This window comes from Amaranthus tricolor, chromosome 3, assembly GCF_026212465.1.
Source record: "Amaranthus tricolor cultivar Red isolate AtriRed21 chromosome 3, ASM2621246v1, whole genome shotgun sequence".
In the NCBI taxonomy this organism is placed as follows: Eukaryota; Viridiplantae; Streptophyta; class Magnoliopsida; order Caryophyllales; family Amaranthaceae; genus Amaranthus; species Amaranthus tricolor.
In genome coordinates, this window is record NC_080049.1 from 7878693 (window position 1) to 8022871 (window position 144179).

General features: G+C 33.2%; 8 protein-coding genes and 1 long non-coding RNA gene across 27 annotated transcripts in view; 4 read left to right on the top strand and 5 right to left on the bottom strand.

Moving 5' to 3' along the window:
- Positions 1-13222: 13222 nt before the first annotated feature.
- Positions 13223-41058, bottom strand: LOC130809411 (putative F-box/LRR-repeat protein At5g54820). Of its 13 annotated transcripts, none has more exons than XM_057675190.1 (7): positions 40586-41058; positions 32970-33057; positions 19406-19468; positions 18254-18296; positions 14669-15670; positions 14324-14506; positions 13223-14214 (listed from the first exon to the last, which is right to left on the bottom strand). In XM_057675190.1, the coding sequence occupies exons 3-7, from the start codon at positions 19429-19431 to the stop codon at positions 13885-13887; spliced, it is 1584 nt and encodes a 527-aa protein (XP_057531173.1). In that variant the 5' UTR covers positions 19432-19468; positions 32970-33057; positions 40586-41058; the 3' UTR covers positions 13223-13884. The 13 variants fall into 13 exon arrangements, with proteins under 13 accessions (XP_057531173.1, XP_057531172.1, XP_057531169.1 ...); XM_057675189.1 differs by having other exon boundaries at positions 13224-14214; positions 32981-33057; XM_057675192.1 differs by lacking the exon at positions 18254-18296 and adding an exon at positions 19262-19312 and having other exon boundaries at positions 13228-14214; positions 32981-33057; positions 40586-41057.
- A 3860-nt stretch (positions 41059-44918) lies between these two features.
- Positions 44919-60241, top strand: LOC130809415 (3-deoxy-manno-octulosonate cytidylyltransferase, mitochondrial). Of its 3 annotated transcripts, XR_009040802.1 has the most exons (9): positions 44920-45272; positions 47830-47875; positions 48115-48201; positions 48315-48439; positions 58856-58995; positions 59092-59143; positions 59224-59334; positions 59673-59822; positions 59941-60241. XR_009040802.1 is itself a non-coding variant. In XM_057675197.1 (8 exons), the coding sequence occupies exons 1-8, from the start codon at positions 45045-45047 to the stop codon at positions 59549-59551; spliced, it is 828 nt and encodes a 275-aa protein (XP_057531180.1). In that variant the 5' UTR covers positions 44919-45044; the 3' UTR covers positions 59552-59583. The 3 variants fall into 3 exon arrangements, 2 of the variants coding, with proteins under 2 accessions (XP_057531180.1, XP_057531179.1); XM_057675197.1 differs by lacking the exons at positions 59673-59822; positions 59941-60241 and adding an exon at positions 59513-59583 and having other exon boundaries at positions 44919-45272; XM_057675196.1 differs by having other exon boundaries at positions 59673-60241.
- Positions 60242-64488: 4247 nt separating this feature from the next.
- Positions 64489-74097, top strand: LOC130809416 (uncharacterized). Its single transcript, XM_057675199.1, has 2 exons — positions 64489-64840; positions 73546-74097. The coding sequence occupies exons 1-2, from the start codon at positions 64603-64605 to the stop codon at positions 73857-73859; spliced, it is 552 nt and encodes a 183-aa protein (XP_057531182.1). The 5' UTR covers positions 64489-64602; the 3' UTR covers positions 73860-74097.
- LOC130809417 (uncharacterized) lies at positions 71306-73741 on the bottom strand. Its single transcript, XR_009040803.1, has 4 exons — positions 73600-73741; positions 71934-72013; positions 71583-71802; positions 71306-71445 (listed from the first exon to the last, which is right to left on the bottom strand). It is a non-coding gene; the product is annotated as an uncharacterized LOC130809417 (long non-coding RNA).
- Positions 74098-78179: 4082 nt separating the features above from the next.
- On the top strand, positions 78180-81200 carry LOC130809418 (E3 ubiquitin-protein ligase RMA3-like). 3 transcript variants are annotated; one of them, XR_009040804.1, is made up of 2 exons: positions 78180-78625; positions 79459-80091. XR_009040804.1 is itself a non-coding variant. In XM_057675200.1 (2 exons), the coding sequence occupies exons 1-2, from the start codon at positions 78467-78469 to the stop codon at positions 80923-80925; spliced, it is 780 nt and encodes a 259-aa protein (XP_057531183.1). In that variant the 5' UTR covers positions 78185-78466; the 3' UTR covers positions 80926-81200. The 3 variants fall into 3 exon arrangements, 2 of the variants coding, with proteins under 2 accessions (XP_057531183.1, XP_057531184.1); XM_057675200.1 differs by lacking the exon at positions 79459-80091 and adding an exon at positions 80195-81200 and having other exon boundaries at positions 78185-78515; XM_057675201.1 differs by lacking the exon at positions 79459-80091 and adding an exon at positions 80099-81200 and having other exon boundaries at positions 78282-78625.
- A 1119-nt stretch (positions 81201-82319) lies between these two features.
- LOC130809419 (expansin-A12) lies at positions 82320-86857 on the bottom strand. Its single transcript, XM_057675202.1, has 3 exons — positions 86563-86857; positions 83922-84231; positions 82320-82849 (listed from the first exon to the last, which is right to left on the bottom strand). The coding sequence occupies exons 1-3, from the start codon at positions 86708-86710 to the stop codon at positions 82534-82536; spliced, it is 774 nt and encodes a 257-aa protein (XP_057531185.1). The 5' UTR covers positions 86711-86857; the 3' UTR covers positions 82320-82533.
- Positions 86858-121826: 34969 nt separating this feature from the next.
- LOC130809420 (ferredoxin--nitrite reductase, chloroplastic-like) lies at positions 121827-126281 on the top strand. Its single transcript, XM_057675203.1, has 4 exons — positions 121827-122504; positions 123936-124290; positions 124411-124699; positions 125331-126281. Exons 1-4 carry the CDS (start codon positions 122096-122098, stop codon positions 126069-126071), a joined length of 1794 nt encoding a protein of 597 aa, XP_057531186.1. The 5' UTR covers positions 121827-122095; the 3' UTR covers positions 126072-126281.
- A 1424-nt stretch (positions 126282-127705) lies between these two features.
- Positions 127706-133237, bottom strand: LOC130809421 (protein WEAK CHLOROPLAST MOVEMENT UNDER BLUE LIGHT 1-like). Of its 3 annotated transcripts, none has more exons than XM_057675205.1 (4): positions 132556-133234; positions 132239-132429; positions 130162-130388; positions 127706-130016 (listed from the first exon to the last, which is right to left on the bottom strand). In XM_057675205.1, the coding sequence occupies exons 1-4, from the start codon at positions 132639-132641 to the stop codon at positions 128064-128066; spliced, it is 2457 nt and encodes an 818-aa protein (XP_057531188.1). In that variant the 5' UTR covers positions 132642-133234; the 3' UTR covers positions 127706-128063. The 3 variants fall into 3 exon arrangements, with proteins under 3 accessions (XP_057531188.1, XP_057531189.1, XP_057531187.1); XM_057675206.1 differs by having other exon boundaries at positions 127710-130016; positions 130162-130397; positions 132239-132448; positions 132556-133233; XM_057675204.1 differs by having other exon boundaries at positions 127711-130016; positions 130162-130397; positions 132556-133237.
- A 10671-nt stretch (positions 133238-143908) lies between these two features.
- LOC130809423 (uncharacterized) overlaps positions 143909-144179 on the bottom strand; it is a 15004-nt gene continuing 14733 nt past the window's right edge. Inside the window, exon 13 of the mRNA XM_057675207.1 lies at positions 143909-144179. This exon is cut by the window's right edge and continues 591 nt beyond it. The gene's annotated coding sequence lies outside the window, so the exon portion shown is untranslated.

The window sequence follows — 144179 nt, forward strand, 5'->3', positions numbered from 1 at the left end:
ATCGACGGTCGGATTAATCATAAGGGAACTTAAATGAGCATCATATTCCTCCTCTATGATACTTTATTTTAAGTGTTTATAATCTTGTTTTGATAATTAAGGAAACGAAACACACCAAAATTACGTTTCTACCCTTACCAAATACACTCTTCGTGCATTTTTCTCTTTTATAGGTGTTTTCATAATTTTGTTTAATATAAAATCAAAAGTGTGATTCTTTACAATTTTGGGGTTGACTTTGTCATTTATTAAGTTTGGTTTCTTCTATTTTGTTGAAAATTAAAGTCGTTATGTGGAAGTTATGGAGTGTTTTTTAGAGAAATGAAATCTAGAGAAATGAAATGAAATTTTATAGGGAAAAAGTTACAAGAAAGGTTCAAAAGCCAAAAAGTAAAAAAGATAAACTACACAATGCCTATTTGGCGCAAGGTAGCTATGACAATAGATGTCTAAGTAGTGGTTAATTAGCTATAGGTAGGTTGTACAGACTTAAAATTCTAAATTTTAATCTTCCGATTAATTATTCCAAATTTTTAATTCAAATCTCTAATTCTTTGATTATCCATTTCAAATCATCTTTAACTCCTAAATCTTTTCTGATTTTGTGATTTCTTTCAAATATTACACTTTAACATAATGTTTTGTTTAAAATCTTTTTATAAGCACTCAAATATTATTTTATTATTTTATAGTACGAAAACATAAAATTTTATTATTATATTTACGGTTTTGTAAAACGTTATGTTTTAATTTTCTTCTTTAAATTAACATTACTACTTATTATTTTAACCTTATAATTTTGATTTAATTATTTTATACATAAAATTGAGTCGTATTTTTATTATTAACATTAGGTATAGTTTAAGCAAAATTTTCTAAGGAAACTACATATTTTCATGATCAAATTTACCCATTATTTTAAAGTATATTCACTTGTACATACTCAAACAAAAATTTGATGAACCAAAATCCTTTCTATAGTAACCCATGATGTGTATTACTTAGATAAGCTATCATCATTTCCTTACACAAGTTAACTTTCTTCTACCTTTCAACTCTTATATATTCACTTATACACTCCAACTCTTACACATTCACTTACACACTCTAAATCACTTACACAAGTTAACCTTCTTCTATACTCCTAACACTCTTTTTCATACAATCTAATGAATTACAATGTTATAAAATAGTGCTAGTATGTTTATGAGTTATGTGTTACATTAGGAATGTTATTATATTTAAGAATTTTTATGTTAAAAACTTTATTAATATGTTTATGTTAGCCTTCTAACTAGTTTATAAGGTAGTAAGTTATTTTTATGAACTTATTTTTTATTAAGTATGGTTATATTAAGAATATTGTTATTATACTTTATTTTTAGATTTACATTTATCCTTAAGGTTATAGTAAATTTCTAAGTTATTCCGTAAAGTTTTTATTTTTGTAAGTGGTTAAGTTAATTATTTAAATCTAGCATTTAGTATAATAAATTAAACTAAGTCGATCTTTTTATGCGAAAAGGGCCCAAAACACTCATAGGCCATTCGACCACTATCATATATATATATATATATATATATATATATATATATATATATATATATATATATATATATATATATATATATATATATATATATATATATATATATATATATATATATATATATATATAAAGAGAGTTTAATCTACTATTTTAAATTATTACAACCATTTTTGTGATAATAATAAAATAACAATTTAAAAAGATATTTTTTGAGAAATTTTTATAAGTTATTAAATGTTAAAGTGTTTTTCTTGAATATATGAGATTTCATAATAAAAGCAACTTTTAATCACTATTTAGTACAAAATATTTTATTTGCTAACTATTTGACCAAAATTTATGTAAAATGATGTTAAAGTATTTTTAGTATACTTGTCGCTCAAACTATGTGTGAAATATTAATTTTGTGAGATTACAAGTTTTACTTGTTTTATAATTATAAATATTGACTTTTGTGAAAATTATAAGTTTGACTTGTTTTAAAACTAGAAATATTGATTTTTATGAAATTATAAGTTTTATTTGTTTTATAACAAGAATGTTGATTTTTGCAAAACAAATAAAATCACTTATTTTTCAAAACTTGAAATATTGATTTTTGGTGAACTTGTAGAATTTTGAAAACTTATCCAAATGATGCAATTTTAACTTGAATTTTAATTTGAATATTTGATTTTTTTTAAGAGAATAAAGTTTTATTTATTGTAAAGTTGAAAATGTTGATTTTGGGAACTTCTTTAAAGACAAATAGATTTTAGTAGCTACTTGTGGAAAATATTAATTTGGAGACTATTGATAGAATATTAAGTTATTAGCGTGAATTAGCGAACTATTTAAAATAAAGTTATAAATAAAATTTAATGTGTAAAAACTTAATAATGAATGTATAAAGACATAAAGGTTAATTTTACGTTATGATTAAGAATTTTATTAAATAAAAGAGGTTATCACCTAAGTTGATCAAAGTCAAATTGTAGTAATAAAAATGTGATGTACTTGTGTAACACCCCAAAATTTCCGACCCCTTAACGAAACCAAAACCGTAAAGGACGGGAGGAAATTCGGGTGTTACATAAAAGAAAAAAAGGAAAAGAATTCGGATAAACGTTAAATATTAACTTTAAAAAGGTGAGTGCAAATTTTGGCAGCATCTACCTTAAAACTGTGCGCCTTTGTAGAAAAACAAAAGTTATTTAGAAGCTAATAAAGTAAAGGCCAACGGCCTATCAAAACTATGTCACGGCGGAATGATTCGTCGCCGGCTTCTCAAATCAGCATGCCAAGCATGGATCGTGGTTCCAATGTCGATGTTTGCGTTTTAAAAAGACTTAACTCCTTAAAACAATACAGAGTTATAAACTACGCAGCGGAAATACAAATATACGAGGAAGGACACAAGGCCTCATAACAAAACATATACAACCAAAGTTTACAAAAGATAACAAGAGCTACAAAATCGAAAGATAGCGGTATGACACAGGTTATGCTTCGCCCTCATCACTCTCCCAAATGCAATGCAATGCAAAAGAAGCTCTAGTACCTGCTACGCCTGTCTATGATGCTCCTGCTGCTCGACATTAGACCAAAGGCCAATGTGTCATAGCAGGACAATCATAGAAAGTCATTTACAAACAAACATAAACACAAACACGTACACATCAGTAACTGACATCAAATATAATAAGGCCAACTACTAGATAGCATTATATCATAAAACAACATAAGATGATTTCACAAAACGCAAGCACAGATAGTAACCGTTTATCGGCCACTTATACTTCTTAATTTCATTACGTGCTTTCCAACCCGAACCATGTGTTCTTGGGTAGAATGCAAGTCTTCACGCTCCTCTTTTCAAACATAACTATTGCAAAACACGTATAGTATCAACTCGACCAAGGCATTAACAGAATACCTAACACATGACCTTATAGAGCTTGTCTATCTTAAGGTAAGGGTGATCATAGTCTGTAATACCCTTGAGGTAACTTAACTTAGGCACACTTCTCACTAGCATAAACTATTCTATCGATAAGTAGATGTTCTATCAATGAGTAAATATTCTATCAAAAAGTAAACTTTCTATCAATGTGTAAGCTTTCTATCAAAGAATGAACCTTCTATCATTAAATAACTTTCGATCAATGAATAAATTTTCTATCACTGAATAACTTTCTATCAGTGGATCTTTCTCTACTTCCTGGAATAATGACACGGCCATGGGCGTTATCGGCCCTCCGGCACCCACGGCAAAGTACGAGCTCATACCCCCTCCAGCTGACCCTCTCGGGTCCTACCTTCGGGAAAAACTAACACACTGGGGTTCTAAACCAGTGAAGAGGCCACCATATTGGGGTTTGAAAGGCCCGCATGGTAACACCTCGGTCAAGGGGCAGTATCGGCCATCCGGCGTCCAGTGACCCAAGCATGCTCATACCCCCTTACGGTGGTCCCGTCGAACCTCACCTAGGGGACTAATAAATCAACCGGACATAATCCAGTTGAGTCACGCCAGCTAATCATAATCTAATACTTTATCAGATGGGAATAACTTCCACTTTCGACTAATAATGAGCGCCTTGGGACAGCAGCACGCCAAAACCCACTGAGCCACTCATCAAAATATGAAATTCACCTCTAAAGGAGTCATTCTAACTCCAATTAAGGCATAATCTAATTCTTAAATAAATAAGGGGGTGGTCCCCGCTTCCTACTAACACTCTCATTCTCTATAACTATTCTAAGCGCAAGGATTTCATAGTCGATAGCTTTTCGTAATAAGTGTATTCACTAGTACCTCATAGTTTCGATACAATGCATATGATCACAATAAACAATAAACAATGGTCTCTTGAAGGAAAATTGTATGTAAGGGTTAATTACTGCGTGAACGTACCTATAAGCGTCACTGCACGATCAAAAGTCACAAAATCACCCGACTAAGGCTCTACTTTCCACTTACAAAATGGGCACCTATATAAGTTATGAGTAGAACTAATAATTTCCCTTAACTACTTTGCCATACCAAACTAAATACCAAAGTAACCGCTATCACCCATTCAACATGAGTTCCGATTACTCTAGCACGCACACAATTCATTCAATACAAGTCAAAATCATTAACTCAACACAACATAAGTCTTTCCATCAATTTAAAGTAGAAATATGTGTGAATCGTTTCTTTACATTAACTAATTTTGAGCATGTCGGCTCGCCAAAAATAACTAATCACAACTAAATCTTACAATTTTACTATAACATTAATATAACGATAAGGCAAATCTTAGAGTTATCATATCGAGATATCATTTGTTACATTCTCCAAAGCTATTAAGAACTATAGTCAAAACAACACGACAATTAACTTTAGCAACCATCGACGATAAGTTGACATTATGCTCTTGGCTTACTAATATCATGTATCTATAACTTCAATAACAAACTAATAAGGGTATTTGTAATTCACAACAATCAAACCACAACAATTAGTAGCTATTATTCTCAATTTAATCAATCAAAATCACTTTCATAGTCAACTAACATCATCACCATTATTAATTATTCACAATAATAACCAATCGACCAAATCTTAAAACAACCTTTAAAGTTATTTAATCAATCATCCCAAAATATAGTATAAAACACACATTATTAGTAGTTTCATCTCTAAATTCAAACCCTTGTCATTTCGTGTTCAAAGATAACGTATTTAATTAGTACCCATACTAAGATTCAAAGAAACTAATACAAAACCAACACATCACCCAAAATTTCAAATCACACCTCAAACCCTACATCATAAACATGTTCAATTCATCAATCAAATTCTTACCCATAAAAAGATTCAATGAAAACTAATACAAGTTCAACACTTTTCATTCATATTTCAAAAACCTAATTCATAAGTACATTCAAGTCATCAATCCAATTCTCACTCATTATAAGATTCAATAACAATCATACAAAGTTCAACCCTTTTCTCATAAACTTTATAAATTTCAATTGGAAATAAGATGAAATCAAATAAGAGAAAGGAGATTGGCTCACATAATAAAACTAGCAAGGGGGTGAAGAAGTGAGAGGAGGTCGCGGAGGTGGTGGCGCAGGGCGAAAAATCGGCTGCCTGGGTCCTGTTTTCTGGCGGCAGGCTGAGTAACGAAAGCTACTGCAGCCGTGACTCCTTGTGGGGAAGGTAGGCTTTCCCTGCTGCGGTGGTTGCTCACGGTGGAGGGAAAAAGGCAGGCGGCCTATGGTGGTGGCTGCTGGGGCTCCATGGGCAGCCTCTCGAGGCAGCAGCTGCGGCATACAAGAAGGAAAGGGAGAAGAAAGGGAAAGAGAAGGAGGAAGATGGCAGCTTGATTCTTTGTGAGTGAGGGAGGGAGTACTCACAACCCTAACCCATCCTTTTATATTATTTATCTATTTATTTATTTATTTATTTATCTAGATTCATCTTCTTGCGAGGCCCAATTAAGAACTCACCTCCGTATGCTCACACATTTTAATAAAACTAATTATTTTGATTCGAACCTCTTTATTTAGAAATCGTAATTGTATTTTTAATATAAATATGTTAATATTTAAATTCGTATATGAAAGGAATTTATTAAAACTACTTCAAAATTAATTTAAGATAATCATAAAATCCCCAAAATTTATTAAAATATTTATTAATGACGTCAGAAAATCTCGGGGTGTTATAACTTGTGTGAATGAATATTGATTGAATGACCCTGATAGTAAGGTAATGTCGAACCATGGACCGACGTGTAAAATCCCAGCGCCCGTGTTGGCCGACACGTAAAATGCGGTGTAAGACAGGGGGTTAGCTACCTATCCTATAGAGCTCGAGCATAAATTGTATGGGAGGGGTGACGACTCCCACCACAGTTAGGGTTTAGAACTACGGTACTCACCTAACCAGACCCTTATATATATCAGGTGTCATATTGATGTGCTTGTTGATCAGTGATAAACTTGATTAATGTTGATGCTATGATGCATGGTACGGTTATGAGTATTAACCAAATAAACTTACTTAAGTGTTAAAATTACCTAATTGTATAAGTGGCAGTAATGTACTTCTGTCAGGATCGAGAATGGTATCTTAATGAATTAAAAGTACGTAACAGAAAAAGAATATGGTAAAAGTATATGGTGCTATCAATTAATTATAAGTTCGTACTTAAATTATTATTTTGTAAATGTAGCGTATAATTTCCGTAATTTGAGTTGGATAGGAAGTTATGCTTGGCGTTGAGCGCTGACCGATTCAATCGGCTGTGATCCGTAACATGGATGGCAGCATTTTGCAGGATTTAGTTCAGGTTCCGATCCAGGCCGCAACAATTACTATTTATCGAGAACTTAGCTGCTTTTTCTATCTTTATTAATAACTTGATGATGATGTATTTTTTTTCATTTTGAGCAAACAATATTTATTATCAGATGTAATATTTTACTTTTGTTTTAAACAATTTCAGTTTTTATGATTTAAACTTTTTAACAGGTCGGCATTTTGAGGTTTTCGCAATATTTTTGTATTAAACATTATTATTATATGTTAATTATGTATCGAGATTGCCGCTCTTATTACATAGTTGTAGTTGTTCGATATTTAATTATCCAATCAAAAGTGTAAATTATTATTACTTTGTATAAGTAAAGGTTATGGTAGTTAAAATATAATTTGTTGAGAAAAATATAGAAAAAAAAAACTTAAAACACTGTATTTGTTTTTAAAATGCTATAGGGTGTAACATTCTAAAAAAAAGATATTACACCACTAAATATTACTTAAATTGTTATTTTTTCAAACAATGATTTGTTAGAGCACAAAAGTTATCTTAGGGCTTTAGCCATGAGTTTAAAATTTTGGTTCAGTTGGTTCCTTAACATGATTATTTTTCTAAAGTACTCCCTTCGTTTTTTAAAGTACTTCTAAATGCTATAACGAGTAATTTCATATTGTTTGTCCATGTTAGAGTATATTACATATACATAGGCCTCAACTATCATCTTAAGCTTTTGGTTTAGTTGGTTCATTGACATGGTATAAGAAGCCAACGTGACGGAAGGTCACACGTTCGAATCTCATCCACCCCTTATCCTTCAAGTGAAAAATTAAGCACCATATATGAGGAGGCATGTGTTGCTCTGTAATTTTAACCCAAAGATCTCTCGCGTGAGGGGTGTATAAGACTATACAACACATCCTAGGAGTACTTCAACTATTAGATTAAGTTTTTGGTTGAGTTAGTCTCTTGACACCGTATCATAAGCCAAAGTGGAATATTTTGCGCAAGATAAGAGGAGGGCATGTGTTGCATATACACTTCTAACCAAAAGCGTTCTTGTGTGAGGGGACATTTTAGAGTGTAAAACATATCTTAGGGCCTTAACCATTAGCTTAATCTTTTGGATGAGTTAATTCCTTGACATTTAAAGTACATAATAAATCTTGGGGCTTTAACCATCAGTTTAAACTTTTGGTTGAGTTGGTTTCTTGATGTGGCATCAAAGCCATCATGATAAGAGGTCACGTGCTCATATCCACCCACCACTCACTTAAAGTGAAATATTAAGCGCTAGGTATAAGGAGGCCATGTGTCGCATTCACACTTATGGTCTAAAGAGCTCTCATGTGAGGGGCGTGTTAGAATATATAACATATATTCTATGGTCTCAACCATCAATTTATGTTTTTGGTTTAGTTGTTTCCTTGACATGGTATCAGAAGCCGACATTACAAGAGGTTACAAGTTCAAATTTTACTCACCCCTCATTTAAAGTGGAATATTTTGCTCCAAGTACGAGAAGATCTTGTGTTGCATCCACACTTATAGTCTAAAAGGACTTGTAATAGGGTAAGTTAGAGTGTATAACATATCTTAAGGCCTCAACCCCCTCAACCATTAGCTTAAACTTCTAATGATTTGGTTTCTTAACATGGTATCGGAAGCCAACTTAACGAAAGGTCACGAGTTTGAATCTTATACACCCCTCATTATTCAATTGTAATGAAATGAAAAAATTATATACTTACTCGTTGTTATTAGAAGAAAACAAGTATATATATTTTTTACCTTTTAAGATTATACTTTTATATTTAAAAAAGTATAATAGACGTGTTTGATGTTAGCAACAGGAAACCAAGTTTTGACTTATTGACCAACTTTTTTCTTGTTTGTTGTTACTAACTGCGAACAAACCGTTATTATAGCTTCGAGACATTTATTTTAGGAATAAGATTCCCCTTAAGCTTATTTTGAGATTGTTTAATAATAAAAAGCTTTTTTTTGCAAAATTTCCCATTAAAAAGATGAATAAATTTTAGAAAACCGATTTATTATGGCTCATACTACACAAGTTTGAATGATATGCCAAGTACAAATTCTCTAAAGAGATGTTTTTTTAAGTGACACACCCCTTTAGGCCGGCCCAACATTTTATTAAGAGAAAATATAAATTCAAAACTTAAAAAACATACATTTCTCTTTCTTGTCTTTTTCTTCACCAAACATCTATGATTGTCATCCTTCTCATTTTTATTCTTGAAGGAAACTAAAGTCATTGAATGCCTTAGACAAAGAGGGATCACAAGAGTAAAATTTGGTAATTTTAAAAATCTATGTTAAGATTATATTGATTAGAATTAAGATTGAGAATATGCTTAAGTTTCGAAGCTTCTGTATTGGCGTTTACTTTACCCATAATTTCCTCCTTTTGTAATTGTATAGCAAACCTTTGAACTTTTTTTAGTAAATGTTTTTGCACACTTTTAGTAGGCATTTGAACAAGTTATAGTGGTCATTTGAAATAGTTAAAGTAGGTGTATTTCATATTGAAGTAGGAGTTGTTTTCTAATGAAGTAGGCATTTTGAATAGTTGAGGTAGACATTTTAAACTAGCTATAGCAGGTATTTTAGAGGTGTTCATTCGGGTTATCGGATCAATTTTGAACGGGTCTCTTTCAATTTAGTTCAGTTTCGGATTAGTTACTTTTCGGATACGCGCCACAGCGGGTCACACTCAGGTTGGGTTGGTTAGTTACAGTTGAAGATCAGTTATTCAAGTTATCGGGTTTGAACCGGTTTAGTGTTGGTTGAAATTTGAGCTGAGTGTCAATTAGTCTCGGGTTGTTAACGAATAATTAATGGTTTGATTTTATCGGAAAAAAAATCATATTTGGGCTTTACTTTCGATAAAATTTTACAAAGGGCTACTATCGATCGAGTCAACACCAAATTAAGTTGCTAATCGTTTTCAAATTGATGATTAGATCCTATTTACTGGAAAAAAAAAACTATAGTTAGTGATTATTACTTTGTTCCACATTGTTTTTTCCTTATATTAGAAAAGGAAGAAGATTTAGCAAATGAAATTTTGTCCCATATTATTTGTGGCATTAAGTGAAAGCTAAGTGCTCCCCACATAGCATGAGGAGCAAAATTAAAGCTAAGTGCACCCCCATACAAGACAAAAAAACAAGAGTAAAATATCAAAATAAATTTTGTCTCGCATTTCTTAAGAAACTAAATGAAAGTAGTTGAGTGTGTTCTCTTATAAAGAAAAAGAGAGAAGAGTTAGAAAAATAGATTTTATCCCATATATTTTTTAGGAATAAATTGATAATATCTAAATGCTTTCTGATGAGGAGCAAAACACATTTTGTCTCACATTTTGAAAACAAAATGAAAGATAAGTGATCCTCCCTTATAAATGAAAAGGGAGAAAATCAAGAAAAAGAAAATTTGTTCCACATAGCTTGGAGACAAAATGAAAATTAGGTTCGATTATAACCGATTCGATAGCTAGATCAATTCATTTTCGTACATAACTCGGGTTGGATATATGACTCGGTTCGGTCATTATTAGATTTAGGTAATCTCGATTAATAGTTATATGTCAGTTATCAAAATCGGTTATAGTTCGATTGTAGCATTCCGATTTTCGATTATCAGACAGTTCAGGTGTAACTTCGTTTCGGGTGATCTTAGATCGGTAATCTAAAAAAAGAACACATTTTATGCTCGGATAACAATCGGCATCTGTTTGGATTTTTGGATCGGGGTCACATTTGAACAGCTTTATATATAATAAAAAGTTGAAGTAGGATTTTTTATTGTTATATTATGCGTTTTTGTATATCAAAGTAGGTATTTTGCATACCATTGTAGATGTTTTTGATATCTAAAGTAGGTATTTTTCATATAAAAGTAGGCATTTTTAAATAATTAAAGTAGGCATTTAAAATGGTTATAGTAAGTGTTTTTGCACATAAAAGTAGACACTTTTGCATACCGGAAGTAAGTGTGCTTACATACTAAAGTAGACATTTTTAACAATTGAAGTAGACATTAAAATTAGTTAAGGTAGGCACTTGACTAGTTGTACTAGGCATTTGAACTAGATATAATATGCGTTTTTGCTCACTACTTACATTAGGTATTTTATAGTATTATAGTAAGAGTTTTCAGTTTCTTCATTTTGCAAGATAAGAAGAGACATTTTAAGTAATCATAGACTATATTAAGTGTTTTAGTATGAGTTTTCAATTTCTTGATTTTGTAAGATAATAAGTAAGCATTTTAGTTTCATATAGTAGGTGTTTTACAATATTAGAGTGAGTTTTTAGATACAAAAGTAGATGTTTAAATATATATAAACGATACTTTAAGATAAATAAGTGTTTTAAGATACAATTTGCATAGTATTTAGTATTATATCATATGAATCATAAAAATATTGATTGTTATTAGCAAAAAAATCTACTATGATTTATTAGAGGAAAATTTGCTGAAAATAATCCCAACTATCACGCATTGGCCAAAAATAATTTCAACTATCGCTTATTTTTAAAAATTTCAACTTTCACTTAAATTTGTTCATAGCATATCCTATAACTTGGTAACCTGTGATAAAAGTTCATTTTTGTAAAAATAAGAAACGAAAATTAAATTACAAAAACAAAATCTCAAAACCCTTTCCTTCACCCATTCTTCCACCCTAACCCGGCCACCACCACCTCAGCCCAAACACCTTCACACCTCTTCTCCCTCTAGCCCAACTACCTACACCACCTCAGCCCAACCACCTTCCCACCTCTTCTCCCTCTAGCCCAACTACCTCCCCCACCTCTCTGATTTCCTTACCTAGCACACCAGCGACCCTCCACCATCATTTAACCCTGCCTTTTCCAACACCATCATCAAAACATAGTCTTTATCATACTTTCTGGCTCCTCTAATCTTTATCTCTTTCCTTTTTGGAATCAAATTACACCCTTAAAGGTTTCAGCTTTTCATGGTCATGGTCTATCATCTCAACTCCATGTTTCTTCACCTTCTTCTGCTTCTACCCTGGTTTCCCCCTTTTTTGCAAGTTGCTCCTTCCTTTTTGTGGTTTAACAGTCAAATTGAATTTAAAGTTTCTGATAACTAGCCCCATAGCTTCAAAGGGTTGGGCCAGGAAATTGAGTGGTGTACTTAGACGAAGTCTTCACAAAAAGATGAAATCTCCGTTGCAGCAGCAATTTATTAAGAAAGGAGGTGTAACTGTGGGAGTGGAGAAGGTTAAAGTCTCGATTGGAAGCATAGGGAGATTGGGACAAAGGGTATTGTTGGGCTGGGAATGGGAGTGGTGGTGGATGTGGTTGTTGTGTGGTTGGAGGGAGAAAGGGTGGGGGAGATGGTTGGGCTGGGGTTGTGGTGGTGGCTGGATTGAGGTGCAAGAATGGGTGAGGGAAAGGGTTTTGGGATTTTTTTTATTTAATTTTCCTTTTTATTTTTGCATAGGTGAACTTTTATCACATGTTACCAAGTTATAGGATATGCCATGAATAAATTTAAGTGAAAGTTGAAATTTTTAAAAATAAGCAATAGTTGTGATTATTTCTGCCAATGAGTGATAATTAGAATTATTTTGAACGAATTTCCTTTATTTAAAGAACAACTTCTATTGATAAAAAAAATCTATTATAAACCATCACAGTACCTACTTGCGTATGTAAAAGACCTACTAGTGAACTATTATAAGTCCTACTTATATCAATAAAAACAACTACTATAATTGATTAAAATACCTGTTTCTCGTAATAAAAATGTCTACTATATATATTTATTACAATAGCTACTTGTACATGTAAAAATTCCTACTAATAAAAATGTACCATATTCTATTATTGGATTGTTATTGAAATGTGAAATTATCAATTCAATAATTGTTTATTCAATTATAATCATATTTGATTTCTTTTCTTGTTTCTATTATGTTAATTCTCAAGGTAGTTTTTGAGTGATTGTAACTAAATAAAAGTGTGAAAATAAATATATAGTTTAAGAGGCAGTTAGATAGCGTTTTTTTAATTAATTTATTTTTGTTTGGACCAGACTTTTTAATTAATTTATTTTTGTTTGGGCTATACTTTTAAGAGTCATATCTAAAAGTGACGGTTTTTCGGAATAATTAATATATGCCAAGTCGAAGATGCCAAGCAAAACTAAAGTCTTGATGTCAGTGGACAATGGCGATCAGTTAAGACTTGAGATCTCAAACAGAACATGGAAAAAATAGAAGTTATTAATGTAAAAACATCTCAGTTATTTTTAACAAAAATGCGTCAACAAAGTGATATAGTGATTAGCATCCTCACATGATTAGAAATATTATGAGATATTTGGTAAATGACTTATTAGAAAATTTTAGTTTAAATGGACACATAATAGTTAAATGGTCAAAATATCTAATGTTAGTATTTGGTAAATTAGCTGATTGAAACACGATTATTTTTGAACAAATTACAACATGTTCAAAATCAGTTGGTCAAACTAAAATCACCTAGTCAAATCAATCACACCAATCACCTAATGATGATCAATCATTAATAAAACACCCTAAATTAGGTGACTTTTAGTTTCAACTATTGTTTACTTCCTGCACACCCAGTTTCACAAATTAGCAGTGTAATAAATTCCATACATTTCACATTACTAAAAAACTTTTTAACAGAAATTTTTTAAAAGAGAATAGTAATATTAGATAACATAAAACAACCAGAATTATTATAAACCGAGTTTCAACAATTTCATCAATTAAACATGATGCTCAGGTCAAAAGAGCCGCCAGTCTTCGGCCAACATAACCAATTCAAGAAAATTTAAAAACGGATATCCATCGACAAAAATGTACTAGTCGAAGAATAAAGAAAAGATTCATCGATTATAATGTACTAGTCGAAGAATCTATCCCTGTATAACATAACGAAAATTAAGCATAAAATTATTTGGTCCAACAGAACAATCAAGGAACATTTGAGTCCTAGCCTCGGTTAGCTTCATACATGACCCCAAGCAAGACAATCAGGGAACTCAAAGTTCTTTGGTAATCGAAACCTTTCAAATTGCTTAGTCACAAATTGCTTTTTGGCAGTACGATATATGATCTTTTCCAGATTGTACGCGAAAACCTTGATATTCCACACTAGCAAACATCCAGGGTTCCTAATCTCCATATTGTTAAAAAATTCTTTCTCGTTGAAGTTATCCGCTTCCCACAATTGATAGTTACCAGAAAAGTTTTTGAACTCAACCGTCTTTAAGGCGGGCAAACCCTCCATAATCATGTCAAACTTCCTATGATGAGACTTTGTTCTCACACAGCCATACTGCAAGTTCAGTAAAGACCAAAACATAGATTTGACGAATCAGATATGGTTGAATTGACAGTGAATTATAGATGAAGCTGGAAAAAAGTAATAGCTTTACAGATCTTACAATTATTTCCGCCTGATCCCCCATGACCATGACGAGATTCTCAAGTTTCTTACATTTCAATAGCAGGTAGGCTGTTCCCAGGAACTCCCATCTTCCCAGTCCTGTCTCTAGTGTGAGATGCCTAAGATTGAGATCATTGCTTACAGGATTCCTAAACTGGATAAGAAGCTCTATTGATATAACCTGCGATTCGGAAACAACATATCAGAACATGCTAAATTAAATAAACAAATGTTGGAGTTTAAGTCACATCCAACTTCATTTTGATCCACAAGCTATATATAATAGATCATGAAATACTTATTCAGATCAACAAAACTGCAAATAGATACAAGACTTCTATACCTGAATGCACCAGCTACACAATGTAAGCACTTCAGCAGCTCTTAATTTCTTGAGAAGCCCCAAAAAATTATTTGAGTATGATCCCTTGATTCCGAAATCAGTGACTTTCATTGCTTGCCGACTTCGATCCATCTGATTCAGCCTAAATGTTGCTTCAGAACAAACAAGCGCTCCTTCTATGTGATATCTTTTCCTAGGCAAGGCCAACCCAAACTCAATGGCTTTTACATTTGCAGCTCTGATAAATAACTCTGATGTGTTTGATACCTCAATCACATCCTCCCTTATAATCAACTGAATTAGTTTAGACGAGGCTGCAATATCAATTCTCAGGTTTGTTTTGGGATTGCAATTGCAAAGACATAGCAGAACAAGTAAAGGACATTTACTAGTAATAATCTGCACTGAATTTGCGCTGAGTTTCACTCTCTCAAGGAAAAGTTCCTTTAGAACAACAAAGCGTGCAGGAAACATCTCCAGTTGCACAGACTTAAGACTCAGTTTAACCAACGATAAACAAATACATTCCTCACATTCAGTCAGAGAGAAAGAAGGATAACGTCTCCTGCAGCTAATATTGTTGTCATTTGTACCATTGAAATCAATATATAGTTCTTCCACATTTTTCATACTAGCATATGTAAACAGTAAATCTATTTCAGCTGACATAGACTGGACATATCGAAGAGAGACACTTAGAAAATGAATATCTTGCTCTTGGAGAACACTAAAAATCCTGGACCATACAGGAAATACTTTTATACCATTCCTGTTGAACCACTTGTAAACCAATTCAAAGGTCCTCTTACACTTCCACAGGCCATTCCACCTTTTCGATAAAAGAGAAGTATCCATTGCTTCTTTCATAGGAAGTTTGTCGATAATCTTTATAAGAATCTCATCAGGAAGATCGCTGATGTAGTCGGGCTGAGTTTTATAAGGTAACGCTGCTGACGTCCTTGAGCGTTTTAAACCCCACTGAAGGTGATCCATTGGAGCGAACTTACGATGTTCACGCATCAATAATAGAAAGTAGAAAGCATCAGTAGAGAAAACATGCATATGAAAAATGTGTTTTCTAGCACTTAATGATTTCATGCTTAAACCAATTTACGAACCTACTCATCAGAAACTTGGTATGTGTATATCCATTTATCCAAGAGGGTAGACAACTTTGATATATGAGAACCTCATTAAGTTTCACAAGAAGTTGAAGCAAAAAAAGTTTATCAAAAAACTTAGGGATTTTGGAAAATTTAAACCATTGATACAAAATATTAGGTTGCAACTTACATCTAAATTCTTTTACCATGGATAACTGCGAAGCATAATTGATGAAGCAATCAATTGAGGTAAATTATACATATCGTTCATGTATGTACACATCAATGTAATTGATTCTTAACATGATTTGCTACCAACAAAATATGAAAAAGCTTCTCTAATGTAAATAACATACTTCAACACTTACTTTTTTCCGAAATGAATTTCCACTAAAGCATAAATTGAGAATAATTCCTATGAAAAAAATACTTTTAACGAAAGGAGCATCTAAAATTGGATAACAAAAACTACTAATAATTTGTTTTAAATAATTCATTCAACCTTTTTTAGTAAATTATAAAAGTAGTTTGACATTACAAAAAGAATGCATTAAGATATAACAAATAAGATCCTACTTGATTATACGAGATAAAGGGACAAGGTTGGTAGTTTACTAGTATAAACTATTGAGGGGCAGGTCAATAGGAACAAAAGTATTAAAAAAGGCATACCCAATGCACAAAGTGTCCCCGCCCAAAGTGAGAGTCCGTGGAAGGATCCCACCACATAGGTGTATTGTCCGTAAACCTTAATGCAATTCTACAATCAATGAAACTTGAAACAGTGCACCAAGGCCCACTTTCATTTAAAATTATTAGTGCAAATAAAATTCAAAATGGATGTTGTAAAGACCACAGGCCGGATCGTAAAATCTTACAATCCTACGATCAAATATAATCACACGATCATCCCATAAGCTAATCATGTAATCTAGCTTTTTTATCCTTTTAATTTCTTGTTTGCTTTTATACTTATGTTAAGCAAGCAAAATGTAAGGATAATGCTTTGTTAATTGAACTCTTCGTTTTACCTCAAATATTCGTGTCGAATCCTCGACACTTGGATATGGGCATGACAATCACAGAATAAAAAAAATTCCGTTACGTAACATGTTTGGGAGTTGTCGCGACGTCAAATCTCGTTACATAACAGTGCATGAGTTTTCACGGTCAAAACGTTGTGTTGACCGTTACATAACGTGTAGCGTCCATTATTTTACCGTTACAACGATATTTCATCATTATTTGTCTCCCCGTTGATATCCCATTAATACCCATTAACATTACTTATTACAAATCACTTAAATCATATTTACTCATAATTTTAGTTGTTAAACATAATAATTAAATGATAAGTTAATTAACTTCGAAAAAAACTATTGTATTAATTAATTATCCACCAAAAGCACCTCGAATACTGCAATCATAATAGCTATGGGCATATTATTGCATAATAATAGTAGTTCAACAACAAAAATGCAACTATAAGTCTAAAACATCCTTTGTGTGATTGGTTTTTGAAATTTACACCCTATCGGTCACGATTCGCATTATTACTCTGTTTCTGCGGCATCGCAACCGTTTCAGTGAACACATCAATGGCCGTAGTTTTTTCCCATGGCAAAAATAATTTATTTTGGGAAAAAAAGTTGCATTTTTCCATAAATTAGTTGATCGGACATGTACTCATGTTGAAGAGTTCCCAAGTCCCAAGAGGAATTGAAGTATCTAAAGTACAAATAAAAGGATATAAAATATTAATAGTTTTACTTTTGTATATTTTTATTGTTGTTCTTCCCTAAAAGTACATAATAAAATATATTTTCATTGTTCTTTCATTAATTTATACAATTAAATAAATTAAATAAATTTAACATTCGTTTATTAACGTTGATGCACGTATATGTACCGACTGTCAACTTACAATTCAATATTTGCTTAAGTATTAGCAATTCAATTTGCAATTTTAGGATTCTTAATCTCGGAATACTAATCACTCTCATCATATTTAGATTATGTTTTATCAAGTTTTAATCGATTTGTTAGATCGTATGATTCTAAAATCCAAACATTAGTCCTATGTGCCTTCACAAATCTAAGTAGGATCTCATCCTAACAATCTTTGTTTACAATCAGTGCAGTAGATTCAAGCAAAGCAACCAACATAAACATTCTAAACAAGTAGATTGATTAGTTTTTCAAGAGAGATTTAGTCGAAAAAATCTTATTAAATCTTTCTTGATAACATGGTTCTTGTTTTACCATGTAATAACAAGCAACGACGAAACACATGGCCCAATTCCAATCCAGAATAACAAAAGGATATTGTCTTGAAATTCAGGGTTGCAAACAAAAAAATTGTTAATAAAATTAGGGCATAAGCGACAAAACATAAAACACAAGGTTGTTGAGAAAAGACACAACCATAAAAATAATCGATACAGAAAGACAAATGGTATTGGATTAGAGAATTGTGTCTAACCTCAGTGAATTTCAAACTCCTCCCCTTGGTGATCCTTGTGCAACTAATGAAATACTAAAATTTGTTACAAAAACTCAAGATAATAATTTACTCATATTGGTTTATCAGAATCACCCCTATATATATAGTTGATTCAGCTCCCATAAAGTAGTAGAGTATATGTGACTTTTTTCCATTAATTGGATATAATACATACATAATTGGTAGCAAATCATTATTTCCAAAAAAATATGATTCATTATATCGTCATTAGTAAGTATCATAGTGTAAAAATGCGGTAATGGTCACAATCAAGATAACAAAATGGTGATGCAGTAACGAGAATGATACGATTATCGTAACGCCTAAATATCGGTCACATCAAAAGATATCCCTTGATACAGCCCAAATTGTATTTTTTTACACCTTTACAGCGCAGAAAAATATTGATTGGTTTGTTTTAAAAACTTCTACAACGCGGCCGATGCAATGCGATGCGGCCTTATTTTTACACTATGGTGAAGATTACATTACAATCCAAAATCAGTAATGTATTTGGATACACAACTGCCACTCTTACACGTGTCTTAAAATGAATTGAAAATTTGAAACAATATAATCATGTCCTTATAGTGACATTTCCCCTCACAACATTTTACTATTAGTAAAAATCAATAATGTATTTGGATACAGTGGCATTTCTCCTCACAACATTTTACTATCAGTAAAAATCAATAATGTAATTGGATACACAACTGCCAATTTTATACGTGTTGTAGCTTAAAATGAATTGAAAATTTGAAACAATATACTCCTGTCTTTATAGTGACATTTTCCCTCGCAACATTTTACTATCAGTAGCAATCTCAAAATTTGTACAAAAGGTGGCTAAAATAGAGAACAATTTTTTTCCAACATTTATATATGACATGACATCTTATGTTTGTTGTGCAAGAACATTTTTCATATTATTTACCACTCGCCAACAAAAGAAATTACTCACATTTCAATATATTTAAAAATGCTCACCGTTTAACCTCATGCTATTTTACGACTATGACAAGTCCATTCAGGATATACCTGGTGTTATAGGATCCCAAAGAGACAATATTATACGAACATCATTTTAACATTAAACAAGAAGGCCATAATAATAAAAGCAAAAAAGAATACCTACAACTTGAAGGCATTCCGCACATCAATTTGCAGCAGCATTCACCTTACTATCCACAAATTCTGCAAGAAAAGAATCTAACATCAAGTTCCCAATTTTATAAGCATACTCCTCTCATGATAGGGCTGAATATGCAGAAGAAAAATGCTCTTGCTTAAAATCATGAATGGAATGACAATCTAACGGATACCTTTGGTCAAACTACATCATGTAATGAATGGCGATCAAAAAGCTTAAATTAAGCTATTATATCCAAGCCAGCTTTTTATATCCATGTACAAAAAACATTAATGTTGAAGGAAATCAGTTCCATCACTTATGAGTACTTAATTTCCCAACATCATATTTATACTCCAATAAAGAGTTACTAGTTTATGAGCAATAATCTCTCAAAATCTTCAAGAATCCAAAACATAAAGGATGTTTCGAAAATGGCATGTCAAAAATCGTAAGAGCTCCTCAAAAAAACACAAAATTTAACTCAAACAAACACAAAATTTAACAAGTTAAGTAAACACAATTAGAAAAGGCTAAAGTGAAGAATTGTCATCATAATAATAATGAAATGTAAAATAGGTTCACAGAGCTCTTTAGAACTTCCATTTATAGGAGATAATGAATGACTATCCTTGCAATCTATTCTCAAGTTTCTACATTAAAGTGATAAGTCATAAGCTGAGGGAAGCAAACAGATATTATTTTATCAAAAAAACTTGGATGTAAGATCACTTTTAAGATGTCCCAACTTTACATGAAAGACTTGCTCATGTAATACATAAGATGAAGCTTCGGGCCAAGAAATTGCGATTTTGTCAAGGGATATCTCATGGTCTCAACCAATCTCTTCTTTTTCTAAGCTTCTCAAAGCCCCAACCTTCCACTATCGCATTTTTCATTATTTCATTTGTTGAAGTAATTGTGACTTAAGTGCACAAATAAAGTCTATGCATTGATGAGTGCATAGATATGTGGAATCTTATGGGTGAGTTAAGTGTGACTTAAAGTGCGGTGTTTAAGTGTGTCTTAATGGAGTGCATTAAGATGTAAATTATGATGGGCGTTAAAGAGGTATCAAAGTGGTGTTAAGAATGGGAATCAATGCATGAAGTTATGAAGGCATTGAAGTATGTCTTAAACATGTGGCTTAATGGTGATAGTTAAGTATATGATTAACGTACTTAATGGAGAAGCTAAAAAGTCCAAAAACCTGGCTCTGCACGAGGTGCTCGTAGAAGCCTAAGATGCTGTTTTTTTACTGTTCATGTTCTTGGAGTTGATTAATATGCTATTATCTCAAGACCTTAATTGAGTATACTCATTAATGCAATTACCCCTATAAATAGAGAGCTCATATGCTCATTTGTAATCATCGAACACAACCCTTAGCCAAAACACGTAGCCTTAATCTCTCCTACTCTCAATTGTAATACTTCATTGTAAGAGTTGCTGAAACTCCATTGTTATAGTATAAACAAAGATACTACACACCTCGGAGGACGTAGCCAACATTGGATGAACCTCCTAAATACTTTTGTCAATTGTTTGCATTTTTTTTCCTACATACATTGTCATATACTTATTGGTTCATCAAGGTACTTCATACTTTTCAATCTTGGTGATATTAGAGTTTGAGTATTGAATCTAGCTCTCATTTCACAATGCACATGACCAAACCAACACAAACAACTTCCTCATTTTGTCTTCAACATCAACGGATTCTTGATTCTTTCTAATGTCTTTTTTAAATTATATCCTTTAGGTTATGTTAATTCATCCATCTTAATATACGCATTTCAACTATTCTTCAATCTTACAATAAAAATAACCCATATAGTATGTTCAACTAACGACCCCAGTAGAAAGCTGTTATGAACTGATAATTTCAAGGAAACAGTAAATTGAGAATTGAAAGAATATAATGAAAAAAGATGAATTATACTATCAAATTAAGGTTTAAGGAACAATTACAAAATAACGAAAGATAGATCAAGCAATTCGAGAAGCTTGAGATCTCCTAAATGAATAAAAAAAACCCACCCACAATGTGTTTACTAATTTTCATGATACTAATGAGCCTCTAATTCCTCTTATTTATAAGAAAACTACCACTTAAAACTAAATTATTCCCCAAGTTACTCCTAATATTGTAATTACCTAATCACCCCTTCATAAACCATTATCCCCAAATATCAAGTCATAGCAATATCGGCCGCCTAAAGTTCCACCTTGACCTCAAGGTGGATAAAAATTAGTTTGGCCTTCCACCGTAAGCAAGAAAAATTTAGTCTGAAAATGGTTGAGAGAAAATATTTTGTGATGAGTCGGCTTGGATGAGTAATATGAATATTCAGTCTGAAAAATATTTTTAGGCTTCACAAAAAATGGTGAGTGAAATTGAAGATTAAAGGTGTCAAGGTTAAAAATTGAAATAAAAATAATTCTGAAATTGGCTAAAGAAGGTTGGATCAGCCATTAAACTCAAAATTACCCTTCTGATGACATCATTGGTGATGTCAGCATTAGATTTCAAAAACCCTTTGCTCTTTTCAAGCTGATACCCATAGAATAAAAACCCCAAGTTAAAAACGGTTGAACTTTCTCTATCTTCAATTTTGGGGTGCTCAATGGCCAAGAAAAAAAAAAACCTTAAGTTAAAAACTCTATTTTCATCAACTTCGTCTAAGCCATTGATGCTAAGTTCAACTTACACCATGGATGCTAAGTTTCTTCCTTTCTTTTCTTCTTTTTTTCCTTTTTATTTTTTTTGTTCTTTTCTCCTCCTTATTTTCCTCTATATATCTCCATTTACAACTCATTCTTGCTAATTGATTTCATTTCAAGGCTGAAATTGATGGGTCGACTGATATGACGCTCCAAATTGCGACTCAGAGCGATCTAGATCGTGAATGACCCGCGATTTGGGTCAAACGATCCAAATCGTGGTTCGTCTGCAAAAGTATCGATCCGGCTACACTGGTAATAGTTATTTTTTTATTTTGTTGTTTGTTAAATAAAGTTCAAATTGTAAGGAGTTCGTTAAGATATTATAAGAATCATAAAGGTTGTTATTAGATGTTTAGCATGTGGGCTATTAATGTAACGCCTCAGGGGTGTGATTCTAGGCCTCCAAAACAAATTAGGAGATAAGCTTGTTGCTCTCCTATATATAGAGGTCATAGGCACATATATATGGGAAGTTTTTGATGATTAATAATAAGAGTTCTAAGTAATTAGAATCAAAGGAGAGTTGTTCTCATCCAAGGAAAATTGCAGGAAACTTTTCCTAACCAATGATTCTTCCTTTATGAGTAAAGAAAAAAGAGATCATAGAAAGATCTCACTAAGATCAAAATGAGTCAAGTTTTGATTGAGAACTAGAGGACAAGGGCTTGAAGGTGAGTGAAACTATCTACAGTATTGTCCAAAGTGATTATATCCACTCATTTCATGCATAAATCAAGTAAGGCTCTGCTAAATTCTTGGATTTAATCACCTTGATTTGATTCTTGGATTCATTGACCTAATTTTAGGGTCCTAATCGGTGCAAATTGTTATCAGAGCTATAAGTCCTTATGGGGTGAAGATTTCAATCGGTTTTGATGAAAAGAAGCCAAAATCACAAAAACAAAAAACTTCAGATTATACTGACATAATTTGAGGTTCAAAACAACAGCGTTTTGGAGGTCTTCTTGTTGTCCATTTTCAAAATATTTTTTACACGATAAACTTCATTGAGTTAGGAAACTTTTAGTGTTGGAATCATAGGATTTCGTGTAGTATAGGGGGATATGCAATTTTCTTTTTTGACTGCCCAAAATTGATCACATCTGGGTAACTTGGTAAGTTGTCTTCGAAAACGTATCAAAATTCATTTCTTTTGCTTTCGTCTCCCATATTATCAATAAGTATCCTATATACACAAAAACATATCATTTGTTCAACTTTTCTAGAAGCTTTCTTGTAGTAACAATTGATTGGTTGTTTTGCACACAAGGGTTTCATTTTGGTTGTCTTCTATAGTTTCTTTCTTTCTCCTTCATTTGAAGGTCTTTTTCATTGTTTCTTTTATCATTTAATTATTTTTAAGTCTTGTTTCATGCGGTTCTTGTTGTAAAGTGTTGGAGTTGTGGAAAAAAAGATGTGCATGTGAATTTGACCAAGGACACAATATACAATCAAACTGCATGTTTGGGGGATCTTTTTGAACTCTGATCAAACCAAGAAAATGGGAGATATTTATAGCCATATTAAAGTTTTTTATCCCCAGGCTCCTTGAAACTCAAAGATGGTTTGATTAGTTTACGGTATCATAGATATGACGGAGCAGGAATTGTGAATTTGTGCATGTTTTTTTGCATTTATCCTTAAAACTCCTTTCCATTTCTTTTCTTTCTTTAATCCCACCTTTCAATTGTTCCCATACTTCATTTTGGGGAACGTCATTGAATCATAGAGATGAAATCATCAAGAGCAAACATGAAAATGCATAAAAAATTGATAAATTAGAGCATGCATCGGAGGAGCGAGCTTACGCAATATATAAATCCAGTCTAGAATCATTAATAATGAGGAAGCAAAACTTAAAAGGTTGTAGGAGGTTTGCATACAACAATGTGATTGGGTTAGATACAAGCATTATCTTGAACAACTAGGCCATGTTTGGAGTCAAGAGAGAAAATAGTAAAAGGATATTTCTTCATCAAGAGAAGAAGAGATACCAACAAAGATTACAAGAGCAATATGGGGAGTCAAAATTGGTGATTGTTTATGAATATATTTCTGATATCAATCTGGTTTGAATTAAATTGAGATCATTTCAAAGCATGTTGATACATCGACTGAAAACACAACACTGGTTTCTTTTCCTAGTGACGTTCAAGAGCCATCAATAGAAGAGGTTGGAATAATTGTTTGTAACCTTAAGAGGATTGTGCCGACAGAGGTACTTGACTTGAATTCATGTTTGGTTACTTCCCATGTTGACATTCAAGAATCATCCAAGGAAAAGGGTAGTGAAGAAGCTGTTGAAACATCTTTTGTTGAGGTACTTGCATGAAACTTGGCTTTAGAAGTGGCTAATTCTCATTCAATTTTGGATGTTTGATTACAAGTTGTGCAAGCTAGGGAGCATGAGTTTTTCAAGGGTGATTTGGTGGATTTTGTTCATGCTAGTAGATTTTTGTGTTATAGAAGGGTTGAATGCAACAATTTGAATGGGGCCTTGGCAACACAAGCAAGCTAACCACCTTGGTGAGCTTGTTTAATGTATGGATCTGGCTCATTATCCAAATTAGTTAAAGAGCATTCATCCACGCATGCTGGACGATAATGGATCACATTATTTCTAAATCAAAGCCTTTGCTAATGATCCATTCCAGACTATAGATCACACGGAGGATTAGAGGTATGCATGCATTTCTTGTGCTTGTAGGATTATACTTTTAGGATGTGTTTTGTTGAGATAAGTTGAGTATGTGTTAGTGTGGCCAGGTCTGTTTGAGACAATGTGAGCAGAATCTTCTGGTTCAATTCATGATGAAGTTGTACATCTCAGGCAGGATATCAGTATGTGTCTGAGGCAGTGAAGTGTGGATACAAATCATACTGCAGGGTTGTTTCTAAATGAGGTAGCTTAAGAATGTGCAGCTAGAAGCATGCAGTATTGTCCAGTTCATTCTTGAGAAAGAGTTCAGCCAGGAGGATCATTTGGGAACAACCATGTTCAAGTCAGTTCATTTATGAACTTAGAATAAAGATTTGATTGTTAGGTTAGTAACAAATCATATGAGGGGGCTTAGAATTAAGGATAATTCTTTTTGAAGAAAGAGAGATAACACCAAATATACTTGGTTCAGTTCCTAAGAAAATGAATGAGTTGTTGTGAGTTGGTTGATAATTCAATTCAAGGTACATGCAGGGTTGGTGATAGTTCCTAGCTGGCAAAAGGTGTCGGGACAGCAACATCTGCTTATTTGGGTCAGTGTAGGGTAAGCAGCATCTATACAAAGGAGTATAACTTACCCAATTGCAACAAAGTCTGTGGTCAGTGCACTGGAACATAATCACTTAGAAGGTGCAACTATGGGTCTGATCCTGTGGATCAGTTATACCAGGTCAGGTCAACAATCAGTGAGTAAATCTGGTTGCCTCAGGTCACGTGCAGCCAGGATTACATTCATTCCGGGGTTGTGCTGGTAAGCTCGAAGTCAACTAGAATATTGTAGGTCATGCAGCAGAAACCTGATGGTTCAGCTTATTGGTGCACACATTTAACAGGGGACTGAAATGATGATGCAACCTCTACGCATATAGAAGCTAAGCATGTTATCAGTACAGGATCAGCAAGATCAGAGGCACAGGATCACATCATCAATACAAAAGTAGCTACACAGCCATTGTGTCATCTATGTTCTGGTTAAAAAGGGTTGTGAACCAGGATATTTGAATGATTTATAAGGTTCATAAGCTGCAGAGTTAAGTGCAAGATCAGTTGAGGTAGTACAGAGAGCAGAACCCGGACATCTAATATAGGATTATATGCGTCAGTTCCTAGCCTATGCTAGTAGTTGTGAATTTTAGAAGCTATCCTTCGACGTGGTCATACAGGAGGTCAGCATCTTGTGATAGCCTATTGGATTAAGGACCAAGAGAAGTTGTGAAAGACTCCATCTGATAGTCATGGTTATAACCAACAGAATAGGAAAACATTAGTAAGAACAATTGTATTAGTTATCTCCTTTATATTGTCAAAATCATAAAGATTGTAATTAGATGTTTGGCACGCGGGCTATTAATGTAAAGCCTTAGGCGTGTGATTCTAGGCCTCAGAAACAAATTAGGAGATAATCTTGTTGCTCTCCTACATATAGAGGTCCTAGGCTCATTTGTAATGCGAGCTTTTGATGATTAATAATAAGATTTCTAAGTAATTAGAATCAATGGAGGGGTGTTTACTTCCAAGGGGAATTACATGTGCATTTCCTATCTATCTTCTTTTTTTGTGAGTGAAGCAAAGAAAGATCATAGTCAAGATTCCACGAAGATCAAAGTGAGTGAAGCTTTGATTGAGAGTTAGAGAATAAGGGCTTCTTGGTGAGTGAAATCAAGTTTTTATCCAAGATCCATCCATTTGTGCAATATACATTAGAGGGTTCACCAAATTCTTGTATTCAATCACCATGATTGGATTCTTGGATTCATTAGCCTAATCCTTGGGTCCAAACATCGTGGAACTTGCCTCACAAGTTCAACCTAAGCCACACACATAACTCATATCTACCAACATATTTCAATAGGAGTATCCAAAATCCAAAATGATAAAACATATAACCATAAAATATTTCTTGAAACAAACATGCACCCTAAATAGAAAAGGACCAAAAGCCCAATCCAAATTTCTCTTACCTACAGCTTTAAACCTTCAGCCCATCTAAACCAATTATATACCCGACTAGTATCCCCTTTTTACATGGCAACAACAAGGTCCATTTTTTATTGTATAGCCCAAAAATACAATAATTTTTAGGACAAAGTCCAAAGGACACTGAACATGCACCAAAGAGAGCAGAATTGTGAGACAGATCAAATTTGTCCTCTGTTGAATTATGCAAAGAATAATCTTGAACTGGGAATTAAAGAAACAAAGACAGATGTAATCCACACTATGGTAACACAGTTTTGAGCACTGTTAAGCTCTTGCCCGATACTTCCTGTAATTTCTTTCTTGACAAAACAATAATATGTACAAAGGTATTCTTATATAGGAGTCAAAACATAAGACCCACTAAGATTCCTCATCAAAAACATCTAAAGACTAGTGTTTACCTGACAGCTATCCCATTATTTTTTATTTCTACTATGATAAGTCTTGGGGATCGGTTGGCCGGCTGGGCCGGTTGAACATTTGTGACAATACCCCTGCCAAAACATTCACCTTGTCCTCAAGGTGAGGTAAAGGATAGGTGGCAAGGAGTTTTGTACAATCTTCCCATGTAACATCTGTTGAATCCAACCCTTCCCATAGCATTAACGCCTCTCTTGAACACGTAGGTAGCTGTCGTATTTCAAGAATATCCATAGGCTGGGTTGCCAGCTCTAATTCTTCTGTCACAGGTGGTGCTTTGGAAGATGAAACAGTATGTCCTGTGGCCAACTTCAGCTGAGAGGCATGAAACACCAGATGGATACGACACTCCCGTGGTAACTCGAGCGTATAAGCTACTGTTCCAACCCTGTCAATGATCTTATATGGGCCATAGTAACGTAAACTCAGCTTTTGATTAAGACGCTTAGCAAAAGAACGCTGGTTGTAAGGTTGCAACTTCAAGTATACTAAGTCACCAATCTGAAATTTTATCCCTCGTCGCTTCTTATCTGCTTGTTGTTTCATCCTCAATTGTGCTTTCATCATATTAAACCGCAATTCCTCAAGCCTGATATCCCTTTCTTGTAGCAGTTGATCCAAGGATTCCACCAGAGTTTGCTGCTGACCCACCCTCATGACGTGTGGGGGTACGCGACCATACAAAGCCTGGAATGGAGAAATGTTGATTGACAGATGAGGAGAGGTGCTATAACTGAATTACGCCCATTGTATCCACTGTGCCCACTTCTTCGGTTGCTCATTCACAAAACATCGAAGGTATGTCTCCACTACCTTTTTCACAATCTCCGATTGTCCATCGGTTTGGGGATGAAAAGCTGTGCTACGTAACAAATGAGTTTGTTGAAGTCGAAAAAGTTCACGCCAAAAGATACTCATAAAGATCTTGTCCCGATCCGACACGATAGAAGTGGGAAACCCATGCAGCCACACCACTTCTTTCACAAATAGTTCAGCCACTTGTAATGCCGTAAACGGATGCTATAGCGTCAAAACATGCCCAAATTTGGTGAGACTATTCACCATCACAAGAAAGTCTCCACCCCTTCGGATCTTGGTAGCCCTTCAATGAAATCCATTGTCACATGTTCCCACAATTGTGTGGGTATGGGCAAAATTTGTAGCAAACCCGCAGGTCTTTAGTAAGAGGCTTTAATTTGTTGACACACTTGGCATTCACGCACATACTGAATCACTTGCCATCGCATGCCTTCCCAAAACCATTCGCTTGCTAACCATAAGTAGGTCTTTATTTCTCCCATATGACCTCCAAAAGGCGAGTTATGATACTCCCGTAATAGTACCGAAATGAAGGGTGAGGACTTGGCCAACACATAACAGCCCTTGTAGAATAGGATGTCATTCTCCAATGTAAAACCCAAGGGATTCGGATCCCCTTTCTGCAGCCCCTGCCGAATGTGGACCAATGTAGCATCCTTCTTAAGTTCATCTTGTAACAATTGCCATTCTATACCATGGGAGCTTAACAATGCCCCAAATTCAAGGACCGAGTGTGGAATTCGAGATAAAGTGTCGGCCACATTATTATTTTTGCCTAGATTGTATTCTATCACAAAATCAAATGCCATTAACTTCATCATCCGCTTTTGATAGTCACCATTGATCTCCCATTGTTCTAACAAATGCTTTAAACTCCTTTTGTCGGTACGTACCAAGAACCTCCTTCCCATCAAATAGTGTTTACACTTCAAGACCGCAAACACAATGACCATGAGCTCTTTTTCATATATGGACTTCCCACTAGCTCATACACCCAAGGTCTTGCTAAAAAAATCGATGGGGTTTTTTCTTGCAAAAGGACAGCCCCTAGCCCATGATGACTTGCATCAGTTTCAACCACAAACAATATTTGAAAATTCATCATTGCCAACACTGGCACTTGAGTCATTGCTAGTTTCAAACTCACGAATGCTTTTTCAGCCTCCATATCCCAAGAAAATGCATCTTTTTGCAACAGTTTAGTGAGAGCTTTAGCCACATTAGCATACCCTTTCACAAAGCGCCTATAATACCCCTTGAGGCCAAGAAACCCCCGCAACTCCTTAGTATTCTTGGGTATCGACCAAGCCAACATAGCCTCCACTTTTTCGTCATCTACGACTACCCTTCCTCCAAAATTACATGGCTCAAGCAAGCTACCTTCCTAACTCTGAATTCACATTTTCCCCCATTAACCACCAAAGCATTTTTCCGCAAACATCGTAGCACTTGTTCAACATGGTGCCTATGCTCTTCTTTCTCTTTACTATACACCAATATATCATCAAAGACTACCAACACCAATTTCCGCAAGTAAGGCCGAAAGATTTCATTCATAAAAGATTGAAAGATAGTTGGGCGTTAGTTAAACCAAATGGCATAACAAGAAACTCATAATGCTCTTCAAAAGTTCTAAAAGCAGTCTTTTGTATATCTTGTTACCTCATTCGGATTTGGTGATAACCTTATTTGAGATCTAGCTTGATAAAGATCATAGCTCCATGAAATTCATCCAATAACTCATCTATCATCGGGATGGGATATTTTTCCGAAACCGTGGCTTTGTTCAAAGCTCTATAGTCCCATCAAAAACGCCAAGAACCATCTTTCTTCTTAACCAAAATGACAGAACTCGAAAAAGGACTTATTGAAGGTTGTATCAAAATTGCTTTTAGCATATCCTGTACCAAACGTTCTATCTCGTTCATCTGACTATGAGGATATCGGTATGGCCGTACATTTATCGGATCTGTTCCCTCCTTTAAGGTTATGGCATGATCTTGATTTCGTGTGGGTGGTAAATATGTAAGGGGCTGAAAAACATCATAATACCCGTCGAACAAACTCTTCAAATCAGCCGGAATCGGAACCTCCTTCACAATTCTCGATTCCATTATACTCAACCAAAATTCCCCTTCCTTCCTTCCTTAACTCCTTAATCATCGCCTTCAAAGAGATTTTTGAGCATTTCAACGATGGATCACCCAAAGTCTCAAGCCATTGTACCCCAAGAATCAAATCCGAATTTCTAAACTACAAGGACAAAAAATCTTACACAATCACCAACCCGTGCAAGTGTAATGTCACTCTCCTACACACTCCCTGTCCCAATATTTCATCCTCATTACCCAAGATTACTCCAAACTTCTCACACTCTTCACAAATGATACCCAATTTCCGCACAGCTCGATTAGAGATGAAATTGTTTGTCGCTCCTAGATCAATCATCGGTATCAATTCCTCCTTTCCTACACTTCCCAACATTTTCATTGTTTTGGGATTTGTTATGCCCACCAACGAATTTAATGAAATTATAGTGTCTATCTCCTCATCCACCCTCGGTTCCCCCACAAAAACATTCTCCCCCTGTTTCGACCTCTTCCTCTTCATAGCCTACGAGTACACTGAGTTCTTTCTAGCTACAAACGTGATTAACTGACCACTTGGCATCGCGTTTGTAGCATAACCCCTTTGTGCGCTCTTCCCTAAATTCCTTATCGTCAATTTTCGAAGCCGGTCACAAGAATATGCATCTCCGGTAGTTCGGCCTACGTTCTATCCCCCTGATTTTCTTCCTCTGATTTGTTGTGGGTAAGTGGTTTTGGGGTTATAAACTGGGTTATTAAAAGGGTTATTTTGGTAATTTCGGGTGGTTAGGATCTTTGATGAATTATTTGGGTAATTGGGTGGGTTGTTTACGTTATATCTAGCTGTGTAATTTTGAGGGTAATTTTGTGAGTTATTTGGGTAATTCTTCACTGGTTCACACCTTCTTCCCAACCAAGACTGGGCCATAATCTTTGCCTCAATTTTCTTAGCCCAAGACATGGCTTGCCCCAAATTCATAGGCCTAAGCACCTTCAATTTTGTTTTTACTTCCTCCTTTAACCCTCTCATGAAAGCCCCAAGCATTAGACTCTCCTCCTTCCTGCCCAAATGAGTCAATCTAGTAACAAACTCCCGGCGGTATTCAGCTACCGTTTCGATTTGCTCGATGGCCAGCCATTGTTCACACATGTCCCCTTCGTCCCAAGGCTGAAATCGACCAAGAATCAATTTCTTCAGGTTGTGCCAATTTCTCACCGTGGCATTTTGTTCCTTCCATTCGAACCACATCTCCGCCTCTCCTTTAAAGCTCATTGTCGCCGCCTCCAACTTTTCTCTTTCATTCAACTGATAGAACGAGAAATACTTTTCAGTCTTTCGGATCCAAGGGTTTGGATCTTCCCCACAAAATGTGGGTACTTCTAGCCAATTAGGTTTTCCTCCACCTACGTTTTCGCCTTCAATAGAGGGTTCTCTTTCGTTCCTTTTTGGTCTCGCCCATTCCTCATCAGTTTCTTCTTGGGAGGGTTCTTTGATCAGAGTCGCCCGCCTCTTGCGAACCGGCTCCTCCTTTTCTCTTCTCTCGAATATTCTCGCCCTTCCCTCCATTAAAATGGCCAAGATTTGGTCCATTTTCTCCTGTTTTCGAGTAAGCCTTTCCTTTAATGCCCCCGTTTCCGTTCTCATCTGACTAGCCATGCCTTCCTTCAACTTCCTCAAACTTTACTCCAAAGAATCCATAATTTCTTGAAAAAACTTTCTCCCACTGGAACAAAAATTTGCTCTGATACCTTTGTGACAGATCAAATATGTCCTCTATTCAATTATGCAAAGAATTGAATAATCTTAAACTAGGAATTAAAGAAACAAAGACAAATGTCAATCCACACTATGGTAACACAGTTAGCTCCTGCCCAATACTTCCTTTTATTTCTTTCTTGACAAAACAATATGTACAAAGGTATTCTTATATAGGAGTCAAAACATAAGACCCACTAAGACACCTTATCAAAAATATCTAAGGACTAATGTTTACATAACAGCTGTCCCATTATTTTTTATATCTCCTATGATAAGTCGTGAGGATTGGTTGTGCCGGTTGGCCAGTTGAGCATTTGTGACAAATTGTTACTCCTCACCTCAATTTTTCTTATTTTAAATACATACTCCATTGTCCTATTGGATTGCATCAAAGAGAAATAAAGCGATAAAAGGGATATGCAAAGTTTTAATAGTTTGTCCTTTAGTGTATGTGATATGTTATAAAGAGAGATTGGAATATGTGGATTATATTAACGACAATTTAAATGTGTTGATGAGATTAAAAGAAGTTTAAAAGATCCAATTCCATATAAGAAAATGACGCAAAATAAGTATGACGAACAAAATAGAAATAGATGTAACTTGAGAGGAACGGAGGGAGTAAGTCATTTCCTCTTTCACTTGAGCTTGTTCTTTCATTTCTAGTGCCTAAGATAAAAGCCAAAAAGAAAATCGCGCTCTTAGGTCAGAAATAAAATATACTTCATTGTCTCCACCTCTTTTTCCTTTTCTTTCTCATGTGGTTGCAACAATTCTTGCCTTCAATAATTTAAGAGACGATAAGATTATTGCGATAGATGGAGCAAATACAAATATTGTGTGCAAGGAATATACAAAATAAAAAAGATGTGCCACGAATTTCATAGTCTAAAAAATGATGGAGGTCATCTGACCCTTATGATTCTTTCATCTACTGAGAAACAACAGCAGGCTAATCAATACCAAAGTCCTAGAGTACAAGTGATAAAAAAAAATTATAATTTTCACAAGACAATGACTATGTCAAAGTTGAAACAAATCACTAGAATACATACCAATGGCGTACCTTATCATCAAATACAGTGTGTTCTAATATGATGACCTCTTTGAAAGCTTTATTAATCCGCCATCAGGTCATAGTACCTGCAACAAAATTGAGGGCTTGGATAACAAATGCAACACCTTATCATACAGATTGCATATCATAGGAATGATTACATTGCACAAAAAAACACCAGCACTGCTTCCAAAAATATGAAGAAAATGCGGGATCATGGATTCCATCAAATCATTCTTTTCCTTTAACAAGTGATAACACATCGAATCGTATAGCCACACCAACCCTCAACAAATTCATTCCTAAAATTACCTTTACAACTGACCGAAGCCATAGTAGCGTGCAAACTTACCATCATGGTGTTAAAATGCGGTCACGGGTCGCGGGATCGGAAAAAATTTGGTTGTCGCGGAACGGGTCGCGGTATTTGATTTGTTTCTTAGTTATTTTTAATATATAATAATAATAAATTAAATAATAAAAGTATTACAATTAATAACATCACTCTTTGCTCTTTAGTGTGTAATATTTTAAAAAAATGATACAAACAAGATAATATTAATTAATTAATTTAAAATTCATAAATAATAAAATCACCTTTTTCAAGACACATATAACAAAGCACAAATATTTTGTGTGTTTCTACATAAAAGGTTCTGAAATACACAAGCCTACTCAATATGAAAACATTTTTAAATATTAAAAAAACAAAGTACTCGTAATGATAAGTAATAACAGTACAACCTGGCATACTTTTCTCATTTTTCAAGATTCCTACATTGAAACTTTATCTCTCTTCATTATGAGCTATGAGTTTGATTTTTCAGTTCACTGTTCTTCTTGCATTTCACCCAAGCACCTCCAATGGTGACCATCCACTTTCATTTTCAAGATATCTTAGTAAGCTATATTTTCTTCTATATTCAAATCTTTTTATTTTTTGGGTTTAATCTTGTAAAAACTATTAAGACTCGCCAAAACTTGACCAAACTCGCCATGACTCGCCATGAATATTGGAATATCGTCTGTTACATGCTGTAAAATCCAATTCAAAACGGCCGATAAGCGTGATGGTACGCCATTTTTACAAACTTCGTTACAAATCACGAGATCTCGAAACGGTAGACTGAAAATCCGTGTTAACTCGGCCGAGTTTTGACACCATGCTTACCATGATAACAAAACAAGGTTTTCATGTCATTCTAAAATAAAAGCATTATTTCCTCCAATTTATACTGTCATAGTGAACTTCATCCTTTGAGACAGAGGGATATACAGTTTACAAAATTAAAAGTAACGACACCAATTGAGCGAAAAAGGCAAATAAGTAAACTATTTACCCAACATCAAGGAGAAGTTATTTCCTCGGATTTCGTTGTGCATATAAAGTTTAGTGGGACAGTGGGTGGCACCAAACTAAGGTGGAAATATGGTGTGATCGAGCAACTAACAGGAATGTATGGTATATGTCATCTGAATGGAATTCAGATATCTTTCTAAGAACTAATTCAACATCTAAATTCCTTTTGGGTATGGCTCTAAGGCTTTTAGTTTTGTCGACATAGTGAGAAGAACACAGGTAGAACAAAGCCAACTGGGATAGTTGTGAACATATAATAAACTCCATTAAAAACAAACTCAACTACTGCAACTTATTCACAATTATATCAGCTTCCTTTAACTCCTGAAAAGTACTATAGTTCAAATATGTTGCCATAGGCCCATAAGTTAATCCTCAATCATCTCAATTCATCTTAACAATCGACTTATTTTTTATTTAATTATGTATCCATTAACTTTTGGGATAAAGCTCATGTAATGTCTCTGTTGAGAATATTAGTGAATCTTGTTATTTATTTGGTTACTTTGTTTTAACCTTTCAATTTGTTACTATGGTTAAACGTTTGTTTGGTTAGATGTTTGTTTCTCTTCTTAAAACATTATATATATATATATATATATATATATATATATATATATATATATATATATATATATATATATATATATATATATATATATATATTATTGTCCTTGTTTCGTGTTCATTATTCAATCAATAATAAGAATTTCTTTTATCCTAAATGTTCCTTTGTCATCTAAACTGAGAGCTACATTCTCACTTCTAATTTCTGTCATTGAACATCAAATACCATTCATCTTCTTCCTCCTCTTGCTACTGTGAACTATTACAATCATCAACATGGTATCAAAGCAGCACATATAACCACGGTCCATTAATCTCTTTTTTTTTTCTTCAGACTAATTTCTTTCACTTTTTTTTCTTCTGCCTCAATTCTATCTTTCTTTCTTGTTTCTTTGTTTTGGAGGAATCAAAATTAATACAGTCTTTACCCAATCGAGAATCTATGGCTAACACCAATCAAAATGTTGATCAAACTCAAAACCCTGGTAGTATCTATTATTTACACCCTTCGGATTCTACTAGTACTAAATTGGTATCCATTGTTTTTGATGGAACTTGTTACAGCGACTGGAAACGTTCTGTGATGATTGGTTTGGATGCAAAAAAAAAAAGTTGTGTTTTATAGATGGTAGCCTACCAAAACCTAAAAAAGGTGCCATAGATGAAAGAGCATGGACCAGATGCAATAACATGACAACAAGCTGGATTATTTCATCTCTTGAAAAACACAAAGCCAAAAGTGTTATGTATCTAAGGACAGCAAGTGACATATGGAAAGATCTTAAAAGGTAGATTTGGGACACCCTCCTCCTCCCACATGTATAGACTTCAAGAGAGACTTCTAAATACAATTCAAGAACCTAGAATGAGTATCTCAGATTATTTTTCAAGAGTCAAATGCCTTTGGGATGAAATTGATGATTTAAGACCCTTGCCTATTTGCAACTGTCACCCCACAACCAATTTTGCCAAGATTCAACAAGATCAGAGAATCATGACCTTCTTGATGAAGCTTTATTCCCAGTATAACCAAGTTCGAACAACTCTACTTATGGGAAAAGAAATGCCAGATATCACTGAGGTATATAGGATGTTGCTTCAAGAAGAAAGTCATAAGGAACTACACAAAGAATCTACCACTGATTCGGTAGCCTTTAGTGTAAACAGAAAAAATTTTAACGACAGAGGGAATGGACGAAATTCAAGGGAAAATAATGGAAGAAAACCCAATTATTTTTTTGACAATTGTAAAATACCAAGACATTCGGTGGATAGGTGTTTCAAGATTCATGGTTACCCTAATAAAAACAAACCAAATCCAAAAACATATGCTCTTATTGCTCAAGGTGAAGGAAACTTGGAAGGAAATCAATGTGGCTTGACCGAAGAACAATTCACCAATCTACTTAACTTACTTGGCAAACATGATCTACATGAAGTAGAACACACAGATTCGACTTCCTCCAACAATTTAGCAGGTACATGTTGTTTAATTTCTAATAAAAATCAAAGTAAATGGGTAGTAGAAATGGAGCTACCGACCATATGTGCAATGACTAACATAAAATGCTTAGAACGTTCACAAAATGAAATTACTATACCAGATGGTAGCAAATTTAGAAGTTAATAAAGTGGGTGATGTTCCACTAACTGATGATATAATTCTAAAAAATGGTTTGTTTGTTCCCAACTTTCATTTCAATTTAATATCTGTGTCTAAACTATGCATCGAAAAAATGCTAATGTTTTATCTTCCAAGGATTATTGTCTTTTATAGGACCAAGAAACAAGGATATGCTTACCCTTTGGTAAACTCTTTCAAGGGCTCTATTATTCAAGGGATAAAGCAACCTTAGCTCCTAGTTTCAAGGGAAAGGAGTTACTTTCTTGTCTGGAAAATTCAAACACTTATTATACAACAAATAAAACAAAACATTTTACTTGCCCCAAGAATAATGAGGACACGCCTCTTTTAGTCAATGAGAAAGCAACCAAGCTTTTCTTGGTAGAATCATCACAAGCTATGATTCCTTCTTGTTCCAAGACACAAAAGGACAAGTCTGTTACTCATCCTATTGCCACGCCTAGTTTGCATGCCCAAGACAAGTGTCACATGCCATCTTTTTGCTCTAGAGACAAGCCTGTCATGGATCCGGATTGTGCTAGGCCATCCATTACTCAAGTATATTCTAGAAGGAATAGAGCACTTGCAAAACAGAATTGAAAAGCTGGCAGCAAATTGGTTATGCAAGAATATTTCTGTTATTCATAATATGATGAGTTGTACTAAAGGGTATTCTAAAACAGAGTACAACGCTATATAATGAAAAAGGGGGGAGGGGGCTAGATTTCTTTCATGCTTGTAGTACAATTTGGAGTGTATTTACACTAAGGAGTTACTGAGTCACTCTAAGAACTCAGGGGAGTACACTGCTCTCTTATACATAATACAAGCATTTCACCTTTTTACACTTTCTTCTTCTCTCTCTTTTCTTTTTCTTACTAATCTAAGATTCTGTGTAATCTAAAACTCTCACATATTGAGTACAAGCCTTACACGTCTCAATTAGATGTCTTAAACAAGCTACCTTTGTCATCTAATGATACTCTTCCCACGATCACTCTAGCTCCTTTTCAAGACAAGATTGAATTTGCTAAATTGTGGCATTTACGTCTAGGTCACATACCTTTTACTAAGATGAAGATCCTCTTTCCAGATTTTGATATTACAACCATTAAAAATATTTTTCTTTGTACTATTTGCCCCCAATCTAGACAAACTAGACTTGCTTTTCAAGATAGTAATGTTAAGTCTACTAATGCTTTTGAACTTCTACACATGGATGTATGGGGACCATATAATTACAAGACACATAATGCATGTAATACTTTTTGACTTTAGTGGATGATTTTACCAAAATGACTTGGGTTTATTTGATGAAACATAAATCTAATTTTGTTGCTATTTTGATTAATTTGATCATCTTTATCAAAAATCATTTTAAGAGTACAGTAAAATTTATTAGGACCGATAACGCTAAAGAGTTATGCGACGGAGCTATGGCACAATTGTATCACCGTTTTGGAATTGTACACCAAAAAAGTTGTGTCAAGACTCCACAACAAAATGGTATTGTAGAGCGAAAACATCATCACCTACTTGAAACTGCTCGAGCTTTATTATTTCAATATAATCTCCCTAAGTCTTTTTGGGGTGGATGCGTCCTTTGCGCAATTTATTTGATTAATCGCTTACCTTTGTCTACTTTACACAATATGTCACCTTATAAAAAATTGTTTGGTACTAAACCTAATAATAATCATCTCAAAACTTTTGGGTGCTTGTGTTTTGTATCTACTATGAAGCAAGGAAGAAGTAAGTTCGACCCTCAAGCCGAACCATGTGTTTTTATTGGCTATCCCTTTGGGCAAAAGGCTTACAAGATTTACAATCTTGTGACCAAGAAATTATGGTTTCCAGAAACGTAATTTTTCATGAAAAAAAATTTCCATTTCACGCTAGTCAACAACCTAAACCATTATTTCCTATTTTTTATCTTCCAACTAGTACCTGTGACCCTACTTTGCTAGACCATATTGATGATTCTACTAATTTAAAACCTACTGACATTTCTAATCCTAATTCCACACGCCACACATCTACTTCCCATCCTATTGATGACTCTCACGCTTCCCATGGTAACACCTCACCGATTTCCTCTAATATTCCTGCTAGTGACCAACATGCTCTAAGGAGATCCACAAGACAACACCATCCACCTCAATATCTTTCTGATTATGTGTGTCAAAATTGAATTTGGTGTAATATTGTTTCTTTCACTAACCTACCTGATGAATTTCAAGCATTGTTATCTAGTCAATCACAGTGGCAGGACCCTATTTCATACAAAGAAGTTGTTAAAGATCCCAATTGGCAAAATGCTATGAAAACAGAACTCTAAGCTCTTGCATAGAATAATACATGGGAGATAGTTCGTTTGCCCCCAGGCAAAAAAGCTATTGGTTCAAGATGGGTCTACAAGATCAAGTTGAATGTCGATGGATCCCTTGAAAGATATAAAGCACGATTAGTTGTTAAGGGTTATAAGCAGCCAGTATGGAATAGACTTCCAAGTCCAAGAATGATTATTCCATAATCATCAAAAAAACGCCTATGTCCATTACTATAGCAGCTGTGAACGTTGATGACATAATTCTCACCGGAAATAATGTCTCTACTATTCAATCCTTAAAGACTCATCTCCATACCATATTTAGTATAAAGGACTTGGGAACACTAAGCTATTTTCTTGGTCTTGAAGTATCATATTTACATAATGGCATTGTGCTTAGTTAACGCAAGTTCTCCAATGATCTTCTTCGTGAATCGGGTTTGCAGCCTTTCAAAAAGATTGTCACGCCTCAGCCCCTTCAACTTAAGCTCCATTCTAACGATTCTCCTTTATATTCTGATCCAACCCAATATAGAAATTTAGTGGGGAAATTAAATTTCCTTACACACACTAGACCAGATCTTTCCTTTGCGGTTCAAGTTCTTAGCCAACATATGCAGCAACCAACATAATTACATTTTCAAGCCTTAAGGCATACCCTCAACTATGTCTATTCCACGTCAGGCCAAGGGATTCTTCTCCAAGGCAGTAATGCTCTACACCTCCACGCCTACAGTGACACCGTTTCCAAGTCCTCCTCCGAAGCCGAGTATCGTGACATGGCAGCCGTAGCCTCTGAGGGTACGTGGCTTGTTCGCCTCCTTGAAGAATTCGGCGTTGAGAATCTCAAACCTATTACATTGGCATGTGACAATCAATCGGCACTTCACATAGCTCAAAACCCGGTTTTTCATCAAAGGACCAAACACATAGAAATTGATTGTCATTTTACAAGGGATAAAGTCATGGAAGGATTAATTCAGTTACAGTATTTGCCTACTACTCAACAGCGTGCTGACATCCTAACCAAGACCGTTCCCTCCACTCATCTTCAACCTATTCTCTCCAAGCTTGGCATGATTGACACCACACCAAGCTTGAGGGGGATGTTGAGAATATTAGTTAATCTTGTTATTTATTTGGTTAATCTGTTTTAACCTTTCAGTTTGTTACTATGGTTAAAAGTTTGTTTGGTTAAATATTAAATCCATCCCCAACATCAATAAAAAAAGATCCAAAGACACTTTCACCAAACCAACACAACCAATTCGCAAACGTTTCTAAGAAAAACAGATGGTCGCACAATTCCAAGCTACAAAGTTTAGCTCTGAACAAACATAGGATAAGATACACATAAAGGAATAAACCTTGTGGCTTCTTTGATAGTCCCTCTTACCCCTAATTAAACGTCAATTTACAAATATACGTAATATAAGATCAGCAGCGCAACAAAAATGTACAGAAACTTTTTAGGACTTGTTTATTTTACATTTATTAAAAGTTTGTGAACAAAAAGAAAGTAATTAAACTTAATAAAAATTAACTTAGACTAGCATATGTAGAGATTTTGTGAAGTCGAATTGCACATGCATAATAGTCTCAGATCATCTTTGACACCGATTTTGCAAATTTATGATATATTATAGCAAACGAATAAACAAAAAATCATGTAAAATTACTCAATAAATATTTTAAACATGAAAAGAAAAACTACCACCAAAATTAGAAACCTACCACATATCAACAGTCAAATTGTCTGAGCACCACAATTTTACCAAGAATTAGCAACAGCTTCAGATTTCCTTTCTTCTTCCTCTTCATCCTTTCTTCCTCACTTGCGATATCTTCAGATTTCGAGTCAGTTTCCGAATCCAATTCTTGGTAATCAGTGTGAAGTTTTCTAGATGATGTATTTGGCTCCCTACTTGATAGTGTGCTTTCCATGATTAACAAGTTCGAAATCAACGATTAATTTTCGTTCTCTTCAGATTTCCATGATGAACTGCTCATTAACTCTTATTACGATGACGGCTCCGTTTCTTTATTGTGCGTTTATTAACCTGAGTTTCATCCATGGCCATATTTTTTTAAGGTCGTCTGTGACTTGTGAGAACCCAGGATTTTAAAGGGTTGCCCCATTTGCCGCGAAACTATTCGATCTCAATTTGACAAAGGGACGTTTTTAAGAGCCTTGATTGATTGTGGCCTTGTGGGGGTTTGGGGGATTAAAAGGTTTAGTAGGTAAATAAAAGTGATTAATCAATTTGATAAATTATTCGTAGTTGGTAAATATTTATTGGTTTATGATTATAATGATTTTATTTTTTATTTTGATTATTTAATTAGTTTTTTCTATTATCTTTTTACAATGATTTACAGATAATTGTGATTAACTCAAATTTTCTAGGGGAATGATCATGATATGAACATTTATTGAAAGATTCAGAGGTGGTTTGGCAAACGATTAATAATTGATAGTTAATAGTTGATTATAGTGGCTGATTTGATTAATTGATTTTAATAATTGGTTTGACCAGCTGATTTTAAACTCGTTGCTAAAGCAGCTTGTTCAAAAACAATTTATTCATAACAATAAGTTCTTTTAACTGGCTAATTTACCAAACATTAAAATTGGCTAGTTTGACCACTCAGCCCTTTAATTGTACCAAAATAAGCTAAAATTAATGAATAAGATATTTTGCTAAACACCCCCTAAATAATATAAGCTTTTTTATAAAAAAAAAATTCCCAAAAATATGCTTCGTGAAATTTTTAATTCCCAAAATAAGTGTATTCGTGTTCGAGCCTAAGGTCAGGTTGTTCGCTGTTACTAACAGCCCAATGAAAAAAAATTACTTTGTTCAATGTTAGTAATAGCAAACAAAGAGGGACAATGTCATAAGGTTTGACAAGGACAAAAAATTAAGAACAAACTTATTTGTTGTTATCAACAGTGAACAAACTATTTTTTATTTTTGTCCCTTTAAACGTTACGACATTTTTCCTTTAAACAAATCAAGTAACAGCGAACAAACTCTGACCTTTGACTTATACACAAAAATGCTTATTTTGGAAATTCAAATTTTTTGAAGCTTATTTTGTGGATTTTTTTATAATTTATTTCATTTATTTTGGTGAAGTTTCGTAAAAATAAATTTTTTATGAGACTTGATTATACATAAAAGACATTTCCAATGGGTGATATAAAAAGTACTTTCTCTGTTCCCTAATGAAGTTTTCACAAAGGAATATTCATAATAATTAAGAAAAATAGATATTTTAGATAGTGTATATAATATTTTATTGAATAATAAATTTGATGGGGAAAAGTGGGGATCATAAATATTAGAAAAGTATTAAAAGAAAGTTAGTGGAAAAAAAAACGGGATTACCACTAATAAAAAATATTTTTTTTAAAAGTTAGTGGGAAACATACAAGGAGCATAAAGAATATAAAAATATTAAAATAAAGTTGATAAAAGATATGTGAGAACCATAAGCATTATTAAAATGTTAAAATGAGGATGAAAAAGGTTATTTTTGTCCAAAATTTGTGATAAAAATAGAAAGACTCTATATGAGAATAATAATTGCAACACCCCAAAATGACAAATAAAAACTTCTTTAAGAAACGAATGGAATATCTTTTTAGTTGCTAGATAAGCTTTTTAAGTGATCTATATCAAAATATTCTGTAAAAACTAGATGTTTGTTGCTGTCGTTTATGATGATATAAATGAAGTTTAAGCCGAAATTTATTAAGAAAGTTAGTCGTAGTAGTTTTTTTGGTTTTATGTTGAAAAACACTTTTTAATAGGTTTAAAATATCATTTACTAAATAATTTTTTGTCGTTCAACTAAAAAAATAAAATTCAACCATAAAACATTTGTCAAATACACATCATAACTTAAAGTACATTCGTCCCTTTAAATTGTTATGCTTTTTTTATCTGGTTTTAAAATATTGCTATAATTCCTTATAAGAGAATATTTTCAATGTTTTTTTTAATTATAGTTTTTTTCTCTTTTAATATTATCTATACGATTTAAATATTTCACCGCTTCTTTATCTATCTTTCAACTCTCAAAAGTGCAATTTCAAAGATACAAAATGCATATAAATTTTTGTGTTATATGACATGTACATTCGCTTATTCTGAGTTAGTGACACATAGTTATGTGTATGTAAGGTAATTGGTATCATATACCATTGTTGCTATTCAAACAATACTTTATTTATCTTTTCCAAATACATATAACTATAGAATCATAGAATACTATAAAAAATACATATAACCATAGAATCATAGAATACTATAAAAAAAATCGTAAAATTTTAAATGACGATTTTATAGAGCATTATCAAACGGAGTATTATTATAGATTAACATGTGATTCAGTGACTTTCAAAAAGATTTTATTAAATTATTTATAATTTTAAGTATCAAAGATAAGCTTGAAAAATAATTTATAAGAACAAATGTATATAACTTATTAATATTTTTCTGAAAAACTTATATAATGATGCATTATTTTAGGAAAACTATTTTACAAGTAATATTTTGGTGACAACTATTAATTATTTTATATAGCAATACATATCTTTCATAATATACATTATTTTATCTAATTTAAATAATTTCAACATTAACATATTATTAATTATTGGATTATATCGACAATAACTTTACAAGCAATTTCGGCACAAATATTTTTACAAAATCGTCAATTTTACAAAAATAGTTAATATTGGGCATAATATATTAATAATTATTTATTCAATCAAGCAATAATTGTTGTTATAAAAACTTATATAGATTATATTTATATGTATTTTCATATTAACAAACTTCGTGCATTGCAAGAGTTTGTATACAATTATATATATTGATAAAAAATACTTTGATTTATTTTGAGTAGATTCTCACAATACTATGGATTATTTAAAGTTAACCAAATGTAGAGCTTATTTAGAGCAATGACCTATAGTTAAGAGTACTTTTAATAATTTTTCCAAAAATTTAATTATTTTAAGTTAAAAGTCGACCAACAAGTCAATCAGTAATACTATCTAATCCTCCAAAATAAGAAATTATCAAACCAAAACTAAAAAGAAAATGGACATTTGACAAACAAGGCCTAATATTAATTACAGTTTCATAAAGTTAAAAACATTTGCCATTTTGGCTTGTATTTATATGTCGTTATAATAAATTATATCTCTATTATATCATAAATTTTAAATATAATTAATCTTATTCATTATCATTTAATATTTTAATAATACTTATTACATTCACATATTTTTCACAAACTTCATTTTAATATTTTTATTTTGCTTATGTTTCTCGCACATTTTTCATTAACTTTATTAAAACATCATTTTAATTGTTGTGATCCTAATATGTTTTCACTAACTTTATTTTAATATTTATAGGAAAATTGATATTAATAATCCAACCTTTTGCTTCTCCGCTGTTAATAATTTCATCTTTAGATTATTTTTTAATAATCCAACATTTGCCCTTGATTCACTGTGAATAATCCAATCCAAGCTTTGTTTTAGTTGCTGGTAGCATACCCTATTATTACATATTATTAGTAATATGGTATATTGTGGGCAAATATTTGTCAAAGGTTAAATTATTAGAAAATAATACAAAGGCAGGATTATTCACTGCGGATGGGTGAAAGGTCGGATTATTAACGTCAATTTTTTTATACTTATTAAATTAATAATTTAATAAATTAAAATATCTATATTTATATTTATCATGTAAAACATTATATTTTCAGCCCGTCTTACATAAGATCGTTTCATCATGAGATGAGCCCATACAAGTAAGCCCATTTGTCTAAGTGATCAGTTTGAAATTATAAGTGATCACTTTAAGTTATAATAAGTGATAACTTTAAGACTATAAAAAGTCATTACTTTAAAAAATATACATCAAACCAATCCAATTAAAATGATCTCATCGTGAAATTGTTTTATATAAGAATTTGTGTTATATTTTTCTTAATTCTCCTGGAAAACTTTAAACAAAGAAATACATTTAATCAAAGCAACAACTCAAAATACACTTTTAAAGTGACTTCACTTGTTCAAGCAACCTTTGTTTCTCCCGCGGCACCGAGAGACCGAATATACCGACAAGCATAAGAGCCACAATACAAATCACGAAATTTCTTGATGTCGATTTGTTCATCATCTTCCTCTTCATCATCAAAGTCCACAAAGACATGGATTGTTCATGGGTTGCTATTGGGAGCTGCTGCAATTGGTGCACACGCATACTTTCTGCTTCGCCGATCCAGAAAATATCGTTCCCGTGTCATCGGAATCATTCCTGCTCGCTTTGCTTCTTCTCGTTTTCAAGGAAAACCTCTTGTCGACATTCTTGGCAAACCCATGATCCAGGTTTTTAAATTTCTAATTTTACCCACTTTTCGAATTTTGTTTTAAATTTTTAGTTAGTGGATCTGGCATGTATTGTTTTACTGTTTCTGCTGTTTTTGTTTGGAAACTTTTTGGCTTGCTTTTATGTGAGAAATGCTGGCGCATTGTTTTTTTATTGTTGGAAGTAAGTTAAATTGTTATTGGGATGATGGGAAGCTTTTAAGTGGAAGCATAGTGCATAAATACGGTTGTGGTTGCACAATGCCTTATGTTCCGGTCGCGATGAAATAAAAACTTGTATAATACGCTCGCCATATGGTGATGCGGTCTTGTTTTTGTACTATGAGCGGTAGTTTTAGGTAGTAATTGTGTTTTAAACGCAACAACAACAAAAATGACAAAGTTTTAATCATAACAATAATGAAATGGGCTTTGTAAATCAAAATAGATAAATGTGAAAATTTGGCTTCAACAAAGATTAGTTGATCAATCTAATACTAATAATAATATGTATAATAATCTACAAGACTACAACTAAAAAAAGTAGTTCCAATGGTCATCTAAATATATACTACTCCTGCATTCATTTGTATCTATATGCTTTGACTTCTTTCAAATTCCAATTCGTCATGTCATTGCTCACTTCTAGTATCCGACTTATTTTCGGTTTCGTTGTGTGTGAACGAACTAACTTGGATGATTTTCTCTCAATTTATTTTCATTTTCTATCTCAGGACCCTTTCTTATGTTGATTGTCCCAACACTTGAAAGCAAGTCTTATATACACTATATGCATCTCTCTCGACTTTTTGTTAACCGAAAACTCGCCCTGAAATCTTGAAACTCGCCTAGAGTAACACAATCTCACCACAACAAGCCATAAAGTTCGATTCTTAACGGCCAAAACGGCCTGTAAGCGCGATAGTGCGTTGTTTTTTTCAAACCTCGTTACAAATCGCACGTTTTCGGAATGGTTTGCTAAAAAAACGTGTGCTATACCCTTCATCAAAGAGAAGACATGGGTTACATATCAAAGAAGGAAGAAAGCTGGAAAGCAAATGAAGCCATACAATCTTGAATGACGTGGCAAACAAATGCTAAAGGTAGTTATAACAACAAGAAGGAATAAAGGAGGGAAGAAATGACTTTGTTATTTGTTAGATTTACTATGATGAGGTGGCTAATGTAGTCATCTATAAATACCAGCCTTTAATTGTAATTTGACAAGGAAAAATCAGTGTAATAGATACCTGAGGTAGGAGTGACTGACACTCGAAAATCAGCTTCTGTAATTGCTACTTTTCTTAATTCAATACTCATTCTTCTCTCTCAAATTCTTGTTTCTTTAAAACCAATCTATAGCACCGTGACAACTTGGTCGTTCCGAGTCAACTCGATTGAGTTTTGACACCTTGATGCAACCTAAGTAGGATATACATTAATGGCATTCAATATTTTGTATCCATACATGAGCATTGCCCCTTGAATTTCTTCCACATTGTTAGCTAACCACTCACCCATCACAGTACCAATTCCATTCTTTTTCTATCTTGTCATGAATATCACAATTTGCATATAATCTGCTTTTCTTGTAACATCTTCACCTTTTCATGAACCAACTTTGTCTCTTGCCTAGATCCATAACCTTAACCAACTCTAACCACTTCTCTAAGTAAGTTTTAACATCCCAAGTTGAGGTCCAATTCTTTTCTTTGGTCTTTTCTCCATAAAACATACTAGTCTTTGCTTTACGGCAAACTAGCAACTCTGGTATGCTAAACAATCCACCTATTAGGGTGCTTGATAAATAGCTTTTCTGTTGGCTTTTGGCTTTTGGCTTGTTGGTTAGCCAAAATGCCAAAAAGTGTTGGATAAATGGCTTTTCAACAAGGTGTTTTCAGTTGGCTTCTTAGCGCATTTCTTTTCCATTTGAGAATCGAAGTTCCATATTGGGTAAATGGTTGGTCAAAAAGAGCAAAATATTCTCTTTAGCATTTCTTTTTCCATTTGAGAATCTAAGTTCTATATTTGGCTATTCTTCTGCGCATTTGGATTATGTAGAAAAATAGTTTCAACTTACAAATTATGATATTTTATCCAAGGCATATATTAGGGCACTTGTGAATTTTTTTTGACCTAGATCTGGATTTACCACTATGATGGAGGTGCTTGATAGTTGATGATAAATGGTGGGAATAGAAATGCATTTTAGTTATAGTTTGCACGGAAAGGCTCATAACACCATGTTTTGTTAATCCTTTTCAAAGATCGCTTGTTTCATAGAATTTGTTTTATCCATTACTACTTGAGAAGATGGAATTTCTGAAGAAAAAGACTTGGATGTAGATTATGCTTCATTATGATGGACGTTTGAATGGGGCTGTATATGAATTATTAACACTCAAAATTAATTTCCACTATATCTTTTTTGGAACCGAAAGTCATAAATCATAGAAGGTGATCAAAATAGCTTCTTGGTTGCTTATGTTGTTGAATAGCATTAATAAAATATTTTCTCATGGATAGACTTCTTTTTGATGATTACTTTTTCATCATAGCTTCCTACTTCTTTGTGCAGAGGACATATGAAAGAGCAAAGCTGGCATCTATGTTGGATCAAGTTGGTAAATATTCTAAGCTAGTGATATTAGTGGATTTTTTTTCTGCTATAGGAGTTCATATGTAAGATTACTTTAGGTGAATGCTGAAAGGTTTACTCAGAAATCGTGAGATTCAGAATGTATTCTTGTTTTGCTCAATTGTGTGGGATGTTGATATGTTGGACAATGGAGGATTTGGGAAGTGATTTCTTGGTGTTGCGTGTTATACTTTTGATTTTAAGTTCACTTGTACTTTCTTGCAGTTGTAGCAACGGATGACAATAAGATTGCAGAATGTTGCCGTGGATTTGGTGCCGATGTAATTATGACCTCAGAATCTTGTCGAAATGGTACAAGTTGTGTTTTGTTTATTTTCTTGTTTAGGTTTTAGAAAGTTGTCATGACAAAATTTTGCAGGGTTATAGTTTCAGTATTTGCTTATGGGTCTTGTTACATGTTGCAGGTGCTGAGCGTTGCAGTGAAGCACTTAAGAAGCTTGAAAAGAAGTATGATATTGTCGTCAATATTCAAGGGGATGAGCCGTTGATTGAACCTGAGATCATAGATGGGATAGTTAAAGCACTCCAGGTTTGTCTATTATCCTATAGTCACTGTCCTCTGCTTCACTTTCTAGTGTATTCTCTCCATTTTTGGTTGCTGTCCTACTTTCCTTGATGAAATGTAAAATAATTGTCTTGTTTGCTTGCTGGCTAACTATGTTCTGTTTTATTGTCATTGCGTGTCTATTGGAAATTCACCCTTCGTGTCACTTATAGAGATGTACATGAGCTTATTCAGTACAGAAAAAACATTGCAAAATGCAAATTGATGATTAATGTTTAGTTGGTGCAATTAAAGATGTTCAGGTTATGCTTTATATAAAACTTATCCTCTTAACTCTGCTAATGTTGTAGAGAAGTAAGGCGTCAATTCCATAATATCATTCTCATGATGAATAACTAAATGGGAGTTTTGTGTAAAAAGTTGCAGTTGAATGCTAATAAAAAGAGCACAAAATAGATGGATTAAATAACAATGGAGAATGATACCTTACTTGATTCTTCATCTTACTGAGTTTGTTTATCGATCATTGGAATCACATCTAGTTCAACTCTTTATAACACTCATCATGGTTAATGTTAGTTCTATAATAAACCAAAAATTTCTTTTATTGCAGTGATGATGTGTTGGTAGACCCCTCACTCAACACCCTAACTTATTAAGCGTCTAGATCTAACTTAAAAGTAACATTTTCATAATCACAAAACCTCATCGGAAATGTTGTTTTTATTTGAATAGCTCATGCGCTGCACTAGCGGCACTTACTAAAAAAGTTGTTTTTATGTATAAATGAAATAAGAACACCCGAACACTTCATTTTATACTAACTTTAGATTAGAATATTTTTTGAAAAAATTACATTCACCAGGCCAAACTTTGGTCAAAAATAGTTTATTATGTCAAACTTCAACAATTAAATTTGCTAGGACAAACTTTAAAGCTAGTTTCATCTAACATGTTTAAACTTCAACAACTAAAGTCGCTAGGACAAACTTTAAAGGTAGTTTCATCTAACATGTTTTTTTACCTGTAACTTTTTGTTATTTTTTTAATTTAAAAAATTATTGAATTAAAACGAAAAACAATTAAAAATAAAAATAAAAAATTTATTTCCCGCAAAAATTTAAAACAAAACAAAAAATTCATACATTCACCCTTCTTCTTCTTCGATCCCTCATCCCAAACTTCATCCATACTCAAAAGTAAGCCTCCCAAAGCTTCTAGTAAAAAATAAATTAAGCTCTTTATCCCTTTCTCAAAGCTTCTCCTCCAACCTCATAAAGTATAATATTACTTTTCTTCTCCATTGAAAGAGGGGGTGCTTGGACCCCAACAATGGGAAAGAACAAATGTAGAAGTTGATGAAAAACAAAGTATGAACAAAAGAGACAACAAACACACAAGTTACTGAGGTATCTTGGATACCTCCCCCTCAAAAAATGTTTACCTTCATTAATGGATTTAACAATACAATAATGAATAAATTCTCATACTTGAGAACAACCTCTCAAGCCATACATCTCACAATTGAGATCTCACAATACTAATACATAGAAGAATACTCTAAAGTTTTTTATAATGTAGTAGCCCGCTCACAATATGTTTATGTGTGTTGTGGTGAGATTGTTCTATAAATAATGTATCCTATTTATAAAGAGGAATGCATCATTCTAGAAACTCACATTCAATCACCATCAAAGCACAATAATACCATTACATTAAACAGGACAATTAAGCACTCTCTTAATGCATATTTAACATCAACAATAAACCTAGCAATAAACATAGAAATAGTACCCACTATTATTCCTAGCTTAATTGCCCCACATTAAACTCTTTTAATGCCTTAAAACGTGCATTCAAGAGTCCAAAATAGCATCCTAGGCAATGTGCTCGAAAAGGCACTAAAGTGTTCGAACAAGCACATAGTTCTAATTCTCACAAAATTTTGCTGACACTGTGCTTGAATGAGTACTTTATGTGCTCGAACGAGCACAACTCACAATCCACTTCTGTTTGTTATTTTTTAGTTGCCTTGTTCGAGCAACTACCATGCCTTGCCTCGTTCAAGGCATGGTACCTCACCCTTTGTTGAGCCTTTTGTTGCCTTAGTTGAAGCCTCATTGCTCTCCCTAGTGCACCCCACTTGCTTTACATTTAACACACTCAACTCCCTCGCACTCTCATCGTTGCTCACAACATAACGTGGTTTATCTTGAGTCATTGAGTCACACTTAAGTAATTTAGCACTTGTACTAACAATCTCCCGCTCAAGGCCAAAATTACTTCTATCACCAAGAGTTAGCCCTTTTGGTGTCCCAATCAAAACATTAACATAAGATTTAAGTCTTGGCTCCTCCTTAAAACCAAACCCATCAACAACTCTCTTTGTGCCCACCCTTCATGGTAGTCACCATCCATAAATATCACTCTCTTTTGTGACTTGAGTCTTGCACCACTCTCAACATGATCTAAGTCTCCACCCCTCAGCAACACATGACCATTGTTGTCCATAACTCCTTTTAAATGCATTAAGCATACCTTTGCGACCTTTATAACCCCATCACTTTTGAGTTTTTATGGTGTACCCAATCTTCTCTAATCTCTTCAATGTAATTAGATTCCTCGTCATCTTAAGAATATATCTCATATCTCTAAGCTTCCTCACTAAGCCATTTTGCATTCTCAAATGCACCTCTCCAATGGCTTCTATCACAACTTCCTCACCACTAGACAAGGTCACCCTTTCATGTTCACAAGCCATCACCTTGTAAACAAGCTTTTATCTCTACAAATATGATATGAGTGTACGGAATCAAACACCCAATCACCATTATCATCACACTTGGCCAACCACACATGACTATTATCAACATCACAATTAGCTTTCAACACAAAACCCTTATCACAAATGTTTGGGAGCTCATCATCCTTCTCAAAAAGAATTGCTCTCTTCTTCCCTTTGAGCTCATCATCTTCACCAACCTCCATAGTTGGCTTCTTTATCTTCTTTAAAAACTTCATGTTTCGAAGGTCTCTCTTCAACTTATTACAATTATATTGAATATGACCTCTCTTGCGGCAGTGGTAGCACACTTTATCCCCATACCCAATTCTTGCCCTCTTGATCCCGATTTTTTCTCCATTATCCCTCTTTGATGGATTTTCCTCAATGATTTTACCTTCCCCCATAGATGGACTCCGACAAACAATCATATCAACCCCCATGGTTGATACTTTCTCACCGTTTGCACTACCCTTAGTAGCACCCTCAAGTTTTTCAACTCTCAATGACAGACTCTACCACTAGCCTTTTCTCTACCACCATTGTCAACAAGTTCTCCTTTTCTCTTGAGAACTCTATTAACAAACTCCTCATCTCTTGCCCACTCACCGTTTTTCTCTCCTCAAAGGTTTCAACAAACCCAAATGGCTTCAACAAACCATCCAAACACATCTCAACTTCTACCATCTTTCTTTTACCTATCTCCAAGCCTTCCCTCACTCCATAACCATAGGAAAAACACGCCAAGCTCTGATACCAATTGAAGGAAGGGGTGCTTGGACCCCGACAATGGCAAAGAACAAATGTAGAAATTGATGAAAAACAAAGTATGAACAAAAGAGACAACAAACACACAATTTAATGAGATATCTTTGATACCTCCCCCTCAATAAATGTTTACTTTCATTAATGGATTCAACAATACAATAATGAATAAACTCTCATACTTGAGAACTACCTCTCAAGCCATACATCTCACAATTAAGATCTCACAATACTAATACATAGAAGAACACTCTCAAGTTTCTTACAATGTAGTAGCCCTCTCATGTTTCTGTGTGTTGTGGTGAGATTGTTCAATAAATAATGTATCCTATTTATAGAGTGAAATACATCATTTTAGAACCACATATTTAATCACCATCAGCACAATAACACCATTACCTTAAACATGACAATTAAGCACTCTCTTAATGCATATTTAACATGAACAATAAACCTAGCAATAAACATAGAAACAATACCCACTATTATTCCTAGCCTAATTGCCTTTCAATGCCTTAAACCGTGCATTCAAGAGTCCAAAATAGCATCCTAGGCAATGTGCTCGAACAAGGCACTAAAGCGCTCGAACAAGCACATACTTTAGAACCTCACAAAATGTTGCTGACATTGTGCTCGAACGAGCACACCTCACAGTCCACGTATGTTTGTTTTTTTCTCGTTGCCTTGTTTGAGCAACCTACTTCCCATACCTTGCCTTGTTCAGGGCGTCGTTCCTCACCCTTTGTAGAGCCTTTTATTGCCTTAGTTGAAGCCTCATTGTTTTTCTTACTGCACCCCACTTGTTCTATGTTCAAAACACTCAATGCACTCAACTTTCTCGCACTCTCATTGTTGCTCAAAACATGACGTGTCTTATCTTAAGTCATTAAGTCAGACTTAAGTAATTTAGCACTTGCACTAACATCCTTTATAAGCTATTTCCATGGGACTAGAAATGGAAGGAGAAACCATAAAAAGGAAGATGAAGGAAAGCATTAATCCTTATTGGTTGATGCATATTGAATTCAATCTAAAGTTTGTCATAAATGGTGGCTATGGATAAAACACATGAGACCAAAATGAGTTTTCTTAATTTTCTAGAATTGTCTACCATTGAAGAAGAGTAAAAAGTTTCAGAAAAATAGGGCTTATAAGACAAAAATAATAAAATTTAAAAAATACCAATTTTGCTTGAAAAGGAGGAGAAAAGTGAGGTAAATAATGAAGAAACCAAAATGCCACGTCATCACCTTTACTAGTTATCTAGGTTAACATAACTACATGTTGGATAACAACAAAATATATAGTTTGCCCCACTGGATGTAAATGTTGAAGTTCGACCTAAAAAATTGTTTTTGGCCATAGTTTGACCTGTTGAATGCAAATTTTCCAATTTTTTTCATGTAACTTTAGCTTAGAATAAGTAGTTGTCAAATGATCAATTTTTCATGAACAATACAAAACATATGACGTAAAAATTAGATTAGTAACAATATGAATAAAGAATTGAATCAGAGAAGTTACTCACAACTTGTTAGGACATAAGCTTGGATTCATATCAACCAAGGATGAACGACTTAGTCGCACATGAATGAAGAAAGTGCACAACTTTTGCAGAAATGCAAATGATGATTGAATCCTCAAAAATAATCCAAAAGTTTGACTTCTTACAAGGTAATTAGCTTTTTATCTTGACTAAGGGACTGAGTAAAAACTAACATCAGTTCATTAAATTAAAAGGGAGTATATAATTTTGGAGTTCATATTCATAATCCCACAAATGGGCATAATGGATTTAAATGATGATCTTTCACTCTTGTCTTTTGAAAAATGGTCGTGACTTATGCGTGATATGATGGACACTAAATAAATTGAGGAGTAATTGGGAGTTAAAAGTGCTTTGATTACGACTTGAAAATAAAGGGCAACAATTCTCAAGTATCGCAGCTGAATTTAGTAAAGACCACACTGGAAACTCCATACCCTACTTTAGTAGCTACCAATTGCCACTCGTAGACCGTCTACAACAGATTCTAGCAGTTCAATAAAATCATAGAATGACAGAATTGCACTACCTGACTGCCAGGCTGCAGCCAAGAATAAAGCAGAACTCCATAATATCCACAACACATACTGTTTTGCTCTTTGTCTCATATAAGCCTAAAAGTGTATTAATTAAACCATGACTAAGAGTTGTATACACCTTATTATGCCATAGTATGTAGTACTCATAAATCATAATTCCTCCACTTGAACCTTACTCGTACCAAGTAAAATTACAAACCAGAGCATTGGGAGTTAACAACTACTACTTACCAACATGTTTAAGCAATCGCTTTAGGTACGAGTACTATAATGTCCTAAATCCCCCATCCCTCAAAACTAATTCTTGATCAAGGATACAAAAATGTGGACTTGCCTTATTTTCTACATTCTCATGCCATTAATCTTTGAAGGGGGTTCTCTATCATACAATCTCTTTTCTAATGCTCGCAACCAGTGTGAATGTGATGCAATAACTCCTACCTATGATAAATCTCCTTAGTCCTAAAACCTATCATGGTGTCACCTCTATGCCACCACACTAAGAACAAATATAAGTGTTAGGCCTTTTCTTTTGCTCAAATACCCTATTGGCTATTAGGATGTCACTTGATCATTATTCTTCTTTTTAGTTGCAACACTCATTTATTTTTCATAATTTTTTTACCCCTCTCTTTTGTGTTGTCCTAATCTCAACCCAGTGCTTCTCATTTCTTCTTCTTTTTCTTATTTAAATTATTATTATTATTATTATTATATACGACCATAGAAACACCACACATTATGACACAACTTCAAACTTCTTCCTCCCATAACCCATTCAATGCTCATAATGTTTCCATTGTGAACGACAACTAATTAAATTTAGGGAAAATAATAGTTAGGTTCATCCGTGGAAAAAATGCGGTCGTGGATGTGTTTGTGAAAAAGGTCTCACTGTCACGAAAACAATTATAAAGGAACTAAAACGCGAATCGCGGCCGATATAGAGTGGATTTTTGAAATCTAACACATGAGGGGAGTTTTGAGCTTATAATTTCATTTTTGTTGTTGAACTACTATTATTATGCACTAATATACCCATAACTATTATAATTGCACTATAGGAGGTACTTTTAGTGGATAGTTAATTAATTTAATAGGTATTTTTTGTTTAAATATGAAAATTATAAATAATAAAGTATAATTTGAGTGATCCATAATAATTAAGTTAATGGGTACTTATGAAGTTTTAACACAAAGTTGTTAGAACTTTTTCTACAATTTAATGATATGTCGGATTAGATTTTTCTATAATCTCTTCTCGACAAATAACATAACGGTAAAATATTGGCCATTACACAATACATAACTTTTAACGCGATGAAAATTCATGTGTTGTTATATAACAAGAATTAATGTCATTGCAACTCAAACACGCAACATAACAGTTATAACGAGCAAACTTTTATTGCATGCCTTCAACTATCAACTAAAATGACAAGTAATTACACTACCTTTTGTCAATCCATGCAATCCTTTTATGTTGTAGCAACAAATCAATCCAACCAGGAGGAAAAGATGAGGGAGAATGTATTTGAAATGCATAAGTGTTTGATGGAAGAATTGATTTGATTTATGGATGTTGTAAAAGGAAGAGGAAAAGATGAGGGAGAATGTATTTGAAATGCATAAGTGTTTGATGGAAGAATTGATTTGATTTATGGATGTTGTAAAAGGAAGAGGAAAAGAAGATGGTTGAAATCAATGGAGGATTGAATTGGGAGGAGGGAGATAAGGAAGAGAAAAAGGAAATGATTCAATATGTGAAAGAGGGGAAAATTGATTTCGGAATTTGAGTTGGTATAGGTGAAATGGAAAAGGAAATTATGACAATTTTATCAAGAACTGGATTCACAACTTGTAGCGAATTCACAACAAAGACTTCTTCTTCATAGCTTTGGTTAAATACTCCATTCTTTGTTGAAACAAACAATAATATCTAAGAATTCAAGTATGCAAACTACGAGTTGCCTCAAGGATGTGCCTTGTTTTGTGTCTTTCTCTCATCATGACGATTATCAATTAGCATATTTTCCCAGTTCCTCAAAAGCGAGAAATGCCATGGTTTTGATCATCGAGAAACATGCCTTTGCAGCTCCCCATGTGATTGATTACCTTTTTCCAAACTTTTTTGTTGGGGACATATTCCTCTGAAATCCGCTGTTGTTCATTCCAAAGTTTAAAGATATTAACTTTCTCATTTTGGTCTCTTATAAGCCTGTTGGGGATAATTACTCAAAGTGCATATTCATCACTATAGATGCTCAAGAAAAAGCTTCAACTTCCCCTTGGGTGCTATGACACTAATTTCTATATAGGAGAATTGGTGGGATGAGTTCTATGGCCTTTGGAAGAGATGGAAGTTTATTCAAGTTGGATACTTCATCTTGTAAGTTAGTGGAAATATCATATTCCAACTTATCACATGTATTATATCATACAAGGTGGATTTTTGTTAATCTTTTCCATTCAACTTGCAAGCATCTCGGACACAAGGATTAATTTCTATGGAAGAACAGAATGATCATCAACCACATTTGTCATAGATTCATTAATGTGGTATTTTACCCCCCTCCCCCCCCCCCTCCTCCCCACCCCACACGCCCGTGTCAAACTCCAAAATTAAGGTACAAGATGTACGTGAAGTTTTTGGAAGGGTCTCTTCTCTCTAACAAGATATGGATCACATAACCAGTACATCCTTAACCATCAGTAAATCAACCATATCCACGACAAATAAATCTGGAATAAGCTCTTCAAAATGATATGAAAAATGATAAAATCCTTACAATGTCCTAGAAGTAGACTCCTATACCAGGTAAAAAGCTTTTTATTATGTTAACGGAATTTGAAAAAGGGAAAATAAAAGTTGGGTTTTGCCACAGTTTAATCTTCATTATCCCATAAATGATTCAATGATTGTCAATGACATTTGGACTTTCCTCGTCCTTTTTTGTAATGGTTGTCTTTTGATTTATGTTTAATGCATTTTCCACAAAATACAGAGTAATAGAGAATTATACATCATTAAGTGTAATAGCAGTGAGTTGAAAGTTGAAACCTTAGCATAATCAATTGACATTAATCGAGTTTGCAACTCAACCTGCTGAAGAGCTTGCTGCAGCGGAAAATCAAAAGCTGCTTTAATAGCTTACAGCCGTTACCTGCTGCACGGCAGGCTACAGCAAGCTATCCAACGGGTCCGTAAAACCACACAGAAGTGCACCTTTGTCTTTCTGCCTATCTGACTACTGCCCATGCTGCAGCCAGGTTTTCAGCGATACTTCATAACTGCCACAACACTTCCTCATCAACACTTATAACAGTATAAGCCCCAAAGTATATCAAATAAACAACATTAAGGCAATATTATGAATGCTCGTCGAGGTTACAAGAAAGACAGGAAATTGAAAGGAATATATTTCAATAGCTATTTGAATATGGCTTTAGCAGTTTCTCTGGTTTCTTAATATGTTTTATCTGTCCTACTAAAATTTATTCGACTGTTGTTTATGTGCTTTTCCGATTCCTCATATTTTTCTTCTCTCAGATAATCTTGCTTGTATTAACCTCTATTGTGTTTTTGTAAGGTTTTGATTGTGATCTTTTCTTCTTACTTTAGTTCCCAGAGTCTGGTCATCCATTATTACATTATTTTTTGTCAACAACAATAACAACATTGCTAGAGCCAAAAGACTGGGAATTACATTATTTTTCGTGAACATACTTAAATAAAGTAGCTTGTAGGTGCAGATTGCAAACGTCTAGTTCTTATAATTTATAGTATGGTCACTTTATTCCCAAATCAGTTCCTAGTTTCCTGGGTATGTTATAGTTGTTATTGTATGAAATATATATTAGTATTTAGGTTCAAACTTACTTCTGAGGAGGGTTTTGACTTAATGGCAGTTTATATTATATCTAAGTAATTGTTTTTTAGATGTTGCAAGGACTCAATGGGGTCAGCCCAATAAACCACCGATCGTATTCACGTACACAAGGAAGAGGACAGCTAAGAATTAATTAATCAATATTTTGAATATATTATGATATCATTATTTTTGTTAGTGATGTCAGCAGTTTGTTATTTCTGTTTTGCTTAAATACTGGATGCTTGCACTGTAATGGGTATCAAAAAGTTTGTTATTGAGTTTATTCATTTTGGAGAGATCCTTCTCTCGAAGTGGGGTGCGTTATTTTATCATTCTCAGAGAATATTCAAGAAATAGTAACTGTTGTATCTGGGAACTTCCTTTCCTGAAAAATATTAATATACTCATATAGTTGATTCCTTACAGATGTATCTCAGTTTTTTATATTAAGGTGAACCGTTGCGCATTTTTGCCCACGTTGTTTGTTGTCAAAGCAAGTCTTAGTTTCAGATGTTTTCCTGCTCAAAACTTTCGGCACTGGTCTCTAAACAAGGGGTACAGAATTGGTACTTAGTTTATGATGTTCCACATATTAGAGGTGCACAATTCATCTCGAAAAAATAGAGAGGGAGACCGAGAAAAGAGAAATATTTAGAGGGAGGATTCAAATCATATTCATTTCATATCCTAACCAATCATTATACCATCATATATATAGCGAACAAGTCTAATAAACTTGCTGCCATTTGCTAGATTGATATCACAATATTCCTTTTTCAGAAGCTTCACTAAGACTTTTCTACCCCTCTTGTGTAGATATTAATTCATCACAGAAAATCTGGCCCATATGCTTACTTTGTCCAAGTGGTGAATGGTGATAATTATTTTGCTCATCTTTGCATTATTATCTTATATATATTAGCTCCATTCTTGCAGTCGGCTCCAGATGCTGTCTTCAGCACCGCTGTGACTCCTTTGAAGGCCGAGGATGCTTTTGATCCAAACCGGGTGAAATGTGTAATTGATAACCATGGATATGCTATCTACTTCTCCAGAGGACTTATTCCATATAACAAGTCTGATACCGTTTCTACTTTTTTATAAGCTATTTTTCGCTCTTTTGGTCCTGCTGGACTAACGGTTTATTTCTTTTCATGTCCCTATTCCACCAGATCCGGGAAGGTCAATCCAGAATTCCCATATTTACTCCATCTTGGTATCCAGGTACGACTGTCGGGTCAGTTATGCCATTTATTGGTCTCTCTGACTACAACTCTAATGTTTATGATTTGCATGTTTTACAGAGCTATGATGCTGAGTTCCTCAAAATATATCCAGATCTACCACCTACCCCGTTGCAACTCGAAGAAGATCTGGAACAACTCAAAGTTCTTGAAAATGGATATAAATTGAAGGTAGTTTTTCTTTCCTTGACATTGTGTTTTCTTCCTTAGCAGGTGATGCTAATCACCAAATAATATTTTATTTTTCGTGTCGTTCAAGCTTGGATTTTTCTGTTGTTTTCGGCTTTCAACTTAACTAATGCAAAAATCAAAGAGTGTTTGATTCATTAGTGGATTCAATCTATAATAGAATACGGAATGTGGTTTTGGAGTTTTGCCATATATCTAAGAAGTTGGCTTCTACAACCAGTATGATGTATGTCGATGTAATGAACAATCACCTTGTTTTCACAATTTTTATTACCATATGTTGAAGCCCGACTTTGACAATCTGTTATCTCAAACCGCAGGTTATAAAGGTTGAGCATGAAGCTCACGGAGTGGATGTTCCCGATGATGTAGAAAAAATAGAAAGATATATGCGTGAGAGAAATCTATCCTAGTTTCTTCGAGAGAACGTTCATGTGGAAATACAGGATATTCAATACGGATATGCAGAGGTTTGTTTTGCTTATTTTCTTTCGTGTGTAGATGACCGAAGAGGATATATTATACTGTCACTGATGAAGTGCCTCATCTTAAACTTGTTTATTTCGTTTATTTTTAAAAAAATTTAAGAATAGAAACAGATTTACCAGTGAGTTGTGTGAAGAATTCCTTTCCATCGTTTGTGGTCGATCCAGGAACAGCTCATACATTTATCGACTTTTTTTAGTTTCTGAAATTTCTAGAATTATTTGTATCGTTGTACACGAAACAATAAAACCAATTTGAGATGAACGGATTTTGTTGTTAGTTTGTTACAATGACTTGGCATATCTATACCAGTGTCAAAATTACATTTGTTGGTTTGTCGTTACAAGAATAATTAAGGAACGTGATATTGATCTTATAAAGTCGAGTTTGTCGACTAATTGAAGCAATGATCTCATCCTCTTAATAAATGTAAACTCGAGCAATAATATTTCGAGTGAATTTATAATTTTTATTTCTTTTATGCAATTAACTGTTTTTATCAAAATGGATATATATTTTTTTTGCACAATTGATTTAATCTTACTAAACAGTATTTGTTTTCAAGTTCAAGGGAGAAAGAATACTGGCCTGATAGGAAACAAGTATCCATGCAATTTCAACTTCTATGGCTTTGTTCCTCATACGCCTGTTTGTAAAAATTTGAAAAAAAAAAGATTATTTAATAACTTAATTCCAAAAATAAGCTTCGTGAAAACTTATTTTCCAAAATAAGCGTCCGTACATCCAAGCCTAGCATCGGAAAGAGTCGCTGTTAGTAACAGCGAAAGTGAAAAAAAAAAAAATTAAAAGCCCAAAGTCGCTGTTAGTAACAGCGACTTAAAAAAAAAATTTTAAAAGCCCAAAGTCGTTACTAACAGCGACTTAAAAAAAAAATTTTTTTTTTTTTTTTTAAAAAAAAATTTTAATAGTACTGAACTTGAAGTGATCGTTATGTGAAAGTTGTTTCTTTCACTTTGCTGATTGTTTGGGTAAAGTTCAAAACTCAGAAAATGTATCTCTCTATATCTTCCCATTTATAACAAACCTTCTATAGTTCTATCTATTCTTACTTTGTTCTAATTAACAAATTACCCATTCAAACAAACCTCCTCTCAACTAATATCAAGCTTACCCCCTTTGTTCTTAGAAAAAATCACTTAAAAGTAGTTGGTATAGCTAGTAAGCATGTGAGACTATATTACTTACTTTAAGGTTCAAACTCATTTGAATAACATTCTTTTTTAATTGGTACGGTTATACTTGAATCTGTTGAGGGGCAGCAACATCCAGCTTTGAAGTATACATACAGCCGGCAGGGAAGGAGAGACATGAGTCGCCATAGCGGGAAATGAAGAAAAGAGACATGAGTCCACACATAACTGACAAAATAAACAAAAAAAGGAAAAACAGCACCCAAACAATCAGCAAAGCGAAAGAAACAATTTTCACATAACGATCACTTCAAGTTCAGTACTATTAAAATTAAATTATAAAAAAAAATTTTTTTTTTTAAGTCGCTGTTCTAACAGCGACTTTGGGCTTTTAATTTTTTTTATAAGTCGCTGTTACTAACAACGACTTTGGGCTTTTAATTTTTTTTTTCACTTTCGCTGTTACTAACAGCGACTCTTCCCGAGGCTAGGCTTGGATGTACGGACGCTTATTTTGGGAAATAAGTTTTCACGGAGCTTATTTTTGGAATTAAGTTGTTAATTAATCTTATTTTTTTCAAATTCTCCCTGTTTGTTTTAATAGGCAAATACAAATGTTTCAATTGGAAATTGTAACTTTTAAAACACAAGTGGATTGGACAAAAATTTGAATAAAATAAGATGTTTTAACAACTTAATTTCAAAAATAAACTTCGTGAAAACTTAATTTTCAAAATAAGCGTCCGTACATCCAAAGCTAGCCTTGGAGTAAGTCGCTCTTACTAACAGCGACTTAAAAAAAAAAATTTTTTTAAGTCGCTGTTAGTAACAGCGACTTAAGGCGTTTTAAGTTTTCAGTTCTTAATTACTTCTTCATTCCAACCTACGAGATTAAGGAGTTGATCAGTTAACCTTAAAGTCGCTGTTACTAACAACGACTTAAGGAGTTGACTGGTCAACTCCCTAAGGTTTTTTTTTTTTTTTTTTTTTTTTTTTTTTTTTTTACTCCAAGGCTAAGTTTGGATGTAAGGACGCTTATTTTGGAAATTAAGTTTTCACGAAGCTTATTTTTTAAATTAAGTTGTTAAATAATCTTATATTATTCAAATTTTCTGGATTGGACCGACATGTGGGCCATGTAGGCATGACTCGTCTTAGCCAAGATACGACATGTCCTATGTCATGGCTTAATATGACACAACAAACATAGAGGTAGGAGTTGTATGAATTAGACGAATTACGCGCGTGTAGGTACATCATGGCTTGTGGGCTAAGCACGTGGTTTGAGCCACTTCAACGCAACTCTTGGCATGAGTTTTTGCCCATGATTACTTATAATTTACTAAAATTATTTACAATAATTATCATAAAAATTAATTTATTAACATATAAATACACTTATATAATTGTTTGGATATATAAATAATATGTATACAATCATTTAATTAATGTAATTTGAAGTGGCAAAAATGTAAAAAATAATTATTCGTAAGGCCGACTCGTGGTACGGGTCATGATGTACCTACACACTTGACACAACATAATATTACTTATGGACCTTATTTTTAGGTGATCAAATACTACATAATGTACTTGTGATACAACTTGACATAATATAATTTGATGAAAGACCTAAAAATGAAACAAGACGCAATTTTAATGATTATGTTTTTCGAAGTTAATGGATTGTCACTTAGTCTTAAATATTTAATACTAGCTATATAGGCATGCCATGCACAATTTATTTGAATAATAAGTATCATTGAACATAATATGTTTCTACCTAAATAGGTTGGTTAGTTATTATCTTTTCTTGATTATAAATTTCATAATTACTTAAATTCAATAGCAAATTGATAAAAAAAATAGAAAGTTCGAGCTTTGAAGACTTAAAAATAGGGCGAGAAAGGCTAAAGATGACTTAATTATAAACATCCTTAATATTTAATTTTTTAAGTATCCTAAATAATATAAACTTTTAATATTTTCTCAATAATAATACTTAAAGTATTAAACAACATCATCAGCGTTTCCATCCCGTTGCCACCATTCCCCCACTGCTAGTACCCCATCCTTATCCTCGGCACCGACACTTGATTTAAGGTCTTGTGATTCATTGTGAAAGGAAGAACAGTCCAAGGCTTTGGGACTAATGTAGGAGGTTATGTTCAAGAACACGAAAACGCAATAGTTGTTGATAATAATAATGTAATTGATTAGTTTGTTTATTTTTGTTGTATGCCAAATAAACTTCAAGTGTTAGGAGTTAGTTAAAAGGTAATTAGCACATGGCTATAATTTGTATTAAAAAGGCATGCACCTAACATGTGCTTAGTCTTTGATACTTGCCTATATAAGGATGCATCTACAAATTGTATGATTTAGCATTTGATGATTAATAATAAGATTTCTAAAAGATTAGAATTTTAGAGAGAGGTGTTTTCTTTCAAGGGGAATTGCAGGTTGCTTTTCCTAACCTATAATTCTTCCTTTGTGAGTGAAGCAAAGAGAGATTATAGCAAGATTCTACTATGATCAAAGTGAGTGAAACTTTGATTGAGAGTTGGAGGATGAGGGCTTTTTGATGAGTAAAGTCAATTGAGTCTTGTCCAAGATCAACTATAGCCTGATCATATCCATATATTTGGTGCATTAAACAATTAAGGGTCCGCTAAATTCTTGTATTCAATCAATTAGATTGGATTCTTGTATTCATTGGCCTAATCTTTGGGTCCATACTCAATGCAGGCATCGATGGCTTAGCGATTTGGGTGTTAGTGCCTGGTGGTGCTAGGTTTCCGTTGTCGATTGTCGATAGTGTGGGGTTGGGTGCGACCAAGTTCGTGTGGAGGTCGTGGTAGGAAATGGTGGGGATTGGGGTGGTGGCTTGGGCTGCAACAATGGGGAAGAGTAGGGAAGTGGCTGTTAGGGTGGGTCACGGTGGGGAAGGGGGAGTGGGATGATGTTTATTTTGATTTAAATAATTTTTTTTTCTAAGTGACATGTGTTAATAGATTGTGAGTAATTTAGGATACTAGAGAAAAACACCGTACTAGTTACTTAGTTAGTATTGTTTATGGTTAATCAATAGTTGTATTATTAAAAAAAAAAAATTCAAATGTTGTATTATTTAAGGTAATTTTTTTTACTTTTTAAATCTTTACTTAATTATTTTTTTTTCTTAGAAAATTATTTCTTATAGTAGGTCAAATCTCTGCTAGTGATGTTCTTGCAGAACGCAGTTGAAATTCTTTGGGGTTGATCGAGAGTAAATGTATTATAGAAAATTAATAAAAGTTAAGATAAATATAAATTATAAAATAAAAATTCCATATTTTAAGACCGTGATTGCCAGAGAGAACAATAGCTCATTTTGGATATTACGCATTTTTGTCAAAATGGGCTCAAAAACAATGAAAACTAAAAGGATAGGCAACGCCACTTTGCCGTATCCATCAATAAAAACAAGAACACTAACACATCACAAAAAAAAAAAAAAAAAAAAAAAACCTTAAAAGATTAAAAAACAAAAAATATTTATTACTATCTCTCGCTCTCAGATCTCCTTAATCTTCTTCCTTCATCCCTTTCTACACTTTTATCTCCTCCTTCCATGGCGGCTACTTTCGAACCCCTCTCTCTTCCTCGCCCTTCATCTTTTCCTTCTCCTGTATCATCTCCTCTTTCTTCTGTATCTTCTCTCTCCACTTCGCTCAAATTGCCGCACTTTAGAGGTTTAAAGGCTGTCAATGGCGTCTCAATTCGTACTGTTAGATCGGTGAGTTCGAGATCGAAGATCGTTCGTCGTTGTAGCCCTATCGTGTCTGAGAGTTCTGATACTTCTGTACAATGTGAGCATCAACTCATTTTTTCTCCTTTTTGCGCCTTTTTCTGATTTTGATTTCTCATGTTTTTGTTCTAATTCTTGTTTAGATTTCAGTTTCGATTACGTGTTTGAGATTCGTCTATTCTTTTCGTTGTTCGATGATGTTCGCTACGGTTTTTTGTTTGCAAATTGCTTTGTTCTTTTTAGGTTCACGTTTAGGATGTTATCAATACAAATGATGTTAATGTATGATTTTTCGTTGTGAAATATTCAAAAATAACTTTTTTGATCACCTTTGTTTTATTGTTGTTGCTGCAATTAGCCACTGGCCTCTTCAACTTTGTCCCACTCATTTTGCTGCATGCATGCTCTATGTTAGAGCTTTTTATTATAAAAATGCCGCAATGAAACATAGGAGTATTCATCAAGTGTTATTGTGTTACGTCTTGTTTGTATATAAGAAAAAACGTGGCTGAGAAATTTACTTCTTATTTTTTTTTGAGATGGCTGAGAAATTTACTTTAGTTGCCCAAAAAATGACAATTGCCTTTTTGTAGGACAATAGAAAAATGTAATAGTTCAGGTTAAAGTGAACCGGATATTTATATGTAAATGTGAATTCCGGGTTACATGCTGGACATTTAAGTTAAACCGTTTTTAAGATCGATGTCGTTCTAGTGATAAAGAAACAAGTAATCTAAAGAAAACGATAAAAATAAATCAGCGAAAGTTCAAGTTTACAACTTGAAAGCCTAAACTCATCAAAATGAGATAAATTCCAAACTAGAATATATTTGCTAATATAGATAATTAAGTTCAAACGATAAAATGGCATAAATATGGATGCGATAGTCAACACGATTACAGGTTCTAACTTTTGAATCCTCACCCACTCGCCCCACCTGCAATCTACCTGCTAGTCGTCAAGTGACAACATCATCGCAAGCACCAAAGTACACAAACCAATATACGTCAGAGACTTCATGCAAGGTATTGTACAAGTTACATACAAGCAATGAGTTCATCCTAGCATGCAAAGGCTCTAATAATTTTGAAGTCATATTTGACTTTTCAAATCCAACTCATGTCGTTGCCCGTCCAGTTCGGGTCGTCAAATGTAAATTATGCATATCCCCATGGTGATCGTAATGATCCAAAATTGCCATTGGAACGATAACAATAGTAATTTCATTCCAATAATTTAACCCAGTGTGGGTAACTAATACAACCAAAACTCCTTTCAAATTATTTTTGGTGTCTAAGCCTTAGGTGATAAACAACATCACAATATAGAATGAACACAACATTACTTCACATAACCAACTACAAAAGCATGGTCTAAGCGTGTACCTTGGTAGCACGATAAACCAATTCCAAGTACTTCACGAATGGAATCTCAACCTCTTATGAATCGAGGTTCTAAACACTAACATACATACAAAATTACGTATTAGTACATTTTTACACATTCAATCCACTTTATACCATCAAGGCATCACTAAACTTCATAATTTTAAATGATTAAATCCTAATCTCAATAATTTCCTAACTTCAAAATGCAGCCAATAACTTTTTTGGCCTTTTTGGACAGTTTTAAAAATTCAAACAGAAAATCCGACTTCACCATTGTGTCCGGTAGGCATCAATTACGTTGGGGTACCAAATTTCATAATTTTTAACGCCCATTTACTATTTTTAATTAATTTTAGGGTTTAAATGACTTTTAATGTAATCGGTAAACGAAACGATAAACAAACTCACTCAAACCCCAAAGATTGAGGTGCGCCTTCCGAGACAGAAATAATGTTACTGTTCAGAATTGTTTTTTAAATTTTTAAATTCATTTAATTTAAATAATTAAATCTCTTTAATCTTTTTTATATTTCAATGATTTTTATCCATAATATATAACAATTACCATATGCTACCATACTTATTCACAATAATAAAATCAACTATACTTACAACAAATTCATAGAACAAAATAAGCACATCACAAAAATTCATCATCAAACCAAATCATGAATCAAACATAAATAATCATTAAATTAGAATGTTCACAACCACCATCAAATTTACTCTCTTTTTCTATGTATGAAAATTAAATTCATAAACATGATTCTGAAATTTTGCAAAAGAATCATAAGTTATGATGACTAAAAAAAAATAAAAATAAATGTGCATACACAATTCTTTAACAAATTGAGATTTTGTTAAAGAATCATTTTTTCATAAAAACCTCGTCAACTAAAAGTATGAACACAATCCTTCTAACAAATTGAATTTTGTTAAAGAATTATAAATTCATGAAAAACTATATAAGATAAAACAAAAACATAATTCCTTCTAACAAATTGAAATTTTGTTAAAGGAATATGAATTCATAAATATTATATAAATAAAAGGTATAAAAATAATTCTTTAAACAAATTAAAATTTGTTAAAGAATTATAAATTCATGAAAAACTATATAAAATAAAACAAAAACATAATTCCTTCTAACAAATTGAAATTTTGTTAAAGGAATATGAATTCATAAATATTATATAAATAGAAGGTAGAAAAATAATTCTTCAAACAAATTGAATTTTGTTAAAGAATTATGAATCATCAAATTTAAATAAATTAATGCTATGAACAAAATTCTTTTAACAAATTAAAATTTTGTAAAATAATAATGAATCAAGAACTTACAATTTTAAGGATTAAGGATTGAATTAGAGCAATTGATCACCCAAAACCCACTCAAGAATTTTTCTCACTTTTTCTTTGTTTTTGTTCTTCTTAGCTGAAACTCTCAAGGAATTTTTGGGAGTAATTTTCTGAAATTTCTTGATATTACTCACCCTTAGGCAAGCTTCAATACTAATTCAAATCAAGGAGTAAATGTAAGGCTTAATTGTCTTGGTTAATTGCCATTAACTTGCCATTAGGGGGGGAGGTTACAAGCAGTGGCGGACCCAGGAATTTCAAATTGGGGGGTCAAAATTTCGGATATCGGTTGTGGCGACGGAAAGGCGAGGGCAAAAAATCGTCGCCAAATGGAAAAGCAAATTAGCGACGAATTAGCGACGGGAAGTATGGTCGCCAATCCGTCGCTAAAAGCTTTTATTTTTTTAAATTTTTTTTTAAATGTTTAGCGACGGGAAGTATGGTCGCCAATTGGTCGCTACAGTAATTTTTTTTTTTAAAGCTCTTTTATTTTTTTCAGATTGGGGGGTCCACTGCCCCCCCTTGACCCTAGCTGGGTCCGCCACTGGTTACAAGATTCTCCACAAGCCCCATGACCGGCCAAGACCCCTCAATTACCCATCTTTATTTTATTTTATTTTAATTAATTTAATTAATATATTGATTGGTTTCATTGATAGATTCAAAAGTCGTTACGCGTTAAATTTGTTACGCGATAACTTATGACGCAATGCAACGAGCGTACAACAGAGATATTATCCAATAATTATTTAACATATTTAATCGGCTTATTTATTTATAAATAATTATTTTTTTATTTTAATCGATATTTTAACGGGGTGTTACAAAAAATGTTATGAACGTTGATTGTTTTGTTTCCAAAGTGTGAATACAGTCATGCTTTTAATAAGCAATTCAATTATTTTCTGGTAGATTTTAGAAATGAGAGAGATAGGCTATTTGGTGTAAATTTGAGGATTCTTGTAGCTTTAAGAGGTGGATGGTGGATAATAGGAAATTGAAGGCTGTAAATTGATTTTTTTTAGATGTAAAGATGATTGATTTCACAAAAGTTGTCATTGGAAACCAATTTTCTTAATGTTCTCAAGATATTCCAATGTAGGACAATGGGTTACAATGGTTACATCCCAACATTAATACCACTTCCTCTATCGGGAATGAAAGCCCCACTCTTGAATCACTTCATATTTGAGGGATTTCTTTCACCTTTGAGTTAGGTTGTAAGAGAGACAAGATTATTTGGATGCGTTGGAAAACTTAATCATTGAGTGATTTCATGTGAAGATGAGCTGGTGACAATCTAATTTAATAGGATAAGCTAATAGGCAATCAGCCTATTCATTGTAGCTCAATTTAAACGTTGTATAGCATAGTCTATCTTCGAATCACACAAATAATTAAGCATTCTTTAAGGTTTGAACTTTGAACCAACGTGCAAATTAACCTTAAAGGTTTAAAATAAGTAAATTAGTCTCAAAGGTTTGAACTAATTTGCAAATGAAAAATACCTAGAATGATACTACCCTTCATCCATTTCCCTACAATACTCCCATCCTATTGACTACCTCTAAATAATTCGAACTTTATGGGCCGATTACTTAGCATTTGACCCACCAGGAACCTAAGTCATGTCTCAAAAGAAAAAGAAAAAGAAAAAGCTTTTTATATAAAGGAAAAAAAGTATATATTTGCTGTTCCCTTGCTCCTTTCTTCTCACCCAAGCCTTTCAATGCTCAATATTCCCTTCTCCTTTTTCACCTGAAGCCACCACCATTTTTAAGAAACTGCAAGCATCATCAAACCTTGCAAGGAGGCATAAATAAATTTTGCCAATACATATTATTGCTAGTGTTTATGCTAGCTTAAGAGCAATTATTCTTTTACAAACACCCTATTTCTTCTTTTCTACTTCAATTTTCCCTGACAAAAATAATCTTTTCCATTCACTGTTAATTCTTATCAAACCCGTTTAGCAACAACCCATCCATTTGAACAATCCAACAATTATGGATGATTTTGGTGTTTTAGACCAAAAAATTATAGATCAAATAACAAGGAAAATAAACTCCAATGGCTTCTTCTAAATTAGCCACAAAAAGTAAAACCACCCATGATAGTATGTCTTTTGGAACCAAATCCTTTTCTAATTATTATTTGGCACATATAGTGGTGGGATGTTGAGTTTACGAAGGCGGTGACATTGAAACAAATTTTTATAAAATAAATTTCATTTTTTTCTTTTTCCTGTTTACATTTTTAAAATTCTATTTGATTTTTTTTTTTTACATGAAAATAACTTGTAGTAGGTTACGTTTTTTCTAGTGATGTAATAGAAAAACACTCTTAAAGTTTGGATTATTCAAGGTTAATTAATAGATGAATATTATAGGAAAATGGGTGAAAAGTGATTTTTCCATATGTAAATGAACCCTAAACGTTTGTATCGTATGAAATCAACGCTAGATTATTTAAAATGTACAATTTATTTTTTTCCAACTGCACCAAATTACTCTTTTATCCTAATTAATACTCCCTCCTATTTAGCTTATGTGTCCCATTTCCTTTTATGGTCAAGTCACCTTAATTGTCCCATTTCTATTTTTGGTATGGGTTTTTGACTTTTATACCCTTAGTAGCTTTATCCTATTTTCAATTATACCCTCCATTACCCATACTAATTTTCTCCCTTATATTAAAAACCCATAATACCACTCTCTTTCCTACCCTTAGGGTCTCACTTTTGACTCTCCTTAAAATCCATGAAAAGTCAAATGAGACTCTTAAGGTGAATAGGAGGGAGTATTTAATATATAGTATATAAATTTAAGGAAAAATTGCCCTGAATAATTTCACATTTTGCCCGTTCGCTATGAATAATCACACCTTTTGATTATACAACAATAATACCACCTTTTATTACTAATTGTTCCTAGCAGTCCCTAGTCATGGGCAATGTTACCTGGAACGACATTCGGTTCGGGACGTGGAACGGGAACGGAACAAGGAACGCAACCTAGTTTGACTCGGTCACGATTGGGTACGAGATACATTAAGTATAAAAAAGTATATTTGAAAACAATCAAAATAAAATGATTTTTTTTTGTTAAGAAATTGTTTTAAGCGGATTTTTTTTATTTTTAGTGTAGGCTTCATCTAGTTTTTTCCTCTCCTTTTTTGTTTAGTTTGTAAATGAAAGCCAAAATACCTTTTAAAAAGGTCTTCTACACCAAGATGTCACATTAAGTGATTTGGGGTCACGTTTCGTGGTGATTGGGGACGAATGTTTCCGGATCGCGGAACGTGGCTACGTTGTGCGTTTCATGTAACTATGGTCATGGGTGACCGTCTACAACAGGTCTAAAATAGTTGTTAGGTTCTTTTTCTTTTTCCTAATTGCACCTTCTTCTTCCTCATATATACCTTCCACAATTACTGATTTGTTCTTGTACTTTCACGGAAATTTTTTTTTTGCTTGTTGGTTTTTATTGTAATGTATGTTTCCTGTCTTTCGGAGATTGCAAAATGTAATTCATTTCGACCATGTACTCTCAATGTCATTGCAAGAAGTTTTAATTCAAATATTTTGCAACTTTCCATTCACATCATTGAAACTCAGTGGTACAACATTGTTTTGTTGCTAATTGTTTGCAAGCAAAATAACTTACCATTTAGTGTTACATAACACAAACCAAAAGAAAAACAAGGGTACATTCCTTTAACAATTTCATCATACTAATCCTAACTGTCATACATAGTAAACTTGCTTACATACTAAACTAAACTTAATTAACTAAACTTGCTTACATACTTATCTTAACTTAATTAGCTAAGCTTCCTTAGGATTTTTTGACACAGATGCTTGGGTTGAACACAACATTGGCGCTTGTGACCTCACTTGGTAGTTGTTCCCTGCACTAACTAAGCATCTTTCAAAGATTAGTTCAAAACCACTACCCTAATAATGCAAATTAAAAGAAAAACAAAATTAACACCAAATTATCGTAATTTAGGTAATAATAATGCAAAATATACATTGAAATTGAAGAACTACTTACCATTGTAATCGAATTCAGTTCTTCGTTGGATGTTGTCGTTCAATCCAGCAATGAGTGGGCGATTGATTGAGTAAACCGTAATCGAATAAGAGTGTGATTTTGGAGATGGATTTTGGGGATGAAATCTAGTTTTTTTGAAGATTAGTTTGAATGAGAGTACGATTTTGGGGATTAAGCTAGTTTAGACTTGTTGTAGCCGGTCACCCATGACTAGGGACAGCTGTGAACAATAAGTAATAAAAGGTAGGATTATTCATAGCGGACTGGAAAAAGGTGGGATTATTCAAGACAATTTTTCTTAAATTTAAATATAAAGTACAAAACAATCATCACGAAGTTCCCTCCTCATACCTTCATTCTCCCCCTCATCATTTTCTGTTTATCACCACATCCGGCTGCTGAGACGACAGTGATTCAGCCAGCGCCTCATTCTTCAACAACAACAAAAAAAGATTTATTTTTTCTTAATCATTAATATGTTATAATCTTCAACTATCCATTACTTTTCTATTAATTAAAGACAAGAAAAGTCTTTATTGTGGCATATATGACTATGTCTGTGTTTTTTTGTTCATTTCTGGAATTTTCAGACGAAAATTGAATATAAATGTTCATTTATTGTATTTGAGATGTGATTTTTTGATATTAGAATCGATAAATTGTAGGAGATAGAGTTCAAAAGGATTCTGTATCTTAACCTTAAACTCATCAGGGTAGATATTTCCTCTTATTTACAACCACTTTGCCATTTGAACCGATGTCCTCACGAACTCACTTTCAAGGCTTCAAATTGACCTCCAATGTTTAGTTGCATTAGATACTTTTGTTTTAATTGTAATGAACCAAAGCTATGTTTGGATGAGAGGAAATGGAGAGAAAGGAAAAAGAGGAAAATGGAGGAGGGGGACTTCATTTGATTTTGAATAGAAAAAGGGGAGAGGGAAATGAAGAAAAGAGAAATGGATGGAATACTCCTTGACATATTTCATAACTCAAATCCTTCTAAACTATGGAAAATTTGGAAGGAACACAAAGTGAAGAAGTCTTTTTTTCCTCCCCTTCCTTTCTCTCCTCTTCCATTTCCTTCCCTCTTAAAATGCTATCCAAACTCGCTCTAAAGCAAATTGACTCATTGAACTATGCAAAGCTCTTCATTATGTAAACAAGCACGTGTTTGCAATCAAGTGCTTTATTAGGTTTGATGATTGTAGACTGTTGGTAATGATTTGCAAACCTTTTCTTTAGTGTTGATCTTTTCTCAATCTGTTTTATGTAATCATCAAGTGCTTTATGCACCTCCAAAGTGGAACAAGTACCCGCAGCCCGCAGGGAGTTTTTGGTAATTGTAGTTGAAAAATATATTGCCAATTTGCCACCTCTCCTTGGAATTTGTATCTTCTCAATTGCGGAGTATTGTAAGATATGCTTGCAGATTATGACAGTATATTTTTAGTTTTCTTTTGCTTATTAATCTGCATTATAGTTGGAACTGCAGTAGAGTATATGCTGTTCATTAACTTGAATTTTCTCTTGTCATGTTATTCATGCTCAAATCTTACGTAGGTACCAAATTGAGAATTTTATTCGCTCAATCCTGTAAAGAGGTTGTTTGTTTAACATAAAAATAAATTCCATTGGGAAGTTCTAATTTCGAGGAATTTATTTCCGTTGTTGAATACTTGAATTCCTAGAGTTTACTATAATTGTTTGTTTGAGTAATTTAGATTTCCTAGGAATTGCTATTTACCAAGGAGTAGGTTTGGTTATTAGATTTTTTTTATGGTTTTAGTTTATTTTGTTAAACAAACAACTAAAATTATCAACTTGAAAATTTGAGATTCCTATGGAACTTATGTGCTAGCAAACTGCCAGTAATGTCGTTCTTTGATTATAATTTTCATGTTTAGTTTAGAAACATTATTCTGAATCATAATTGTTTGTGTTTTTGCTTGGAGGAATACAGTGCCTTCTGTAACTGAAGATACATGGAAATCTCTAGTGCTGGAATCTGATTTACCTGTTGTGGTTGAATTCTGGGCTCCATGGTGTGGGCCTTGTCGAATAATCCAACCAGTAATTGATGAGTTATCCAAGGAATTTGCTGGGAAGCTCAAGGTGTTCAAAATTAATACTGATGATTGTCCTTCAATTGCGTCTGATTATGGTGTCCGTAGCATTCCCACCGTGATAATCTTTAAGAATGGTGAGAAGAAAGAAGCAATTATTGGGGCTGTTCCAAAATCTACTTTAAGTAGCAGCATAGAGAAGTTCTTGTGAAGGACAAATTTAGATCTTGTCTCTGCAGATTATCTACTTTTAGTAATCTTTTTCTTCTTTTTTGGGCTCTTTCTCATTTGATGATGGTATATGGCTCTAATGTGCTGAGATAATAAGCCTCCTTTGGCCTTGTATAGTTGTTACTATCGTAGTTTGGTTGGAAAATAATGTAAGAAGATTCTTTTTGTTCTTATTTAGGTCTTAAATATCTAAGCGTGGCCCTTGTAGTTTCATCTTCCATGATCATAGTTTGAAAGGTCTACGGCATTACGGCTTGTATGAGCTCGTGGCCCTTGTTCATAATTCGACATTGCAACTCGCTTGTAGCAATATTGCTATGCTGCAACCATAGCTCTTCTTCCGGCATAAGAGGTCCTTCGTTAATTGTCACTAGTCTTGACATTTTTTGGTGGGTTTGAGGCGAATTATCTCGAATTTTTGAAAAAGCTGAGCAAAAAAAAAAAAAAAAGAATTCAATAACCGAAAATTCAAACTATTTTAAAAACTGAGCGTGAAACTCCCAGACCTAAGGTTTGGGGCTGTTCGCAGTTACTAACTGCGAACAGGTCAAAAAAGACAAAATAGCTGTTCGCAGTTAGTAACTGCGAACAGCTATTTGACCTAAAAAAAAAATTTTTTTTTTTTTTTTTACTGTTTGCAGTTAGTAACTGCGAACAGCTATTTTGTCTTTTTTGACCTGTTCGCAGTTACTAACTGCGAACAGCCTCAAATTTTAGGTCTGGGAGTTTCACGCTCAGTTTTTGAAATAGTTTGATTTTTTGGTTATTGAATTTTTTTTTTTCGCTCAGCTTTTTCAAAAATTCAGTTATCTCGCCCACACGACTCGATTCACTTATCACTACTATGGGGGCACCATGTTAATGTCAGAGCTTGTCTCATTTTATTAGGTATTACACGCACATTTTCAAAGTACAGCCAACATTTTTTCAATGAGCAATTCTTGTAAGATCGTCTCTCGGTGAGACAACTTCAAAATACGAAATTCATGTGTTAATAATTTGTATTATTAGACTACTTAATCCATGTATGAAGTGTGTCTCACGATAGAATTAATATTTTTCAATTAAAACAAAATTATCTAGCATCAAAGTTCGTCATTTTATTCGGTGTATCCCGCTCATAGAAAAACTATGGACAGGGTCTGAGGAGGAAAGGACGGCGACAACTCATATCTATAAAGGAGAGTACGGCCAAAGGAGTCACTGCATCAAAGTTCATCCCTTCTCAAATTTCCAAAGTCTTAGATTCTGAACATTGGTATATTCAATTTCAAAGCTGTGTTTAATATTCATTTTAATTAGTGAATAAAAAAGTACATTGTTTACGTGATCAGAGACTTATGTTTTGTGGAGAGTATTTAGAAGATTAGGACAACAAATTCATTTGAAAGTGTTTTTATTTGAGGGTAGGCGAGAGTAGGGGTGTTCACAGTTGGGTATCCAGCTAGTCGGATAGTTATTTTAAAGGGCCGGGGCCCTACCCGATTTTATTTGTGGCATATCAATCAAACAAATTTATCAGTTAAGTTCAATTAGAAAACAAAATCAAAACATAAAATCATGCAAATTAGAAAATGAAACAACCTGTATTCATAGATTGGTGCTAGCATTTTCAACACAAATTTAAAGGATCTTGTCATAAAATCTTTTCTGAATGTTTCATAAATAGAGAAAACAAACCCAATTGATTAACTAGAAATATATTCTGGATGTTTCATGAATAGAAAATACAAACCCAATTGAAATACTGCTTTTGATAATGCACGTAGAGTAATTTTTTTTAAGAAAATATAAATTCTCTAAAAAAAAAGGGTCAATGGTACCCAATTGAAATTATTTTGTGGCCCATGACCCGAGCCAATATCCGACACGTAATTTTTAACTATTACCCTTTTATGACGCGCCATTTAAGAAGCGGGTCGACGGGTCAAGTCCAACGGGTCAGATTTTTTTAAACAGGCCTAGGCGAGAGAACCCGACAAAGGGGCCGGGGAATGAATCCCTTTTATAAGATGAGAATCTAATTCTATCACCTGAGTGATGGAAAAATTCCTCAATCACTAATATTAAAACGTGATTCTCTATTTTAGAGGTTTTAGCCGATAAATTCATTGTAGTAAGTATTTCGGGAACCAAAAATTAATTATACCTGTCAAATTTTGATTCGATCGATTGATTGGCAATCGGAAGATTAACCCATTTTTTTGAAATTTGATAAATGTTTGAGTTTTACATCACTATTTTTGAGACGTAACTTACTATCACTTTGTCATTTATTATTATTTGAGTTTATATTGAACTATTATGACTTGAAAAATTATTTTTGACCCAATATAATAATAAAAAAAAACTACTATCTAAATTGTAACAAAAAAAATTACATAGTTTTTAACTATTTCACAACAATTAGAATAAAATATTAATAAATCTATCATCAGTTGGGTCAAATTTAACTGACCTGAAACCGACCCGACTAACCAATCTATTATGGTTAATTGTAATGCATGATTTAATTAAATTCCTCTCGTTACTAATCTGATGACAAAAAGGAGCAGATTGAGATATTATATTGTACTTTAACCCTTGGTGAAGAAAGATTAAGCTTTAGGTAGAACTTTAAGCCTTGACATAAGAATTTTAAGCCTAGGAATTGACATAATAATGTTGTAATAATGGTTAATTAAAAAATAAAGTTAAGTCTTTAGAAAAGAAAGGTTAAGACTTGAAGTAGGAGTTTTAAGCATCAAATAGATATTTTAGGTCTTGCAATGAGTATTTTGAGACTTGAAGTTTGTATGTAGGAAAAAATTAATGGGTTGGGTCGTATTATGGTTGTATGCATGCGGCGATCTCATAGGAGATCTACTGAACTTTTTCTGAAATCCTCATGATAACCATAAAGTTTACCATTAAATCATCCGTGATTTTTTTTTGATAAAAAACATTTGTCACGCGCTAATTATGAAATGTCAATCATATTCTTTCCTCTCAATTGCTGAAAACGCACAATATCCTCAATCTCTTTCTTATTGAGATTGCTACAAATTATATCAAAACCTCAAACATTATTATTTGTGATATATCAATCTGGATGGGACAGTTATGTTAAACTATCAGTTAATGCAATTCAAGTATTCTTTATTAACTACCCAAACTCATACCAAATTCGATGTTATTGAGCTCCAAATAAATTCAACCCAAACTACTGAATTCCATCTGTTATAATCCAATTAATTCGACTTATTTTCCTAAATTTGGTAAGTTTTATTTTTTTTTATTCTAGCTATAACCCACTATTATGCGTGTATTGAGGTTGCTTTGCACAAATTTCAAACCACTCGTTTAAGCTCCTATATGTACAAATAAGCATTTCAAAAAAATATACAATGTGCATAACATACATTAAGATGAGATGAATCTTTTAAAATTTATATTGATATATTATTCCTTATGAAATTTTCATTTCTTATTTTAAGGTCTTTATTTTATTGTTCATTTAAAATTTTTTTTATTTATATCATAAATTTTTGATAAAAGTAATCTTATTTATTTTCATTTTTAATATTTTTATAATGTTCATATCTTTCACTAACTTTATTTTAACATTTTTATATTAATATTCGTTGTGATACACACGTGTTTCCCAATAACTTTATAAAAATATGTTTTTATTAGTTGTGGTGTTCATATTTTTACCACTAACTTTCTTTTAATATTTTTTAATGTTGAATAGTCCCCATTTTTCTTTCATAATTAATTCACTATCTAAAATATTTTATTTTTCTTAATTTTCGTAAATATTCTTTGTGGATGCTTCATTAGGAAACGAAGAAAGTAGTATTTAACCTCAACTTATCTCTCAAAAATTATATTAAACTCATGTGGATATTCATATAATCATATTTGAGCGTCAATGAGGAAAACTTGTGATTTAATATGAAGTATTAGTTTAAGCTTGGATTGTAAGCGGTAAAATAATATTATTTTTTTATATACCAAATTTAAGAAGATAAATTAAGATAGATAAAATATAGCAATTTCCTTTCTAAATGATATTTCTACAAAGAATCTTTATATTTTCATTTCATTATTTTGGTCATATTTAACTCTTATTTTTACATGTATTTGACCCAATTATCCTTACCTTTTTATAAATCTCTAATTCTCTATACTTTATTTTTATAGTTCCTTCACGCTCTTTATTTACAATTAAAGGAATAAAGTATCTAATCCACAACTATAATTAAAATCAATATAAAATATATCCATTGACCAATATCTATGCTATTATTACTCCAATCACAAATTCTTGTCTTTTTTTAATTTCCATAAAAATTTCATATGGAATTTAAAACATGATTTAATCCAACCTAAGAGTAAAGAAAATGACATCTTGCCAAATTGCCATCATACATACCAAATCAAATAAATTTGGAGACAACGAAGTTTAGGATTTGTTTCTAAAACGTGTTAGGCCTTTTTAATCCCCAAAATAAACCCTAACTTTTGGTGGAATTTAACATAATTAATTGCAACACCCCCAGTTTTTAGGGATCATACTTCCACCCAGTTTCTTAATTATGGACTATGTTGGTGGGATTACGCTGTAATCTCAAATCTGTATTCACATTTAAAGGTTCATCCATATTCTCTCTTTCTCTCACAACCCTTTTAATGACATTGGAATTTCTCTGATTGTTCTCGTTTCAAATTTCTTAATTTATTTCAGAATCAGATTATTAAAAGGTAAATCCCCTTTTCTGTTTGTACTCCATTTAATTGCATTTTTCTGGGTTTTTAGTTTCTTTTCGTTTGATTGGAAATCTTTTTATTTTCTGGGTGTTCTTCATTTTTGGGATTGTTTCCTCCTGGGATTATTTAGAGCCAAAAGAAGCAAGTTTTTAAGGGTTTGAAATTTCCTTAAAGGATTAGCTCCTAATCTTATTTTCTGTTTTTATGTTTGATTATCGAATATTGTCTTGCTGAGGAAAAGACAGGCTTTTCTGGGTATACTGAATTTAGGAGAATTTAATCATTATGCAGCATCTGATTATCAATCAATGACCTAGGTGCTCACCGGTTCAGGTGTCTCTGTGTGACCAAAAGGTTATGGGTTTGAGTCCCTTTTGCAGAATTGTATGTGGTGGGACCATCTTCCGGACGGTCGCTCCATGGGAGCACTTTACATGTTTGATTAAGATAGTATGATATCTTCAAAATAAATAGCAGAAGGTAATGTAGGTAGAAATGTACAATGGTGTAATTATAATTGGTTAAATTGTGGTGTATGTATGTTATTGAACATTAAGAAAATGTTTTTGTGAATATTAAGAGCTTAGAGAACTTTGATTAAGATATTAGGGGTATGCTATTTTTTAAAACAGATTATTAGAATGTAAATAAATTATAAATTTGACTCCTTATATAAGTAGTTTGGTTGGGAAACCTTTGACTTAGCTAAGGGGCTTGATTAGTTGGTTATATGTTTGGTGTATGTCCTATACTTTATTTTAGTGATTACCTTTTGGTTAGAAATGGATGAATTAATTTCATATGGCTATTTTCCTAAATTTGAATAGTCTATGTGCTGTGGAGGGCTAGAAACCTTAAGAGATTGTTTGGATGGGATCACTGGTTGCAAGAAGCAGGGAGAGAGCACATGAGATGGAGGAACAGATTGTGAGTGGAGTTAAGGAAGGACAAAGGAATTCAATTTCCATTGTTTTGGCGGTGAAAGAAGGGGTAAGAGTAGATGATGTTTGATGATTTTTAGTCGTTAATAAACATTCTCAGTTATGGAAGGCTTTAGAACAAAACCAGTTTACGACCCCATGCCCTGTGGTTTAATAGTATGGTTGGTGCTATGTCAGGTGGACTTGGAGCCGTGTTAACACTACTTAATCAAGTCTTGACAGCTTTAAGAACACTTAACCCTGTTTTCTATCCAAATCAAAGTGTCGGGCATTTGCATCATGCGTGTTGACTATTGAGGTCTCACTTGTATATGTGGTTGAATGAAGAGTCCTGAGTGTCATACTAACTTCTATACAATCTATGTGGCTATGCCTCTTGGCTTTCTTGGTTTTTTTATATTTTTCTACATGGGGGATAACCGAATAAGCATTATTCAAGAACGTTTGTTCGTATTCTAAACTATGCTGCAGTTTATCAAATGATCCTTATTTTAGAGTTTTGATATTATTAAGAACATACATTTAGGTACACTTTGAGCTGTGAACCCTTCTCTCTCTCTAGTCCTTGGATGATAGTCTGTCACAAAATACATCTTTTCTCATCGAACCCATTAACTTACAGGGTTGGACATGTCTCAGAACTTCCAAGACTACACAGCTGAATGCCGAACTAATGAAGATGCAACAACAAAGCAAAAATTTAACTCTGGCTTAGCTCCAACCATAGAATCAGAAAGTAAGGAAGGCTCTTTTGACTGCAATATATGCTTCGACTTGGCTCATGATCCTGTCGTCACACTATGTGGTCATCTATACTGTTGGGCATGTATTTATAAGTGGCTCCACGTTAAAAGCTCCTACTTCCAACCCGAAGCACCAGAAAAAAGTTGCCCTGTCTGTAAGGCAAACATCTCCCAAACTTCATTGATTCCCCTTTACTGCCATAGCCCTTCCCACAGTTCAGATGAGCTCAGGACGTCTAACTGTGAAGTCATCCCGCCAAGACCAACTGCTGCACCAAACCCACTTTCTAATCAACAACATACATCCAATCTCTTCGAGTCACATTATCCGGAATTTCGTTATGGTACTCTAATAACGTCAAATCTCGTGAGTCCTACTATGGCGGGAATAATCAACCCTACAATCGAGTTACTTGGGGAGTTGGTCTACACAAGGATGTTCGGGAACACTGGTTCCAGTTCGTTGTCCTTCCCTCTTTGGAATTCTTACACTTCGGTTAGGTTTAACGATCCTCGCATGCGAAGGCAAGAACTACAGTCAGAGAAGTCACTCAGCAGAGTGTCGATGTTCCTTTTCGTTTGTGTACTCTTATGCTTGCTATTTTTCTGAAATTATTAGTAATTCTCGTATTGTAAAGATTGTAAACTAGTACCACTCTGCTATTTTACACCCTTGGTACTGTCTTGTATGTGTTGCTGATCTTCCTTTACTTGGCAAATGAAGCTTGTGACTGCACAACTTGGTGCTTTCTTGTAAATTATTCCCTTTGCTTCTTATTGAGGGAAACCTTGCAGACTACTTAGTGGATGTGGGACCATCATAAAAATTGTACTTCCTTCGTTCTCTACTAAAGTTCAATTAAGAAAAATTGAATTTTTTAGTTAGTAGATATATTATTTTATTGAGTATTAAATTTGATGGAGGAAAAGTAGAGACTATAAACATTAGAAGAAAGTTAGTGGAAAAAAAAATGGGGATCATAACTAATAAAAAAATATTTTTATAATGTTAATGAGAAACATGTAGAAATCATAAGGAATATAAAATATTAAATGAAGTTAGTGGAAGATATGTGAGACATGTGAGACCTTAAGCATTATTAAAATATTAAAATGAGGATATATAAGATTATTTTTTTTCTAAAGTTTGTATTATAAATATAAATCTTTTTTATGAGAATAATAATTAGAACATCTTAAAATGACAAATGAGAACTTTTTAAGAAACGAAGGAAGTCATACTTAAAAAGGACAACTTTTAACTAAAAAAAAGACAGCTTAAAATGTTAAATGTATGAGTGTTTGACAAATGACTAATAATTTGACTAAATGGTTTTATCAAGTGGTTTGACCAATTGATACTGAACACGCCTAAGAATAACTTGCTTAGATTAAATGATTCATAATTATAAACTGTTTCAACTAGTTAATTTACCACACACTAGCATTAGATGAGTAACTTGAGCATTTAATTATTTATATATGTCTAACTTAACCGTTTAATTATTTATATATGCCGAAATAAACTTAAATTTCCCAACAAATTATTTTATCAAACATATCCTATAACAAAGTTTAAGGTGGGGAGAGAGTAAAACATTTAGCTTGAATAGCTTGAGAATTGGAAGATATAAGTTTTATAAAATGTATTATTTTCTATATAGTATGTTATATAAATTAAGACTTCATATTAAATGTTGTATAATTATATTTTTGGAAAGTTTACTTTAAGGCTCAATTTTGCCCAACGTTTTTGGCCCCAACTTAAAGAAATACAATTAAAGGGCCAAAATTTTCCTTTTAATAGGAGTAATCATATATATTAAATAAGATTATTGATAGAGCATGTCACATTGCATATGTCCAGATAAAAAAAAACAGAGAAAAATATATCTTTATCGGACACATTAATAAGACTGAAGGCTATCTCCTCTACAAACTCGTATAAAAAACGCATCCCAATAAAATTTAAACATACAAATGAGAGAAATTAAAAAACTTCATCTTTGTTACTCAAATTTTACAAAGGAATTTTATAATTGAAAATACAAAACCAAGGAAAAGGAAAACAACAATATAGTAGAGGTAGGTCCTTGGAACTTGCACAAAAATGATTGTTCAAAGGACTACATATTGAACCCCTAAAGTTAATCAATAAATATAGTTTGTATGGTCATGCTTATAACATTAGAATTGACAACCCATTTGTAAAATATTGCTAGTGATTGAATTGAGCTTTGGCACTAAAAGTTTGGCCAAATTTCCAAGAAGAAGGAACAACATTATAGAAAGTCATGGATTTTCCATCAACCAAAGTGAGTTTAAAAGAGAGCATTTGGTTCCTTAGGTCTGTGCCACTTTGCCAATTAACACCCCAATTCCTAGACATTGGCACCCATCTTTTAGCACTTGAACTTCTAACCCAAGCTGCCTTCACATCTCCACTACCACCAATATTAGAGAGCATCACCATGTTGAAGTTGCCTTGCCCTCTCATTGTGAATCGGACTCCGCCTCGCCTTTGGCATGATACCCTGTTTCACATTCGTTAATCAAAATTGAGATTTATTAGGTCAATTTATTGGAGAATTTTAGGTCAGGTCCTGTCTACAGCACGGATCATTTAATTAAAAATCCTATTAATATTGAATTGTGTAGCATACAGTATAGAATAATGACAATCAAGTTAGTTCAACATTCATCCATAAATAAATATTTGGCCCACCCCATATTAGTATCCTAGATCTGTCTATAAAGTCTGTTACGGCAAAACATAATCACCTAATACATTGTTTCCTCGAGCTCTCTTTTCGACCTTCATACCTTTATTATCATTCTGTTATTTCTCTTCTAAACGTTAATAATTTTTTTTATATTCTTAAAGTTCACACTTTTGTCTTTATTTTGAGATCTAATTTGGGGCTTTGATTATTATTCGAAAATGAGAAATGTGAATAAAAATTAAGCATTCATTATCAATTATATATAATTAAAAATTTCATTACTAAACAAGTGTCTTTTTAATTTTTTTTTTGATGGACAAACATTAAGAGACAGTAGAAGTATAAAACTTAGATCGAAAATTATAGCTAAGTCTTTTTATTAAACCAGACCAAACAAACCCTATATAACTCCATTTTTATGGCTTAAAATTTTAGATTATGTAAACTAAAGAGAGTCCAAAGATTATTGTGTATTTTGCTGGACTTTTGGCTCCTTAAGCAATAGCAAAGAAACTAGCCGCCAAAGGAGCATATATATATATATATATATATATATATATATATATATATATATATATATATAATGGTCCCTAGGGAGTAATTTCTAACAATAAGAATAATAGACCATACCTATTATGTGTTGGATTCTGACATTTTATTGTTCTTAGGTAAAATAACAAAAATGTGTCTAGGAGTTGATTTTAATTTTTAATGAGTGTTTAGTAAAATTAAAATTATTAATTTTACACAATATTTAAACTATAAATCTTAGGCATTGTTTATTTTGCCTAGAATAAGAAATGACTTTATACGTACGTTATCATATTTAAAACTGAAATTGGGCACATAAAAAAAGAAGTGAACTTGTGAATAGAAAACATACCGTTGGAAAAGGACTGGAATAATGCCTTCATTCCCAGGGCGAGCAATACGAAGGAAGGAAGGCATGGCCATGTCAAAGTGTTGTCGAGGCGAGTCGCACCACCCGCCTTGATTGTTTGGTGGGCAGAAGTTGGTGGCTGTAACGGTGACCCTTCGCCGGCGAAGGCACCATTGTGGGTCTGCTTTATAGTCACACATTACTTGGTAACAAGCCCCACATGCTTGCCCATTTCTGAATAAAACGCCGCTAAGTGCTGTTGTATGTACTCCAAAACCAGCATGGATAGTGTTGTCATATCCACAAGCTCCCCCTAAAACCATCAACCAATTAACACACCATTAGTTAATTATTCACACCAATCAATGTGCTTAATTGATCATTATTATTTATTACTAACTTTTCGTATACTATAATAGGGAAAAAAAATATTTAGTCTTTATAGATAATTATTTATTTTTTATGTATAAAAAGCTATAATAGAATTTATAAAAAATTACCATAGATAATATAACCTTTCGTTAATTTTCCTACAATAATACTAACTTTTGATTAACTATGAATAACACTAACTTAGGGGATTTTTTCCTAAAATAATATCAACTTTAGTTTATAAGCTAATTTAACAATTTTTTGGTCATTTAATCTCTTATAGTTTGATTTTTAACATGTTAGAAATATTCTAGGGAAACACCTCTCTAAGTTAGTATTATTCATGGTTAATCAAAATTTGACATTATGTAGGAAAATGAACAAAATGTTGTATCATTCCTGATAATTTTTCTAGAATATATATATATATATATATATATATATATATATATATATATATATATATATATATATATATATATATATATATATATATATATATATGACTTTAATTCATTAATCGGGCATTAGCGAAAGTTCTTGATTGAGTTGATGATCCCTGTAAATTATATTATAGGTTATAAGGGGACATAAGGTTAACCATAAAGCTTAGATTTTTGGGTGAGTTAGTCATTTAATATATACCAAGCATTCGATTAAAGTGTAATGTAAATTTACATCTTAATACCATTTAAATTAAGTATTTTTCAATGCTTAAGATAAGTCTTGTAAAATAATTATGTTTTAGTATTGTGATTTATGATTTGTTTTAAGTTTGTAATTATAGCTACAATTATTATAAAGGGTCTTAATTTGGGTGTAGACAAAATAAGACATTATTTCAGAAAATGTGATCTTCTTACTTAATGATGTGAAGCTATGACAACTAAAGCATGAATTAGCAATATGTAATGCTAATTAAATACTCCTGCTATCTAATAATAAATTGAAATACTAATAATTAACACAAATATTAAGAAATCAGTGTTGACCATTAAATTATATGAGTAAGATTAAAAAAGAGTAAAAATGAGGGAAAATTTGTTGATAAAAATTAAAAAATAATAAGAATACCAACTAAAATAAATTATTATTAAATTAAAAAGACATATTATAAAGAAAAAATGTGACAATCTCTTTACTTTCAAGATAAATTTTTATAATTAATTTATATTATAATAGAATAATTATTTTATATTATAATAATTAATATTTTAATTTGAATACATATTGAGACTACGGATAAATTTTTATTATTATATATTAATTTATATTATAATTAATTGATTTTTTTTTTGAATAACTTATAATTAATTGAGCTTTGTTGTATGGCCATTCAAATATTAATTTATCTTATAGTATGACGAGTCACATAAGTACTTTTTTAGGAACAGGAAAGGTGTGATTTTATTAAAAAAAATATATTTTACTTAAAATAGTCATATAAATACTTATTTAAGTTATAAGCATGATTTATGTTTGGTGTTTCTGTTATTAAATTCAAAAGTTACAATCAAATTTCAGATTAATTGATTTTTAATAATTTTAACCTTGCAATAAATATTCCATGTAAATTTTCTTGACATGATATATATTATATATTTGTTGCCACAACACTTATTATATATATGGTTGAATTAAAATACATTGAGATGACTTTAAAATTAAAGTGTTAATTTATTTTAACTATGTTTTTAAAAATATTTAAGATCTATAAAAAAATATAACGTTTTCAAATAATATAATATTAATTTAAAATTTCTGAGTACGTATATTAATTTTCCAAAAAGGCTTACTTTAACTAGGTATTCGGTTAACCCTTAATTCTCTAGCTCCATATAATTTATGAATAGCTATGCTAGTTAATATTGTAAAATAATCAACTCAAACAGAAACTTAAATTGATTATAGAAGCTTCATATTATATACTCTATTACGTCCCTCTATACAAGATTCCTTGTGATGCAGTAAACTACCCTTCTCATGGATGATGCTAGTTAGACATTATCCATGACCATTTTAAGTGTAAAAGTTAATAAAAATTCTTGTGTGAGACGGTTTCACAGTCTCACCGAGAGATGCTCTATATACATAGGTTGAATAGCCTAACTAATACAATTATTAACATGTGAGATCCTTATTTTGAGGTCATTTCTTCGAGAGATAGTCAAGACGATTTCTCACGAGAGTAGCTCAAAAGTTAATTAAGAGTGTTCTAAATAACAATATAAAAGGATATAAACATAGAATAATGGTGATATACTAAGCTTACCAAGAGTTGCTGGACTTTGATTAGCTCCATAGAAAGTAGCATGGCCTCTTGACCAACGGTTACCATTCACACCTTCAAATATCATCCCCAACAACATCAACAAATTCATCAACAAAACACTACAATTTTTTATTATTAACTCTACCATTTTATTTATTTTTAGTAAAAAGAATATATAATAATAATAATAATAATAATAATAATAATAATAATAATAATAATAATAATACAAGAATATATATATTATTTATGTATTTAAAATTGATCTCTTTTTCTTAAAGACTTGATGAAGAAGAATTACGCTAAAATTGTATGCATGGTATAGTGATCTCTTACTTGCATTTTATAGACAAAATTCGGAGCTCTTGTCGGTTAATTAACAATTAAAAAATCCACAAATTCCATTTTATTGTCTTGATTATTATTTTTCCAAATTCTCCACTTGATCGTATGTCAGTGAATCGTATATTGCATTGTTTTGAAAAATAAACGAAATATGGAATAGTTAAATAATAACAAAAGCTATATACTCCATCTCTCACCCAATATAATGTTTCAATTTTCAATATCGTGAGACCGCTATAAAATGAGTTTATATAATTAGATCATTTATCTAATTGATTATTTTAAGATTGTAAGTGTTCATTTAAGATTTTAAGTGATCTGATTACTCTAAAATATAAAAAAATGGTTATTTTAAAACTATACAAGATCACTTTAAATTTATAAGTGATCACTTTAAATTTATAAGTGATCACTTTAAGATTTCAAATGCATATTGGTTCAGTCCAATAAAAATAGTCTTACTAAAAGACCGTCATGTGAATCCTTATTTTAAATAATATAAAATATTGATAAAAGTACAAAATAATAAATACAATGATTTATAATTAGGTTCTTATATTAATAAATTATTGATAAAATTAAGAACAAAATTTTAAAGAAATTAGTTGATGTGGAATATATGTATTGAAAAAAGTATACGCGTTTTCTTGTTCAAATAATGAAGAAATCCCTTGATGTACGGAGCGGTATGAAGTTTCGATGTGTACGGGGAGATACGGCGAGGTGTGATTGTCAGAACAAATGCATGTGGTGGTTTAATGCTTACTATTATTGACAAATTCTCAAATAAAAGGGTGTTAAAGATGATATTAATTCTATTGAGCTATATACAGAATCAAGAGATGTGATTATCCGTTTTAAATTAATAATTATTTTAGTAATTTTCAATTAGCAACTTTTATATTTATTTAACTTTTAAGGTATAAAAACTTTTAAGGTATGACACATCTAATTTTTATAAATTATAAATTCACAATAATAAAGCATAAGATAAAAGAAAATTAAATAAATGAAACAAAATGAAGGTAACTACAATGAACACCTTAAACTTAAGCAAGTGTAAACTAATTATCTATGAACCATTAGCGTTAGCATTGTGACAATCAAAGTGAATTTTTTTAAATACAGGATTGTTGGATTCAATACGAAACATTTTGATGATCAAATACTAGAGTTTCTTATAGCTGTTCAAAAGTGACCCGACCCGAAAATCCGATTCAAAATCGAAAGTAAACCGATTCGAAAATGTGTTCCTTTTTTAGGTTTATCGAACCGATATTAGCCGACCCGAAGCTATACCCGAACCGGTTGACAATCGAAAATGAGAAAAATGAACCCGAGCAGTAACTGATTTTTCTAACCGACACGTAACTATTAACCGAGATTACCCGAACTTAATAGTGACCGACCCCGGTAATATCCGACCCGAATCATGCTCAAAACCGAACTCGATCCGACAAAAACCGATTTAACCCGAACGAAGTTTAGATGGAACTGTTGTAAACCTGAGCCAATTTTTTACATAGAAGTATGATTGACTCATATTCAATCATCTTATTAGTTATTCTAATAAAGTCATTTTTAATAAAATAAATTTTATAAATACATGGTTTCATATATTTAGAGTTAATAATCAATGGTCAATGTTTATTAACTACTTTTAATCAAATTATATGAAAATTGATAGAACTTTATAATTTTAATTTCCGATCAAACAAGTAAAAGTAACAATGTAATAATGATCACTAATTGATTTGCATTTTCACTATTTTGCTTTAAATAAATAAACCTTATCATCAATTAAAAAATGACTAACAACTTAATCTGATACTGACTCGATCAATAGTAATTAGTAATTCACAATTCGTAGCCGAATTCTACTTGAAAAATACCCGAACCCGATCTAAATCCGGTAAAACCGAACCAATTATTAACCGATGACAACCCGAGATCGATTGAAACTCGACACGAACTTCAACCAACATCGAACTGATGCTAACCCGATAGCTCGAATAACCGATCTTCAACCGAACCATGACTAACCGACCAGACCCGAGTATGACCCGTCGCAACACGCATCCGAAATATAACCGATCTGAAATACAACCGAATCGAATGACACCCATCCGAAACCGACCCGATTATCCGAATGAACACCTCTAAGAGTTTCTATATATGAGTGTTGGACTTAATACGTATCATCTGAAAAAACTAGAATGTGGCAAAGGATATATTAAGAAGTATAAAACACTACTACTACCTTATTTGCCTAATACAATATTTGATGGTAAGAATAAACAAATACACCGATTCGATATTTTACAAAAATTAAATAATTTGCTTAAGTATATTTGTCAATTTATAAATTACATTCTTTTTAAAAATATATTAGTGAATTACTAACTTACATTTCTATGAATTTTCAGTCAATAATTTGCAGAGTTAATATGAGAAGATTGATTATCACAATTCAAACATATGACCTTCGAATGATACACCCCCAAATTGTAAAGCAAACTCTTAAGCTATTTAATTTGCCTCAAACTTTCGTATTGACTATGTCATAAAATACAAATTTGCCTGGAATTTCTCTAAGTTTGAAGGAGTTTGTTAGAGTATATAACATATTTTGGGTCTCAATTATCAGCTTAGAGTATTAATTTCTTTTCATCAATGACTTTGTCTCTTGTTCTACTTTCACTTGGCGATCTCCTAAGCTAATTCAATGGTCCCAATATGCTTAGTTTTCCATCCTTTTAACATATTCATCTTAAAACTTTTGGGAAGATCAAACTTTTAAAACAAACGTAAAATCTAATAGAAGGCACATATGCTTAGTTTTAGACTTGTTTATATATGATTCGAACCCAAATTCGATCCAACCTAATATGTTTGACATGCCTATTAATCATAAAGAATCATGTCAAAGGACGAACTCTACAAGAATTTTTTATATATGAGAATTTTTTAGCACATACTAAGGATAATTAGTTATACTTTTTTAGGTTATTAATTATTTCTATATAAATACAAACTCTTATAACTATAATTATTTCTATAGTCAGTATAATTAATATAACTCAAACGGACTCATTGATGTTCTCTTAGATCATTGAGAACATTGATTCAAACATTATCAATCAATTTCTCGATTATCCAACTACTTGATAACTTTAAAAGGTATTAAAACCTTTTACAGTAGGGAGAGAGATGAGTTGAAAAATTACGAGCTCACAATCGAAGTGTTAACTGTAAAATAAGGGAAGGACTCGACCAGACGTTCTATCTTTGGCAGAGAATAATCATCTTTTGGGCAAGCCTTGTTTATATCTATAAAGTCCACGCTCATTCTCCTTTTTCGTTGGGCTTCTTTACGAGGATGACATTGGAAAGCCAATCTAAGTATTGACATTCTTGGATTAGCCCAACTTTTTAGAATTTGTCGACTTCTATTTTAGCGGCTTCAACTCTTTCTTTTCCTTAATGTCAGTTTTTGTTTAATGGTTTTCTATTCAAGTTATATGTCAAGTTTGTGGCACATCACTTATTTAGGTATTCCTGGTATTTCGACTACCGTGTATGTGAAGATGTCTAAAGCTACGATTGTATCCAAGATGCTCTGTTTTTCGTCTCTATGGAAAATTTTCCTTATATTTATTAGATTTCCTTCGCCCCATAGATCGACTTCTTCGTATTGTTCTGCTTATTGTGGCCTTTCTCAAGGATATGACTCGCCTAATTGGATGTCGAGAACAGGCGGACTGTTTTCAAATTTTTGTTTCTAGCTGCTTTTGGAGCTTTGTTTGTCACTTTTCAAGGTGTTGACTAGACACTCTCTTGCATACTTTTGATAGCCATGTCTTGTTTGTGTTAGAGCAGCAATTGGTGTGTTGATATTACCGCTTTAATTTTGTTGATCGTAGGCAACCTCATAATGGCGTTGTAAGGAAATTTGATGTCTATGACAGTAAAGCGAACAAGCATTGTTATGCCTTTTTATTTTTCTTCTATCTTGACTGGAAGGATTATCGTTCCTAATGGTATCACTTGACCTCCTCCGAAACCAATCAGTGGTCTATCTATAGGTTGGATATGTTCCTCTTCGTATTTCATCTACCGGAGACACTACATAGTGATCAAATTCTCCGGTGTTGCCGGCGTTGACCAATACTTAATGGACGTTCATCTGCTTTATCTTGATAGTAACAACGATTGCATTTGTGTGTGGCTATTGTAAGGGTTGGATTATGGTGTCTTCAAATCTCATGGCGGGACAGGTAGGAGTTTCATTCAGCCGTCCCTTCAGAAAGATATTAATGATATCTTTTGCTGATCAGGGAGTTGGATAATATTTGGAAAATCCCTCCAGCTATCATTTTCACTACTTTGTTTTCCCAACAAAAATTTTCCTTTACTTCATACTTGTTCTTGGAGGGTCGTCGTCATCGATATGGTTTTTCATCTGAATTGTATCTCCTTTTAGACTGTCTACAATATAAGAATCTTCCCTGTTTTCCTCTTTGGCGTAAAGAACTAAGATTCTTTTTAACTCGCGGCATTAAGGGACTTTGTGATTGTGCTACTTGTGATATTCGTACCACAAATTCATGTTCCTGCATTCATGAGGAGTTAAGTAGTAGACTTGTGGTATTAATAGTTACGTCTCTTCTATTACGATTGAAATAGGGATCGTTCCATCGTCCAACAAATCTCAAGAGAGAGACAGAGAGAGAGACTCCCCCTTATCCACGATTGAGGCCCGATCTTATTGGGAGGAAACGATTTTTCTTGTCTCTTTTGTTTTTTTTTTCTCTTTTTCCATTAGAGTCAAATGGATTGCATATGTCGTCTGATGCTGTGACAAAACTCTTGACTTGTCTCATTGCCTCGAAATATGTCTTGACTTGGCTTTTTACCAGTTGAAATTTCAATTTTGGGTTCGAATGCCATTGATCAAAGCTAAGGTCGTGATTGATTCTTCTATAATGGTAACAACAAGGACTCAATTGTGGAATTATTACAGATAGAAAGAGATGGTTCCTCTTCTAGTTGAGTGATGCACAACAAGTGAAAGATTGATTGTTCTTGTCTCTTCAAAGCCACAAAGTGACTACAAAATTTCACTTTGAGTACGGCGAAGCTATGGATACTTCTGATGAGAAGTGATGTATACCAAGTCAGGGCTGGCCATGTCACTGTAGTTAGGAAGAATTTGCACAAAGTGCAGGTTTGGTTGTATACAACAACATCCATATCTGCTAAGGCAACGAGGATGTTTGGTAAAGGTATAGGATTGACATTGGGTGGATTTTTGTTGAGAAAAGTGGCGATATAATACACACACTTTCTCCCTTTGTGTTGTTAGATGAGCAAAAATAACCAATCCAATCAAACAAATAATAATAATCCCACAATCAAGCGCAATAAAGTAAAAATGCGGAAAGTAAAGCACACACGATATTTACGTGGAAAACCCAATGCGGGAAAAAACCACGGGACCGTAAGTGGTACCACACTCTTCCACTAATCACCAATAAAATTAATGGGTACAACCAAAATCCTCTCTAGACAATACTAGAGGTAATACAAACACCAAACAACCCTAAAACATCACCTAAAAGTGGTAAAATAACAATTAGGGTAAAATTAGGGCAAAATACAAATTACCCACTTACAATGCACAAAACGACAATCCAACCGTTGAATATGTAGGTTGGGTAGACAGAAACACCGTGTCAAAATTTGACAAAAAACGGAGCACGAATGGCCTTCGATCGGATCGCCGAAAAGTCACGTGTCGCACCTTTTTCTTCTCCTCAGTATCTGTTTTTTTTTTGTGCGTGAATGTGTTTTTAATTGCAATCTCTATGCTGCTGCCCTAATCTTGGTTTTTATAGTTTTTCACTTTTTTTTTTTAATTAACAAATAATATTATTATTATTAGTCCATTATTATTAAGCCCATAATTAAAATATTAATTGGGCCTTCCTCCAAGTGGGAGGGAATAACCCAACAAATCTCCCCCTCACTCCAACTTGAGGGGTATGACAAGTCCCGCTTTCAAACGGCACACCTCTAACTTGTCTCTTGGAAGGATCTTCGTCAACATATCCGATCCATTTTCATGAGTACTGATCTTCACAAGCTCAAATATTTTTTCTTCTATCTGATCTCGAATCCAATGATACCTCCTTCGTATATGTTTCGTTCGACCATGATAGGTAGCATTCTTAGCTAGGTGAATGGCACTCTGACAATCACAATGTAACAAATAATCGTCTTGCTCCAAACCCAACTCCTCAAGGAAGTCCCTCATCCACACTAACTCTTTACCAGCTTCAACAGCTGCCACATACTCTGACTCAGTAGTCGATAGAGCAACACATTTTTGCAATTTAGATTGCCAAGAAACAGCTCCCCCTGCAAACGTCATCATGTAACCAAATGTAGATGAAACAGTCGTATTGTTAGAAGATTTCATTAGTCGTTTTTAGCGCCTAATTTTTTTTCTTATATATTTGTTCGTTACTAATTATAATTTAATTAGTGATGGTAGTAATTTGAAAAATCTCTACGATGATAAGAAACTTGTTAATTCGTAACATGATTATGAATCGTAACAAGTAACGTAAACTTTGGAGGTAAAACTTAAAGTTGAGCAACTACCCATAACAGTTCAAAAAAAATTTAATTATTACCCAAGCATATTATATAACCATGATGGGAGTAAATTAAATATTTCTCACATATACAAGTGATTTTTAAACATGAAGTACAAGTTACATAACTTGTTACATGTACAACAATTTTTACCCAAACTTTAAACTATCTTAGATAAACCTTTCTTATACCATAATAGACCAAATTGAGGACAAAAAACACTCCAAATCAGCCCCAAACAGCAGCTAATATAGCTGTCCCAAATCCCCTTAGTAGCTCCTTGTTCACTTACACACTCAAGCCAATCACACTACCCAAAACCCCTTTTGTTCTACCCAAAGCTTGTGCATCATTACAAGCATGCAAGAGGCAAATATTTGAAGCAAAAGCACTCAATTTTCTGAATTGTTATTCAGCCATAAATCCCAACACATTGCTCCCAAGTTCATCCATGAACAAACACTAGAATCCTCTAAACTTTCAATAACTAAAACACCTTCTTTTCTCATCAAATCTTCTTCAAAAACCCATCTAAAACTTCTGAAAATTTATGTTTATAAACTCAAATCTCCCATAAAAATAATCTTCATCTTAAGAGCTTTCCATAGACACCAAACTTGAAGAAATCCACCAAGTATAGAGTAAGTTATACTCATTTCTTTATTCCACTAGTTTTTGTTAAAACTTGTTCATGTAAAACATATTTTTTTATGAATCTTTCTATAAACTAAGATCATTATAACATGAGTATTTTATCTCTAAACTAAGAAAATCATCACTTGTAAATCTATAAAAATCGGCCACAATAGAAAGTAAGAAGATGTTTTTCCACAAACATATAAATTTTGTTACTTAAAGGATTCAAGTAAATTATGGGACTTAACTAAGTATGTTGCTCAACATAATAAGTATACTCCAAATATGTTAAAATCATCACAAGTATTAGTCTAACAACTCTAACTAGGAAAAGTTAAGTGCATGTTAGAAATCCAAATTTATTATTGATTTTTGGATGAATGCAATATGTTTAGTTGAAGAGTTGGAGTTGAGACTTGAAGGGCAAGGACCCGAAGTTAGAACCGCTTCTAAGAACGCGTAGGAGCTTACGGAATAATTATATAGGCTTGGAGTCGAGGTATGTCACATGGGGTGATTTTTAAAGGATTTAAGAACAAGTTGGGAAAGTTTGTGTATAAACTTTTTTTTAAAAGAAAAAAAAATAAATTCCCAAAGAGAAGTTCTTAAATCTTGATAAATGATGTCAAAATGATGAATTTGAGTATGGAATAATTTATTACATGTATTATTATTGTGGGCATCATGCATGTTGATTTTATAAATTATTGTATGTTTAAAGGCATGTTTAACACTACTTTGTGAAAGTTATTGTGATGGAAATGATTATATGAATTTGAAAATATTTGAAATTCATTTTAAAAGAAATTTCCAGTAGCTATATGTTAAGAAAATTTCTTTGATACTTTTTGTTGAGATTATTCGTTAAATTGACATTTTAATGGATTTTAAGGTGTTAAATACTCTTATTATAAAACATGGTATTAGATGAACTCTTCATCATCAAAAATAATTAATAAAAATATATTATAATGTCTCCAACAAGATTTGGCCAGAATATATTTAGTTTTGAATTTTTTTATGATTTTTGAATAATCGTTAAATTGTTTAACGGTAAATTATAAAATGGTAAAATATAAAATAATTACCAAACAAAGACATATGGACTTGAAATTTTTATCACATACTCATATGGACAGTAGGTAAAATTGGTAAAAGTTTGGGAAGGTTTCGTTGACATTTAAGGACCTTAATAATTTTTACTCGGTTATTAATAATCGGTAAGTTTGAAAACGGTAAAATACAAAATAAATACTAAATGACGTCTTTTGGACATGAAAATTTTATGAGGCACTTATATAAGCAGTAAATACATGTTCAAAAATTTATATGGATTTTCGTGACCATATATGGACTTAAATAAATTTTATTCGATTTATCGGTAAAATAACGATATTAATTATTAAAAATATTCCACATGATTTTTAATGGTTATTTAAAATTTTATACCCCTTAAAATAGCTTCTGGAATATCATATAAGTTTTTATAATATTTTATTCGGACTCAAATAATTTTAAACCTATTTTATACTATTTATCGATAAAATGTCTATACAAAATAATAAAACATCATACATGAGTTTTATAAGTTCAAATGGCCTAATAAACATATTATATGACTTCTGGAACATTGGTATAATTTTATAAAATAAATTATTAATTATTTACTAATTTATCAAAATAATAGAAAATGTTTATTTATTAGAAAGTGTAATATTGTTAATTAAATTTGGGTAAAAATAAACCTATATAAAAAAAATTATAATTATATTAATAACCTACTGCCTCATAGTATAAATTAATTTTAAATGAGACGGTTTATAAATTTTACGGATTTAAGAGACCATTTAAATAACAGTAAATACCCAAATTGTCGAAAATAATTGTAAGATCGTTATAAATACGCATAACCCATTATAACTTGATGGGACAAACTTAAATTCATTTTAAATAAGGTATTATAATGACTTGATTAATTTGGGCCTTGTTGGAGAATTAATATGTACTTTGTAAATCAATTATCGATTTTATTACCGGCAAAACTATCTCGTATTTAAGAAAATAGTGTTTTATGAAATCTTCTGTATTAATGATTTTATAGACTTATGAATCATATTCTAGTTGTTTTGAATGAATTTCAAAACCCTTTTAAGTTATATTTACTTTAAGAAGGATTGGAACAAAACATTTTAGTGGTTTCCTTAAAAAAAATCGTATTGATCTTTAATCACTTTTTGTTACTATGAATTTCCATACATGCTAGTGATGCCCCAATATAATACAAAGGTTATGTTTAATGATATGATTATGCTAAGCATGTTTTACCCATGTGGGAAATATTATGATTTGATTTTGCTAAGTTGCAAATAAAGTATGTTTTGCTATGTGCAAATAAAAGATGTTTATCATATGGAGAAAGTTAATATTTTTGACTTTCAAATGCTATTAAAATTACAAGATATATATTATGTACAAAAAAAATGTTTTAGCCTAAATGGCGGGTACATATGCCACAGCAAATGTTGTGTGCATGATTAAACGGCTCACCAATGCTGAGCGCGTATTGTTCACAATACCATTGTGTTACACTTGCCGGACATGTCGCGGACGGTAGACCGACTACCAAACGAGTCACAGGATGACTCACAGAGTACCCATGTAAACTTATGATATGAGTTTGAAATTGATTTGGATCCATTGAGATCTTATGATTTATAATGAAAAATGAGAATTTTAAATTACTATAGAGCCATTGAACTTCATTTGAATCATAATATGATTTATCAAATGAAAAAGCATATTTCAAAATGAATTTACTCAAATAAAAAAAAAAGAAAGATTTTAATAACTTGTTTGACGGACACCAGTGTGTTTATACTCAGCCTTTTTGCTGATACTATGCTTTGTATGTTTTTCCAATGGTTTTGTTTTTAGAGTAAACCCCTATGGCACCTCGACGGAGAATGGATATGCGAGCGGAAGTTGAACCCGAGTTGGAGTATGACTCCCCTTTTGTTTAGATCTCTTTATTTTATTTGAGAGATTATTAGTTTAGATTTAGACTATTTTAAGGATGTAATTTGAATTTTGGACTTATTTCGATTTGGTTGTAATTTTCCTATATTTTGGACAGTTAAGACTTCCGTTATATTGCTTTGGTTTGGTTCAAGAATTATACTTGAATATTAGTTTAACCTTTAAGTAACCCCTTAATTGTGTTGGCAAAAGTAAGCTTCCGCTTGATTAATACTAAATTCCAATTAGTGTTTGCCTTCATAATTCGAGGCGGTTACAGTTGGTATCAGAGCCAAGGCTTTGGAAGCTTGTCTAAAATATCAGGAAAATTAGAGAACGAGTTTAACTTAAAGAAGTTGAAGCTAACTAATGGAAGTAATTAAGAAATGAGCTTAAAATTTAGGGATTATTGGTAAAGAAAGGATTTAAGTAGTAAGTCTAAATTAAATCAGGATACTAACTAAGTACCATTAGTAAACTAGAAGTCTTAAAAGTTTCTTGTAAGCAAGTGATGATTCAATTATGTGGCTAAGTTGTCTATGCATGATGGTAAATTAAGTTGAGGAATGATCATTAAAAGTGTTGAAATTGCTAAACAAGTGATCCAATGGGATGGAAATTGATGAAGTTATTAAGCCATTAAATCAATAAAGTTAAGAAAGTGTGTTATGCAAGTGCATATCTATTTGTCTTAAAGGCATAATTATTAATTAGTTATTACCTCTTGGCAGGAACCTAGAGGAAATTGGGGAAGGAATGGATCCCCAAGCCCAATTGAATCTCCTAACCGAGCAACTCAGAGTCATCCAAGAGACCAATGCTCAATTAGTCCAGTTCATAGCCAACCAACATGCCAGTGTGGATGACGAGACTAAGTTTTACAAAAGGCTTGCTACCCACAGGCCTAAGTCTACAATGGTGCTACAGATCCAGTTGTCCTTGAAGATTGGATCAATGAAACCGAGAAAATTCTTGAGGTGGTAAATTGTCCAGAAAATCTTAAGGTTAAACTTGCAGCATTCTATCTAGTGGGACCTGCAGAGCTTTGGTGGAGAGCCCTAAAAGGTGTCTCAGCTGTCTCCACATCTGCTGGTGGAGCAACACAACCCACTAGTTGGAGATGGGAAGATTTCTTGAAGAAACTAAGGGAGAGGTTCTACCCAGCTGCTCTACAGAGACAAAAAGAATCAGAATTTCTTTACTTGAGGCAACATTCTCTTAGCGTTACCGAATATGCTAACAAGTTCTTGGAGTTGGCTCGATTTGCCCCAGATTATGTGCTTGATGAAAAGAAAAAGATGGATCGCTTCTACAATGGTCTCAACTTTAGCTACCAAAAGTTGATGGGTCAATATGAGTCTTTTCAAGCTATGTATGAACATGCTGTGGAGAAAGAAATGGTCTGCAAGAGAGAGGAAGATGTGAGGAAAAAGAGATCTGGAGGAGACCAGGGAGGTCAGAGCAAGAAGCCCAGAGCTGAGGGAAACTTCAAGGGGAATCAAAACCAAAACCTCAGAAACTATCAAAACCAAAACCGCTTCAACAGTAGTAGAAACCCACAAAACTCCAACCCGCTAAAAAGTCAACTGTGTGATAGATGCAAGAAATGGCACTCTAAGGGAGTCAACTGTGAAGGTAAGGCTGTGTGTCTGAATTGTGGAAAACCAGGTCATTTGGCTCGAGATTGTTGGGGCAAGAACCGGGGAAACCCCGGGAATGGTGGAGCACGATACTCAGGAAATCAAGGGAACCAGCGTAACAATAACTCTCAACTTCGCCTTGAATATAAAGGAGGCAATAAAGCCTCATATTCTGGAGGCCAAGGAAACCAGCGCCTGGGAGGAGGAAAATTCTTTGCCATTACTACAGCAGAGGAGCCTAACACTTTGATTCCTAAGACAGAAGGTAAAGTCATTTCCGGATTACTGTTATTGCTTGGTAAGTCCGCCCGTGTCTTATTTGATTCTGGGGCCGACAAGTCTTATGTTTCTAAGTCATTTGTGAGATCCTTGGACTGTTCTGTTAATGTATGCCCTATAATGCATAGAGTTGACTTACCTGATGGATCAACGGTATCATGTAATACAAAGTTGATTGATTGCCCATTAGTGATCCAGGGTAAGGAGTTCCATGTAGACCTGATTGTATTTGACTTAGGAGGGTTTGATATCATTCTAGGAATGGACTGGCTAGGTAAACACAGGGCAGTGATTGAGTGCTATGAGAGGAATATAAAGGTTGAGAAAAATCCAGGGGAACAAGTAACTTTTAGTGATGGGACCATACCTAATATTGAGCCAGAGATGATTGAGAGACTTACAACCTTTCCAAAGAGAGGTGGGGAAGCCCAAGTCTACCACATGAGCGAGTCAACATACAAGGAGGTCGACTTAAGCCAGATCTTGATATTGCGAGAATTTTCTTATGTATTCCCTGATGATCTACCTGGGTTACCTCCAAAGAGAGAGATTGATTTTCACATTGACCTAGTTCCAGGGTCAAGACCGATTTCAAAGGCACCATATAGAATGGCACCACTTGAGTTGGCTGAACTAAAAACCCAACTCGAGGAGTTACAAGATAAAGGGTTTATCAGACCAAGTGTATCACCATGGGGAGCTCCAGTGTTGTTTGTGAAGAAGAAAGATGGGTCTTTGAGGCTATGCATTGACTACCGGGAGCTGAACAAAATCACCATCAAGAACAAGTACCCACTTCCTAGAATTGATGATTTATTTGACCAGTTGAAAGGAGCCGGAGTTTTCTCTAAAATTGACTTGAGATCTGGTTACCATCAGTTGAGGATAGCGGAGGAAGACATTCCTAAAACTGCTTTTCGCACCAGATATGGGCACTATGAGTTTAGAGTGATGCCGTTTGGGTTAACCAATGCCCCTGCAGCATTCATGGACTTGATGAATCGAACATTCCATGACTATCTTGATAAATTTGTTGTGGTTTTCATTGATGATATCTTAGTGTACTCTAAGACAGAGAAAGATCATGAGGAGCACTTAAGATTGGTATTAACACGATTGAGGGAAAGAAGCTTTTATGGGAAGTTGAGCAAGAGTGAATTCTGGTTGGATCGAGTTGTCTTCCTAGGTCATGTAATCTCAAAAGATGGCATAACAGTGGACCCCGAGAAGATAAGGACTATCATTGATTGGCCAGCACCGACTAGTGTAACTGAGGTAAGAAGCTTTATGGGTTTGGCAGGTTATTACCGAAGATATGTTGATGGGTTTTCTAAGATCGCACTACCGATCACCAGTTTGGTTCGAAAGAATACCAAGTTTGTGTGGTCACAAAAGTGCGAAGACGCTTTCCTAGAATTGAAGAAAAGGTTGACAACGGCTCCAGTGCTTGTATTGCCCGAGGATGGGAAAGAGTTCACGGTATACAGTGACGCATCTTTAGAGGGCTTGGGTTGTGTACTCATGCAAGAGGGGAAAGTGATTGCCTACGCATCGAGACAATTGAGGCCAAATGAGAAGAACTATCCAGTGCACGATTTAGAATTAGCTGGAGTCATATTTGCCTTAAAAATTTGGAGGCATTATCTCTACGGCACTACTTGCAAGATCTACACCGATCACAAGAGTTTGACTTATCTGTTTACACAGAAGGAGCTTAACATGAGGCAGAGAAGGTGGCTAGAATTGATGAAAGATTATGACCTCACTTTGGAGTATCATCCCGGAAAGGCAAACCGTGTAGCAGATGCCTTAAGCCGAAAACCGAGAATGGTCATTAATGGACTAATTTCAGTGCCCTACGAGATTTATGTGGAGATGAAGGAGCTAGAATTGATTGTGGTTAAGAAGGGATCATACGACAGCGTTCTCAATTCTATGAGTACAACACCGAGCCTACATGAGGAGATCCGTGAGCTACAACAGTATGATGACTTCTTGTCAGAGTTGAAGATTGGTATTGAAAAGGGTGCAGTTAAAGACTTCAGAATTGCTAAAGATGGGAGTATTCATCTAGAGGGAAGGTTATGCGTGCCTCGAGATCCTGAATTGATAGAGAAAATACTCAAGGAGGCACATTCGACTATGTATTCTGTCCACCCAGGACGGGATAAGATGCTAGCAGATTTAAAACAATACTTTTGGTGGATGAACATGAAGAAGGATGTCGAGGATTTCATAGCTCGATGTCTAGTATGTCAGCAAGTCAAGATTGACCACCAGCGCTCTCCGGGGGAGTTGCAACCACTTCCCGTGCCTAAGTGGAAGTGGGAATCAGTGAGTATGGACTTTGTTGTTGGATTGCCCCGTTCGAGAAGAGGAAATGATTCTATTTGGGTGATTGTTGATCGACTCACTAAGACTGCCAGATTTATTCCTGCTAAAGTAACTTGGAAAGCAAAACAATTAGCTGATTCTTATGTGAAAGAAGTACTTAGACTACATGGTATACCGATGACAATAGTTTCAGATCGAGATCCAAAATTTGTGGCTCGATTTTGGAATGAGCTACAAAGGGCATTCGGCACGACCCTTAATTACAGCACCGCTTTTCACCCAGCTACAGATGGGCAGACGGAGAGGACCATCCAGACTCTAGAGGATATGCTTCGGGCATGTGCCCTTGATTTTCAGTGTTCGTGGGAGGATATTTTACCATTAATAGAATTCTCCTACAACAATAGCTACCAGAGTAGTATTGGTATGGCTCCGTATGAGGCCTTGTATGGCCAAAGGTGTAGGACACCACTTTATTGGGATACCGGGAGGTCTGGTGTGCTAGTTGGACCAGAGATGATCAGAGAGACCGCTGAACAAGTCAGAATCATTAGAGACCGGATGAAGGCTGCCCAAGATCGACAGAAATCCTACGCAGACCGTAGGAGGAGGAAACTTGAGTTCCAAGTCGGTGAGAAGGTGTTCCTTAAAGTCTCGCCAACAAAGGGAATCAAGAGGTTCGGAATGCAGGGGAAGCTTGATCCTCGGTACATTGGACCCTATGAGATTTTACGTAGAGTTGGAGAGGTAGCTTATGAGTTAGCATTACCCCCACAATTAGCTAAGGTTCACAATGTGTTCCATGTGTCGCAATTGCGCCGGTATGTGTTTGATCCATCACATGTTCTCCAGTATGAGCCAATTCAGCTTGTTGAAAGCTTGCAGTATGAGGAAAAGCCCCTGAGGATCCTCGGTCGAGAGGTTAGAAAACTCCGTAGCCGCACGATTCCACTTGTGAAAGTGCTATGGAGTGGACAGGATGCCGACAGTGCTACTTGGGAAAAAGAGGACGACATGTTAATTAGATACCCTTACTTATTTGAGTGATGTATTTATAACTATTAGTTTGAGTTAGTTTCGAGGACGAAACTCTTGTAAGAAGGGAAGACTGAAACAGTCGTATTGTTAGAAGATTTCATTAGTCGTTTTTAGCGCCTAATTCTTTTTCTTATATATTTGTTCGTTACTAATTATAATTTAATTAGTGATGGTAGTAATTTGAAAAATCTCTACGATGATAAGAAACTTGTTAATTCGTAACATGATTATGAATCGTAACAAGTAACGTAAACTTTGGAGGTAAAACTTAAAGTTGAGCAACTACCCATAACAGTTCAAAAAAAATTTAATTATTACCCAAGCATATTATATAACCATGATGGGAGTAAATTAAATATTTCTCACATATACAAGTGATTTTTAAACATGAAGTACAAGTTACATAACTTGTTACATGTACAACAATTTTTACCCAAACTTTAAACTATCTTAGATAAACCTTTCTTATACCATAATAGACCAAATTGAGGACAAAAAACACTCCAAATCAGCCCCAAACAGCAGCTAATATAGCTGTCCCAAATCCCCTTAGTAGCTCCTTGTTCACTTACACACTCAAGCCAATCACACTACCCAAAACCCCTTTTGTTCTACCCAAAGCTTGTGCATCATTACAAGCATGCAAGAGGCAAATATTTGAAGCAAAAGCACTCAATTTTCTGAATTGTTATTCAGCCATAAATCCCAACACATTGCTCCCAAGTTCATCCATGAACAAACACTAGAATCCTCTAAACTTTCAATAACTAAAACACCTTCTTTTCTCATCAAATCTTCTTCAAAAACCCATCTAAAACTTCTGAAAATTTATGTTTATAAACTCAAATCTCCCATAAAAATAATCTTCATCTTAAGAGCTTTCCATAGACACCAAACTTGAAGAAATCCACCAAGTATAGAGTAAGTTATACTCATTTCTTTATTCCACTAGTTTTTGTTAAAACTTGTTCATGTAAAACATATTTTTTTATGAATCTTTCTATAAACTAAGATCATTATAACATGAGTATTTTATCTCTAAACTAAGAAAATCATCACTTGTAAATCTATAAAAATCGGCCACAATAGAAAGTAAGAAGATGTTTTTCCACAAACATATAAATTTTGTTACTTAAAGGATTCAAGTAAATTATGGGACTTAACTAAGTATGTTGCTCAACATAATAAGTATACTCCAAATATGTTAAAATCATCACAAGTATTAGTCTAACAACTCTAACTAGGAAAAGTTAAGTGCATGTTAGAAATCCAAATTTATTATTGATTTTTGGATGAATGCAATATGTTTAGTTGAAGAGTTGGAGTTGAGACTTGAAGGGCAAGGACCCGAAGTTAGAACCGCTTCTAAGAACGCGTAGGAGCTTACGGAATAATTATATAGGCTTGGAGTCGAGGTATGTCACATGGGGTGATTTTTAAAGGATTTAAGAACAAGTTGGGAAAGTTTGTGTATAAACTTTTTTTTAAAAGAAAAAAAAATAAATTCCCAAAGAGAAGTTCTTAAATCTTGATAAATGATGTCAAAATGATGAATTTGAGTATGGAATAATTTATTACATGTATTATTATTGTGGGCATCATGCATGTTGATTTTATAAATTATTGTATGTTTAAAGGCATGTTTAACACTACTTTGTGAAAGTTATTGTGATGGAAATGATTATATGAATTTGAAAATATTTGAAATTCATTTTAAAAGAAATTTCCAGTAGCTATATGTTAAGAAAATTTCTTTGATACTTTTTGTTGAGATTATTCGTTAAATTGACATTTTAATGGATTTTAAGGTGTTAAATACTCTTATTATAAAACATGGTATTAGATGAACTCTTCATCATCAAAAATAATTAATAAAAATATATTATAATGTCTCCAACAAGATTTGGCCAGAATATATTTAGTTTTGAATTTTTTTATGATTTTTGAATAATCGTTAAATTGTTTAACGGTAAATTATAAAATGGTAAAATATAAAATAATTACCAAACAAAGACATATGGACTTGAAATTTTTATCACATACTCATATGGACAGTAGGTAAAATTGGTAAAAGTTTGGGAAGGTTTCGTTGACATTTAAGGACCTTAATAATTTTTACTCGGTTATTAATAATCGGTAAGTTTGAAAACGGTAAAATACAAAATAAATACTAAATGACGTCTTTTGGACATGAAAATTTTATGAGGCACTTATATAAGCAGTAAATACATGTTCAAAAATTTATATGGATTTTCGTGACCATATATGGACTTAAATAAATTTTATTCGATTTATCGGTAAAATAACGATATTAATTATTAAAAATATTCCACATGATTTTTAATGGTTATTTAAAATTTTATACCCCTTAAAATAGCTTCTGGAATATCATATAAGTTTTTATAATATTTTATTCGGACTCAAATAATTTTAAACCTATTTTATACTATTTATCGATAAAATGTCTATACAAAATAATAAAACATCATACATGAGTTTTATAAGTTCAAATGGCCTAATAAACATATTATATGACTTCTGGAACATTGGTATAATTTTATAAAATAAATTATTAATTATTTACTAATTTATCAAAATAATAGAAAATGTTTATTTATTAGAAAGTGTAATATTGTTAATTAAATTTGGGTAAAAATAAACCTATATAAAAAAAATTATAATTATATTAATAACCTACTGCCTCATAGTATAAATTAATTTTAAATGAGACGGTTTATAAATTTTACGGATTTAAGAGACCATTTAAATAACAGTAAATACCCAAATTGTCGAAAATAATTGTAAGATCGTTATAAATACGCATAACCCATTATAACTTGATGGGACAAACTTAAATTCATTTTAAATAAGGTATTATAATGACTTGATTAATTTGGGCCTTGTTGGAGAATTAATATGTACTTTGTAAATCAATTATCGATTTTATTACCGGCAAAACTATCTCGTATTTAAGAAAATAGTGTTTTATGAAATCTTCTGTATTAATGATTTTATAGACTTATGAATCATATTCTAGTTGTTTTGAATGAATTTCAAAACCCTTTTAAGTTATATTTACTTTAAGAAGGATTGGAACAAAACATTTTAGTGGTTTCCTTAAAAAAAATCGTATTGATCTTTAATCACTTTTTGTTACTATGAATTTCCATACATGCTAGTGATGCCCCAATATAATACAAAGGTTATGTTTAATGATATGATTATGCTAAGCATGTTTTACCCATGTGGGAAATATTATGATTTGATTTTGCTAAGTTGCAAATAAAGTATGTTTTGCTATGTGCAAATAAAAGATGTTTATCATATGGAGAAAGTTAATATTTTTGACTTTCAAATGCTATTAAAATTACAAGATATATATTATGTACAAAAAAAATGTTTTAGCCTAAATGGCGGGTACATATGCCACAGCAAATGTTGTGTGCATGATTAAACGGCTCACCAATGCTGAGCGCGTATTGTTCACAATACCATTGTGTTACACTTGCCGGACATGTCGCGGACGGTAGACCGACTACCAAACGAGTCACAGGATGACTCACAGAGTACCCATGTAAACTTATGATATGAGTTTGAAATTGATTTGGATCCATTGAGATCTTATGATTTATAATGAAAAATGAGAATTTTAAATTACTATAGAGCCATTGAACTTCATTTGAATCATAATATGATTTATCAAATGAAAAAGCATATTTCAAAATGAATTTACTCAAATAAAAAAAAAAAGAAAGATTTTAATAACTTGTTTGACGGACACCAGTGTGTTTATACTCAGCCTTTTTGCTGATACTATGCTTTGTATGTTTTTCCAATGGTTTTGTTTTTAGAGTAAACCCCTATGGCACCTCGACGGAGAATGGATATGCGAGCGGAAGTTGAACCCGAGTTGGAGTATGACTCCCCTTTTGTTTAGATCTCTTTATTTTATTTGAGAGATTATTAGTTTAGATTTAGACTATTTTAAGGATGTAATTTGAATTTTGGACTTATTTCGATTTGGTTGTAATTTTCCTATATTTTGGACAGTTAAGACTTCCGTTATATTGCTTTGGTTTGGTTCAAGAATTATACTTGAATATTAGTTTAACCTTTAAGTAACCCCTTAATTGTGTTGGCAAAAGTAAGCTTCCGCTTGATTAATACTAAATTCCAATTAGTGTTTGCCTTCATAATTCGAGGCGGTTACAGTAGACTTACTAGAATCAATATCACCTGACATATCAGCATCTGTGTAACCATCCAACACAGGTTCGCCAGGACCAAAACATAAACTTACTCTAGAAGTACCCCTGAGATACCTTAGAATCCACTTAACTGCTGCCCAATGCTCCTTTCCAGGATTATACATAAACCTGCTAACTACCCCAACAGCATGAGCTATATCAGGCCTAGTACATACCATAGTATACATCAAACTACCTACAGCGGATGAATAAGGCACATTTTTCATCTTCTTCTTATCTTCATCTGTTGTAGGACATTGTTTGGAACTCAATTTCATATGCACTGGCAGTGGAGAACACACAGGCTTAGCATTGTTTATATTGAACCTTTTCAGCACCTTTTCAATGTATTTCTCTTGTGATATCCACAATTTCTTATTTTTCCTATCACGAGAAATACGCATGCCTAAAATTTGTTTTGCAGGGCCAAGGTCCTTCATAGCAAAGGACTTGCTCAAACTAGCCTTTAAGTCAACAATCTTATTGGAATCACGACCAACAATCAACATATCATCAACATATAACAAGAGAATGAGAAAGTCACCTTCAGCAAAATTCTTCACAAACACGCAATGATCAGCATATGTCTTGTGGAAGTCATTATCAACCATGAATGACTCAAATTTCTTGTACCATTGCCGAGGCGCTTGCTTGAGACCATACAAACTCTTCTTTAAGCGACACACAAGTTTCTCCTTTCCCTTGACCTCGAAGCCTTCAGGTTGCTCCATGTAAATTTCCTCCTTTAGGTCACCATGGAGGAAAGCAGTCTTCACATCAAGTTGCTCAATCTCCAAATTCATGCTGGTAGCCAAACTAAGTACAACTCTGATTGAAGACATCTTCACCACTGGAGAGAAAAATTTCATCAAAATCAATCCCCTTCTTCTGTTCATAGCCTCGCACAACAATCCTAGCCTTGAACCTAGGTGGTTGACCATCTTCTCCGTGCTTCAACTTAAACACCCATTTATTCTTGAGTGCTCGTTTTCCGTTAGGCAACTTTACCAGATCATAAGTATGATTCTCATGCAAGGAATTCATCTCATCTTGCATGGCATTATACCACTCCTTACTTTTCTCATGTGACATAGCCTCCTGAAAGTCTTCTGGCTCTCCCCCATCAGTTAGTAACACAAACTCTGTAGTAGGATACCTCATAGAAGGACGTGGTCCTCTAGTAGATCTTCTCACATAATCAGGCTGTGGTTGCGGTTCAACAACTGGAGGCTCAACTTCAGGTTGATCATCATGACCATCATCACCAATATTGTCATCATCATCCTGAATATCTCCCCCTTCAACTCTAGGAGTCATCTGCGGTAAGACTGGATCAAAATTGATTGGAGTATGAGAGGATGTTTTTGCTTTGGCTTTTCAATATCTTCAATAGTCTGATCTTCAAAGAACACAACATCTCTACTTCTGAGAACTTTCCTATCTACTGGATCCCATAACTTGTACCCAAGAGCATCTTCAGAGTACCCCAAAAATATACACTGCTTTGTCTTCTTATCTAACTTGGATCTCTCATCTCTAGGAATGTGAACAAAAGCACGACATCCAAATACCCTAAAGTGCTTGTAGGAGACATCTTTACCGGTCCAAACTTTCTGAGGAACATCACCATCAAGAGGATTTGAAGGTGAAAGGTTAATCAAGTACACAGCTGTAACCAATGCCTCTGCCCAGAAAGACTTGGACAACTTTGCATGAGAGAGCATACATCGGATTCTTTCTTCAATTGTTCTGTTCATCCTCTCTGCAACTCCGTTCAATTGAGCTGTCTTTGGAACTGTTTTCTCAAGCTTGATGCCTTGACCCTTGCAGTAGCTTTCAAATGGGCCTCTGTACTCACCACCATTATCAGCTCTCACGACCTTGAGCTTTCTACTAGTTTCTCGCTCTACTCTAGCCTGAAACTCCTTGAAAGCAGAAAGTACCTGATCCTTGGTTTTCAACACAGTAACCCACACTTTTCGAGAATAATCATCAATAAAAGAAACAAAGTAAAGAGCACCACTATGGGATTTAGCATCCATAGAACATACATCAGTGTGGACAAGATCAAGAGGATACTTTCTCCTAGATGGAGGGCGAGAATGAAAAGCAACCCTATGTTGTTTACCAGCTAAACAATCAACACAGGATCTAAGAGACATACCTGAGACATCAGGGAGATATTGCTTCTTAGAGAGCATCTGCATACCTTTCTCACTCATATGGCCAAGTCTATTATGCCATAACTCACTAGAACATTCATCTGCAACATTTACCTCATCCGCGCAAACCTTCGCTTGCATCATATAAAGAGAACCTTGCTTCTTACCTCGGGCTGCTATAAGATTCCCCTTGCAGAGCTTCCACTTACCATCATTGAAGTGGCTGAAGTAACCCTCTTCATCAAGTCTACCTATAGAAATGAGATTCAATCTGATATCAGGAACGTGTCTAACATTTCTCAAAATCAGCTTACAACCGGTGGAACTCTCCAAGTAAATAGTGCCTTTGCCGACAACCCTGGATGACCCATCATTCCCCATTCTAACACTACCAAAATCACCACTAGTGTAGGACGAGAAATAATCTTGATGCGAAGTAAGATGATACGAAGCACCCGAATCAATCACCCAATTGCAGTCATCACCAGCTACATTCAAACACTCTTTATCACCAATGAAGAGCAAATCATCATCACTGATTGCTAGAGCTGTAGTATTTTTCTCTTCAGACTTCGACTCAGATGAATCACCCTTTCTATCTTTTGACTTGTCTCTTTTCATCTTTCTGCAGAACCTCTTAATATGTCCCGGCTTGTCGCAGTAATGACAAATAATTCTACCCTTGGATTTAGGCTTGTCTCTGGAATTGTCTCTACCTCGAGAAGCTCGATTTTTGCTTCTTCCCCTATTAGACTCTTGTGCAACATAATGAGCTTCAGAATGATTGGAGGAACCCATCTCCTTTCTCCTAGTCTCTTCATTCAGCAGACTAGCTTTGACACTTTCCATTGTCAACTTACCATCAGGAGCAGAATTGCTAAGTGATACAAATAGTGTGTCCCAACTATCCGGCAATGAGGAAAGTAGTAATAGTGCCTGCAACTCATCATCTAAGGACATTTTCACTGCAGACAATTGATTAATCAAACCTTGAAAATCATTCAAATGTACTACCATGCTATTACCATCGTGAAATTCTAACTTTACCAATTTTCTCATCAATGACGCTTTACTTACGACGTTCTTCCTCTCATACATAGCCTCAAGTTTCATCCACAATTCATACGCATTCGTGTCATTGGAAATATGTTGGAGCACACTAACATCAACAAATTGTCTAATGGTTCCTACCGCTTTCCGATTCAAAATTTTCCATTTACTTTCATCTTGACCAGTGGGCATAGACTCATTTAAGATTGGTTCATACAAATCTTTCACATAAAGAATATCTTCCATCTTAGTTTTCCATACAGCGTAGTTGGTAGAGTCCAAATAAATCATACCGTGCATACTAGATTTATCATCCATCATAAACCAACACAAGAGTATCACCCAAGAAAATATAAACCAAGCTCTTGATACTACTATGTTGAGAAAAGTGGCGATATAATACACACACTTTCTCCCTTTGTGTTGTTAGATGAGCAAAAATAACCAATCCAATCAAACAAATAATAATAATCCCACAATCAAGCGCAATAAAGTAAAAATGCGGAAAGTAAAGCACACACGATATTTACGAGGAAAACCCAATGCGGGAAAAAACCACGGGATCGTAAGTGGTACCACACTCTTCCACTAATCACCAATAAAATTAATGGGTACAACCAAAATCCTCTCTAGACAATACTAGAGGTAATACAAACACCAAACAACCCTAAAACATCACCTAAAAGTGGTAAAATAACAATTAGGGTAAAATTATGGCAAAATACAAATTACCCACTTACAATGCACAAAACGACAATCCAACCGTTGAATATGTAGGTTGGGTAGACAGAAACACCGTGTCAAAATTTGACGAAAAACGAGCACGAATGGCCTTCGATCGGATCGCCGAAAAGTCACGTGTCGCACCTTTTTCTTCTCCTCAGTTTCTGTTTTTTTTTTTTGTGCGTGAATGTGTTTTTAATTGCAATCTCTATGCTGCTGCCCTAATCTTGGTTTTTATAATTTTTCACTTTTTTTTTTAATTAACAAATAATATTATTATTATTAGTCCATTATTATTAAGCCCATAATTAAAATATTAATTGGGCCTTCCTCCAAGTGGGAGGGAATAACCCAACAATTTTGAAGTGCGGAGACATTGCACTGTTGGTCTGCAAAAGTTTGGGGTTAGAATGGCTACTAGGTTTTCTATATCTTGTCTACTAACTACTTGGTTTTGATTATGAGAAATGGAAGTGTCTATACTGCGAGCGGCAGAGGCTTGGTGGGTATGGGTTTTCCTAGTGCCATTACGAGTGTTGGATTTTGTTATGAAGGGATCGGTATTATTCTTTTCGTCCTCAAAGACGACGTCAAACTATTTCTGTTAGAAAATTGTGAAATATGATGGGACTGAAGATATTAAATACATGATGACCAGAAACTGAACAGTATCTCAAACGGTTGAAAGAAATCACCAGCAACCACAAAGAAAGACTAGTCTAGGGACTGATTTTCAGAAAAGTCTCTCTAATGCTTAAGTCAAACAGGGAATGATAGTTTGAAGAAGATTAGATAGTAAGTATTTTCAGAGAAGAATTGTTTAACCTCTTTTAGTTGATGCGATGAATAGAATTTTAGAGGCAGTTATTGGAGAATAGGATTAGTGGGTAGCTTTTTAATAGGTAGGTAGTGATAAGTGGTTAATTACTTTAAAATGATAATTAACATTCATTTACAAAAGAAGAAATGTACCTATTTGGCTATTTCAATAAGATGAATGAAAAAATATTAATTTTAAAACAAATTCAAATTCTATTTTATTCAAATAGACTTAAATTTCTTTAAATTTTATATTCAATTTTATAATTGCTTATCTCAAACTCAAACTCAAACTCAAGAATATAAAATTGAACAGGAACAGAATAGATGATTATTTTTAATTAAAGTATTATACACCACATGATCACTAGTGTTGTAGTAGTTAACTCCACTGGGGGCGCATGAATGATGACGTCATACAGCCCCAAGTCCATCATAAACATTCCAAATTTTCTGCCCCTTATTATTCGTCCTAAATATTTCATTTTTATTGGTCATATTTATTAATGTATAAATAATATATCTAATTGTGTATAATTAAAATTATAATTAATTTAAAGTAATAATTTTTATATTAAAATAAATTAAATAAAATTATACATAACTTGAAAAAAAATATATACTAGAGTATATATATTTAAAAGACTTGAATTGTGAATTGACTTGTGTTCATTACTTGGAGCTAATCTCAATTTCTTTGATTATTTGATAAACAATTTTTGTCAAGTTAGATGTAAAGTTGATTTTTGAGTTAAAACAAATAATGTAATATTTTCATTGTTTTTTGACTTGTTGGCCCACATACATCCAATACTTAGTTTTGACAAATATTTTTATTAAGAGCTGACTTTTACAAATAACATAATAGCAATTAATAGCGAATAAAATAATTCTACGCTACCAACTAAACAAACAAGTCAACTAAACTAATCAACATCTATCAATACGTTGCAAAAGACCTCATTAACTAGAAGTGAATTTGCTGTTATAAAATGGATAACCAAAATATACCAAAAGTGAATTTACTGTTATAAAATAGAAAACAAAACATACGAGACCGAGATTAGAAATGAAAAAATATCAAAAAAAAAAAAAAATTGTTTTATAAAAAATAGCATAATTAAAATTCAAGATTCAAAAGTAAAAAAATGTAAAATGTGTTTAGTAAATAATTATTAGCTTATTGAAGTGATTGAATTAACAAGTTGATTTTATCAACTAATTTGACTAGTTGATTTTGAATAGGTTAATAAGATCAAGTAATTCATTGTTGATAAGCTGAATCATAGCGACAAGCTATTTTGAATTGCTATGTTACCAAACATATGCATTAAATGATTTGACTACTTATTTATTTTTTTATACTTCCTCATTCAAAATTAGTTGCAACATTGACAAAAATAATACTATTCATTCATCATTTTTAATTTATGATTAGTTTTTAATTTATAGGTTAAAATATAGTCAAGTGAGATCTTGTTTGATTCGTCTCATAGCAAAGATTACTAATATCAAATTTTTATAATTTTTTATTATTCATAATTGGCGCCTCCTCCCCCGTGGAGCCGCATCATCAACATGGCTGTCTTCTGCATGATCAGAAGCGCCTGTTGTACTAGGGTCTGCCTGTGTAAACTTACCAGCATGCCCTCGCACGACCGTCCAATCAACTGGCTGACCAACAGAGCCTTCGTAGTCACTATCCACATCACTGTAGCCCCCGAATTACTCTGCAGGCTCGTTTGGTCCTCAAAATGAGTACGCACTTGGTGCAGCGTACTTGAACGTTGGGCCTGACTATGTCTGATCGCCTCTTTCGGCCTAGCCCGCCTAGTTGAACCCGTAACCCCCCTCTTATGAGGGTCCCCTCTCAGTAAGGTCGGCCTAGAACTATTTCCGCTCAACATGCCTCTAAAAAAAACCCTTTCCTCTTCCTTGGTTACCAGCCATTTACTACAATTTTGATAATTTAATTAACTACCCAATCCTTATATTCCGCCACCCTTTTCATTTTATCGCCACCCCCTGAGTAAATTACCATTTTACCCTTACTTTATAAAAAATTAACAACATTGCCATTAAGGGTAAAATTCCTATATATACCACACTCCACCTAAAATTATTCTCACTACAACTAAATACAACTCACTAAAGCTAAATCTCGGAGCAAAAATTAAGTACAATCCCCAAATTATTAATCGAGGTAAGTTATTTTTAATTTAATTAGTTGCAAAAGGAAAAAAAAAATTCAAAACGAGGCGCCCAGATCTGGGCGGCTGGACCCCAGTTCAGGCGCCCAAAATTAGGCGCCTGAACCGAGGTACAGCCGCCCAGATCTGGGCGCCTCGTTTTGAATTTTTTTTTTTTCGTGTATTTAGGATTAATTAATATAAATTTTGAATTATTATTGTAAATTTGTATGTTGTAATGTGTAATTTTTATATTTTTTAGTAAATTTTACATATTGTTTTGAATGCAAAAGAAAAAAAAATGAAAAGGAGGCGCACAGTTCTGGGCGGCTGGACCCCGGTTCAGGCGCCCAAAATTAGGCGCCTGAACCGGGGTACAGGCGCCCAGATCTGGGCGCCTCGTTTTGAATTTTTTTTTTTCGTGTATTTAGGATTAATTAATATAAATTTTGAATTATTATTCTAAATTTGTATGTTGTAATGTGTAATTTTTATATTTTTTAGTAAATTTTATATATTGTTTTGAATGCAAAAGAAAAAAAAAATGAAAGGGAGGCGCCCAGATCTGGGCGCCTCCCTTTTTAATTTTTTAATTTTTTTTTTTCGTTATATTTAGGAATAATTAATTTAAATTTTGAAGTATGTTATTATTGTTGTTAATGTTATTATTATTAATTTTATTTTTATTATTATTGTGATTGTATTTTTTTTTATTAAATATATGTTAATGTTATTATAATTAATTATGTTATTATTAATGTGATTGTTATTTTTTTTATTATTATAAATATGTTCATGTGTTGTTTTATAAATTATTAGTGTAAATTTGTATGTTAATTTTTTTGTTGTTAAATTATTATTTATCTTTGAATAAAACAGTAAAAATTGTAGAAAATAGCTGGTAATCAAGGAAAAGGAAAAGGTTTTTTTAGCCAATTGTTGAGAGGTAATAGTTCAAGGCCTACTTTACTTAGAGGGGACCCGCATGAGAGCGGGGTGACGGGTTCTGCTAGGAGGGCTAGGCATGAAGAAGCTGTCAGACACAGTGAGGCCCAAAGGTCGAGTACGCTGAACCAAGTGTGTACTCCTATTGATGACCAGGCTGACAGCCTCCAGAGTAGTTGGGGGGTTTATAGTGATGATGATAATGATGCTGATGATGTTCAGTTCCAAGGTATTGAGTGTCGCCAAGTGGACTGGGCTGTTGTTCGCGGCCCCGACGGCAGATTTGCCCGGGGCGGCCCGAGTTCTTCTGCCGCATCTGAGCGCGCAGGACGTAGTTTTGTCGATAATCAGCCGCCCCAGGAGAGCAGGCCCTCACAGTCCACTAACACGGATTGGTTAGTGACATCACCCCAGCCCGGTGGGCCGACATATACGCAACTGATCCCTAGCTATGGCGGGCACATAGCTAAACTTATTTATGACGGCTCCGAGCGTACGCCTCCGATTCTAGAATGCCGTATTAGGAAGAGACCGGTGGAGTCTATCATCGGACTGAAGGATATGTCCGATGCGCTAAACGATGTTCTACCTGCCACTTCCCTCGGCCGACTACCGGTCATTATGCACCAGCACATCGATTGTGCTTTGATATCTGCGTTCGTCGAGAGGTGGCAGCCGGATACGAACACCTTCCACATGCCCTGGGGAGAGATGACGATTATGTTGCACGACGTGCAACGCATATTGGGTATTTCTATTGAAGGTTCTTTGCCGGCTGAGCCTTCGGAGGCGGAGTGGGAGGTTGGTATCACCAATCTGTTCGGGGAGCCTCTGTCTGAGCTTCGGCGTAAAGGTTCATTCACCGGCGGATGCATAACCGTTGCTGAATTGATGCGGCTGTGTCATAGGTCGCAGGCCATGGATACCCAGAAGACAGCGTACTACATGGCTGTCATCGGCTCTACCTTGTTGGCGGATAAGTCCAGAATTGGCATGCGACCTCACCCGATACTTGCCGTGAACGACGATCAGCAGGACGTGGCCTGGGGTGCGGTGACCTTGGCGTTCTTGTACAGGCAGCTCGGAATGGCATCTAGGGCTGGTTGCAAGACCATTGCTGGATGCCTCACATTGCTCCAGACATGGATCTATGAGTACTTTCCCGCTTTCCGCCCTCATGCTTGCCGAGAAGATGTGCCAAACATGACTAGGGCGGAGATGTGGACACCGAAAAAACCATGTCGTGAGCTGGACAGGTTGAGGGACTGCCGCAAGGTTCTTGATTCAATGACGGAGACTCAGGTACTGTACATTACATTTTGTCATGCATGTTGTTTTCAATTTATAGTATTTTTTTGTGAACTTCGCTTGTATGCAGGTTGAATGGACTCCCTACAATTCTGCTGCTGGTGCGTTGCTGAATGATCACCCACGCACCACCGTAATCGGGGGTATCACGTGCTTTGATGTTGTGGAGGTGTATTTGCCGGAGCGGGCATTGCGACAGATTGGGTTCGTGCAGGCTATTCCTCCCGCTCCTATTAGACCAGCCAAGGCTGTCCGACCGGCACACGGTACCTACTACGTGACCTTTCCTTCTTCTGCTGTATATTTGGAGGCATGGAGTAGGTTCCACTATAGTGCCCGCCTTGTTGAGCAGGGACTTCGTCGGGCTTCTGTTCCTTTTGAGGCTGAACCTAATTACGTTGATTGGTTCAAAGTGTGCTCACACCCGTACATAGCCCCGGACGAAGGGCCTACTTCCGGTCCTGGTCCTTCTCAGAGCAGATCTGAATACGTGAGTTTTATTATCATTTTTTTTGTCAGATTTTTTTTTAATGAATTAATAACGGACATTATCCTTTTGTGTTTTCAGTTCCTGAATGAATGGCCCAGTTGATTCGCTCCACTGGCAAGACTACCTGCTAAGGTTGCGGATTTGAACCCCCGTCAACGACATGCGTTAGAAATATACCTTAATGATTGTAGAGATTTATTTGAAGAATGGCAAATTTTTAAAGGGCATGACCCTGCATAGTCTGTACTGAAACTATTTTACATTAATTATTGCATTTCTTTTCGTCAATGAATGTCATTCGTATACACAATAGTATAATTATGGATTATATACAATTTATAATGAATGTCGTGTATAAATTCTATGGAGTATCTAAATTTACAGCATCGTCAGCGGTGGTATTAGTTGGTTGTGAACGTGGCCCGCGTAGATTATTCCAGAGCATAATCCTCGTACTGAAATGTGTGTCAAGATGTTTGGTGAAATTGCCAGCTGCTTGTTTCCAACTTGGATGGATTGGCGGTAGAGGGGACGAATCGTCGTTCATTAAAAGTTGAACAAAATGATTTCTATTAACCCAACATATATGTATTACTTTATTTACACTATTCACGCCCGATGCTTTCCTTAACGGGAGAATCAAACAGTTGTATTGCGAATCACAGTCAGCAGAACCATAATAAGCAATGGCAATGTTTAGAAATGTTGCTGCAGAGTACAAAGCCATCGGTGCATCCATCCAGTGCATGAAAGGAGCAGGTCCGTTTGCGTGTGAACCTATTCTGAATATAGACTCGTCTAGTGACTCCTGGGATAGATACAAAGTTAGGTATTGCGCTCTATTCATTTGCATTTCCATACTCATAGCACGCCTTAAAAGAGGCCAGATGCATAACAAATGCCGCACATCTACATTAAACAAAACATTGAACGTAATTAAGACATTATCATTAGATATAACCACAATAATGAATCAGCAAAGCCTTTTTACCTGGGAAGACGTCACGAATAGCTGCAGATAAACCTTCGTCTCGATCGGTTACAATGACGCTAGGAGTCTGAGCAGTGCCGAAAATATCTCTCAATCCCTGCAGCACCCACGAATACGACACAGCCGCCTCATCTCGCATCAAACAAAACGCAACCAAGAAATTGTGATTGGTTGGCGTCATTCCGATCACTTCACATAGTGGCCACTTTTGTTTGTTCGTTTTGTACGTTGTATCTATCAGCACAACATACGGCCACGTACGTATCATTTGGATAGAGGTAGGATTTGCAATTAATAGTCTGCTCAATTGCCCTTCGTTATCCAAGTCTGTCCAGACCACATAATTAAGTTCTGTGGCCATATGAAGACAGTGTTGAAGGGGAGTCCTACCCTCCATCTCTTCTCTCCTTATTGATTGTCTAATATTATATATCTGATTCATACTAGCATAAAAACCAGGAAAATTATCTCTAATAGAATTCATAATAAAGGCCGGTTGCATTCCGGTTGCACTAAGCTGTCGTATGTGCTCCCGAATGTCTACATTAATCCTATTTGCCCTTACATGACCATCTCTGTACACCAAGAACGGGTGGTTATGTTTTCCCTTTTCACCAGGACACACCCTTACCGTCCAAGGTCTTTCTGGTGGTTTACGACTACTTCCTACAATCATAAATTTACACCCGCAACTTCTACTTTTAGAACCAGGTCGGGCAGTATTATCTAGATTATGTACATCACCCCTAATATTACCATAGCGGTGACATCTTAAATAGACACTAACTCTAGAACGTTCTTCTTTCTTTTTATAAGAAGCACGTGTAAATTGAAAACCGATTATTATTGCTATCGCATCGGCCCAACTATGTAACTCATCTAAGGAGATAAATTCCCTATCCGTAACAAAGCTACCGGAGTAGTCTACGTTGTCTCCAAAGTTTTCAAACTTCTGCAAATTTGAAATATAAATAATATAAATTAAGTACATTAATGACTACAATAATAATAATAATAATAATAATAATAATAATAATGACAACAACAACAAATAAAAAACATTACGTAAATAAAAAAATCTTAAAAATTTAAATTTATCAACAATAAAAATTAATACGGAAAATAAAAAAAAATTAATACGGAAAATAAAAAATAGTACTAACAATAATAATAATAATAATTTAAAAAAAATTAATACGAAAAAAAAAAAAAATTCACAGTCGCCCAGATTTGTGCGCCTGAACCATGGTTCAGGCGCCCAGATCTGTGCGCCTGAACCATGGTTCAGCCGCCCAGATTTGTGCGCCTTTTTTTTTTTGTTTTAATTTTCCAACGACAACTTTACGTACAGCATCCGACTCATAGTCGCTTTCGTTAGCCATATTTAACCAATTACGGGTTACCACTTCTTTAACACTTTTTAGAGAGATAATACCAGTTTTTAGAGAGATAGTACCGTGTTTGAATTCGTACTTCATACGCATCTCAGAATTCCATATAAATAGACAAATCTTACGCATTAAATTCTTATTAGTGTTATTAAGCGTGATTTACATTTATTAATTAATTTTTAAGTATAGTGGCAATTTTGTAATTTTTTTAAATACAGGGGCAAAAATGTAATTTTACAGGGGGGTGGCGATAAAATGAAAAGGGGTGGTGAAAAATAGCATCACCCATTAACTATTAATAATAAATTACAATAATAAAATATTACGTTAAGTTAACTACATGAATTAAAAATAATAATTAATTACCATATTAATTCATGATTGGAAACGATTACGTAATTAACATTAATAAATTACCGACACTAAAAAGATTATTAAATTAATTTTGCATTAATAATATTAATTTAATATACATTTAATAATATAAATTATTAATAAATAATACAATTCATACATATAAACTAATAAACATTTAAAATAAATATTATTAAATTAATAAGTTAAATAAATAAACATTTGATTAATATATTATATAAGTTAATAATTATTAAATTTAATATTATTATTATTATAATTAATTTTCAATAATAATAATAATAATATTAAAAAGCAAAAATTCATAAAAAAATAAAAAAATACGAAAGACGAGTCGGGCACGACTCGTCTTTCGTATTTTTTATTTATTTATTTATTTTTTAAAAATAAATTCAATTAGAAATTACCTGAAATTATTGTTTACGTTTTGAATTCCTTAGCTTTAGCTCCACAAATTTTAAGTTTTGATTTAGTGTTTTTTTAGAGTAATAAAAGTGTTATTTAGTGAGATTGGAGTGTTTTATACAAATTTTAAATCCAGGGATATTTTCATCAATTCATTCAAATAGAGGATGACGATAAAATGAAAAGGATGACGAAATTTAAGGATGGTGAAATTTTTATCTTAAAATAAAGCAACATATGTACATTTGTATTCTCCATCTGTCACTAAGACATCATTATAATTGCACATGTTTTTTAGTATGTCTTTTTGATTTTGTTGCAACTATTTTTTTTAAATCTATTCTCATCGTTCTTATTTAATGCTTTTCATAAGGAATGTTTATAAGATTAAAAAGGTTTAATCTTTTTAGATAATGGTATTATGGTAATATTATTTTAGTGAACACTAAAGTTGATGAAGAAAAAGTAAAGATATAAACATTAAAAAATGTATGTAATTAAGTTAATAGAAAAAAAATACAAGGATCACAAATATTAAATATTTTAAAATAAAATTAGTGGAAAACATATAAGGACCATAAACATTGTAAAGTGTTAAAATAAATTTGATGAAAAATATATATGAACCATAAGCATCAAAAATATTAAAATTAAATTGACTAAGGCTAATCATGTAAAAAAAGATACTCCTTCCGTCTCATTTAATTTGCATTATTTGTCATTTTAGTCTGTCCCACTTAATTTGCATTATATTTATTTTTGGATAATGGCCCATCGCTTCTTTTTAATCTCATCCATTCATTTTAATTCTCTTTTAATTTCATCCACACAATTCATTCTCTTTCTTCATTTATTACCATTATCTACTTTTTTTCTTAAAACTAATCAATCACTTTCTCTTTGCTTTAATCCTATCAGGACAGAAGAAGTACTATAGACAACAACAAATGTAACTTCCTATTAAGACATAGAGTGTATGTTGTCCAAATCTTGCTCTCTTCTCCCTTTTCTTTCTCTAGAAAAAAAATCCTAGTAACTTCCTATTAAGACATAGAGTGTATGTTGTCCAAATCTTGCTCTCTTCTCCCTTTTCTTTCTCTAGAAAAAAAATCCTAGCCTTCATTTTAACTTTGGTAATACTATCAATCTTATATTTGATGGTAAGCCTCCAATTTCTTTATTTTTACTTTTTTCTTTTTTAGTTACAAATAAAATTCATTCTCACTATATTATAGAGTTATTTTATCCATTTATTGGATTAAATCTACCCATATATTGAGTTTTAAAGTCTCTCACAGTGAGAGTTTAAATTCTTATTATCAATTCAATTGTAAAAAGATATATAACGTCTTCATGAATGTCAATTTTGCTAATATAATCAATAATATCAAACTTATCTCTATTCTAAATTCACATTAGATCTAAAGACCCCTTCAGAGGAGGTTGTATTAAACAGTAATGTGACTGAGGAAAGACTTCAGTGTTAAATATCCTTTATAATGATCTTGCCTTTTCTACATCGAATTTTATTTGATTAAAATTATTATGTATTTATTTGGTTGTTAATCTGTTTTAGATGTCATATAACATTTTCATCAATGAATCATTTAGTACCTTAAAAAGAATGTAACTATTAGAAATAGAAAATGAAAACTATCACAACGGGATAGAATATAATATACAAGTAGAGGTGTGCATTCGAATCATCAAGTTAATCTTGAGTTAGATTTTTTCGATTCATTCAAAATCGAGCTTGGTATGGACATTAATTTATTAAATAATTTTAAATTCATTAGAAAATCAAGCCAAAATCAAATTTAATTATAAAAGGGATAAATATTAAATTAGCTTTATGTGTTTTAAACACATCTGTTTACAATTATACTTCCTCTGGTCTTTAATAATTGCTACACTTCTGTTTTCATGCTATCCAATGCACGATTTTAATCTTAAATATCTTTAATTTCATATGATAAAAAATTTCAAAAAGTTAATATTATGAAAATATATATTAAGACGAATTAAATAAAATTTCACTTGACTATGTTCTACATTATACATGGAGAAATATATACTAAATTAGTTAATAAATAGTAATTTCTAAAAAACTGTAGTAATTATTAAAATGAGGAGGAAATATGGGATAATTTGTTGGGCACGTGGGTGTATCCTTTTTCAACTGTTGGCGGCGTAGAAGGATCAAGGAAGGACCTTTAGCCGCTAGTTTTGGGTATCAAACTCCCACTTGACTATCAAACTAAACGAAACATTGAACACAAACACCCACAAAAATGACCCTTAACCATGTCCAAAAGTCCATCTTTCCTCTTATTTTTACTTACATTCGCCACACTCCTCTCTTTGCCTTAACCATTTTGTCCTTCTCCTTCCTCTTTTCCCCACTTCATTCTTCAAATCACAAAACAATACACCCGCTATTTCTTCTTTTTCTTTTTTAACCCATCATTATCATCAAAAAAACCTAACAAAAATGGGATCAATTCCTGTTAATAAGATAATCCCATCAATAATCTTACCTAAAAGGAGTAGAAGATCATCAAATTGTATGATTAGATGTGAGCAGCAATCAGCAAAAGCTGTCTCTCCTGCAGCAGAAAGTGTGTCTGTTTCAGCATCTCCTGGTGTTGAAGCAGCTAGATTGGAGCCGAGAGTGGAAGAAAGAGATGGGTATTGGGTTTTAAAAGAGAAGTTTAGAGATGGGATTAATCCTGCCGAGAAAGTTAAGATTGAAGAAGATCCGATGAAATTGTTTGTTGAAAATGGTATTTCTGAAATTGCTGATTTGTCTATGGAAGAAATTGATAAATCTAAGCATTTTAAGGATGATGTTGATGTTAGACTTAAGTGGCTTGGACTCTTTCACCGTCGCAAACATCAATGTAAGTTTTTTTTTATTCCTATTTTGACTTTAATTTAGACGATAGAAAATCAAAATGAATATTGTGTTGAATTCATTTGAACGAGGGACTTGATGATCTATTGGTTTATAAGTTGATTTTAATCAAATTAGAATTAAGGCTTTGGCGGCATATGACTTGTTGACTTTTAAGTGTGATGGTGAAAAATTAAAATGAACGCGGTTAGTAACTGCGAACAGCAACAGATAAAATAGTTATTACTAAGGGGAACAGCTATTTTTGTCTTTTTTTTATCTGTTCGCAGTTACTAACTACGAACAGACCCAAACCTGAACTTAGTTTATTTAATTATTATTATTTTTTTTCTTTAAGTATTTCAAAAAGTAGGATCCGTTTATTATCGTATTTTAGTTTTGATTTTCAATTTTTTAAAAACAAAACATCAAAATCGGGAAACCTGAAAAAGCTCTTTTTACTTTTTAAATATGGTCACTTTCAAAATATCATATTTTTTTATAAAATTGATTATATTTTTATTTTTTCATATTACATGTAATATGTGACTTTGAAATCATGAACAAAAAATTCACATTAATATCCGGATTTATTTGGTACATCAATGGATTTCTTGGCACAATTCTATGAATTTTTTTTATTTTTATTTTTTTATTTTTTTATTTTTTTTTGTATGAAGTCAACATGTAAAATTATCACTTATTTTGTTGTAGGTCATTTTCTAAGTGGACTCAACTAAGACTAGATATGAACATTTATTTCTAATTGTTAAAATTTGGTGATATGATTGAACTTTAGATATTCTAATGACTGAACATTGAAATTTGAATATTTACTTAATATTAAGAAATTGGAGTAGCATATGATTTAGTATAGTAGAATGGTAACTTTATGAATAAATCCATTGAATTTGCTGCTTAGCATTTTCAATTATATCCTAAACTCAATGGGACGGAAGGAGTATAATGATAAAGTTGTTATTGGATTTGTACGTAACAAGACCCGCATAAGAGGATAGTTGACTGTACACGAACCCAGTGAAGTTTTCATCCTATAACCAATTGGTAACAGGAGGAGTACCCCATCTAGCTTATATGTTGCTCAACTTCTCTCTAATTTTTCAATGTAGGATCGCATATGGATTATTTTTCCAACACTTCTCCTGAGCCCATTTTTTTTACTTGGGTGGGAACGCTATTTTTTCAAATTTCACACGTTTATTTTAATGGAAGACCGAGATTTTTTATTTCCAGTTGATCGGAAATCTTCGACTCTATACCATAATAACTTTGTTATATAACTCCACCTGGATTTGGTTCTCTTGACTGTGAAACTGAAGTTTACAAAATGATGATAATTTTGTGTAGTACTCTATATCATTATGCTAGCATAATGTAGAAAGTACTGATGTGTAAATGTTTAACATGGTACTAATAGATGGGAGATTCATGATGAGGCTGAAGCTTCCAAATGGGGTAACAACAAGTGAACAGACGCGATACCTTGCTAGCGTTATCAAGAGGTACGGTAAAGATGGGTGCGCAGACGTGACCACAAGGCAAAACTGGCAAATTAGAGGAGTTGTACTTCCTGATATACCGGAAATCATGAAGGGGTTGGAAGCTGTTGGGCTTAACAGCCTCCAGAGCGGGATGGACAATGTAAGAAACCCTGTCGGAAATCCTCTTGCAGGAATCGACCCACTTGAGATAGTCGACACTCGCCCTTTTACAAACTTAATTTCACAATATGTCACTGCTAATTCGCAAGGAAACCTTTCTATTTCCAATCTGTAAGTACCTTCGGAATCTCTTTTACTTGAACTGTTTCTGTACATCGTCTAGTTCAGTTCTCGAAGTTATTAGTAGGATCTGATCCCCGTTTGTTGCCTGTGTTTTGAACTTCGATACAGTCCTAGAAAGTGGAATCCTTGTGTGATTGGCTCCCATGATCTTTACGAGCATCCTCACATCAATGATCTTGCGTACATGCCTGCTACAAAGAACGGAAAATTTGGGTTCAATTTGTTGGTTGGTGGATTCTTTAGCATCAAACGATGTGAAGAGGCAATCCCGCTAGATGCTTGGGTCTCGGCAGAGGATGTTGTGCCTGTCTGTAAAGCTGTGCTTGAAGCTTTCAGGGATCTTGGCTTTAGAGGGAACAGACAAAAGTGCAGGATGATGTGGCTTATCGATGAGCTTGTGAGTATACATTATTCCTTATATTAGTTATCGATCACACCAATTAAGATACATACAAGAGATATTCATTCTCGAGCGAAGGGTTTCACCCGCCGCAATGTCTTTTCTATATTTTAATACGGGCATGAGGTGTTCATTCGGGTCATCAGGTTGATTTCGGGTTGGTTTATAATCGGGTTTTACATCCATATTGATTTTTACATGATTGTAAATCATTTTTAAAGTCGGGTCAAATCAGGCTCGTATACAAAGTCGGGTAATTATTGGGTCATCGGGTTTGTTGTAAACACCTCTAGGCAGTGCCCACTCTAGATATTTTGGGCCCTGGGTGAAATAGCACATTGGGCCACTCTTGCCCACCACTAGGGTCGGCCTTGCCTCTAAGCATGGTTTGTTGTCATCCAACCTCCCTAGACCCTGATCATAACTTCTATCAGCGGGATATATTGGGTATGATGATAATGACAAGAGATTCATTGCGGGTTTTTCTTGATTATACGTTTGTGCCAAGTCGCGAATGAATCTTGTCCTAAGTTCAAAACCAAACTCATAAACCTATTTTGTTTTAATTATTCTTCAATGATTATGCAAAGTGATTTTGACTGTGTCGCTATGCTCCTCTTAATGGCAGGGTATAGAAGGATTCAGGGCAGAAGTGGAGAAGAGAATGCCAAACCAAGTTTTAGAAAGAGCATCCTCAGAAGAACTTGTTAAAAAGCAATGGGAAAGGAGAGAATACTTGGGTGTTCACCCTCAGAAACAAGAAGGCCTAAGTTTCGTAGGCCTCCACATTCCTGTAGGTCGTCTGCAGGCCGATGAGATGGACGAGTTAGCTCGTTTAGCTGATTTATATGGGTCGGGCGAGCTCCGTCTAACAGTGGAGCAAAACATAATCATCCCAAACGTTGAAAACACTAAAATAGAAGCACTACTAAACGAGCCTCTATTAAAAGATCGATTTTCCCCGGAGCCACCGATCTTGATGAAAAGTCTCGTAGCCTGCACTGGGAACCAATTTTGCGGCCAAGCCATCATCGAGACCAAGGCTAGGGCACTCAAGGTGACCGAGGAGGTACAACGACTAGTGTCGGTGGCGCAACCTGTTAGGATGCATTGGACGGGGTGTCCTAATAGTTGTGGGCAAGTACAAGTAGCTGATATCGGTTTCATGGGCTGCATGGCTAGGGATGAGAATGGTAAGCCTTGTGAAGGAGCTGATGTGTTTGTAGGAGGACGTATTGGAAGTGACTCGCATCTAGGTGAAGTGTACAAGAAAGCGGTTCCATGTAAAGATATAGTACCCGTCGTTGTCGAGATTTTGATCAATCAATTTGGTGCCGTTCCGCGGGAAAGGGAAGAGGCTGAGCAATAAGATTGTTTGGGTGCATGTCACTATAATCTATTATGGGCAATAATTGTATTATTTGTATTGTGTTTTAATTTTCAAATTTGCATAAATGATCCCAAAATGTCTGGATATGTAATTGGGAGCTCAACATAGTTTTTTTTGCTTTTTCTTATTTAGGCATTGTGAAATTTCAATAGCAGACCTAATTTTATGTACTGCAGTTGAGTACTTCTACATTTGTCCGGCTTTGAAAGTTATACGCTCTTTATTTTGGTCTATTTTTTATATCTTTTACAAAATAAGCTTAGCTCAATTTTATTTTTCAGACCCAAGCCCAAACCCTGCCTGCCCAACTTAATACGACGGGCAGGCAACGACAGCGGCACACTGCTCCAATCCATACTTGAGACTAATTAACTCTAAGAATAGTTGAGAAGGTGGAGTATATAAAGATGACCTTTCACCTCTCAAGCAATGTGGGACAATCAGTTACGGAATATGGTTGGATTTGTAAATATCTCAATTCGAATCCGAATCTAAATCTGGTATGTATTTGATTCAAAAATTTGACATTCAATTCGAATTATACAATTTTTTAGATCCGATTTCTAAAATCAGATATTTCAAATTGGATAATTTGGATGGTATATTTTTGCACAAATTCTTGTGAGAGACCATCTCTAATTGAGCCGGTCTATTATATACTTTTTAAAAATATTGTAAGTAGGCATTAAGAATGATTAAGTAGACATTTAGATATTAAAAGTAGGCATTAAAGATACGGTAAGTAAACATTAAAGATAATGTAAGTAGACATTAAAAAGACAATAAGTAGGTATTAATCGTTAATGGGTTGGGCATAAGATACGTCTCTCAAGAGACTAGCTGCTCAAATTCTTGTGAGGGACCATCTCTAATTGGGTCAGCCCATTATATATTTTTGAAAATATTGTAAGTAGGTATCAAAGACATTTAAGATATTAAAAGTAGGCATTAAGGACAATATAAGTAGGCATTAAGAATACAGTAAGTAGACAATAATCTTTAATGAATTAGATTTAAGATACGTCCCTCAAAGAGACAGTCTCTCAAGACACTAGCCGAAACTTCAACACTAGCAGCATTTTCCATGCAACACATTCACCTTTTACAGCATCTGCATAGTAATGAAGCAGCTCAAAAAGTGTCTTTAAGCACATGTATCCAGAACAGGATCATTCGTTCATTTTTTGTCCCAGAATAAAAGACAAGAAGGACCCTTAAAAACAAAAATTGCTCATATTACTCAACAAAAAATATAAGTTATATCTAAATTTAATTCAAGTTAATGTTACTTATATACATAAAAATAAGTTTTTTTGGCCGTAAAAAAGCGGTAGCCTACTTTACCCTTGATGATCCAGAATCAATTATGTTGTTTTCTCCACCAGATTTGCTTCAACCACAAGTGTAAAATTGATCAGTTCTTGAAGAGTAAAATCCTTCATTTTGTGTAAAATTGATCCATGGGATTAAGTAGGTGAAAACAATTAGTTTCTGTTATCCTTATCAAATTTCTGAACCTCATCCTGATTTTTCTTAAGGACATCAGTAAAATAGGTGAATAATCAATGGAATTATGAAATAAAAAGAGATTGAATATAGCTCGAAAATCTGTCATGACTAGCCCAGGAGAATAATCTTTTAGAGAAACAAATTTTAAGATTGAATCAACATTTTCGTATAAAATAAAAGAGATTGTCACTACAATTTCAAGTACTGAACTTAGATTTTCGTCACTCGCTTCATCTTCTTAAGTTTCATCTATACATTACCTTAATCCCCTCCAATGTCTTTCTTTTACTATTAAAGCTTCAAAAACAGGCGTATAAAGTGCCTTGGAATTTTCCAAGTATTTCAATATACATGTACATAAGAATTTAGGTAAAGCTCAAATTTACCAATAAAAAAACATATGATCGTCAATACATTATCGATCGCCATCACAAGAGAACTTTGTGGCTTGAACCCATGAGCCTAAGATGTCTTTGACGATGATTTTTTCTTAGTGAAGAACATAAAGAACCTTGGGAAAAGAGACCTCCGTTTTTTCTTCATGGTGTTACTTGCACCAAAAGTAGCCCGTGGGCTTCTTCCATTGTCGGGTGGACTTTCTGAGCCGTAGGCAGGGCCAGCCGAAGGATTGGCTATCTGCTCCAAGTTTTTCAACCCAAGTCCTTGCCCATGTGGGACAGGAGCAGAAGAAGCGTCCACTACTCTCTCAATTTTGATTCCTTGTCCAAATATGGAAGCATCCGATAATTTGTCAATACCCTTTAATCCTTGTCCTTCCCCAGTGCTCTTCCTTGGGCTATTTGTGGCACCTTGCCTTAATTCGGCCTTACGACGTTGCTCATGGTCGGCCCTCCATTTCCTTAACTCCTGCTCCACACCCAGTTTCCCTTCTTTGGCCTTTTCAGCCTTTTCAATAGATATCCGAAGAGCTTCCTTTTTCTCGTCCAACTCTTTGTTCGCTTCTTCCAATTGGTTCAACGATATCAATTCGGATTCTTTGGCTACCTCGATTTGCGACATTGCAGCAGCTACTTTCTCGTTGGCTTGCTCCTCCGCCTCTTGAGCCCGTTTGCTCAAGTCGTAGTACTCTTCTAAAGTAAGCGTGACACGATTAGGCGAGTCCTCCTCATTACCACCACTTTTGGTCGATTCACTCTCTTGAAGAGCTTTGATAGCTGCCAGAGCTAGCTTCTCCGAAGCTTGGGATGCCTCAATATCCTTCTGAGCTGCGAGCAATCGGCTCTCCATGGTATTAGCTCCAGCTTTAGCTTGCTCCACATCCTCCTTCGCCTTCCTCAACTCATCACGAGCTAAATTAACAGCCGATTTGGCCAAATCGGCTTCTTGAGAAGCATGTTGCAATAACTTGGGCAACTCCGCCATTTTCTCTCGGGCTTCTTTCTCCCTCGTTTGAACTACAACTATTTCCGACTTGATTTTCTCCAACTCAGCCTCCAGTGATGCAACGGCAATCGAAGCCATACCTTCTCTCTGCCTTAGGTTGGATAATTCCAGTTTTTCCTTCTCGAGCTCCGCCTTTAATGATGTGGATGCTACCTTTAAGCAGTTTACTTCATCAGTTGCTTTTTCAACATTGAGTTTCACTTCTTCAAGTTCTTTATTTGCACTACCAACTGCTGCTTCCATATCTGCATGCGTCTTGCTCGCAATCGCCGATGTTCCACTAATTTCTTCGTTAACTTTTGACCCCATATATGCTGCCAGTTCAGCTTTCAAATCAGAAAGCAGCACGGTTGCTGAGTCCAATTTCGTTTTCAGTTCCCGAGCCGACTCGATTTGCTGGTTTAGTTTCTCCAGTTCCTCTTCGGCCTGTTTCAATTCCTTATCCCAAGACAGAATGTCTTGCTCCTTGGCCATAGCTGCTCCGATTCGCTGTTCTTCCGCCTCCAGATGAGCAGCATGTGCAGACTCTAAGGCTTCTTTGGTAGAAATCAGCTCGATGGTTAGTTCCTCCACCGTCTTTTCAACAACCTTGGATGCAGAGACAGCCTCTTTGGCTTTATTCACGACGTCTTCTTTTTCGGTCAGTAAAAAAGTGTGTTCCTTTTGCAGCGATTGCAGCTCTTCTTTAACAGACTTTAGGTCGGCAATCGCAGCAGCATGACGAGCTTTAGCCACTTCAAGCTGTTGCTTGGCCGCCACACTGGCCTCATGGGCAATGCCTTGTTCCATCTCTTCAACTCTGAGTTGAGCCAGTTCGGAATCTTGTTTAGCCTGCCGCTCCTCCATCTGTGTTCTTTCAAGATTTAGCTTCAATTCCTCAATAAGTCTCTTAGTGTTTTCCAAATCTTTCAGTATTTGGTTCTTTGATTTTTCAGCCATCTCGGACTGTTCCTTGTATAGTGGGATCTCTTGCTGCACCTTCACAAGTTCTTGTTCAATGATTTTTCGTCTCTGTACATCCAAATGCATAAATTCAGATCAGGTTAGAATACATTCATGACTTCAAAACCCGAAAGCGTTAGTTACAAATTTACTATATTAATCAGCTTATCTGATGAGTAATATGTATATAATCTTAAAATATAACAATATTAACCTCAACAGTCTGGATTTTATGAGCTTTCCAGTCAACAATGCCTCCAAACTTAGAAACTGCTTCTTTCACAGATTCAAAAGGCGCTGCCGTATCAATAAGGATCCTGCTCAAGTCATATTCGGCATTAAGGTTAGAGGGGCTAGTAGGATCTCCCCTTACAGTTGAAGCCTTAATATTCTTGCCCCCATCTCCGTCAGAGGACATCTGATTATCTTTTGCAGCAAATCCTGCGCCATCTAAAATGACATAAGCTAGGTAAGAGTGCTAAAGAAACCAGAAATTAACCATATAGGACCGACCAGCTATAATCCATGAGATGTGGGTTGCAACCAGGTATGCTTATAAACATTTGTCCCCGGACTCGGATTTTATTTCGAGAGACAAAACTGTCTTTTCATCACATCAACATGTCCTTTAACATATTTCATTCATAATATCTAGAATTCAAGTTAACATCAAACTAAGTATTAACGACCAAGCAAGATGCAAGCTTGCGGATTCAGTTTCACTTGGTCCTTTTCTTGCAGGAACCTCTCTTTCTAAGGATTTTTCTCGAGCCAAGAGACTCTTTGGCCGTGTTCTCTTTAGGGGCATGAGTTGTCGTCTTTCATCCCACCTAGACCCTGATCATAGTTTCCTATGGGCGGGATACACTAGGTATGATGATGATGGTGATGACGACGACCAAACTCTAGTATTAAATAACCAACTCAAGGAAACAATTCAATGATTAATTTCTGCTTATATTGACCCTTCATTCTAAGCACATTTTGCCTAGTGTAAAATAACACGAAGTATGTCTCCTATAGTCCAGTTCAAAAAACTAACCAGCCATATAATTAATTTTCAGCTTATATTGAATTGACCCTTTATTCTAAGGTTATCTTTCCCATTGAATAGAGAAATCAAGTCTCTACATTCCAATTTAAAATATTAACCAGAACAATTACAGCAAACAAGTGAAACAGCTAAATAATACAATTAACTCGAGGTACAACCGTTCAAACAGCACCAGGCCCCTCCATTTTAATTGAATGATTACACAAATGTCGAAAATCCCCGATGACTAGTTAAAAACAGATAACACAGTGACACAAGCAATCCCGTTTTCTAGGATGGGTGACAATTAGTCACACTCCTAACTTGACAGTTTGATTTTGTGTCATCAGCGAAATAGATCATCATATTTTCACACAAGCCATTCAGCATTTTCCATGGTACATCTAGGCCAGTGTGAGACATAGGGGAGAATTCAAAATAAAATCGATGTCCACATAATAATATATTAAGTATTGTTTTTTAAAAATGTAAAAAGTAAGCATCAATCTGGGACAATGCTATCACACACTAATATTTAACCAACTGAACTAGTACACTTGGTGATTTATTTAAAGATATAACTTGTTAAATGTTGTCAGTTGACAGCATTGCTAAAGGCTAGATCCGCCCCTTCACTGAGACATTCACAATTGGTTTCACAGAAGCACACACAACATTCCACTCCACTAAATACACCTCGGCTGTTCCATTGTAAGGTACTCTCCGCTATATACCATTACTGCTTCATAAATGAGATAGATCATCCTAGTTTCAATCAGCATTTTCCATGTTACATCCAGCCCAGTGTGTGGCAGTATGGCACACACAATTGGGTTCCACATTATGCATCACCCCACTAAGAAACAACTTTATAGTTACTTTGTTAGGCACTCTCAGTTATATGCCTATACTGTTTCATCATCAATTCAATGACACAATTAAATTCCTAGGCCATACCCTTAGTCCTTACCCACAAAACAGCTACAACTGATGAATAAAGTATAATCAATCAACTTCAAAGTAAGTTCTCCCTTATTTTGATGGGTCAAAGATTAATAGTTAATTTGGTTTTGGATTAGAATGGACTTGCATTAAAATGGTTCATTCGATCGTATGCACTTTTTGTATATGTGAAATTAAGGGTCTATTGAAAACTTCTTCAGTGTCACTAACAAGGTAAAGTTGGATACATCTGACCCCAAATCCCCGCCTAGGTGTATAAATTGGAATAGAAATCAACTTAAAGAACAAAATATACCTGAATTTGAGTGATTATCCAGTTCTCTATTTGATGGACCACCTGACTCAACAATTTCATCAGAAGGAAAACCCGAATCCTCAACAACGGGTACAGATGACCCGGTTGTGTTGACTAAAACTGGTGGGGATGATGAATCTTCTACAGATTTTGCATTATCCTCTATGCCATTAGAGGATTCCAGATTTTCACTGATTCATTAATTTTTCACTATATTAAGCACACAATTACAAAGCCAATACAAAATAGGAAACAAAATGCATTAAAAAGGAAAGTTGATTTAAAATACAAGTTATCAAAATGGAATCATAAATTACCTTGATGAATCTGCCTTAAGCTGTTCCTCATCTTCCCCAGATTGAACCATAGAAGGTTGTTGTATTTCTTCAATTTCTGTACTCATAATAGCATAAACCCTTTCTTTACCACAATAAGAAATTCACCTCAATCAAATATCTATCAATACATTGACAAATCCACTTCCAGCAGCAAAAAAATCTCTAAATTATGAGCTCAAGACTCATAAAACTTACTCAAAATGATCAATAAAGCTTGAACAAAAAATCCCCAGAAAACACTTCAATCCAAAAATGCCAAAAAATATTCAGAAAAAAAAAGGTAAAAAAAATGCCAAGAAATTTCAATATAAAAATCCCACAAAAAATGGAATTTAGACAAGAAATTCCTAGGTAATTTTTGGTGATTATTATAGAAACCCAGAAAGCAGATGATTAGATTAGGCAAAACAATTCTTCATACAGAAAAAAGGAAGTTCAAATGTGAAAAATGGTGATATATTGTGTATGATAACTTTTTCTTCCTTCTTGCTTTACCTACTTTTTTCTTTTTGATTAGTATAGATTATTGGTATTGATTGGAGGGAGAAATTTGGGGTAAGACAAGAAAAAAACCAGAGATTTTGATGGGAAATTTTGAGTTAAACCAAAGGAGCAAAACAAGGTCAACCTCTCATTTTTTTTTTTTTTGTTTTCTTCTTTGCTGTTGATTTGCTGTAAGCTCAGCCTCATTTACATATTACTACAAAATTACAAAAAAACAGTAGTGCAAATAATAATAATAATAATAATAATAATAATAATAATAATTTAAAGGAATATTTGCATACAATAATTCAACCTTATTGATTAATCATGAAAAATCCCAACTTTACGAGGTATTTGCCTAGAGCAAACTCAGGTAACTAGATGACCTGCTATAGCAAGTTTTATTTTTAAAAAAAAAAGATAAATTAAAATAAAATGTTGAAAAAATGTCAAAAAAATGTTAAAACTTTTTAAGAACTTTTTATGTAAATTTTAAAATTTTTATCTAATTTTATATTAATTTTTAGTTTAATTTTTTAGCAAATTACCTGTTATAGTAGGTCATCCGATTATCCGCGGATACTTTGGGAAAATACGCCATCAAGTTGAAATTATTCATGGTTAATTAATAGGTGAGATTATTAAAGGAAAATCATGAAAAGTTTGAATTATTCAAGGTAATTTTTTCTAATTTAAAAAAAAGTAATCAAGGCAATTAGATAAAAAAATTTTCTCTATGTTACTCCTTGTTCCTTCTTTGTCAAATGGTGGGGTTAGAGGTGAACATGGTCCGGTTTGGTCTGGTCTGACATTTAAATCAGATCAAATCAGAAATTTCGGTCTGAAAATTTTTCGAATCGGACCGGACCGTTTAAATCACCAGACCGGACCAGACCAAACCGTTTTACAACGTTCCGGTCTAGTCTGGTCTACGGTTTTTTATTTTTATATTTTCATCCAAATTAATACATGTATTTATGCAAATATTTCACACCTACAATTAATAAATATAATAATTTGTAATTAGTTGATAACATCAACATCATTCAAGTATATATTGCTATATAAAAATAACTACATCTTAAAATATCTTGGTAGCAACTTAATTTTTTAAATAAAAAATTATGATTTTTGACTATAGTACGGTTTGCGGTCTGGTCTGGTCTGAAAATAAAAAAATCGAGACCAGACCGTAAACCGTAATTTAATTTGAAAAAAACCAGACCAGACCATTTAAACCATAGATCAGACAAAATACTAAAATTCCAATTTAATCCGATTTGATTTACGATTTAGATCAAACTTTGTTCAGCCTTATTTGGGGTTGCCTTGCATGAACCTAGATTTCTGATTAAATTTTCTTTTCTTGACTAGGTAAACTTGTTTTGGACAATTTGGACTATGGACCTACTCTTATAGTGGTACTCTTTCTGATCCATGTGTTATGTACACAAATAAAAAAAAAAAGCTATTATTAATAAATGAAAAGATTATCTAGAATAATTGAGTCTATTCTCAAAATATGGCTTAAAAAAAACATAATTCCCACTTTGCATTATTTGGGAAAGTATTTCGCACAATACCGTCCACGTGGAAAATTTAATTTTTTTTTCAGATAAAACCGCCATCTCAAGTGGCGGTTTGCCTTAACCACAAAAACGCCATCTGAAGTGGCGGTTTGGTCCAGGTAAACCGCCACTTCATGTGGCGGTTTGCTTGTGACTTGATTTTTTTTTTCTTTGCCTTAATTTTTTTTTTCTTTCATTTTAAAATAGTGAACGCAACATGCATTAAACTAGTTCAATACCATCTATTCCATAATAATCAATTACGAACCGGCTTGTTTTGAAAAAAATAATTATGAAACTAATGCAAAGATATATTACAATTATGAAAACTCATACAAGAAGTTCAAGTCGTATAAGAATATACAAAGCTTGTTAAACTACAACCCCCGACCCCTTTTGTTTTGCACACCGGTCGATGAGATGGTGTGAACTCGTCAACCTCCGCTACTGGGCCCGGCATCGCTATGATCGCTGAAACATACATAAGTGTTATAAAAATCATTTAAATATTATCAGATTCAACATGTTGTTACAAAATTAAAAAAAATATATACTTTGTTGACCTTCGAGGGCATGTTTTCTTATTATGACCACAACATCCACAAAAGGTACACGAGTTACGAGGACGCGTCAACGGTGCATCCATTTCGTTCCGTATACGATTTGATCGCGGACGACCCTTTGCACGCTTCGTTGAGGGATCTGGAACAACTGTAGGACCATTCCAAGGATCGCAAGTGAACATGTCTGGAACGGGCATGAAAGACTTCTTATATGTCGATACGTATTTTGTAGTGCGAAATGAAGGGTCCACAAAAGCATCGTACGATATGTTACGAGCTCGACATACTGCAAGAACATGTGAGCACGGTAACTTGAAGATGGTTGGTTTCTGACATGTGCATGATGTTGCTGTGAGGTCAACCATGTAGGATTTTCCACCTTTTCCTGCTATCCTATTGCCACAATCAGTGGTGACCTCGAATATCCCACGCACTGTGTCATATATCCTAACATCATGAAAGCGTGCTTTTTCAGCATTCTTATCAATCGTATCACTTGGTTTCTTCGCATACACATGTCCACTGTCCACATGTCCACTTGGTTTCAGCATTATTTTTTATTTTTTTAAACTTTTTCATAATTTAATTTTGTATTTACTTTATTATTTTTTATGCAAAATAAATTTTTGTATTGGTAGGAGGTTACTTTGGTGCATTCTTACCAAGTACCACCTATAATTGGGACTAGGGCTGGCAAAAGCTGACCCGACCTGCTAACCTGATCTGAAACCGACCCGAAATTAGCGGGTTTGGGTTTAGATTTTTGACCCAATTAATTAAATGGGTCAACCCGACCTGATCTGTTTATTTAATGGGTTAGGTTCAGGTTGAATATTTAATCCCGAAAAAAACCTGTTTAACCCATTTATTAAATGAGTCAATCAGGTCAGATCGACCCATATTTAACCCATTTATTAACCCATTGAAAATTTATTAAAAAGTCATAAAGAATAAAGATAACTAGGATAACTGGATAAGTGCCAAGGCCCAAGTGGTATATCATAAACCCTAAAAACCTAAAATAATCATAAACCCATTGAAAGTTTGAAACGGCGCCTTCCTCAATTCCTCTCCACTCCAGTCTCTGTGCGACAGTGCGACTGCGCCTTCGCCCTTCTCCTTCCTCTTCTCTGCGGCAACTTCTTCTCAGTGTGACTGTGCGCCTTCTCCTTCCTCTTCTCTGCGGCACCAAGGTAAGAATTATTTCTTTGTTTTCCCATTTTTCTGTTTTTTTGATCGATTTTTTCTAATTTGGAATGTTTTCGGTTTTTTTGATTTTTCAGTTCAAAAAACTTAATAAAAATGCTTGTACTTTGTTCGATTATTCTTCACTAAAATGGTGTTTGGATTGAGATTCGGAATCTTTCTTTATGAAGCTTGTACTGTGTTCGATTTTCAACTCCATTAATGGATGCAAGTATATAATTTTACAGTGTTTTTGTCATATTTTACAGTATGTTTTACAGTGTTCAATTATTCTTAGAAAAATTATCAACTCCATTAATGGATGCAAGTATGTTTTACAGTGTTAGCCATAAATTAGTTTTTATAATATATGGGTCAAATGAGTCAAATGGGTCAAATGACCTGAAATATATGGGTTCAATGACCTGAAAAAAAAGAAAGTTAAATGGGTCATTATCAGGTTGACCCGACCTGCTACAGATCAAGTCGGGGTTTCAATTTTTGACCCATTTAATTAAATGGGTCAGGTTCAGGTCAAGGGTCTACTGACCCATTTATATATGACCCGAACCTGAAAATGACTCAACCCGACCTGTTTGACACCCCTAATTGGGACTATAAATGTTTAATCAAAAGTTGGAATTATAGTTGAAAAATCAGTAAAGAAAAATTAGATGATTCTGGGTAACTTTTTCTTAAAAAAACTTCAAAAAATACGTGCCAAACAAAATAATTTCCAAATATACATCTTTCACTTGAACATGAGGTAAAGCTTTGTCCGCTGTTACTAATAACGGAAAATTATAAACTGAGTCAAAAGCTAGCTCAATAATCTTTTAATTTTAATAAGTAGGGCATTATTGAGTTGACTTGTGGCTCTTCCATGGTGCATGGTCTTTTGTTTTTGAGCTTTTAGGTGTTTTGTGAGTTGGGTTGTGACTCACCATTAGGTGTATGATCTCTGTGGTCTTGGCATTTGTTTTGTACCATTCCTTAGGTATGGTCTTGGTGTGTATGCGGCTTTCCCACGTTTCCTTTAAAGAGCGTTGTATATTTTTTATTTTATCAATGGCTTTTTCCCTACGGAATTTTTTATGCCGTACAGGTACATGAGATGTCCCTTTAAGTCTCTTCTTTGAGTCCTTTATATATATATATATATATATATATATATATATATATATATATATATATATATATATATATATATATATATATATATATATATATATATATATATTAGATACAAAAATTATAGTGTATATTATGTATACATAATGACATACACAATTAAGGTGCATGCGGGTGCAATGCACCCTCAATTTAAAAAAAATTAATTGTATTGTTTTGAAAGAAAGATAAAACTTAATCTGAAATATATTTTTCATTTTAGTGGAGAATATTTATTGGATATTTAGTATATTGTAAGCCAAATATTCTGAGTTAAGAATAGTAATGCAAGGAAGAACGGTTAATTATGCAAACTATATATTGGATATATATAAAAAACGGTTAAGACGGTTATGCAAAGTATTGCATGAGGAATAGTTATGATGGTTACGCAAAGTATTGCCTGAGGAATGGTTAAACAAATATTCTTTAATGAGATGTAATAAAGGGATCTGATTTAGTGTTATAATGCACTGCAAGCCAATATATCTCAATAGCGTATTGTCAAATTTCAACTCAAGTACAATTGTGAGCAAAATAACGCTATAAGAAAAGCATTTAAATGTGTCTCGGTTTTGATATCGAGTTTCTGAAGATTTGAGTGTCCAAATGATTTACGGTATTGTATTAGTTTTATAATTTTTATGAGTTATTATCATAAGTTGTAATTTCATAAGTATTACTATCATTTTTAGTCATTCTAATCGATTTGTTCATATTTGTAAAATCAATTTGTATTTGATGCTTATTATTCTCCCAAGTAGAAGTATAATATATCTGATTGAAAACGTGAAACTGCAAACCTGAGTTCATCACTTATGTATTAACTTTTATAACATATTTCTCCATACATAATACAAGCTTCGTAGTTTTTAGGATCGTATTACTGACAATTGTAAAAAAGAAAAACAATTATAATTATGTCAATCTAAAAATGAATTTCCATATTTATAAAATAATAATAAAGTTATCTCACCAATGACATGAGTCATATTGTATTTGATCCACATCAAGCCCAAAGTCAGAATTTTAAATTAGAGGGCAAAATAGTCAATATACGAGCAAATTATTTACTATTTCCTCTATTTTTTAATAAAGTTCCCACAATGAATATTCATGAAAAAATATAATCTTTTAGATAGTGAATATATTATTTAATTGAACAATAAATTTAATGGATAAAAAATTGAGCCCATAATAACAATAAAAAATATTTTTAAAAAATTAGTGAAAAAAATAAGGGAAACATAACTAATAATTTTTTTTTTTATAAAGTTAGTATAAAACATATGGGTACCATAAGTATTATTATAATATTAAAGTAAGAATGAACTAGGTTATTTTTGTCAAAATTTATGATGTAAATAGAAATTTTTTTTATGGAAATAACAAATGAAAGAGCTCAAAATGACAAATGAAAACTTCTTTTAAGGAACAGAGGGAATATATAAACAAGTTAAATTATGAAAATTTTTAAATCATATAGTTTGAAATGAACTTGAAATATAGCAAAAATAATATTCAATAAACGGAGTTGAAGTTTCCCTTAATTATCCCTTTTGAAGAAAACCAAGCGTTTTTAACTCCATTATTTACCTAGCAAGTCTCCTAAAAAATACTATTAAAATTAAATAGCAAAAATATTAACTCGCACTAAAAAGGATGAATGTAAAATTATGAAAGGTAAAGAGTAATTATTATACAAATTTATCAATTTATTAAGAATTAATAGTTTAAATTAAGATTTTATCCTTTATGCTTATGTTACAAATGTGTTACTCCAACCATTGAGTTATAATAATTTTTGTTATATTTTTACACTCTTTAAACTATATATCATATATTCAAGAGCAGAGTAAAGATTTTGAATGCCTGTTTATTTTTGTTATGTCTTTTAAATGGGGCCCTTCATTATATCAAAAAATAAAATTTTTTCCACTTAAAGAAAAATAATTCAATACAAAATGTATTATAACATTATATTCTAAACTACTTCAAATATAAAAAAAATTACAAATAAATCATTTTATTTGTGTTGCTCCGAACTGGGTCTGAATAGCAGGCCCCTTATTTCTTGGACCTTAGGCGGTTGGCTACTAGAATTGTCTTAGAACCGGCCTTGCATATATTAAGAAGGGGGATCAAAGTTAAAAGTATAAATGATCGCAGTTTTGGCAAGAGGGTGGGGTCTCCGACCCCGATGCAGCTTCGCCCCTGATCTGCATATGCTAGGCGTTGCGAACCTTTTCATTTATTTTAGCGTGTCAGAATTCAAAAATACTCGCTTTTCTTTGTGTAATGAGATATGAGATTTGTTACAAGTACAAGTTTTTTTTGACGAGTGGAATAAAAATATGTATTTTATGGAAAAATAAATAAATATGTAAATAAGATAAATATATCAAAGATAATAAAAAAAAGTACTTATAAATAAAATTACAATATTTAAAGAAAAAATGTAGCAATTGCCACATGACAAAGGAAGTATGTATATTATGTTATACTCCCTCCGTTCTTAATGTTCTTTTCATTTGAAATATTCCACCTTAGGGACAGAAAAATTTAATTAACATTTTTAACACATATTTAGAAGATAAATTATATTCATGTGAGATCTTCTTAGATTCGTCTTAATGTATACTTTTTTATTATGTATTTTTTATAATTTTTTATTATATATATTTAAAAATATTTATGTTTAAAATTTACATTAAAAAATGTGCAAAAAGTAAAATAAAAAAAAAGAAAAAGAAAAAACGGAAGGACTATGACAGTGGGAGAATGTAATATGCTTGCACGTAACCATATCTTTGAAAAACTCAATCCTTAAACTTCGTCACCCTTTTCATTTTATCGCCACCACCCCTCCAAATGAAATTACGAATTTTCCTCTAATTTTTAAAAAATTACAATTTTACCACTCCCTACAATTTCTTATTTATAATAATAATAATAATAATAATAATAATAATAATAATAATAATAATAACAATAATAATAATAATAATTAACTTTTTTATATTCTTCAAAAATAATATAAATAAAATTAATAATAATAACAGTATTAATAATAGTAATAATAATAATAATAATAATAATAATAATAATAACAACAATAATAAAATTAAAAATAATAATTATTAATCAAAAAGAAAAAAAAATTGAATCGCCCAGTTTTGGGCGATTCACTTTTTTTTTTTGGAAAATTTATATTAATAATAATAATAATAATAATAATAATAATAATAATAATAATAATAATAATAATAATAATAATAATATAAATGAATTATTAATAAAAATAACAACAACAACAACAATAATAATAATAATAATAATAATAATAATAATAATAATAATAATAATAATAATAATAATAATAATAATAACACTAACAAAAACAATAATAATATTATTAACTTTTTTATATTCTTTTAAATAATAATAATAATAATAATAATAATAATAATAATAATAATAATAATAATAATAATAATAATAATAATAATAATAATGTAATAATAATAATCATAATAATAATAATAATAATAATAATAATAATAATAAAATAAAAATAAATGAATTATTATTGTTGTTATTAATATTATTATTATATTATTATTGTTGTTATTATTATTATTATTATTATTATTATTATTATTATTATTATTAATATATAAATTTTCCAAATAGAAAAAAAAAAGTGAATCGCCCAAAACTGGGCGATTGGACCTCGGTTCAATCGCCAGTTTTTTGGCGATTAAACCGGGGTCCGATCGCCCGGTTCTGGGCGATTCAATTTTTTTTCTTTTTGAATAATAATTATTATTTTTAATTTTATTATTGTTGTTATTATTATTATTATTATTATTATTATAAATAAAAATTTTTAGGGAGTGGCAAAGTTGTAATTTTTTAAAATTTAGGGGCAAATTCGTAATTTCGTTTAGAGGGGGGTGGCGATAAAATGAAAAGGGGTGACGAAATTTAGTAACTTCCTTGAAAAACCCGTCTCTTAACTTTATTGCTATAAAAGTATCTAATTTATCATTATATTTTATTTAGTATTGGTATGGAAATCCGTAAAATGACGAATTTTAAAATATATTAATATTTTAATAAAATTTTAGACTAATAAAAATAATAAATAAAGGTGCATAATAAAGTATTTACAAATATATATTATAATTGAAAAAGAATTAAATATAAAGAAACCCAAAATAGGTAATTAATAAAAAGTTTACAGGTTTTGAAACACTTATTTATATACTATATTCTCAGTACGATGACATATTTCATCATCCTTGTCGCACATGAGAATTCTTAGTCTTATCCCGTTAGTCTAAAAACGGTGACATAAATTTGTCTATGACTAAAAACTAACTTAAGTAGGAACAAACCAACATGAGATTGTGTTTGTCCTTAACTTCTATTAATATTCATTAATTTTCCATGTACCCATGTGCACTTTGAATTTCTTGAATATAATATAAACTCATGGTTATTCTAGAAAATATTATTAAACAACACTAAAGGTTCAGAGAAGAGAAATGATATGAGCAAATAGTTAGCCATATGGGGCTATTTATATTGTAATTTCTACCATTAAAGTGTTGATACATTTTTATTTTTATTAAGGAATAATTACATTACAGAAAATTAGACAATATTTTTAGCTGATTGACTTTGTTTGCACAATATTTGGTAGCTAAGATAGGTTGATTGCCTACATACTAACTTGCAGTTGACATGATTTATTTTGCATTAATTTATCAGCTAGTCTCTTGAGAGACCATCTCTTTGAAAGACGTCTCTCAAGCCCAACCCATTAAAAAATTTAATGCCCATTTTCAATATCCTTAATGCCTACTTACTGTATCCTTAATGTCTACTCATAATATCTTAAACGTCTACTTACATCAATTTAATGCCTACTTACAAAAAATATATAATAGGCCGACCCAAATGTAGATGGTCTCTTTAAGAGACCGTCTCTCACAAGAATTTGTATTAATTTATTCGTTTCCATAATTGTCATCATGTTCAATATTTTTTGATATTTTTCCTAAAATTCAAAATTGTAATTATGATAATCTAACAATGTAAAAGACTGATTTTAATGATTATTAAATGAATTTTATGTCATTTCAATTTTAAACAACTATTGCTGGAAAAAAGGGCAATTATGTACTTCTAATAATTTAATAAATTACAGTATAATTGAAATGAATGTAATTTTTTAGCCAATATATTTTCTAAACTATACATTTATATATAACAGTGTAATTGGAATAATTGTGATTCATTGCATTCATAAATATATAAATTTTTCTAAAAATACAAATGTGTAAATATGGTAAGTCAAAAAATACAGATTGATCAAATTTCATTAATACTGTCTAATGAAAAAAAGACAAATGATATGTTCACAATCAATCTTTTTTTTTCTATTATACAATAAAATTAATAGAATGTATGATTTATCATTATAGACAATCATTAAAAGCAGTTAATTTAGTGTAATTTAATTTAATTAATAAAAAATCAGGTTGTATTTAGCTTAGTGACTGATTTCGCCCACACAGTAGGAGTTAAAAAAAGCAACTCCCCTTCCATTTGCCTATTAGAGATTCTCATTAACCCGAACTTTAAAAAACAAATTGACAAATGAAATTTGTGATAAAACAATTACATATATAATTATTTCTGATTTGGTTTTCCAAAATACTATTGTGTGAAAACAATGGACCATAATGAATAATGGTGGATGCGTCTTGCCTCGAGAAAAACTTGCCAATCCCACTCATTTTACTCTATGAATAACAATTTTGAAAAGAAAGAAAAAAAAAAAAAAAAAAAAAAAAAAAAAAAAAAAAAATATATATATATATATATATATATATATATATATATATATATATATATATATATATATATATATATATATATATATATATATATATATATATATATATATAAAAGAAAAGTAACTCTTATTTGTTTAGGAAAACAAAAAAAAGATGTTTTCCAATAAATCTTTTCAACTTTGACGAGATTAAGACGCTAACAAAAATTATTCATCTAATCCTTCTAACCCCTCCCCTCAAAATTTATTCCCTCTCATTTTATTATCCAAATAAAGAATTCGTTATCCCTCTAAATCCGTCCTCTCAATTTCCTTCCATCTAAATAAAAACGCTTAATATGAGATCTTTAAGATGAGAATACGGCTACCTTGGCAGTTGGCACTTGGCACATACATCCTCCGAGATGAGAATTATTTGCCACACACAATTCCAGTTTTCCAGTCCTTTGCCTTCAGGAGAAAATACAGTTAGATTAGCTTAGCCACTTCAATCCTTGGAAAATCCAAATAATATTGAGAATCAAAATTAACCAATTCAATTATGTTCTCAATGTGTCATCAGCCAACTCAATTCATATATAAGGAAAATATGCTTATTCTCTAATAGTAGAATATAAATAAGCCAATAAACTAAATCGCCCAGGCCGTTGGCCTGAACTTACAGCAAACATAACCACATAACATATGGCACATATTCTGAATCCAGCCTGTGAATGAATTCGGGTCATGCATACTGGATAATACACAGCGGATCAGATCATCTAT

Excerpts from the sequence above, each read along its gene's own strand:
- LOC130809411 (XM_057675186.1), bottom strand. The coding sequence starts at position 15,766 with ATGAAATCATTAAGTGCTAGAAAACACATTTTTCATATGCATGTTTTC. Across the intron at positions 14,507-14,668 it reads TGTGTAGCTGGTGCATTCAG|GTTATATCAATAGAGCTTCT; the intron begins GTATAGAAGTCT and ends TCCGAATCGCAG. Across the intron at positions 14,215-14,323 it reads GGGATCAGGCGGAAATAATT|TATGGCTGTGTGAGAACAAA; the intron begins GTAAGATCTGTA and ends CTGAACTTGCAG.
- LOC130809415 (XM_057675196.1), top strand. The coding sequence starts at position 45,045 with ATGTCGATTTGTTCATCATCTTCCTCTTCATCATCAAAGTCCACAAAG. Across the intron at positions 48,440-58,855 it reads GGATAGTTAAAGCACTCCAG|TCGGCTCCAGATGCTGTCTT; the intron begins GTTTGTCTATTA and ends CCATTCTTGCAG. Across the intron at positions 59,144-59,223 it reads TACTCCATCTTGGTATCCAG|AGCTATGATGCTGAGTTCCT; the intron begins GTACGACTGTCG and ends CATGTTTTACAG.
- LOC130809416 (XM_057675199.1), top strand. The coding sequence starts at position 64,603 with ATGGCGGCTACTTTCGAACCCCTCTCTCTTCCTCGCCCTTCATCTTTT. Across the intron at positions 64,841-73,545 it reads TTCTGATACTTCTGTACAAT|TGCCTTCTGTAACTGAAGAT; the intron begins GTGAGCATCAAC and ends GGAGGAATACAG.
- LOC130809418 (XM_057675200.1), top strand. The coding sequence starts at position 78,467 with ATGTTGGTGGGATTACGCTGTAATCTCAAATCTGTATTCACATTTAAA. Across the intron at positions 78,516-80,194 it reads ATCTGTATTCACATTTAAAG|GGTTGGACATGTCTCAGAAC; the intron begins GTTCATCCATAT and ends ATTAACTTACAG.
- LOC130809419 (XM_057675202.1), bottom strand. The coding sequence starts at position 86,710 with ATGGTAGAGTTAATAATAAAAAATTGTAGTGTTTTGTTGATGAATTTG. Across the intron at positions 84,232-86,562 it reads TCAAAGTCCAGCAACTCTTG|GGGGAGCTTGTGGATATGAC; the intron begins GTAAGCTTAGTA and ends TGATGGTTTTAG. Across the intron at positions 82,850-83,921 it reads ATTCCAGTCCTTTTCCAACG|GGTATCATGCCAAAGGCGAG; the intron begins GTATGTTTTCTA and ends AATGTGAAACAG.
- LOC130809420 (XM_057675203.1), top strand. The coding sequence starts at position 122,096 with ATGGGATCAATTCCTGTTAATAAGATAATCCCATCAATAATCTTACCT. Across the intron at positions 124,291-124,410 it reads AACCTTTCTATTTCCAATCT|TCCTAGAAAGTGGAATCCTT; the intron begins GTAAGTACCTTC and ends ACTTCGATACAG. Across the intron at positions 124,700-125,330 it reads TGTGGCTTATCGATGAGCTT|GGTATAGAAGGATTCAGGGC; the intron begins GTGAGTATACAT and ends TCTTAATGGCAG.
- LOC130809421 (XM_057675204.1), bottom strand. The coding sequence starts at position 132,641 with ATGAGTACAGAAATTGAAGAAATACAACAACCTTCTATGGTTCAATCT. Across the intron at positions 132,430-132,555 it reads CTTAAGGCAGATTCATCAAG|TGAAAATCTGGAATCCTCTA; the intron begins GTAATTTATGAT and ends TTAATGAATCAG. Across the intron at positions 130,017-130,161 it reads ATAAAATCCAGACTGTTGAG|AGACGAAAAATCATTGAACA; the intron begins GTTAATATTGTT and ends TTGGATGTACAG.